The 141,340-nt window shown below is 44.1% G+C and overlaps 8 protein-coding genes and 2 pseudogenes across 10 annotated transcripts; 6 read left to right on the top strand and 4 right to left on the bottom strand.

Moving 5' to 3' along the window:
* Positions 1-15,827: 15,827 nt before the first annotated feature.
* POP5 (POP5 homolog, ribonuclease P/MRP subunit) lies at positions 15,828-18,714 on the top strand. The gene is made up of 5 exons (XM_019467256.2): positions 15,828-15,891; positions 15,977-16,119; positions 17,267-17,416; positions 17,597-17,680; positions 17,778-18,714. Exons 1-5 carry the CDS (start codon positions 15,872-15,874, stop codon positions 17,891-17,893), a joined length of 513 nt encoding a protein of 170 aa, XP_019322801.1. The 5' UTR covers positions 15,828-15,871; the 3' UTR covers positions 17,894-18,714.
* A 1,168-nt stretch (positions 18,715-19,882) lies between these two features.
* On the bottom strand, positions 19,883-53,104 carry RNF10 (ring finger protein 10). 2 transcript variants are annotated; one of them, XM_053902105.1, is made up of 17 exons: positions 52,823-53,104; positions 41,964-42,160; positions 36,539-36,738; positions 35,504-35,594; positions 34,068-34,252; positions 33,852-33,988; positions 30,909-31,069; positions 29,539-29,664; positions 29,021-29,282; positions 28,674-28,807; positions 27,595-27,712; positions 27,267-27,368; positions 25,552-25,707; positions 23,927-24,027; positions 21,023-21,080; positions 20,792-20,950; positions 19,883-20,168 (listed from the first exon to the last, which is right to left on the bottom strand). In XM_053902105.1, exons 1-17 carry the CDS (start codon positions 52,977-52,979, stop codon positions 20,092-20,094), a joined length of 2,421 nt encoding a protein of 806 aa, XP_053758080.1. In that variant the 5' UTR covers positions 52,980-53,104; the 3' UTR covers positions 19,883-20,091. The 2 variants fall into 2 exon arrangements, with proteins under 2 accessions (XP_053758080.1, XP_053758081.1); XM_053902106.1 differs by having other exon boundaries at positions 27,273-27,368.
* Positions 20,949-24,052, top strand: LOC128777011 (40S ribosomal protein S29-like; annotated as a pseudogene).
* Positions 53,105-54,378: 1,274 nt separating the features above from the next.
* LOC128777010 (40S ribosomal protein S7-like) lies at positions 54,379-54,933 on the top strand (annotated as a pseudogene).
* A 1,931-nt stretch (positions 54,934-56,864) lies between these two features.
* On the top strand, positions 56,865-75,033 carry COQ5 (coenzyme Q5, methyltransferase). The gene is made up of 7 exons (XM_019467263.2): positions 56,865-57,105; positions 61,610-61,759; positions 65,882-66,103; positions 70,596-70,702; positions 73,221-73,309; positions 74,071-74,182; positions 74,263-75,033. The coding sequence occupies exons 1-7, from the start codon at positions 56,904-56,906 to the stop codon at positions 74,362-74,364; spliced, it is 984 nt and encodes a 327-aa protein (XP_019322808.2). The 5' UTR covers positions 56,865-56,903; the 3' UTR covers positions 74,365-75,033.
* Positions 75,034-77,714: 2,681 nt separating this feature from the next.
* Positions 77,715-104,018, bottom strand: DYNLL1 (dynein light chain LC8-type 1). 2 transcript variants are annotated; one of them, XM_019467269.2, is made up of 3 exons: positions 103,899-104,018; positions 79,704-79,841; positions 77,715-78,140 (listed from the first exon to the last, which is right to left on the bottom strand). In XM_019467269.2, the coding sequence occupies exons 2-3, from the start codon at positions 79,833-79,835 to the stop codon at positions 78,003-78,005; spliced, it is 270 nt and encodes an 89-aa protein (XP_019322814.1). In that variant the 5' UTR covers positions 79,836-79,841; positions 103,899-104,018; the 3' UTR covers positions 77,715-78,002. The 2 variants fall into 2 exon arrangements, with proteins under 2 accessions (XP_019322814.1, XP_019322813.1); XM_019467268.2 differs by lacking the exon at positions 103,899-104,018 and adding an exon at positions 80,041-80,172.
* Positions 104,019-104,352: 334 nt separating this feature from the next.
* On the top strand, positions 104,353-111,702 carry SRSF9 (serine and arginine rich splicing factor 9). Its single transcript, XM_019467264.2, has 4 exons — positions 104,353-104,660; positions 107,371-107,531; positions 109,280-109,452; positions 111,213-111,702. The coding sequence occupies exons 1-4, from the start codon at positions 104,473-104,475 to the stop codon at positions 111,354-111,356; spliced, it is 666 nt and encodes a 221-aa protein (XP_019322809.1). The 5' UTR covers positions 104,353-104,472; the 3' UTR covers positions 111,357-111,702.
* Positions 111,703-111,945: 243 nt separating this feature from the next.
* GATC (glutamyl-tRNA amidotransferase subunit C) lies at positions 111,946-121,921 on the bottom strand. The gene is made up of 4 exons (XM_019467265.2): positions 121,821-121,921; positions 121,554-121,726; positions 115,348-115,451; positions 111,946-113,382 (listed from the first exon to the last, which is right to left on the bottom strand). Exons 1-4 carry the CDS (start codon positions 121,899-121,901, stop codon positions 113,330-113,332), a joined length of 411 nt encoding a protein of 136 aa, XP_019322810.1. The 5' UTR covers positions 121,902-121,921; the 3' UTR covers positions 111,946-113,329.
* A 79-nt stretch (positions 121,922-122,000) lies between these two features.
* On the top strand, positions 122,001-124,039 carry TRIAP1 (TP53 regulated inhibitor of apoptosis 1). The gene is made up of 2 exons (XM_019467270.2): positions 122,001-122,147; positions 123,095-124,039. Exons 1-2 carry the CDS (start codon positions 122,001-122,003, stop codon positions 123,176-123,178), a joined length of 231 nt encoding a protein of 76 aa, XP_019322815.1. The 3' UTR covers positions 123,179-124,039.
* Positions 124,040-125,562: 1,523 nt separating this feature from the next.
* On the bottom strand, positions 125,563-127,403 carry LOC109277532 (cytochrome c oxidase subunit 6A1, mitochondrial). The gene is made up of 3 exons (XM_019467267.2): positions 127,264-127,403; positions 126,971-127,113; positions 125,563-125,840 (listed from the first exon to the last, which is right to left on the bottom strand). The coding sequence occupies exons 1-3, from the start codon at positions 127,364-127,366 to the stop codon at positions 125,757-125,759; spliced, it is 330 nt and encodes a 109-aa protein (XP_019322812.1). The 5' UTR covers positions 127,367-127,403; the 3' UTR covers positions 125,563-125,756.
* Positions 127,404-141,340: the final 13,937 nt, after the last annotated feature.

Below are 141,340 nucleotides of genomic sequence, written 5' to 3'. Positions count from 1 at the left end.
CTCCCAATTCTTGGCCCACGGAAACTGTGCAAGGTAGTAAGTGTTTATAAGGTTTTTAAAGCCACTGAGTTTTGGGGGGAATTTTTACACACCGATGAACAACGGATATAAGCAGTAATGATAAGAGCTGACGTTTTTGAGCATTTATCCACATGACCTAGTACAACCACTAGTAGGTGAGAAACAGAATAGCTTCCATTTGTCTGTCCAGAACCACTCTCCATCCTTTCCCAGCCTGCTCTGTGCCCACGGAGACTGACCTGTTCAGAGTCAACAGACTCCTATATCTTTTGGCCAGTGGGGAGCCCCGAGGAAGAGATGGAAGGGAGAGGGAAGAGAGAGGTCAGGCTGTTTCTTCCTCTGCTCCCTCCCTGCAGGGCACCTCAGGCTGGCTCTGTCCCTCAACAGAAGGTCACAGCTTCTCCCTCAAGGTGGTTTAGTCCATACGAGTCCTTCTGAGCCCTGGAAGGCTCCCTTGACTGAGTCCTTCTGAGCCCTGGAAGGCTCCCTTGACTGAGTCCTTCTGAGCCCTGGAAGGCTCCCTTGACTGAGTCCTTCTGAGCCCTGGAAGGCTCCCTTGACTGAGTCCTTCTGAGCCCTGGAAGGCTCCCTTGACTGAGTCCTTCTGAGCCCTGGAAGGCTCCCTTGACTGAGTCCTTCTGAGCCCTGGAAGGCTCCCTTGACTGAGTCCTTCTGAGCCCTGGAAGGCTCCCTTGACCGCCAGGCCTAGGGAGGTAAGAGCTCTCACACTGCAACTGGCCCAGGAATGAACTACCCCTTTGCGATTCCCTGACACCCCGCTGACATCTAAATAGTCCCTTTATTCAGCCTTCCTCAAATTATCCAATTTGAGTATGCCATCTGTTTCCTTCTAGGACTGACTGGCCACCCTAATTAAAGTCCCCCTACTTTACAAAGGAAGTAGAAATCCAAAGAGGACCAAGGAGATAACTCAGAAACAAATGGAAAGGCAACAGAGGCCACCCAAGAGGGGCACTCTGCAGGCAAAGGGCACTGATACATACTTGCTGACTGACTGACTGACTGACTGACTGAATGAGTGAATGAATGACTCGGTAGGCACCAGGAAGGACTCATTTGCCCTACTTCCTGGAAGGCTATGGATACTAAAACAGGATGTCAGCAACTGAACTACTTCAGCCAGACAACTGATAACCAGCTCCCCAGCCCAGCCCAGAGCTGGCTTCAGGAAGTCCTGCGTTGGAAGGATTAACACACAGCCTGGGACACCAAGGAAGCAGCCCCCCACCTCAGTGAGACTCAAGAGTTATTTTTGAAAAGCAAGCAAGGCCTGCGGGCGGCCCTGGCAGAGCGCAGAGCTGGAAGAGAGAGCCAGAAGCAGAGAGAACAGATACAGCAGAGCCCACGCCCCGTCCCTGTGACGTCAGCCCCACGCACTGTGACATAACACCGTGGGGGGGGGGAGGGGGTCTTGCATCCCCCCCTTGGGAATTTTTTATTAATTGCGGCAAGATATGCATCCTATAAAATTTACCCTCGGGAATTTCTGAGCCCCTCCCACCCAGGCTGACTGACATCGGGGAATGAATTCCAGCAGGAACAGGGAGTCAGATCACCAGCCAAAAAAATTTGTGTCCAAATGGTGTGTGAGATTTTGCTCAAGTCTGGAAAAATCCTCAAACCAAAGAGAGGGTCACTGCTATACGGCAAAGTCAGGGGCCAAGGATTAGGAAGGGGTTGGCATCCTTCACCTGGAAAAAAGAGTGGGAAGGCAGGAATGGCTGTGGGGCAGGGGAGGAGAGGAGCAGAGAGCAGGTGTTGAGGCTGGAGTCTGAGCTGAGAGCTGCAGGGGGCAGAGAGGGAGCAGCCGGAACAGTAGCTAATGAACTCTGTAGATGACAGGAGAGGTGTTTGCAACTGGGGGTGGGAGGTCAGAGGCAGCCAGAGGGAGCCATCAAGGCCCCAAAATAACTCTCACTTCTGCCAGGAGGCTCTGGAACTAATCAAGGTAGGGATAATCCAAAAATCCATCAGAGAGAGGTTGCTGAGAGGGCTTGCGTCTCTAAGCAGGGATTGGAGAGGAGGGAAATTAACAAAAGATGTGGTTTGCAGTGAAGAGCTGTCATCCTAGAAGATGGTGCCAACATGAAGGCAAGGTCTTTCTAGGGTTCCCCTCTCACTCAACAGTAGTTGAGTGCCTACTGTGTGCCCAGGGCTATAGCATACAGCTAAAAATGTGAGCTCTGCAGTCAGCCTGCCTGGGTTTGAATCGATCCCTGCTCTGTTTCTTGCTGGCTGTGTGATCTTGAGCAAGTCACTTTTTCTCTGCTCTGAGCCTGTTTCCTGACCTGGAAAATAGGGATAAAATTCACCCTTGCCCCATAGGATAGGTGAGAATAAGAGGTCAATGCATGAGAACTTTTTTTTCTAAATGTTTATTTTTGAGAGAGAGAGAGAGAGCATGCACAAGAGTGGGGGAGGGGTGGGGGAGGGGCAGACAGAGAGGGAGACAGAAGACCCAAAGAGGGCTCTGAGCTGTCAGCACAGAGCCCGAGGCAGGGCTCAAACTCACGAGCCATGAGATCATGACCTGAGCCAAGGTCGGACGCTTAACCGACATAGGGACCCAGGCGCCCTTCAGTGCATGAGATCTTTTAATAGGAATCCTCCCAGCAACCTTGGGGAGCGGGGTGGTAGGCTTCCATCTCCTCACCTTACAAAGGGGTAAACTAAGGCTCAGAGAGCCCAAAGCTACATGGTTAATAAGTGTCAGGAGCCTGATTTAGGTCAGTCTACACCAGAAACCTGTGCGTTCACTAGGCCCAGCTGCCCTGGCCCCGCCTAGTTGGCAGCTTGGAGGACAATAGTCTACAGGCAGGTCCCAGCCCCTCACCCACCACCTCTCTTCCAGGCCCTGTGTAGGGAAGCAGATCCAGCGTGGACATTGGAAACAGCTTCTGGGTAAGACATGTGGGGTCCAGTAGGGAGAACGTTGCCTTCAACTCACTGTATGACCTTGGCTGAGTGGTTTCCCCTCTCTGGACCTCTGATTCCCCAGTTGCAAGACAAAGGGGTGGTAATAGGTGATTGTAGTCCTGGCGAGTCTAGGTTCTGTCTCGCTGTTCTCTCCCAGAGCCTGGTGCAAGAGGCAGTGAGGAAAGGGCTGAGAAAGAGACCTGGGCAGCTACAAGGCAGTCTTCCCTGCATGTTCCCTTTGCTTCCTCTGGGGAGTGGGTCTAGGCAGAGGGAACAGAAAATGCAAAAGTCGGAAAATGAGAGCAGGCATGGCATGTCTGGGGAGCTGCAAGCAGGATAATCTAGGAGCCTGGTTTATTCGTCCATACGATTATTCAACCATTGTTTATTACTTTGAGCCAGACATTGTTTTAGGCACTGGGGACACAGCAGAGATCAACATAGATGAAACCACATCTTTTGGGAGCTCACATTGTAATTGGGGGAAATGGAAAAACCAAGTAAACACCACTAACTAGGATAGTTTCAGGATGGGACCAGTGCTCTATGAATAATAGCAAATACTTATAAAGCATCTACTAGGGGCCAAGCATGGTTAGCAGATGTTAAATAATGTTATTTTTACTATGATCTTACGAGGTACACACTATTATCATCATCCCAATTTTACAGCTGAGGAAACTGGCACCTAACTTGCCCAATGCCACACAGCCAGGAAGCAACAGAACTAAGATTCAAACCCAGGCCATCTGGCTCCATTGTGCTGGCTGGTGGGGAGAGCATTAAGTAGGGCAATTCATTCAGAGAAAAGCACTCTACAGAGGTAAAATTTGAGCCAAGACACATAATAAGACACCGGCCATGGGAAGCCCAGGAGACAGAAGGTTCCAGATGGAGCACTAAGTGCACTGAGTACAAAGAGTACTTTGTACTCAGTGCAAAGGCCCTGAGGCAGCTAGGAGCTTAACAGGTTGGAGGAAGAGCAAGGAGGCCAGTTTCAGCTGGAGCAGAGGACAGAAGAGGTCAGAGGGGTACAGTGCAGACACATGGAGGGAGAGGGGAGGCACAGGGGTTGCTCCCAGGATCTTCTCAGCTGGGATGCTGAGAAGCATGGTCTAAAGTGGCACCGACAGGCATGACACCCTCCTCTCCCTGCTTCAGGCCAATTTGGTCCAGGCAGAGCTGGCTGAGCTTCCCCCAGGGTCTATTGCTGGGAAAGAGCCCCAGCTGGGCTGCCTGCCTGCCTGCTGTTTATCTGCTGTCGCACCTCCCCTAGGCGGCCACCTCCATGACTGATGGAGACCCGAAGGACTCCCCCCACCATTCCTCACTCTCATTCCTAAATCCACATCCTCCCTGGCCTTGGCCTTCCCGCAGACACACGAATGAGGGCCTCTTGTTCCCCAGCAGAGGCCAGACTGCCTCGCTCCTGCCCTCAGGGATCACCTAGGCCTGAGTCTAGTCCAAGCCAAGCAAGAGGGTGGAGTGTTCCTCAGCCTGGCCTAGTCCTATAGGCCGGAGTTAGAATCCAAATTCCACCTCATGTGCTCTTGGTCAAGTAGCTTCACCTCTGGAAGCCTCAGTGTCTACATCCAAAAACTGGGAATAATGCCCCATAGGGTCACTTTGAGAATTAAATATAATGGGCCTGAGAGGGAGCTTCTGAGGGCTGGAAATGTTCTGTATAGCTCTACCTAGGAGGTAGTATGTATAACAGTTAATGAAGTGTGCACTGTAGGTTTGTCCATTTTATACTATGACCATTATAGCTCAGTTTTTTAAAAAGGGCTAAGTGCCTGGCCCACGATTAGCACCATGTAAATGTCACCTAGTATTAGTGTCAGGTGTTCTGTAACTATTCCTTGAATGAAAACTTTAGTATCCTTCCCTATTTCATTTATCACGTATGTGATTCCCAGTGCTCTTGGTGACTGGATGCTAAGGGAGCCCAAATTTAACACATCCAGGACTGAGCTCTTCCCTTCACTTGAGTCTTGCTCTTCCCCAAGGCTTCCCCATCCGCCCAGATCAGAAATGTGGATGTCACTGGGCCCGCCTGTTCTTCTGCCCTCCTTCCCCAAGCCCTCACAGCCAACCCACCACCAAAACTCTCTCCAAAGAGAGACCCCAACAATTCCTTCCCCTCACTGAAAGGGCCTGCTGACCGGCAGTCACGAGATAGAGCTTAACCACATGCAAAAGAATGAAGCTGGACCCCTGTCTCACTCCATGGACAAAAATGAACTCATTGGATCAATGTCCTAAATGTTAGGAGCTAAAACTACAAAACAATTAGAAGGAAAGATAAGGGTAAATATTCATGACCTCAGACTTGGCAGTGGATTCTTAGATTTGACACCAAAAGCACAAGCAATTAAAAAAAAAAAAAAAGATAAGTGGGATTTTATGAAAAGTAAAAATCTGTGTGCAAAGGACATTATCAAGAAAGTTAAAGGGGGCACCTGGCTGGCTGTATCAGTACAGCATGTGACTCTCCATCTAGGGGTGTGAGTTCAAGCCCCACATTGGACATGGAGCTTACTTAAAATAAAAAAATTTTGGGGCGCCTGGGTGGCTCAGTCGGTTAAGCGGCCGACTTCGGCTCAGGTCATGATCTCGCGGTCCGTGAGTTCGAGCCCCGCGTCAGGCTCCGTGCTGACAGCTCAGAGCCTGGAGCCTGCTTCAGATTCTGTGTCTCCCTCTCTCTGACCCTCCCCCGTTCATGCTCTGTCTCTCTCTGTCTCAAAAATAAATAAAACGTTAAAAAAAATAAAAAAATTTTTAAGTGAAAAGATGGGGGCGCCTGGGTGACTCAATCAGTTAAGCGTCTGACTTCGGCTCAGGTCACGATCTCCCAGTTCATGAGTTCAAGCCCTGTGTCGGGCTCTATACTCACAGCTTAGAGCCTGGAGCCTGCTTCAGATTCTGTGTCTCCCTCTCTCTCTGCCCCTCCCCCACTCATGCTCTCTCTCTCTCTCTCTCTCTCTCAAAAATAAACATTTAAAAAAAATAAAAAATAAAAATAAATAAAAAGTGAAAGACAGCCTACAGAAGGGGAAGAAATGTTCACAAACATTTCTGATACTAAACCCCTGGTAAGGGTTTAGGTTCCCGAATATATAAAAAACTGTTAGCAACTCAACAACAAAAAGACAAACGACCCAACTAAACAATAGACAAAGAAGAGATACAACAGGCCAAAAAGCACATGAAAAGATGTTCAACACCCCTGGTAATTAAGCAAAGGCAAATCAAAACCATAATGAGATACTGCCTCACATCTATTAGGATGGCTTCATTTTTTAAAAATTTAATGTTTATTTATTTTTTGAGAGAGAGAGAGAGGAGAAGAGGCAGTGAGAGAGAAGGAGACACAGAATCCAAGGCAGGCTCCAGGCTCTGAGCTGTCAGCACAGAGCCTGACACAGGGCTCGAACTTGTGAACCGTGAGATTATGACCTAAGCCGAAGTCGGACACTTAACCAACTAAGCCACCCAGGTGCCCCATATTAGGTTGGCTTTAATAAAAATAAAAATAGTAAACAGTAGGTGTCAGCAAGGATGTAGAGAAATAGGAACCCTCATACATACTGGTGGGAATGTAAAATGTTCAGCCACTGCAGAAAACAGCTTGGTGGTTCCTCGAAAAGTTAAACATAGAGTCACCATATGACCCAACAATTCCATTGCTAGGTATATACCCAAAAGAATGAAAAACAGGCAGTTGGGGTACCTGGTGGCTCAGTCAGTTAAGCATCGGACTCTTGATTTGGGCTCAGGTCATGATCTCACGGCTCATGAGATCAAGCACCTTGTCGGGCTCTGCACTGATAGCGTGGAGCCTACTGGGGCTTCTCTCTTTCTCTTCCCCTCTCTCTCCCCCTCCCCCATGCTCTCTCTGTGTCTCAAAATAAATAAATAAACTTAAAAAAGCAAACAAACAAACAAGGGGCGCCTGGGTGGCTCAGTCGGTTGAGCATCCAACTTTGGCTCAGGTCAATCTCACGGTTCGTGAGTTCGAGCCCCACATCAGGTTTGCTGCTGTCCGTTCAGACCCTGCTTCAGATCCTCTGTCTCCCCCTCTCTCTCTGCCCCTTCCCCGCTCATGCTCTCTCTCTCTCTCAAAAATAAATAAACATTAAAAAAGAACCTTAAAATATTTTTTAAAAATAAAAAATAAATTAAAAAAAAACCCAGAGACTCAAACAGATAATTATTTACTGATGTTCATAGCAACATTATTCACAATATGGCAGAAACAACCCAAATGCCTTTCAACAGATGAATGAACAAGTTATGGTCTATCCATACAATGGAATATTATTCAGCCATAAAAAGGAATGAAGCACCCATGCATGCAATTTGGATGAACCTTGAAGACATTACGCTAAGTGAAAGAAGCTAGACACAAAAAGTCACAGTTATAGGATTCCTTTTATATGAAATACCCAGAACAGGCAAATCCACAGGGACAGAAAGCAGGTTCCCAGAGACTGGGGAGGGAGGCAGGGAGTAATGGCATAATGAGTATGGAGTGTTCTTATAAGGTGATTAAAAAGTTGAAATTAAGGAGGAGAGCCTGGGTGGTTCAGTCAGTTAAGCGTCAGACTCTTAACTTCGGCTTATTGGTTAATGAGTTTGAGCCCCACATCAGGCTTTGCACTGACAATGCGAATCCTCTGTCTCCCTCTCTCTCTGCCCTGCCCCCACTTGTTTTCTCTCTCTCTCTCAGAAACAAATAAGCTTTTTTTTAGAAGTTGAAATTAAGGAGAGATGTTGGTTGCAAAACATTGTGAATGCATCAAATGCCACTACATTGTGCAGGAGGAGAAGGAGGAGGAAAGGAAGAAGTGTTGTTTCCCCTCCCCTTGAATCAGGCTAGTCTTGGGACTGGTTTTCACCATTAGGATGCAGCAAAAGTAATGTTCTGAGACTTTGAGCCCAGGCCTTAAAAATCATGGCAGCGTCTTCTTGGAAGCCACCTGCTACTCTGTGAGAAGCCCGAGCCCCATGGAGAGGCCCACATGGAGGTGAACTGAGGCCCCGCAGCCAACAGTATGCCCAGCCAGCAGCCAACGCCGACCGCCAGCCATGTGGATGAGGCCATTTTGGAACCCTTGGGGCACCCCTGTGCCCCCAGCCAACACCACATCAGACAGAACTGCCCTGTCACCCCCACAGAATCATTTAAAAAGTTGTTGTTTTAAGCCACAGAGTTTTGGGGTGATTTAGTACACAACAACACATAACCGATTCCACTTCTGCAAACATCACGAGGCCACCCATTGCTCTCCACCCCCACCCCCAGCACCCCTAGGCCAAGTCTCTCTTCTCCCTCCAGGCAGCCGCCTCCTCACTGTCTCCCCACCTTCAGTTCAGCCTCTTGGGGTTCCCCCTCCTCCAAAGCCAGAGGGACTTCTAGCCCCCAAGCACATTCTCTCAGCCTTCCAGATAGCAGCCAAGCCCCTTAGTGTGGGCAGCAAAGCCCTGAATGACCTGACCCCATCCATCTCTGTAGCTCTGGCCCCCCTCACCCACACCTCCAGCCCCTACTACTCACACTTCCTATGACTCAGCACCGCCACAAGCTGTCGCTCTGTCTACAACCCTCTTCCCTGCCACCCTTCTCTCCTGGCTCTTTTTGTCCTTGGGCCTCAGCTCGGACATCGCCACTTCCAGGAAGCCCTCCCTGACCTCCCAGACTGAGTTAGGTACCTCCTCATGATACCTTGTCTCCTTTCTTGGCCTCATCACAGTAGCTGCCTCTGAATTGCTCTTGACATTTTAGCAACCTGTCTCTCACCACACCGTGAGCAATTTCAGGGTAGGAACAAAGTCTTCTTTGTGTTCTCAGAGCCTAGCACAGGTCCGGCACATAGTAGGTCCCCAGAGAAACCCAAAGGAATTAGGTAGTGTGGGCTGAGGGCCACCTCACATCTCATATGGGACTGTGTTGGGGGGTGATCAATGTCAAGGCTGGGAGAGTGGAGCCCTCCCCCATGTGCCCAGCTCCTTACTGCACCAAATGAACAACTTGCCTGTCTCCCCAGGAAAGAGACAATGACATGCAGTGGTTACCTGTAATGAGTTACACAGGTGGGCAGCTCGGGTTTCACATCCTGGCTCTGCTACCTCCTAGCTGTGTGACCCTGAAGAAGTGACTTCACCTCTCTGAGCGCACTCCCGTCATCTGTAAGACAGAGCATGATAATGGCTCCTCATAGGGAGAGATCAATGAGATGATATAGGTTAAAATGCTTAGCACAGTGACTGGCACATGGCAGGCTCCCTGAAATGTCAATTGGTCTGTTCTTGCCATGCTGTGAAGCTAGAGGATCGAGGCCCAGCACTGTGCCTGGCACATGGCAGGCGTTCAGCCAAAGCCTGAAATGAATAAGGAATCTGGTGAGAAAACATGACAATCACAACAGCACACAAGTTCTAACTCATCCAATCTTCGCTACCACTAAAGGAGGTAGGACTATTATTCTGCACATTTTACAGGTAAGGAGATTGAGGCCCAAGAACATGCAGTGTTGGTAAGTAGTGGAGGTTGGATAGAACCTAGACGGTCTGAGTCCTTTCCCCCTTCAACCGCCACCCTAGACTACCTCTCAACACCCAAGGTCTGCTTCTCCTGTCAGCTTGGGCTTCTACCCAGCTTTGTGATTTCAAACACATGAATCTCTCTCTGGGCCTCAGTTTCCCCGCCTGCCAAGAGAGAATCGTAGGAGACAATGTTGAAGGGCACTTTCTATCGGTCTAAGAATCCAGGCCCTGGCCAGCGTCTGGCCGGTGCTGGTGACCTGCTGTCCAGCCAGCCCCAGCTAGGGCAACGTTTTCCATGGGCTAGACTGTCACAGGTGGTCACTGCGTACTGGTGGCTACACTATATCCCCACATTGGGAGGAGCCTGGCCTCTGCTTATTCCTGCCCCCCCCCCCCAGGGCCCCTGAGGGAAGCTGAGGCGGCCACCCCCAGATGTCTATTCCTGTCCCTGGCCTAGCGCCGTGCTGGGGAAGCAACAGCTATTTTGAGGCCCTTCTCCCTCCAAGTATAAGCGGTGGGAAGGCGCTGGGAACATCCCGAACTAGGAGGCCGCCCGGCGCAGCCTCACCCTGGATCTGGGCCACACCAGCCCTGTGGCTCTGCCCCTTTTTCCAGCTCTGGCGATGTGATCGCTTCTGATCATAGCCACCAGAGTGGGATAACCCAGGAGAACTGATCCCAAAGGACTTCTGCTAGAGGCTGGAGCACAGGGTGGCTGGGCCTTGCCCTTCGCGGAGAGGACTGGAGCAGCCACAGCTGGACACACCAGCTGGGAGAAGGGACTGCTCTGAGCTTGAAGTTGAGGAAGACAGTGTTCGGGGCAATAATATAAAACTACCAAGCATTGCTTGAGTGCTCGTGATGAGACAGGCCCTGTTCTAAGCACTCGGCATGGAAGGAAGTCACTTAATCCTCATCAAGAGGAAAACATCTCTGAGGTTCAGAGGGTAAGTGATTTGCCCAAGGTTGTACAGATGGTGAGTGGCTGAGTCAGGACTTGAACACAGGCAAGCCGGCCCCAGAGTTCATGCTTTTAACCACTTTTCTTCCCTCTGAACCTTGCAAGCCCAGGGGGCTAAATATAAATTAGGGGAAAGAGCACTGGCTTGAGAGCCAACCCGCCTGCCCCCGCCATGTCATTCCCAGTCATGTAGCCTGGCCAGACCATGTGGTGAGGCCTGCAAACGTCCTCACCTGCAAAATGAGGGTGATATCATCCACTTCCAGGGTTGAGGTAAGGATTAGTAATAACACGCTTTAAGGCCTGCGGCTCAGAAACTCCTCTGAATTATGAAACTAACATATGCCCATGGTAACATAGTCTGGTACAAAAGGGGTCCCAGTAAAAAGGGAGTTCCCCTCCTACTCCACATATTCAATTCCTCCCCCCAGAGGCCACCATCATCAATTGCTTTTGTATCACTTTGTGGAAATTCTCCATGCACAGAAAGACAGAAGTTCTATCGGATAGTGATTTAGAACATGGACTGTGGTACTGCCGCTTACTAAGCACGTGAAGCATGGGCAAGCTATGTGTTCTCTCTGGGCCTCAGTTTCCTCATCTGGAAATTAGTTAATAAAATTAAGTTCCTAGTTTAAAGGGCAGTTGTGGGGGTTAAATGAGTCAATCTATGTAAAGTGTTTAGAACACTCTCTGGCACATGTCCAATACAATACACATACAGTGGATCCTTTCTGATAGACACTGAGATAGGCTTTTGCACAAACAACGCCGCAAGATGCATCCTCATTCACCTGTCATTTGGCACAAGTGCGAGGATCTCTGTGCGATAAATTCCTGGCGGAGAAACTGCTGGGTCAAACAGTAGTGCCCTTGTAGTTTCAATTAATTGTTGGATGAGTGAGCCCCCGCAGCAGGCTGGGGAGAGGGGGAAATGGTCCACAAGGCAGGGAAGATGAGCGAGGAGTGAGATGCAGTGCTCTGTCTCTGAGGTCCAGAGAGGGCCATGTCTGAGGGATGCAGCCTCAAGGATGCAGCAGTTCCCTAGGCCCCTGGTCAGGCAGATGGAGGGTTTAATTTCATCCAGATTGTTCCCATAAAGGTTTTACAGGGAATTGGTTGATTGGATTAGAGGAGCAGGAGCCCCTAATGAGCAGCAGCTGCTTAGCAAAATGTCAAAGCAGATACAATTTTCCTTTGCCACTATCCACCATGGCAGCATCCAGGCTCTTGATAGGGACCCCTGGATGCCAAAGTCCCTTCAGATCGACGCCCTGATTGGGTTCACCTTCTCTGAACATCCTTCTAGGTCACAGACATCCCAGAAGAGGTAGAGAACAGGGGGTTAAGAGCACAGGTGTGGGGGTAAGACAAAAGGTCTTTAGTCTGCTGAAATTACGGCATGACCTTGGGCAAGTCATTTGCTCCCTGAACGCAGAGAAGAACGTGACCCACCCTCGCAGGGTTGTCCGGAGGACTAAATGAAGTCAAACACGACGTGCTTACACGGTGCCTGGCACACAGTGAGAGCCTAAGACATGCAAGGGCAGAAGATCCCCAGGAAGACTAAAAGCAGCTACTCTGGACCCCACCCCATAAGCCCCTGGGACACCGTGCACAGTGGTAGCTTCCCATCCCCTATGTAAAGAGAGCGTTTTAGCAGTTGCCTCACCCACGTCCTAGGGAACTTCCAGATGCTCTAGTCTGTGAAATGGGACTTGTGACTTATGTTTCCAAGTAAGTTTTAAACTTCTTGCCAAAGCTAATATTCCATCTTGTGTCTGATCCAAAAGGGCAAAATGAGGGTGGGAACTCTCAAATGAGAAGGAAAAAAAAGACACTTGGAGAAAGTTTCCCAAGCACCCCCATCTTCCCCTCGTTTGTCTGGTCCGGGACCTACTCTTCAGAGAAGTCCCGGGGAAACAACAGCAAGTACCTCCACTGCTCCAGGAAGAACCTGAATCAGGTAAGCGCACAGGTTCGGGGTCCAATCACGATTAGCCTACTTGGGCCTGAGCCTTGTGCCCAGGAGTTCGAGCCTCAGCGCCCTTCCTCACCTGTAAAGTGGGGAGAATACTGGCTCTGTGGGAGAGATTCGAGGCGAGACTGCGGGTGAGCGCCCCGCCCCTGCCGGGCTGACCTTCCGCACCCCGCACCCCCGGGGCACATATGCGTCGCGCCCCGCGCGTCCGCCGCCCGGGAGGAGGCAGCCGCCCTCCACGCCTCCGGGGGCGGATTCCCTAGCGGCCTCCCGCGCCGCGCGGCGGGGACCCGGGTGATTGCAAACAGCCGCCGGCTTCATTAGGAGACGTGTAATTAGCGGCTGGCGGAGCCGGAGCCGGCACGGGCTAATTACCGCGGGGAGCAGGCTGCACCGCCCACGCCGCCCGCCCCCGCCGCCGGGCCACCGTTGGTGTCTGGACCCTCGTGGGGCGGACAGAGGAAACGGACCTGGTCCGGAGGAGGGGAGGCCCAGGACGGCCCCAGTGTGCCGGCTCCGGGGGCTACGCCTGGGCGGAAGGCTAGATCATTTTCACTCAAAATTGCGTGTACTGTGTGCACCCCCCGTGCCAGGCGTTTTGCCCCCGTTATCTCGTTTATCTCATATCCACCCTACTGCGAGGAACCATCGTCATCCTGCGGCACAGATGAGGAAACTGAGGTCTAGGGACATGAATTAAACTCCTGGGCAGCACGTGGCTGGAAAATGGAGAGGGAACAGACAAAACCGTGCACCGGACAGCGGACAGCAGCCGGATAGACGAGGGCAAGGACTCGAGTCGGATGGCCTTGGGTTCGAATTCTAATCTAGCTCCTTCCTGGATGTAACTTTGGTCTGAGCCCCAGCTGCATCAATAAAATGGGCGTGATGTTGGGATTAAGTGAATTGAAAGCTAGGAAGTATTGGGGGAATTATTTTAGGGACGCGAGCGGAGTGGGCGGGAGGGGGGCGGTGCTCTGAGGCTCTTTTTCTATTCAGCGCACAACAGGCCTCTGACGCCCCCTGCTGGCCAAATGGGGACTCTGGCGAGACCTTTTGGGGATAAACAGGTTGTTCTTGGAGGAGGAAAGGTAGCAGAAGACACAGGTCCCCCAGCAGAGCCACTGCCCTCTCGCCTCCCCTCCACCCCTTCCTTCCTCAACATGCCTCCTTTAAGGTGGCGAGGAGTTGAGAGATGGGGAAAACTGAGGATTCCTTCCAGATTTTGCAAATAAATGGCCTCCCTCCACGGACCTCACAGGGCCAGCCAGTTCCACAATTCTACAAACAGGAATGAGTATTAAGACCAAGGTACAAAGCTGTGCACCAGAGTACCGGGTCTGACAAAAAAGTCTGGGACTAATTTGAATGTCTGTCATTGGAATAGTGACCATTTTAGCACTGTTACATCCAAACAATGCAATACTGTGCAGCTGAAAAATAACATTGCATAATGGCTGACATGAAAATATAGTCAAACAGACTGAAACTTAAAGACATTAGGTTTAGCAAAAGGAGACACACACACGTGCTGTTGGATATCCATATAAAGTTCAAGTACAGGCAAAGCTTATGAGAGAAGTCAGAACAGAGGCTACTTCTGGGAAGGTTTTAGAAAGCAAGGAAATTTCTTAGGTATGGAAATGCTCCCTCTTAATCGGGGTGGTAGTTACAAAAGTCAGTCTAGACATATGTAAAAATTCATTGAGCTTTACACTTAATATGTACATTATACATGGTATACCTCAATAATACAGTTGTAAAAAAAAAAGCCATAAAAAGTGCTAAACACTTCGACCTTTTTTTTTTTTTTGCATAGATTTTTAAATGTTTGTTTATATATTTTGAGAGAGAGAGGGAGTACAAGCAGGGGAAGGGTGGGGAGAGAGGGAGAGAGAGAGAATCCTAAGCAGGTTTTGTGCTGTCAGAGGAGAGCCCACCTCGGGACTCAATCTCACAACTGTGAGATCATGACTTGAGTCAAAATCAAGAGTCAGATGCTCAACTGAGCCATGCAGGCTGCCCCTTGATCCTATTCTTAGTAAGAAAATAAAAGGAAAAATATAATTTAACATAGGGCAGCAGTTCTGTTTTTTGTGTCAGGACCCCTTTACATTCTTAAATTTATTGAGGATCCCAAAGAGTTTTTGCTTTTGTAGGATATATTGATACTTACCATTGATACTAAAACTGAGAAATGTGAAGATTTCAAGTACATATGAACAAAATAAAACTGAGAAATGTTTAAAACAATACAAAATCCCATTAGCCATCAGAATGATGCCAGCACATGTCACATAGTCTCTGGAAAACCTTACTGTCCACTCTGAGACAGTGAAAAAGGCAAATAACATCTTAGTATTATTATTAAAGTATTTGACCTTGGGGACTCCTGAAAGGGTCTCAGAAAATCCAGTGGTCCCTGGACCTCACTTTGAGAATTACTGGCACAGGGGGAAAGAGCAGGAAGAAAATACACTACATGATAAATTATTCGCTCTCAGTGCTGGGATTATAATTTATTTTTATTTGCTTCTTTGTACTTTTCTGTTTAAAAAAAGTAAAATGTGGGGCGCGTGGGTGGCTCAGTCCCTTAAGTGTTCCATTTTGGCTCAGGTCATGGTCTCGCAGTTCCAGGGTTCAAGCCCCACGTAGGGCTTGGTGCTGACAGCTCAGAGCTTGGAGCCCGGGAGCCTGCTTTGAATTCTCTCTCTCTCTCTCTCTCTCTCTCTCTCTCTCTCTCTCTCTCTGCCCCTCCCCCACTCGCGCTCTCTAAAAAAAGTAAACATTAAAAAAAAAAAGTAAAATTTAACGACCAAGGGTTGTTTTTGCAAACAAAAACCAAGACAGTACACCCGTCTCCATAACACTGTTGAAAGACCCAAACAGTAATAACATATTTGGCTGTAATAAAAAATTAAACTGAGCTCTAACCTGAAACTAAGGGTCCGATTTCCCGTGTCAATCCCAGGCGTGTAAGTGCAGGGTCTTGCCCTCTTAAATTCCACCGTCTAGTTTAGGGAGTGAATATAAATGCATACACAACTGTATTGCAAGGTAACAGAAAGCAGACATCCCGAGAGTCCCAAATGCAGCAGCTGCCTCCTACACAGATTTGCAAACTCCGGCGTGGAGCAGAACCAACCAACGCAACCATACACCACGGAACCGCGGACCTCAACCACGGAATACCTAAACCTCAACGAGGCAGTCCAGCAGGGCGCATGCGCCCTCCAAACGTTTGCGGGAGGTGGGGCTTAAGGGAGACTGACATTGGGCTCGGCTTCCCAACACTCTAGCCCCGCCTTCTTACCCTGCTTCCCTCTCTGAGTGGCTGCAAGATTACGGAAACTAATTTCCCATTTGCCGCCAGCGAAACCGACATCCGCTTTGGGCGTAGGGCAGCCGGAGCAGAGACCGCCATGGTGCGATTCAAGCACAGGTGAGTGGCGGCGGCTCGACAAATCCTGCCCTGTTAGGTCCTCGCGGCCCCGGCTCCACGCTCACTTCCCTGCTGCCCTCCGCAGGTACCTGCTCTGCGAAGTCGTGTCTGATGACCCCCGCTGCCGTCTGAGTCTGGAGGACCGAGTGCTGGGCGGCCTCGTACGAGACACAATCGCTCGCGTGCACGGGACTTTCGGCGCCGCCTCCTGCTCCATCGGCTTCGCGGGTGCGAGGGTGCTGGGGAACTAGGTGGACGGCGGGTTTGGGAGGGAACGGGGGCGAAAGGGAGAAGGAAGGGGTAGGAGTGACCGCAGGAGCTTCCAAGCTGATACACAATCCTCACTGTACGATATCGTCCTCTTGAGGCCACTTGAAGCCTGAGCCGGAAGTCTGAACGAGTCCGAAGTTAGGCAGAAAGCTAAAAGCGGGGGCGCCTGGGTGGCTCAGTTGGTTAAGTGTCGTCGGACCTCAGCTCAGGTCATGATCTGACAGTGAGTTCCAGCCCCAGGTAGAGCTCTTGTGCTGACAGCTCAGAGCCTGGAGCCCCTGCTTCGGATTCTGTGTCTCCCTCTCTCTGCCCCTACCCCGCTCACGCTCTCCCAAAAATAAGCAGTAAAAAAAATTTTTTTAAGGAAAAAAAACTAAAAGCAGAAGGCGATGGGGCTTGGGGCAAGAATCTCCTTTGCCTATTTGACATAGTATATTGGGGGATTGCGATTGAATTAAGCAGGATAATGAGTTAAATGGGGGAAGACGTGTATAGTTCCGAGAAAGCTGTTTGTTACACTGACATCCTATGGTGGGAAAAATTGTCAAAATTACCTCCAAAAAGCCCTTAATAGTACAGGCAGGTAGAGTATAGAACTCATAATTGTGTGTATCTAAATGAGGAAGAGGATTCTTCCCACAGCATCAAGTTTTTTAAATTCGTTCCCTCCTTTACCCTGTGCTCAAAATTGAATACTGGAGAATCACATGCATGCAGACAGGCACAATTCTACATCAGGTCATTTGCAGTTGGCTGCCTCAAGACCTACAGAGCCCAGTTGCAATAGAACCACCTTTCAGCCAAGAGTTTTCTCTGAGGAAGGTGGATCTCTGCTAGCCCCAACCTCACTTATCAGTGATTTAGAAGAGCATTTATAATTCTGAATTCATTCACCAGTTCCGAGTGGTGTGCAAAGCACTGGATGTGGTTTATCCCCTTTCCATAAATGAAGGTGTGTTCTAAAGCTCTTTTCCTTTAGGAATTTGTTTTTACCCACTTGATAATACATCCCAAGTGCCACTGCCTGTCACCTAGTAGACTCTCAATTAGTCTTAAGATTTTTAAGTGAATCCAAAGTCTCCCAAAATGATTTTGTTCCCTGTAGTGCGATACCTCAATGCCTATACTGGAATAGTGCTACTTCGATGCCGGAAAGAATTCTACCAACTCGTGTGTTCAGCTCTTCCTTTCATCACATACTTGGAGAACAAAGGACACCGTTACCCGTGTTTTCTTAACACTTTGCACGTGGGAGGTAGGGGTGCATATGGTATGGTTGCTGATTTCTAATACTAATAGGTTCAGGGTTCAGCCTTGACAGCGGGTGGGTCTTCCTGCTATCCTGCCAAGAACAAGACGTTTTCACCTAGCTTGGAAAGACTTGAAGCAGACACCTTTCACAAGCTGTTGACCACAAAGCTCTTTCATGTGCCAGGTACAATCCGAACATGTCAGAAGTTCCTGATTCGTTACAACAGGAGACAGCTATTGATGTTATTGCAGAACTGCACTGATGAAGGTAAGCGACATTAGCCCAGTGCCCACTGAACAGTAACTAACCTGAGTAAGAGGTCACTCCCAAAGACCTCTTTCATCCCTGCTGTCTGCCTTTCCAGGAGAGCGGGAAGCTATCCAGAAGTCTGTCACAAGAAGCTGTTTACTAGAGGAGAGGTCAGATGAGGAGCAGCTTTCAGATAGTGGCAGTGAGGAGCCTTCTGAAGCAATGGAGTGAATTTCTGCAGGCTATGCTGTGCCCAAGATTCAGGGCCCACTTGTTGGAACAGGACATTTTGGGAGGCAGCAGCATCTACTACGGTTTCCCAAACTGGATGACTGCTGACCAGAGGCCAGGTTATCAGCTTAAAATGGAGGACGTGTTCACTTAAACTGAAGTCACTTTTACCTACTAGTGCCTGGTTAAGTGGTTCTGCAGGTGAAGCCCCTGTGGTTACAGACATCTCTGTATCTAATTGCCTGGCCAGAGTAGGTTTAATAAATGTCCTTGGCTTCTGTAGCATTTAGCTTACTTACGTTCAAGTTTGGCCAGGTCTCCTTCCCCCTCAGCCCCTGGCCTCACTGGGAAGACTGGCTCCCCTATAGGATAGCAGATGCATAGCCCCCCACTTGAGCCCTGTGCCCCAATCCCTAGGATGAACCCTAAGTATTCCAAGTCACTCAGAGTAAGTGTATTGGTGAGACACAGCAAGTGAACTGGTACAAATTTATAGCTGGTCTCAGTCCTGACCCACAGGGCCTTAAAAATGCCAGATTCCTTACCAATAATAATCAGGTAACAGGATGACAGTTTTTGCACTTTTCTTGAGGGGGAACAAAACCTAGCCTTGCCTGACATCACTACAAAGCCAAGCAGCAGTTGCCAACTTCCAGTAGTTTTCTGCAATTCCTCCCTTCCCTACTGTCTTTCACCTGACAGGTACCTGAAAACCCGTGACCCTGCCAGACTCACAGAAGCAGGAAGGTTTTGATCTACTACCTACTAATGACATTTCTAGGATGTTTTTTTGAATAAAACATGTTATTCGGAGTCCCTTACACATTTAACAGAAGGATTTGTAATTTTTGTTTCAACATGTCCCCTCGTTTTCAGGGCTGAAACACACTCATCCACCCAGGAGAGTTCCTATTCCAGAATTTCTGAACCTCTTCCTTTTAAGAATGACGGGTTAAAGCTAAGCCCAACTCAAGAACCCTTTGGGCCTGACACCAGGAGAGACATTGCTCCATGATAAGAGTGCTCAAACTTCTAGTGTTGTTACTTTAACCTATTTAAGGGGGAGCCTGGGTGGCTCAGTCAGTTAAATGTCCATCTGACTCTTGATTTTTTTCAAGTCATGTTCTCAGGGTTCGTGAGTTCGGGCCCCCACTGTCAGGGACTGTGCTGACAGTGCAGGGCCTGCTTGAGGGATTCTCTCTCTCTCTCTCCCCTCTCCCACACTCTCTCAGAATAAACTTTAAAAAAAAAAAAAAGTCTTAACCTATTTAAGAGGTATGTCTATCTAACCTATAATGAACTTTAAAAAACCAGAAAGTTCGCATTGCTTGTGCAAGTGATTTATTGCAACTATTTGCCTTCACATTCTACTATACCTAGAGGTCACTTTATTAAGCAGCAAAATAATTCACATCACTCAAATTCAGCTGAAACCAAGGCATAGACCGCTTCAGACAAAAGGAGGCAGTGGGTACCCCACCGCTTTCAAACCTGCCCTACTCTGCCGCTCCTACAACTGAGGCCACTGTCACTTTTAACAGGCTTGACCTAAAAGTTGGCAGGTTCCAGGCCTTCTTTAGTGACAATTACACCTTTCCTTGCCAAACAGAAGCCACATTCAAGAGGTGTAAAACCCTCCATCACATATGTAAGCAACCCAGGTCTGGCACCACAGCTGACCATTTCTCAGAAGAAAAACTGCAATTCAGGCTGGGTATCCTAAGTCTGTTTTATTCCCATCCTTCTGTTTCTTTAACAAGAGGAGAACTAAACAGGAAAGATTCAACTGTTTTTAAAAGACACACTGATAGGTGTGTTGAAGCCATGATGCCCTGACATGTCAGTAGAACAGTGCTAGAACACTCTGGTTTGGGCTGCTCTGCGGGATGTTGAAGGAACTCAAACTTATTTGGGTTGAGAAAAACTAATTACATGGGGCAAAAAGACTAACCTGGTAACAAACTAAAAATCTTGGCAGGAAGAGAGATCTCTTGTGTGTCAATACTTTATTTTGGTGTAAAGACGGGAAGCTGGAAAATACACTGTATTTAAAATTTTCTTGGTTCCCCCTCACGCTGTGGAAACCCCCTCCCCCCAGAGCTAATCTGTTCAAACTCAAATACTTAAAAATTACAGCAGCAAAACAAAAGCACAGGAAAAAGAAAACCAGATGGAGAAGGTAGCCGGGGCCAGTAGTGTCACTTGGTGTGGACGACTGAGGTGCTGAACAGGAGCTTTTGTTTCTGTTTTTTTCTTTTCTTTCCTCCTTTCTCTTCTAAATGGAAACACAGAAAGAACTTGCTTAGAATGCCATCCCCTTACCCCAGCCAGTTTCGTCCCGGAGAGTCTCAGAGTGGCAGTTAAGGTTCTAGGATGAAGACCCCCCTGGATCCAGATACCAGTCCTTGCACACTCCAGGGATCTGGGCAAGTCACTTTACATCCCTAGACCCGTTTCCTCATCTGTAACATAGTCCTACCCATTTAATATGGTCGTTGGGAGAATAAAATGAGCACAAGGCTAGGTAGGCACAGCAAAGGCACACCACGAATGCTAGTGATCTTGTCTAACTGAATACTATACAGAGTGGCGTGGGCTTCAAGCCTGACTTCTCCACCTATTGGCCACCTTCTACCAAACTCAGGATTCTAAAATCTACTCTCCACTACGTCTTAGAGGGAAAAAATAGAGTTTTTCAGAATTTCACAGCTGGGCCTCAACAGTTAATTTGGGGTGGCAAAAACGTCCTAGCTGACATACTAAATGGACTATTAGCTGACATGAGCATGTGAGCCTAGGGGCTCAAGAGAAAAGTGCCTGACTAATTAGTGATGCCCACCACTGGATCCAGGTGGGAATGACAACTCTGTACTGAGCACTCCGTTTCTTTGCCTTTACCAGAGAGGGGATCTGAAGTAGCTGGTGTGTCCAGTTTCATGAAGGCTGCTTCAATAGCTTGGCTGAAGGAATTTTGGAAACTGGGCACAGGAACACGGTCTGAGTTATCACTCTCCCCATCGCTGTCCACAGGAGCAGGAGGAACTAAGCTGTTTTCATCTATAAAATACCAGTGTTAATTTACTTTCTGAAAGGAGCCAAACTCCCCTTCCACCAGAGGGCCATTCTCACCTTTCTTTGGAGCAGTTTTGGGCCACACATCTGCTTTTGCTTTTCCAACTCTCAGCATCTGCCAAGGTGGGAAAGAAGGGAGAGAAGAATTTAAGCAACTGATCCAATTTCTTTCCCAGACTTGTGTCTTGACACTAACTGGCTAAGGGCACAAAGAACTATCACCTCTGGAAAAAAGGATTTTCCAAGTACTTCTCTCCTTAACATACTGTTTCAGTCATGTCCTCTATATCCTGACCAAGAGAACTAGCAGTAAACCCCCAAGGTGGGAAACCAAAGCCTGTGTTGTTCCTTAGGAAACAGATAAAGAACAGTGCATGGACTGACTAGACAAGAGGTTCTTACTCAGACTCTCAAGCTGGGAATCCTGACTGTGTCATTCCCTTCTTCTGGTAAGTTTTTCCTGCTCTTCTTGGGACCCCTAAAATATAAACCTCTTGGAATAAGCAAAACGAACCACCTGGTTATTGAACTCCAGTTACTTAAGGCCAAGAAAATCAATTTAACTTTATCCTAAAACTGCTCCAACAGCTGCCATTACCCTTCAGTCTCTGCTTTTCTAATAGCTCCTTAATTAACTTTTAGATCCAATCATAGACCAGATTCCTCCATGTACAATAAAATCAGAACCATCCCTCCTGCCCTGAATGAGGAATTCTTTCATCTCAGGTGGCTAAGGCCAGCTTCTTAATTATTGAGGGCCACACGTGTCACGCAACTCAAAGCAGGCTGAATTTTATCCCTGGAAAACTACCAAGAGACAAGCCCCATGAGATTCAAATAAGAATGCGTCATCCTAAAGTAAGTGTCCCGAAGTGAGGTACAATATTATTCAAATGGAGTTGGGTTGGCAGAGGTTTATTTCACTGAATAACCTTTCTTCATCATGTACCACTTGGATGATCTTTTCCCTCGGTCCTTGGGAGTTAGGGGTCCAAAGAGTATGGAATCTGAATCATCTTAAAAGGCCATTAAAACATCTATCACCTATGTGTTATTCTTGCCATAAATGTTTAAATGTTTAACCTGAATCCACTCATGAAAAAATAAACAGACAAATCCAAACTGCAGGACACTATATACAACAACTGGCCTGGATGCTTCAAAAATATCCATGCCACAGGAAGAAAACAAAGAGAGGCTAGAGAAACTGTTACAGATCACAGAAGACTAAAGAGACTTGACAAACACATGCAATGAGCAGTCTTTTTTTCCGACCGGACTGAAAACAATACAAGACCACTGAGACATGGAGAAATAAGAAATAAGTACTGTATTAGATACTCAATTAGCTGAATTTCTTTTATGTGATCATGACAAATGTGATCATATAGAAGAATATCATTTGGGGGCACTTATCTCGTAAACAGTTGGTGGTAAACTCATTCAGGAGGTCTAATGTTTTCAATACAGTATAACAATAAAAAGAGAAAGCATATATAGCAAAATGCTAACAACGGGTGAACCTAGGTGAAAGGTATGAGCGTTCGTTATGCTATTCAACACTTTTAAGTTTGAAGTTGTTCAACATATAAAGCTGAAAAAAGCAACAGCAATAAAACCTAGTTTAAAAAACAACTTCAGGGGTCCATGGGTAGGCTCAAGTCAGTTAAGCGTCCAACTCCTGATTTCGGCTCAGGTCATAATCTCACAGTTTGTGAGATCAAGCCCCGCATCAGACTCAACACTGACAGCATGGAGCCTGCTTGGGATTTTCTCTCCCCTCTCTCTCTGCCCCTCCCCCTGCTCGATCACTCTCTCTCTATAAATAAACACTAAAAAACAAAAACAAATTTAAGCATTTGACATAATTCCTGGGAACCACTTGCTTATAACTTCTGAAACCTATCAGTTAATACTCAAGATTGCTCTCAATTATTTCTTCCTCCTTGACTTCAGGACTCGACTTACCAAAGTCCAATTCCTGCTTCTATCTCAGCACACACTGAGAAACGTGAGAAACCTCCACTATCACCCGCTCTAAAGAACTGTTAAGCTAATGATCCCAAACTAGCCCCAAAAGGTTAATACTAACTTCTAAAGGGGGTGTTCAGCAAGCTGTCCATCCATCCTCCTCAGTTATCTTAATGCAGGAATACTGAGTGTTTGTTATTTTAAAGGTTAATAAAATGATCTGACATCTCTGCCTCACTGCATCCAAGAGAACAAGATGGGTCACCAGCTTTATGGGAGCCGGCTGAGGAAATCTGGCCAGGGTTTGCTGTGTCTGCCAAACCGGCATGGTCTGATTCAGAAATACAGCCTATGTGCTGCCAGTGTTTCCGTCAGTTTGCAAAGGATACAGGCTTCAGTAAATTGGATTAAGTGAACTTCCTTGAATGGGTCATCCAAGAAACCTACCTTAATGCCATCTTGTTTTACATAAAATAAAAACACTTAAAGAATAAAACAGAACACAAAAAGATCTGACATCAAGTTTCACTAGCCTAGTGTTCCTCTAACTCAGCTGCCCAAGGAAGACAGTTTGGCTAGTTATAGGACAACCAAGACCACCTTTCCCTTCCCAAAGCAAAGAGAAATGGTTTATTATATGTAACAGGTACATACCACCTGAATCAGAAGTCCTAGAACCAGGGACCAGCTGAAATTGGTTATCTCCCCAGCCCCTAAAACAACACTTAGTACCCAAGTATTTAATGATCTGTTAAAAAACTAAAGCTCTGATTCTCCCTCAGCTACTCTTGGCCTCTTTCTTTGGGAAGTCTACAATAACATCTGAAACTAAAACTAGAAGATTTCCTCTTAAAAAAAGCTTTCCATGATTATTACTATCAATACAACATTAGCCTGGAAGTCTCTCCTCCAGCGCAAAGATTTCCAGAAAGTACAAGCAGCAGAGCTCACGTTAAATACCTGTGAACTGCTTCACAAGCAAAGATTTACCTGGGCAAAGGAAGGGAAGGGAGAGTCTTCTTCCAGACTCCCAACGCAGAATGAAGGACTGCCCTGACTGGCAGTCGGTGACAGAGGGGTCAGCAGAAAGTCTGAAAAGAAACCAGAGACCTGATTATATAAGTCGAGTTCCAAGAGAAAAGAGATGAACCCTGAATCAGGTCTAGATAATTACCAGCCCCACCACAAAAAGCAAACCTTGATCCAATTTCAATTCTGCCATGTTCTTATAAAGTCAAGAACATGGCCTATTATTCATACTAGTGATCTAGGGAAACAAAAGTTTAGTGATCACAGTAATACTAGAAAACATGGCAGAATCTATTTCCATGCCAAAAAAAAAAAACCCTTTCCACACCAGCTGACTCTCAAGGCCTAGGTACCGGTATGTCATGGACTGGTTTTATGTGAATGAAAATGTTCTAACAAAAAGATAAAATTTAATCAGGTCAGCCTTTATGTTCCAGCCAGATGGGTATGACCTGCACTATTCAGTTAGTATCCAAAACACACATCCAAATGGACAATATCCAACAGGAAGATGCAAGCTTTCCCCCGATACTCCCCAGGTAACAGTCTTCTCCATCCTTTCTGACCTAGATAGAGTTGGGCATTTCCCACAGGTCTACCCACTGCCCTGATCACTGCTGGAAGGGAGAAGCCTCTATTCACTCTCCCAGTAGCAGGCCCTTCCACAGTCAGCCAGGGCTACTCAGTACTTTCAGTCCTAGGACTATCCAGCTGCTCTTGCTTCAATACATTAAAGCCCATTCCTTCAAAAAAGCTAGTATGTGAAAGCACATACACAACCAATTTTTTATCACAGATAATGTAGTTGATGTTCTGCCATATTCCTCTGTATTTCAGCTCTCTTCTTAGACTAAAAAGCATAATAGTTGTGCATACAGCCCTCAAGATGCAGGTTACAGTCACAGTCCCTGTCACTAAGCCCCTGCCTCAGCCTCAGGTTCCTAATCTGCAAAGTGACAGGCATATGATCATAGCAGTCACCAAGAGCTTTAAATATTCTGCTCTTGGACATTTTATTTAAAATGGCTGGCAGAGGGGCACCTGCGTGGCTCAGTTGGTTATGTATCCAACTTCGGCTCAGGTCATGATCTCACAGTTCATGAGTTTGAGCCCCACATCAGGCTCTCAGCTGTCAGCATGGAGCCTGCTTCAGATCCTCTATCCTCCTCAATCTCTCCCCTGCTTACGTGCTCTCTCCTTCTCCAAAATAATAATAATAATAATAATAATAATAATAATAATAATAGTAAATTGATTAAATAAAACACTTAAAAAATCTTTAGAAATAAAACAGCTGGGTCACAGGGAAGAATCTAAGTTTAACTTTCCTGCCATATGAGCTGCCTTGAGGTTTTGAGGTTTTTAGAAAAAAGCAGGGTACAAAGTAGTACAGCCAATCAGAAAGGTGAATCAAATGGCAAAAATCTGATGTACCCCAGAAATATATTAACTACCCAAAGTAAGGTTAATCACCTAAAAATCCCACCATACTGAGTAGGTTAGAGTTAACAAATTCAGACACTAGGGCCTTGCTTAAGGTCTGTGGCTGGTGGGCAACTTCATTCTTTAAATCCCAACTCATTTACCTGCTTGGGAACCTGGACTTCTGCTAAGAGGAGACAGGGAGAGGGCACCATGGCCCTCGGTGCTGGTGGGACCCAAAGCAGAATCAGAGGTGCAGGTATAGGAATTGAAGGCAGGAAACTGCTGTAGATTCTCTAGGGGAATGTGGACTTCTGGATCTACAAAGAAAAAAGAAGAGTACAGTAGGGCCATTTAGAATATTCCTCAAATCTTTTCCAACAGTTGTGGATAGTCAATATGAATCCCCCAAGGCTCTAAGGTATGTAAACACGCTTTAAAACCCAAATTTATAGTAATTGTCACTTTATATTTTTGTTGATTTTTTGAAATGTTTACTTTGAGAAAGAGAATGTGCACACACACGCGTAAGCACGGGAGGGGCAGAGAGAAAGCCCGATGTGAGGCTTCAACTCACAAACTGTGAGATCATGACCTGAGCTGAAGTCTGACACTTAACCAAATGAGCCACCCAGGAGCCCCTATATATTTTTTTTTTAAATAAAACCCTTTTTGGGGGCACCTGGCTGGCTCAGTTGGTAGAGCATGCAACTCTTAATCTCAGGGTTAAGTTCAAGCCCCACATTGGGTGTAGAGATCACTTAAAAATAAAATCTTAGGCACGCCTGGGTGGCTCAGTCAGTTAAGCATCTGACTTCAGCTCAGGTCATGATCTCACGGTTCGTGGGTTCGAGTCCCTCATCAAGCTCTGCACCTTCAGCCTGCTTCGGATTCTTTGTCTCCCTCTCTTTCTGCCCCTCCCCCACTCATGCACGTGTTCTCTCCATCCCTCTCTCTCTCAAAAAAAAAACATTTAAAATAAAATCTTAAAAAGTAAGTAAAAATAAAAAAATCTTTGCTCTGTTCTTAACTGAAGCCAAATATTATACATGATGGTTAATTATATTATTCTATGTACTTGTCTTTGGGTGTTTCTATAATAAAGAAGGTAAAATTAAAAAAGCCCCTGTACCTGAAACATCAGTTTTTTTCAATTATTTAGGAAATGTGCCAAATACCTACACAGCATTGGGACCCCAGCTATACACTTATCCCAGTTGGAGAAGTAAAATTTATGTTTACCACCATAAACATGTAGTCAAAACAGTGAAGTCCTTTCCCTGGCTGAGGACTCGATTCTTTGTTTTCTGGAGGATAAGTAAGTACACTCTCATGTCACACTAATCTCCTGGATTCAATGAAGCTTATGTTGAAGAAGCAGATCAAAAGACCCTGTACTTACATGAAAGAGCTCTTAAATCTAACCTCCTGCATAGATTTCCTAGTTTGTCAAGGTTTCTACTATATCTTACTCTCTTGGCAGACTTGCGGTATACAGAGGTCTCCTTTAATAGAGTCAACGGTGGGATCAATGTTCCATTCAGAACACACAGGAGACAATTATCCCCTAAATTCAGCAGATCTCCAATTGCCTTCCCCAGAACAGGTTTTCTCACCTACTATACCAAGGATGAATTTAATCTCATTCCTTATTAAAAGCTATGAACTTTGACCCCCATTAATTCACTTAATTCTCAAGTCTATGAACGAAGTACTCTCATGATTCACATTTAAGAGCTAAAAAAAAAAAAAAAACAAAAACAAAAAACAAGTGGCAGAACTGAGATGTGAACCAAATAGTCTGGCTCCTGGGCCCAAGCACTGAGTATCTCCATGAGGATGCACAGCTGTACTAGTCTAATAGAGTTTCTGAACTTACACTTGCCCTGTTTCTTGTTCTCCTCCATCTCAATCCTGCGCTCCCGGCGGCGTTCCTCCCGAGCCTTCTTCTGGCGCTGACGCTTCCTCTTCTCAATGTCATCTGTGGGATGGTCAGACAGTGAGCAGGCAGACCAAGGACAGCCTGGCCATTAACTCCTCCCAGGTGACTAGTCACTAAGGCCACAAAAGGAGGCAGCTGGCCTGGATGAATGGAGTATGGTATGGAGACTCATGACAGAGCTCCTAAATTCCTCCCATACTGGGTTTCCAATCAGAAGAAACCCTGAGCTTCACTATAAAGAGAAGCAGAGTGGGTGCATTCTTACCTGAGAATATCTCCAGAGTTTCCTTAGAGACCACAGGAGGCTGCAGAGCCAGTTCACAGATGCTGAACTCACAGGTGAGCGGCAGGTGAGAGAGGTATCTATGACGCTGCCGAACATCCTACCGTGGAAAAGGGACCAAAACTCAACTAACACCAGGCCAAACTGTAAGGACAGAGGTTCCCATCCCAGACAGCTAACTCTTTGGGGCTCAAAGAGTAGTGCTCAAGGTATCATCATTTTGCAAAGCCAAACAGAAACCGTCAATTGACATTCAATAAGGTAAATGATCAACCAAAAGCAGTTTTTAGGTTTGTGCTGCACATAAATAAATCAAGCCTGGTAATAAATGATTTAAAGCTGATCAGCTGTTTCTGATTTTCTGGAGCCCACAACTGAGGAGAGAGAACAGGGGAAGATAAAGAGTATTTGTTGGCAAAAAACCTGAGATCCACTGACAATTAATAACTGGGAAGGTGGAAAAAGCAGATTTCCCTACTGAATAAAGCTTGGCCTGAAACAGTAAGAAAAAAAAAAAGCCCATCAATTTCAGTTTAATTTTCTTTTCCATTCTCTTTCTGCATGTTTGATGGAAAGTTTACAGCATAACAAATTTGTGATCAATATAAGGATAACTCTCAAAGGGCAAAACCTCGCATATATAAATTATCAGATAATAATTGATAGTATCTGTTAAGCCGAAAAGGTGTTTCAATCTTGTATAACCTAGTATAGAGCCTCCAATAACTCTTCGATTCCTTGGACATTTCTCCCAAGCCATAAGGAAAAAGAGAAAAACAAACTCATCTTGAATGAAAGTGGGAGACATCTATGTTCCCAAACCACAATAAATGAACCTAAAAACAGAGAGCAAGGGGTGACTAACAGAACCCCGACATGGTAAGAGAGCCCCATTTAACCTCTAAAATCTTTGCAGGCACAAAATCAGTGACAAAAATAGACTTAAATACAAAAGCTAAGCTCTTTGAAGAACTGTGAGCATGGGCTGCTCAGGCCCATATCAAAAAGATCAGGTTGATGACACTCCAGAACCGTGCCACAGGGACAAGGCAGGACCTTACCTCAGACATGGAGTAGCCGGCGATCTCCACCACTACTGCCGAGATCTTCTCCGGGCTCTGCTCCAGGCTGCCGTACTCCCTCACAAGGCAGCGCACATTCACAGGGTGCAGGAACATGTGCTGCCCGTCCTCCGCTGAAGACAAGCGGCTCTCTCACACAACAGTCGTGGCCAGTCCTCAAGACAGGGCCCCCCGTACAGCTAGGCCTGCCTCTCCCTCCCCGAGGCCAAAGGCAAAACAGACCCAAGCACCCACATCTAGCAGCAATACCTCCTCCTGCTAAGAGGCCAGGCCACCTTGCTGAAACATCTCCATGGCAACCCAGCCCTCCTCTCAGGAACCCTCACCTTGGTAAAAGTAGTAACAAGGAGAGCCACTCAGGTGTGTGAAGCCTGGCTTGGTGATGGGTTCCTGCTGGCTGGACTCAGTACAAATGGTCCCCTCTCCAAGACTGTCATCTGCTAACTCTGAGTCATCACAGGCTTCAGGCTCCGGTTCAGACACTGCTTCCTCTTCCTCTACCAGAGGGAGAGCAAGAGGACGAGGAGAACCCAGAGAACAAACTTCGGTGGTCTCTTCATCAAAAGCAGACAGATAGTCTAACACACCCTGTTGGGACAAATTCTATGTCAACAGAAAGTACATGTGGCAAAGGTAGACACATGAACCAAGTTCTCTGGAAGGTTTTCTTAGCTGTCACATTCATGGATTTAACATCCCTAGGTAAAGAACTAATAAGCACACGGGAAATACTCATAGTCCCCCCTCCTCTCCCATGGAGAGGCGATTTCACAACATCACCTACCAACTCAACAGCAGCCTTGAGGAACGGCAGCCATTTAGTCTGTAACGGGGTCACACTCACCTTCCTGGGTTGAAAAACGGACTCCTTCGCCAAGGGAGCCATCAGCACCAGTTGTTCCAGAGCAGGCACAACACTAAGGACCTCCCCTCTGCTTTCAGCCAATCCTGACAGAGCCTCTTCCCGAGTCTAAACCACCAGAGAGAAGACCAGAGAAAGCTAAGTTTCTAGAAACACACTTAGTTTGTAGGGCAAGGGCTTACAATGGCCTTTCTCAACAGGAGCAAAAGTTAAAAGGCAACAAGACCCAATAGGAAAAGTACTTAAAATCCTCAATCCTTCAAGGAAACAGGGAGCAAAAAGCACCTGACACCCAAATGGGATGGTATTCTACTTACAATCTGACAGTGACAATACTACACAAAAGTTTCCTGAACAAAAAATCCAAGAACACAGAACTAGTCCTCTAGTTTTTACAAGCTACTCTTAAAGAAAGAGCCCCAGTGCGGGAGGCAGGGGTTTGGCCAACTGCCATCTCAACCTGGACAGCTCTACTTCTATACAGCTCGTCTTCTCTGAAATGCACTTGAACGAATGCTCTGCATTTAATTAAAAACAAAATACACAGGACCTACTAAAGGAAGACTCAGAAGTCAGAAAGACAGAAATTCAAATACCAGCTTCATCTCATATTAGTTATTATGTCCTCAAGCAAATTACCTAACCCATGACTCCATTTCCTCATCCGTGAAAGGGGATAGTTCACACCGGGATATGCAGCTCATGTGACATAAATGTAAGTACAGTACCTTAACACAGGACCTGTCACATGCCAATTACTCAAGATACAAGGGCTTTCACTGTTCTAACACAGATCAGTGATTCTCAAAATATGGTCTGAGGATGAACATTAGAATCAGTCTGGAACTCATTATAACACAAATTATTAAGCCTACGGAGCCCATATTTGACTGAATTCACATCTCAGGGTGGAGGCCAATGCCCTGATTCTGATGCCTGGTAAGGATACACAGCACAGGAAATTCTCTATTTGGGTAATTTTTCCTGCTTCAAAATCCTCAGCAGGTATTACTAGGGCCTGCTGGATAGGCCATAACACTCTCTTCAAAATGCGCCTCAAATAAAACATCTCTAAAAATAAATCCAAGTGTTTCCTTAGGAAAAAAACCTACTTTGCTTAACTAAGAACATAGCTAACCTAAGACTAAGAGACTCCAGTGACTCAACTAGTTATAAGACGATTTTAATTTGTTCCTTTCAGCTCCAGAGAGTGCTTTAAAAACCACTAGGTCAACCATTCCCTCACATCACCAATGGCCAGAGCAAACTGGCTATTTTAGCCATTAACTATGCGTTATCTTAAATTCAGGACCAAGATAACTTATCCCCACCATCCTGTCCTGTCATCCTACCTTGAGCTCCTGGATAGCTGCCTCAATAAAGCAGGACTCGGGAGTGTGCTTCTCCTCTGCCAGCTGCTGCTCCAAAGCTATTTTCTCTTCCTGAACTACCCGGTGCAGCACCTGCTCCTTAGAGGCCAGCAGCAACTTGGAGTACTGGCTGTGCTGTTCATCTACAAGAAAGCCAGCAAGATCACAAAAATGCAACAGTCGGAGCTTTGCAACCTTGTGGCTACACAGGAATTTACACAGCTTTTATCCCCCAAAGTGAAGATGGAGTAATCAGGCTAATTTTCTAAAAATAATTTAGCAATGACCTTAAATAAAAGGTTTATAACTCTGACCCCATAACACAAGGAATCCAAGAAAACCAAAGACGCACTAAAAATGTTTTAGCCAAACTACTGATTACCCTATCGTCTGTAATACCAAAAAATGCTACATCAACCAGTTAAGTCCAATAATAAAGAAACGGTTAATGACATGATGGCATATTCATTAAAGAGAATTTTGCAGACATTAAAAATGGTTTTCTGGGGCACGTGGCTGACTCAGTTGGAAGAGCATGCGACTCTTGATCTCGGGGTTGTGAGTTCGAGCCCCATGATGGGTGTAGAGATATTTGAAATAAAACAAACAAAAAACAAAACAAAACAGGGGTGCCTGGCTGGCTCAGTCTGTTAGGCATCTGACTTCAGCTCAGGTCATGATCTCGTGGTTCGTGGGTTTAAGCCCCACATCAGGCTCTGTTCTGACGCCTCTGAGCCTGAAGCCTGCTTTGGATTCTGTGTCTCCCTCTCTCTGTCCCTCCCCAACTCACACTCTGTCTCTCTCAAAAATGGGGCACCTGGGTGGCTCAGTTGGTTAAGCGTCCGACTTTGGCTCAGATCACGATCTCACAATTCTTGGGTTCGAGCCCCACGTCGGGCTCTGTGCTGACAGCTCAGAGCCTGGAGCCTGCTTCAGATTCTGTGTTTCCCTCTCTCTCTGCCCCTCCCCAACTTGTGCTCTCTCTCAAAAATAAATAAACTAAAAAAAACTTTTTAATAAAAAAAATTTAAAGATAAAAAAATAAGCTTTAAAAATTTTTAAATAAAAATGGTTTTGTGAGATGACATTTAGTGACATGTAGAAATACCTACATTACATGAATATAAAGCAGACACCAAAACTAGAAAATTTAATCCCAATCTTGCAAAAATATACATGAATAGGAAAATAATCTACAACTTTGGGATATCTCTGAGTAAAAGGACCATGGATGATTTGTTTCCTTTACTTCCCTCCCCCATATTTTCTGTACTTTTTAAAAACTTTAGGACAATGTTAACTTTTGGGAAACTCTTGAAATGCCCTGTTTTCCCACCCTCCGATCCTAGTATCTGCCCAGAGATAACCATTTACAAATTGTGATACGTATTTGCCAAATCTTTTTCTATACATTTATAAATCCATAATCACTTAAGAAAACAAAGGTTTTTCCATAAATGATAAACTTTAAGTTGTTCTGTGTTTTTCATCCAACCTGTATTAAATTCTTTCAAAACATTAATACAGAGGGGTGCCTGGGTGGCTCAGTTGGTTGAGTGTCTGATTTCGGCTCAGGTCATGATCTCACGGTTCCTTGGGTTCAAGCCCCGTGTCAGACCCTGTGCTGACGTGTCAGAGCCTGGAGCCTGCTTCGGATTCTGTGTTTCCCTCTCTCTCTCTCTGCCCCTCCCCCATTCATGCTCTTTCAAAAATAAATAAATGTTAAAAAAAAATTTTTTTTGTATGTTAATACAGAGATCCTATTTTTACCTTCTGTATTGTGTTCCACAGCATAACAAACACTGAGTGAGTTCCTTATGGAACGTTTATTTAGCTTATTGACAGCTTCTATTACATTGTAACAAAAATTCCTTATACGTATTCCTTGGTGCATATAATTTCTTTATATTAAGTACAAAAGCTGGACCAAAGGTTGTGCATATTTTAAATACTACCAAATTGCACCCCCCCAAAAGCTGTATTGACTTACATTGCCACCTTGTATACAGTACTCATTTTCCTACACCTGCCAAAAACCTAGTGCTTCTAATGTCTTTTTTTTTCTTCTTTTTTTTTGCGTCAATCTGATAGGGATTTTGATTTGCCTAACTCTTAGCAAAGTTAAACCTAATTCTTGGGAAGTTATTCTAGTATCCTTTTCTGGGAAATACTTTCATATGCTTAGCCCATTCTTCTACTGGACTGTTAATATAACTTATAGAACACCTGTATATTCCAGACATTAATCTTTAGTATTAAATGTGTAAATCTTCCCCTAGTTAATCACCTACTGACTTTAAGGAATCTTGTCAGATTTCATTCTTATAAAATCAAGTGTATCTGTCTTTTCTTTTCTAGGATCTACGGTTTCAGCCTGGTTCAAAAACCCATCCCTATCTGAGGATTTACAGAGATACTATCCTATATGTTCTCTTAAGAGTTTTAGATTTTTTAAAGTTTAGGGGCGCCTAGATGGCTCAGCCAGTTAAGTGTCTGACTCTTGACTTCGGCTCAGGTCATGATCTCATGGTTTGAGATTGAGCCCAGCATCGCACTCTGTGCTGACAGCACACAGCAGGCTTGGGAGTCTCTCCCTCCTTCTCTGTGTGTCTTCTACTAGACTACTGAGTTTCTTGACAACAAGTGGCCAGTCTGGCTGACTGTGGAATCCTCAAGGCTGGGCACAATGCCAGGCACTATTTCAACAAAATTAAAAATTAAAAAATACATAACTAAACCACACCTGAAACCAAGCGTTAAACCACTCTCTGTAAACTCCCCTCTAACCTACTAAAATCCTAAAACTGACCTGCAAATGATAGAAATGGCTTGCCCAAAGGCTCAAATTTTGATAGTAGATAGATATATTTGATAGCCTTAAAAGATGTACCCAAGATTATTACCCCCTAAATTAACAGAACTCACCTCCTAGATGAATAGGATGGTCTACATTCATCCATTTGGATTTGGGCAAGGCCAACAACACCCCTTTCTCCCTCTTCATCAGCTGCATTGTAATAGTGTCACCAACAACATACTGACGTGACTCGGTGGCAACAACACTGTAACATGGACATTTAGATGTAAAAGAGCAAGAAGTTAGCAGACTGGGGTCTAACCTAGTAAATGTCTCCTTCTCACCTCTTGAGATCCTTCTTATGCACAGAACTGTAACAGATGGGACATTTACTCCAGGTCTTCTCACTCAGTGAAAGGTAGTGCAGAATGCATGCCCAGCAGAAGATGTGTCCACAACGGGTTATCTTGGCTGCAGTAGGTGGATATAGGCATATTGGGCAAGATGGCACTTCATGGCTACAAATGCGCTGCAACAAAAGGGCACCACGAGTTACACTGCTTTCAAAGTGACATGGGATTGTCAAAGTTAAAGCCTCTCCTCTCCCACCCCCATCCCTGAACATCTCTACTCAACACATCTTCACAGAATTGTTCAAAATGCAAGTATATAATAACACTTTAAGTAAATCGTTAAGGAAATCACAATAATGGTTTAATAACTACATAACAAGTACTTTAGAGGTTCCACAAAGGAAAAAGGAACAGAAATCAATATATAATCCCACTTATAAAAAGAAACTTTATACGTACACGTACACAAAGGCTTATAAAAGGTTGAAAAGTAATGTACCAATAATTTCCAATAGAAAAGTCTATCAGACCTACACTTTATATGCATCTCTATTTTTTTTTTAACCAATAAATATAGAACTTAGGTTTCATAGGCCTTGTCATTCTCTGATGTTTTTATCAATTTTCATAGTTAATGAGTAGCCAGGCTTGAAGACCTAGCACTTTGAAAAGTATTGTATGGGGTGCCTGGGTGGCTCAGTCAGTTAAACATCCAACTCTTGATTTATGCTCAGGTCACGGTCTCACAGTCGTGGGATCGAGCTCCATGTCAGGCCCACTGACATGATCAAGCTCCCTTTGGGCTTCATGCCAGGCACAGAGCCTGCTTAGGATTCTCTCTCTCCCTCTGCCCCACCCCCACTCAGGCTCACTTGTGCTCTCAAAAAAAAAAAAAAAAAAAAAATTTACATCCCTATAACCTAAGAGCAGCAAAGGAATACCCAGAACTCATTACTTCAACAGAAAACAAACTGCAGCAGTGGCTTAGAGAGTAGTGTACCTGGTGGCTCACTCATGTGCCACAAGACTGAGGCCTAATTTGATATTGATTACTACAAATGGCTACCGATGAAGCCATGTTCATGCAATGAGCCCACCCTAGGTCAGGAAGGTAACCAGAGTGCCTCATGTATTTCTCTGGTTATTTCTTCCCAGGAGAAAGGAGGCGGTAGATAGAACTGCTTTGATGAGATAGAACCTTTGATGAGAGCCCTCCAACTCCCCAATCCTGCAGGCTAGTGCTAATTAGCACAAAATGAACTCCAGGAGAAACCAGGACTCATCTCTGGGGGACTTATCTCTACAGTGAGGCCATGCAGAAAAAAGGTATCAACAGTGATACCAGCCAACAGCTGCTGTGTCACCATGGTTCCTTTCCTTAGTTCTCTCTCCCACTAACAGTTTATAAGCTTAGCCGAGCTACTCACCACTTGTTCCACAAAGTCCCAGTTGACTAAGGTATCAGGATCAGCAAAATGAACTGTGTAGTCTTGGTCTTCAGACACCACAAATTGGCAGCTGGAAACAGGGAAGAGGACAGGGAAAAGGCAGACTCTCAAAAGCCACCAACAAGCCCTCAGCAGAAACTCATTACTCCTTCACTTAGAAATCAAATACAGGCCATTAGCAGCCATGGTTTGTGAAGCACTGAACTAGGACTTCAGCCTCAGTTCTGAGCCCCAGCTCTGGAGGGAATCCAAAGACTTGCCAAGTAGGAGTCTAAATCCATGAACTCTGTTTCTTCTGCTTCCAAGCCTAGCCAAGGCCCTGCAGGCCTCCCCTGAGCTAAAATTAACCCAGACTGCAGCTCTATCAATCAGCAGGAAGCCAGATTTCCTCCCTCCCTCTGAGAAACCATGGCACACAGCTAGTCTTCAAGGCAGCAGAAAGACTGTTCTCGCTCAGTCATTTGATTACGAATTTATATAAAGTACTAACCAGTTACTTCAGTCTAGATCCAAGGTCAAATCTTACATTGTAACTAATGACACACAAAAGGAAATAAAAGGGAATCAGTATTTGAGCAAACGTATGCCATGCCAAACACTCCAACCCATCATCCAATTCTCCTTTAAGTAATCCTCCTCCTTTATAGGGAGAAGATGAATCTCACCGTGGCTAAATAAATTACCCAAGATCAAAGGTCAAAATAAATTCAAATGTGGGTCCAATTCCAAAACAAATACTTTTACTATCTCATTATGACACTAAAGCATTATTTAATTTTAGCATTAATCAATGTATTTATTTAAGCATTATATTCTTTTAAGCACCAAGAACATCCACTTGAAAAGCTGGTTTTCGACACCTGCACTGCCCCCCAAAAAGAGAGAGGAGGAAAAGAACCAGATCAACTCCCTTTCTGCCTCTCTCCCATAGCAGTTTAAAAGAAGCTTCTTCTCAGCACCAAGAACCACCCAGAGGCTCAACTGCACTTTCCTCCCAAGAGTAGACATACTCACTTGGCCTGTAAAAAGAGTTCCTTGTTAAAAGGCTTATGCCCCCATTTGTTCCTCTTTCCCCAGCTGCCATGTCCACTGCCTTCAAAGTGACCCGCCTGGCCACGGGGTTCAAAAGTGAAATTCAACAAGTGGTTCAGATTGATCTTCTTCGGACCAGAGAACTGGGCAGGGCTAAACTCTGCCCGTTGAGCCTCTGCTACCTAGAGAGAATAAGAATGAATCAGAGTATTTCAGAATAGAATGACACTGATTGATAGCAGAAACCAGCACAACCCTCCTTCTACATGGTTTAAAATATTAACTAAACGAAACACAGCTTAAAGTAAACAATCTTCCTAGGAAAGGGGAATACAAAAGTCTACCTAAGATCTGGATGGGAATAGAAAGGGGGACAAGAGCCTTTAACATATAATTAAACTGTTTAGCCTGCCCCGCTAAATGGCAATTAACTATTTATTAAATGACTAAACCCAACATGAAGTCATCTAGCTACTGGGAAGCACAATGATTTACTTACTGGATTAATTTTTTGACAATCCTATAGGACTCCTAGACCTTCACTCTTGTTAGCTACTTGTTCTCTGGTTTGTTTCTGGCAAAAACAAGTCTGTGGAACTATACTCTGGAGGCGGCTTGCAAGCAGCTGCTAACTGCCACGGGCTTCAGAATCCTGCCAGAGACCTCCCGTCTAAGACACACACTGCTATTCATTGTTAATTAAAACTGACAGAATTAGAACATGTAGGCAGACTACCTCTGTGTCCAGAAATAAACCCAATCAGCAGAGGAGAAATACCACTGCACATAAAGATGGAAAAAATCACGTCGGGGCTTTTTAACATTTCCAAATTGAAGTGGAAAGTACTTATAAGTCAGCCAGTGCATTTTCTAATCCCAATTTATAATTTAATGTCATAAGCACTTTGCCATGTGAGTCATATTAACACATAGTCACTTTAAATGGCTATATACCATTACGCCATACAGGTATACTATAATGCCCTTGTGTCAGACACAGACTGTTAGTAGCTTGTCCACTGTAATAAAATAATGTTATGATAAACACATTTTGGGATAGATCTTTGTGCACAAATATTTGGTCACCTATCATTGTTTCTTTTGAATGTATAGTAGGAATTACTGGGTCAAAGGAAATACAAATTTAAGGCTTTTGCTGCTTAGTCATATTTAGAAATTAGTAAGCAGCACCCGCACAGACATCATAAAGAAGCTAAAGAGTACAAAAAGGGATATGGTGAAAGATACATTCCATCCCAGAGACAACAAATATGACTTGCGATACCCTATGCATATAGACCACAGCATATGACCCTTATGATTAAATACAGTGGCAAAACATACAATTAAACAATTTCCTTTCATTTCAACAATAGATCCTGGGAGACAACCCCCCCACACACTGTTCATGTAACTCACCACAGGAAGCTCACCACTTCCAGGTCATCCCTTGCCTCTTATCCCCTGGAAAATCATCTCCATGGGACTGCTGTCCTCTCATCAGTCTTCCACTCCCAATGCCCCCAAATTAGATAAGAGCTTGTGCTCACTCAACAAAATCCTCCACATCCTCAACCTTCTATTGCCCCACTATTATCCTAGCTGCCACTACCACTCTCTCTGATACTGCCCATCACAACTCCTGATTATCCTTCCAACACTGACCTCTCATTTCCTTGACCCCCCCTCTCTCCTCCAATTAGCTTGTCCTCTACTTCAGGAATCCAATCCCCATAGACATACCATCTGGAGCTGTGCCATCCTTTACAGCAACCACTACTAGCCAAATGTGGCCAATGCCACATCATGAAATACCATTTTAGCTATATTGGGTAAAAACATTAAAATTAATTTCACCATTTTCCTTTTTGAATGTGGCAACTAGAAAATTTATTTTATTTATTTATTTTTTTAACATTTATTCACTCCTGAAAGAGAGAGACAGAGTGCGAATGGGGAAGGGGCAGAGAGAGAGGGAGACACAGAATCCGACGCAGGCTCCAGGCTCCAAGCTGCAAGCACGGAGCCCGATGCGGGGCTCGAACTCACGGACCACAAGATCATGACCTGAGCCGAAGTCAGCTGCTTAACCAACTGAGCCACCCAGGCGCCCCTAGAAAATTTTAAATTATACATGTGGCCTGCATTTCTACTGGACAGCACTGCTCTATAATCTAGACCATAAGGGTAACAACCACACATCTCCCACCATCATAATTTTGAGCACCCAACATTCAAGCAGCAACTCCCTCCTTTCCCAGCTTGTTCCCTTCAGTCCTGATTCCAACAATTCTTTACCCCTACTGGGATCTCCAAATCAGTGATCCAACCCATCTCTTCCATTTTCTTTCCTTACTTGACCTAAAGCCTATGGTCCACAACCCCTTTCTTTCTCTCTGTCATCTGTACTCACCTAGCAGAATCTTCCCCTAATTAATCTGACTCTCTATGTATTTCCACACCAGCACCAGACAGTTACACACAAGAACACAACCACACCACACTGACCAGTCTCACTGAAGCAGCCCTACCACAACCCTGTTACCTTTCTGTACCCACTTAACTCCCAGTCACCCAGACAATGCCATTCTGCAAGGCTTCCAAGGCTCCCCTCTCAGCTCACCTTCCATATTTCACAGAGACAATAAGAACAATCAGAAGAGAATTCCTATGTCCTCCTACCAGTACTCTGCCTTCTTCTGGTTACTGAGGATGAACTGGCAAAGCTCCTATTTAAGCCAACTCCTCCACTTGTACAGTAGGATCACAACTCCTCAAGGACTCAAGGACACTGTTACAGTAATTCTCGCCCTGTCCTCTGCATGTCTGCCCCCTAACAAGACAATCCCATTAACAGAGATATGCTGTATTTTTCTTTTGAATCTCTTTAACTTTAAAATCTCTTGACTTCAGGGGCACCTGGGTGGCTCACTTGGTTGGGCTTCCGACTTTGGCTCAGGTCATGATCTTGTGGCTTATGAGTTCGAGCCCCGTGTCGGGCTCTGTGCTGACAGCTCAGAGCCTGTGGCCTGCCTCAGATTCTGTGTCTCCCTATCACTCTGTCCTAACCCACTCCCATTCTGTCTTAAAAAAAAAAAAAAAAAAAATCCTCGACTTCACATTCCCTCAAGCTACTGCCTCACCTCTCCACTCCCCTTTAGAGCAAAGCCCCTAAAAAGCACTGTCTGAACTTGATGTTTCTTCCTCCCATCCTTCCATTCTCTGAAGCTATGCCTATCCGGTTTTTGTCCTCACCACTCCATCAAAGCAGCTCAAAGCCAACAGCCTATATTCACATGATCAAATCTACTAGTCCACTTTCAGTCTTAATCTTCTGTAGCCTATCAGTAGAGGGCAAAACTGGCCACTTTCTCCAAATGGCTTTCAGTTCTCTTCCTCCCTTTTTGCTGGTGCCTCATGATCCTGACTCAGACCTCAGTCCTTGAATCTATTCCCTTTCTGCAGGACTTACTTAGTTCCATAGCTGCCAACACCAAATGTATGCAGATGGCTCTCTAGCCTGGGTCTCCTCCTTGAACTCCAGATTCCATTAACTGTCTATCTCTTAGAGATCCAGTAGGCATCTCCACACAAATAGCATACTTCCAAAATGAAGTTCTTTATCTCAACTCTCCTTCCCTCCCCACCACCCCCAAACTTTCTACTTCTCTTGAAATCTTCCCCACTTCAGCATACAGTACCTGAACTGAGCTCCCACTGAAGACATTTTTTTTCAAAGTCATTCATTTCTCTGCTCAGACCCCACAACTAACATATTAAACAATCCTGTTGGCTCTATCTTCAAACATCACCCCAATGTGTAGCATCTCACCACTATCGCTGTTTCAAAGCTTCCATCACTCTCACCAGAAATATCTTAACAGCCTCCTAACTAGCCTCCTGGTTCCACTCTCTCCTTTAAAATTCCCAACTCAGATTATAGAACTTCCCTTCTTAAACCCCCAATAACTTCCCATCTCGCTCAACAAAATCCAAAATCCCACAAGGCCCAACACGATCTGACCCTTCTTGTCTATTCTTTGGCTTCATTCTCTACTCCTCCACTCATGGTAGCCTACATGTTTGACCTCAAACAAACCAAAAGTATTACCACCTCTGGTTCCTTGCACTTGTGCACTTGTTATTCCTTCTCGCCAAGACATCCTCCTCAAAACTGTATGGTGTGCTCCCTTGCTTCGTTCAGAACTCTACTCCGAATTCACTTCCTCAGAGTAAGTAGCCTTCCTTCGTCACCCTCCAAAACTGTACTCTTTGTTACTCTCTATCCCTTTAATTCTCTCAATCTACTTTTTGTTAATTCAATAAGCACTTACCTTTGGATTTATTATACAATCGACACCTGAACAATACAGGCATTAGCAGCATTGATCCCTGGCGCAACTGAAAATACACGTATAACTTTTGACTCCCCAAAACACTTAACTGCTAATAACCTGTTGACTGGAAGCCTCACCAATAACAGTTAACACATATTTTATGTTATATATATTACAAAGTATATTTTTACAATAAAGCTGGAGAAAAGAAAATGTTATTTAAGACAATTAAAAAAAAAAAACACATTTATGACACTGTATTTATATTAAGAAAAAAAAGTCCACATAAGTGGCCCAATGCAGTTCAAACCTGTATTGTTCAAGGGCCAACTGTGTAATGGTCTATTTTCTCCGTAAACTAAAATATAAGTTACAATGTTCTACTCAGTATTGTATGCCAAACTCCCATGTGGTATTTGATGCACAGGAGAGGACAAAATTTTTGGTGAATGAATTCTTCCATGAGTACATTAAATCTGCTTTATTTTGTAATAGTTACATAGTATGGAACATTCAAACAGGAGGATAATTCATCTAACCAATGCCTTGCTAATTTAGGTCGTTTCCTAGATTCTGCAACTACAAACAATGCAACAGTGAACTCCTTTGTACAGAAGTCTTTATGTACTCCCAAAAGGATATCTAAGAAACTCCTAAAATCAGAGTACCTAGGACTAAGGATATAGCATCTTACAATTTGCTATAGATACTACAGAGCAAATGTCATTAAAGTCATTGTATTACTTAAATATTCAAGAGGCACCTCTAATTCAAGAGTGATAATAAAAGGTACCATCTATAGTATCTAGGGTACATTTATAGTATCTTGCTATAATTTCTCACAACCCATGATGATGATGTCTTCTTCCTCCAAAGAAATTTTCACAACTTTCAAGAGAAGAAAGGAGGCAAAGTTCCAAACCTAGTTAATCCTCAACTACTCAAGACTGCTTTGGTTATTTACTTTCACCTCTTTCTCCCCTCCTCCCCAACTACTGATAAACTGGGAGGCAGGGGAATCAGAGTTCATGCTTCTTGTGTTCTAGAAAGGACATTCCTAAATTCCATACCTCATCGCGTCTTCCACCATTAAAAGAAGAGCTAAAGACTTTGCTGCTGCCGCCGCCCCTCTGTGGAGGCATCTTGTTAAAAGTTTTGCTTTTCTGTGAATTGGAGCGACGGGACTGGTTGCTAAAATTTTCATTTTTGGGATAGGAAGGTTCACGTTTGCGATTAAAACGCTTGGATCCACTTGAGTTCTTTCCATCTGAAAGCAAGAAATGTAAAGAATTAGTTAAGAAATGACCCAGAGAAGTGCCTGGGTGGCTCAGTCAGTTGAGCATCCGACTCAGCTCAGGTCATGATTTCACAATTTGTGAAATCAAGCTCCACATCGGGCTCTGTGCTAACAGGGTGGAGCCTGCTTGGGATTCCCTCTCCCCCTCCCCCCCCTCTCGAAGGAAGGAAGGAAGGAAGGAAGGAAGGAAGGAAGGAAGGAAGGAAGGAAACATAGGGGATCCTGGGTGGCTCAGTCAGAAGAGCATGTGACTCTTGATCTCAGGATCCTAAGTTCAAGCTACACATCGAGCTCAACGTGGGGCTCAAACCCACAAACCGCGAGATCATGACCTGAGCGGAAACGGGCTGCTTAACTTACTGAGGCAACCAGGTGCCCCTTACTTTTGTTTTTTAAATGATGAAGCCTAAACAGTCCCTCCTTCAGGAGGGATACAAATGCAGGTCAAACCACCCAAATAGTTCACAGTATCTCTCTTTTTTGCGCAACTTAACCACTGCTCTTATAAAAGTCCATTTAGATGAAGTGATAGAAAAGGGAACAGCCTGGGGCACCTGGCTAGCTCTGTCTGTACAGCATGCAACTCTTGATCTGGGGGTCATGATTTTGAGCCCTACTTGGGTGTTGAGCCTACTTAAATTTTTTTTAAAAAAGAACAGCCTATCTGTATTAGGGGAAAATATTTCATCTGAAAGTAGGATAGAAGATATTACTCTCCGGGCGCATGGGTGGCTCAGTTACGTGCCGACTCTCGGTTTCAGCTCAGGTAACTATCTCATGATTTCATGAATTCAAGCCCCCACACTGGGCTCTGTGCTGACAGTATGGAGCCTGCTTGTGATTCTCTCTCTCCCCCTCCCCTGCTGACGCTGTCTCTGACTCTCTCAAAAAACTAAATAAACTTAAAGAAATTAAAAAAAAAAATTCTCCTTAAATTACTATAACACAGCTAGATTCTATAGTGCAACGCCTAGGCCTTAGCAGATATACTCAAGAAGCATAACAGCAAAGCAGTATTTACATATGTTCTAGAGGTCAAACTGAGAAGCCATTAAATTGACAAAAGAAGTTGAGCTCTAAGAGCATATTAGATCAGCATAAATTATGTCCTTTTAAAAAATATTTCTTGCTTTTTTTCCTCCAGTTGTAAGAACGTATGTTCGATGTTGAAATTTGGAAGAATAGGGGCGCCTGGGTGGCTCAGTTGGTTAAGCGGCCGACTTCGGCTCAGGTCATGATCTCGCGGTCTGTGAATTCGAGCCCCGTGTCGGGCTCTGTGCTGACAGCTCAGAACCTGGAGCCTGTTTCAGATTCTGTGTCTCCCTCTCTCTGACCCTCCCCCGTTCATGCTCTGTCTCTCTCTGTCTCAAAAATAAATAAAGGTTAAAAAAAAATTTTTTTTTTTTAAATGAAATTTGGAAGAATAAATTTGCCACTAGGCATAGAATACCAACTTATAAACAGTGCATAATTTCCTTTTACTCTCTATTTTTGTATACTTGCCACGTCTCCCACAAAATGACAGACACACAGGATATACTATCTTCTATTACTCCATGAGCATTTTCACACATTTCTACCTCTAGTCTTCAAAAGCATGATTAATGGCTGCACTGTCTATCATATACTTACAGTATAACATAACCAATCTCCACTGCTGTACATTTAGGTGGTTTCTAGTTTTTTGCTAGTTAGCCTCTTTATACAGACACCTGTATGATGTCAAATTCTCATTGTGAAATCAGCAGGTTAAGTATGATCAGCATTACCTTTTACACATCCTCAAGGTGCTTTCTAGAACCATTATACCTATTCATTTATATTCTAACAACACTGTAACAGAGAACATCTAGGTCACTGCAATGTTGACAAAATAGAGTTGAATACACTTTATTAAACTGAAGGGTCAAAATTATTTGTTTTAAATTTGACTTTCTCTGGTGAGTACCAACAAATACTTTCCCAGTCTGCTAACCATTTGTATTTTGTGTAAAGAGCGCTTGTTTGTACTCTTTGCCCCATTTTTTTCTATTCGGGTGCTGAACTACATAGATTATTTTGTCCCAAGTTGAACAAAGATTCCTGACCAGACACATCTAACATGTGCCAAAGTTTACTGGCTTAAAAAAAAAAAAAAAAAATGGTAAAATGAAACCTATCTGAGAACCATATACACCTAAATAACTAAAGGTCCCCAAATTAGTCTTTGGACAAAAAAAAAATACTTTATCTTTCTTGTCCCTTTGCCCATTCCATGTTGTCTTTTTTTTTTTCCTCAGAATAAAATTTATTTAAAAAAGATTTCCATCCTGTTTTAGATCTGTCTATTCACTCCATGTTGTTTTATTTCAATATGGAAATTTGACCAAATTAAGTCTGCATACTAATTTAATGGCTTTAATTTAAGCAGAAACTTAGAATGAAAGTTGGGGGACTTTTAATGAAGAAACTGATTAGGCTTACTTTAAGAGGGTGATAGTTTACAAAGCCAAGATGATTCTACCATGAGCCTCAGAAACTACAAAGTTTCCCCACCCAAATATAGCTTAATCCTGCATGTTAAAAATATATAACTCAGGGCGCCTGGGTGGCTCAGTCGGTTGGGCGTCCGACTTCGGCTCAGGTCATGATCTCACATTCTGTGAGTTCGAGCCCCACATCGGGCTCTGTGCTGACAGCTCAGAGCCTGAAGCCTTCTTCGGATTCTGTGTCTCCCTCTCTCTCTGCCCCTCTCCTGCTTGTGCTGTCTCTCTGTCTCTCTCTCAAAAATAAACACTAAAAACAATTTAAAAAATAAATTAAAAAATACACACATAAATAAAAATATATAATTCACAGAAAAATAGAGAGAGAGACAAACCAAGAAACAGACTCTTAACTATAAAGAACAAACTCACAGCTACCAGAGGGGAGGTGGGTGAGGAGATGGGTGAAAGAAGTGAAGGATTAAAGAGTACATTTATCATGATGAGCACTAAGTAATGTACAGAATTGTTGAATCACTATATTGTACACCTGAAACTACTATAACACTGTATGTTAACTATATGGAATTAAAATTAAAAACTTAATTAAAAAAAAATTTTTGAGGGGCACCTGGCTGGCTCACTCAGTACAGCATGCGAGTCCTGTTCTCAGGGTCATGAGTTTCAGTCCCATGTTGGGTGTGGAGCCTACTAAAAAAAAAAAACAAAAAAACTTCTATGTGAGGATTGTTTTTAAAACTTTTTAACATTTCCATTATTAGGTTTCATAACCTAATGAAAATATTTTTTATTTTAATTTTTTTTTTTTTTTTTTTAAATATTTGTTTTTGAGAGAGAGCAGGCAAGCCAGAGAGCAGAGAGAGGGGAGGACAGAGAATCCCAAGCAGGTTCCACGTTGACAGCAGAGAGCCTGATGCAGGGCTCAAACTCATGAACCTGAGATCATGACCTGAGCTGAAGTCTTGACACTCAACCGACTGAGCCACCCAGGTGACCTGGAAATAAATTTTATGAAACACTGGATATCACATCTGTTACTACGTCACAAAAAGGTCCATAATGTCCCCCCAGATATGTTAAAAAGGTCATTTATTAAGCTTTCTTTATATCAGATATCTTTCAATGAGCACTGACCATCACAAAGCGTATTAGTACAACTGTTATTCTCAATAAAATTCATAAAACACACATACATAAACAAAACTCATAGAAACATGTCTGGAAAGGCAAGACAGCAGTCTGTTAATGACCATTAATTAACTTTGGGAAATGGAGCTTCATTTTTACCTAATCGAGTGGTTCTCAATCCTGCCAGTTTGAATACCTCAACTGAGCTTTTAAGGGATTCCTATGCTCAGGCCTCACCCTCTAAGATTCTGACTTTTAAGTATACAAAAAGTTCTGTACACTTATTGTCTGGGTAATTTTAAAAAGTATTAAATGCCAGGGCGCCTGGGTGGCTCACTAAGTTGAGTGTCAACTTCGGCTCAGGTCATGATCTCACAGTTCGTGGGTTAGAGCCCCGCATCAAGCTCTGGGCTGACCAGCTTGCTCAGAGCCTGGGGCCTGCTTCAGATTCTGTCTCTCTGCCCCTCCTTCTCTCTCTGCCCCTCTCCTGCTCACACTTTGTCTCACTCTTTCTCAAAAATAATAAATGTAAAAAAAAATTTTTTTTAAACTATTAAGTGCCTAGAAAAAATTATTTTTTGGTAAGATGACTAGCTTATTTTATAGGAAGCTAAATAAATCCAAGGTGGTGTGTATCCTCAAAGAAAAAAAGAAAACGTGAGCTAACAAATCAAAGTCCAAATTTTGAAAGCAACCACTTCACCATGATTTGTCACCACCATGGGATAAATGAGAGGTATGCCATCCTCTCCAAAACTGACCAAACCACAATCCAGGAGGCGAGCTAATAAGTCACGTGAGATGGCAGCAATGCAAACAGAGAACAGATGGTCAGAGAAACACTGCAAAGCTAGGTTTATTCCTCCCAGTTACCTTTAAATCCCAGTTAGGGAAAGTGACCGGAGTTTAATCTGAAACTAGAATTTAAGAACTATACTTTTACCTACTAATCCAGTTAGCAACAGCTATTGTCAAACACAGCATCTCTGGTAACAGAAAGTGAAGCTTCAGATCTCTTAGAAATTTTTTCTTACCTATGGAGTTAGTTGATAATAAGATTTCAAATAAACAGAAAATTCAGACGGATAGAGTCCAAGCTAACTTTACCATGAGAACAAATGAGGAGGCTTTATGAAAACAGGCATAAATGGAGAACACATTTTCCCCAAACCTCATTACCTAAGACTGTTTCAGATGATACTGCATTTGACTCTAATACTTTCAAGACAAGCACCTAATAGATTCCACAGATTTAGGTAGAGCCAGATTCTACACTTCAACGGCTCAAGAAAGTAAGCTGGCCCTCAGCAGGTGCAGTTTTCATTTCTTCATTTATTACCACACACACAAGGAAACAGTTTCATCATGCTTACAGAAATGCTCTCTGATGGACAGTGAACTACCCATTTCTAAAACAGATTACAACAACCGACCACATATGGATCTACAATTTTAGTTATTAAAATCAACCCCCTCGGGGCACCTGGGTGGCTCAGTCGGTTGGGCGTCTGACTTCGGCTCAGGTCATGATCTCACATTCTGTGGGTTCGAGCCCCATGTCAGGCTCTGTGCTGACAGCTCAGAGCCTGGAGCCTACTTCGGATTCTGTGTCTCCTTTTCTTTCTGCCTCTCCCCTGCTCATGCTCTGTCTCTCTCTGTCTCTCAAAAATATATAAACATTAAAAAAAAAAATTTTTTTGTTTTAAATACAAAAAAAAATTTAAAAAAAATTTTTTTAACGTTTATTTATTTTTGAAGGAGAACAGAGCATGAGCGGGGGAGGGGCAGAGAGAGAGGGAGGCACAGAATCCAAAGGAAGCTCCAGGCTCTGAGCTATCAACACAGAGCCCGAAACGGGGCTCGAACCCACAGACCATGAGATCATGACCTGAGCCGAAGTCAGACGCTCAACCGACTGAGCCACCCAGGTGCCCCCCCCCCAAAATTTTTTTTTAAATCAACTCCCTCATCTTGTCTTCCACTTGCCTAATGGTATGAAGTTACAGAATTTAAAGTGAGAGGCTGGCTCTTATCTCTAGACCCAGGCAACAGGCAACTAAAGATTGAAAGTACAGACAGGCCTGTGACCGAGAGATAAAATTCAGAGTACTGTTTTGGGGATGGCTTGTAGATAACTTGCCAGCATACACATGTGAATAACATGGGGGTGGAATCTGTCCTCCTTTCTCTAAAAGGAGACAGCAATAAGATGATCTGCTTCAGATTTTAAAAAGCAGACAAAAAAAGTCAAGTTCCTAGGAGAAACATTCTCGGTTTCAAGTTTTAGTTTCCAAGTGGTGGTTCTTAATCCTGGCTGCACAAAAAAAAATCACTGGCAGAGACTTTTAAAACTATGGATGCCAGGGCCCAAGAACCCAACCCAGATCGAAAGAATCAGAAAGAATCCTTAAGGAAGAGCTCCATACATCTCCATTTTTAAAAAAGATCCTCAGGAGGGGCACTTAGGTGGCTCAGTCAGTTAAGCATCTGACTCCATCTCAGCTCAGGTCTTGATCTCAGGGTCATGAGTTCAAGCCTGGCATTGGGCTCCACACTGGGAGTGGAGCCTACTTAAAAAAAAAAAAAAAAAAAAGTTCCTCAGGAGATTCTAATGCACAGCCAGAGCTGAGAACAACTGCCCGAGAACTACTGTCAAGATACATTCCAAAATGGACAAGACCACTAGTTACATGGCTCAAATCCAGAACTCAGGATCCCAGAGTCAACAAGAGACTTGAAAACTTACTCCAGTGTCTCAGTTCTTCCACATTTCCCTAACAGAAAGGTCTCTACGAAATAACAGTAATATATCTCAATGTCTTCCCTCCATTACCAAATTAAAGACCATAAATTTTCCACTTCAATAATTTGGCATCATCAACATTTCTAGCTCTAGTTCTAACAGGTGGCACAACCTAGGTCAGAATACCAAGCAGGAAGTTTCTGCTGCTGATTCATGCTGTAATCACAAGCAAGTTTGCTTACCCATCATTCAGAGTGGTTGACAAGCACCTCTGGACGGGCAACATACGGCCTTACTATAAAAACAACTGACAACAAATTGAATTCAGCTGAAATTAGTAATTCTGAGTGAAAGGAAGAAGGAAGTGGTATCAAGAATGACACGTGCCAAGTTACCTGTCTGCTAAGTTAATTTATACAAAGCGTAACTTATAAATATTGCCTAGGACTTCTTTTTTTTTAACGTTTTTTTTTTTTTTTTTGGAGACAGAGAGAGACAGAGCATGAACGGGGGAGGGTCAGAGAGAGGGAGACACAGAATCGGAAACAGGCTCCAGGCTCTGAGCTCTCAGCACAGAGCCCGACGCGGGGCTCGAACTCGCAGACCCCGAGATCATGACCTGAGCCGAAGTTGGCCGCCCAACCGACTGAGCCACCCAGGTGCCCCTTGCCTAGGACTTCTTAAGAATTCACTTGAACCAATCACTCTAACCCCTTTAAAGCCTGGGTTTTCTTGTCTGTGAAATCGGGCTTATCTCTAGGGTGCCTCATCGGGTCATGAAGATTAAGAAAAAACTGTAAAATGCCTACCACAGTGGTTGGCACAAAGCTGCCATTATTATTTGGAAGCCTATTATTAATAAATCTAAATCATTCCTGTCAAAGAGCCCCCACCAGACTCCCAACAAAGCCATATAAACCAAGGACTCCAGCTAACAGGCCCGGAAATTCTTGCAACTTCTCTAAGTGGTTTTTATTAAAGGCTTCAAGTCACCTCAATTTTCAAAGCCATCAAAACCTCCAGGTCCATTTACAGCCCAGAAGCATTCTTCAAGGCAGATTACCACTAGTAACCTGGCTCCTGGTACCGGAATAATAGGAAGTGTGTCAGGACAGTGCTTCATATCACCAACCTCAAAATAACTGCTTCATAATACCTGACCTTCCCTTAACCTCCATGGTAGTACCATCCCCCACCCAGAGGAATGGGGCAAGACCTTGGTTCTGGGCCAGGGTCCATTGTTTGTCCGTAAACAGCCTACTCTCTTGCCTCTTTTTACTTTCTTTGCTCTTTCTAAATGACTTTCCCTAAACCCAAACACACCTTTCTCCTCTGGATTATATTCTGGGCTATTCACTGTAAATATTCTTAGAACTGCATGTTAGCCCTACTGGAACAAAGCTAGAGGAAAATATCCAAGGAAGGGAATGTTATGTGAATGTCTGAAGCAATCAGCCAAGGCAAAGGAACTGCGGTATGCCACTCTGGCCAAAAAGATCAATTAAATCCCAGGAGCCAAATTCACCTATTTCCTGTGTGCATGAAGAGGAAACTTAAGCCAACTGCAGGAACAAAGACTCAAGTATATTAAACATGTAGATAGGAAGCAAATGACCATTTATGACATGCAGTTTAGAGAATAGAACAGATTTTTTCATATGTGAGGTAAAGGAGAGGAAAGGGAAATTAAGTATTTAAAATCTGAGCAACCCTTGTTCTTGTTACTTTCACAAAAGAAAGTTGTCTTTTCACCTTACCCTCCATTTCCTTTCTTCAACTCAGTCCTTTCAACAACCTCCAGCAAAATCAAGTATGAAGTATTGAGTCAGCTTTTGAAATACTACAGAAACCTTTTATGGAATTATGCTGAATTTGAGTCTACTGTTTTGCTAGAACAACGATCTAGAATCACTATATAAGAGATCCTGAATGATATCTATCATGGCAGCATTGATCTTTGCTGTAATGTTAAGGTAGCATATGCTAACCCTCAGTTCAACCTTAAAAGCCAATATCCAGAGTTTCCTAAACTATTTTCAATCTCTACCCACTCTGCCTTTGATTTGTTCTTAAATTCATGCCGTGGATTATGGCTAATGAACTTTTTATTTAGCTACAAACCTATCCTTCCTTTTCGCTAAGGAAACATACATAGCAGTAGCCAGAATGGTAGACACTGGCAATGGCAAGCTTTCTAACAAACATATTAAAAACTACTGTTACCAGAGGCACCCTGTGTATTTTACAAAACCTAGCAAAAATCCTTTATAAGAGCTTTTATTTCCTTCCTCAGAAGCTTTCAATTAAGAAGGTAAACAAATGTTTTTAAGAGTATTTTATAGTATTTAACTGTTTAAAAAAATCACTTTAGTCAGAATGAACCCAACAACAAGTCTTCTTATTCTATACAAGTCTATCTGAAACCTTAACACTGATAAATATTTTCTTGGTCAAATTACAACAGAATTCTATATCATCCTGTTGGATAATCAGAGTTAGTTCTACTAATCAACATTCAAAGGACAAAATGAGTAAATGCCTTAAATACCTCAGTTTCCTTGTTTGGACTGTCACCAACTTTCACTACTGCCTCATTACAGAATAAACTGAAGGCATTTATTGCAACAGACTCATGATTGCATGTTAGTGGCTTAAACAGGAGCCCCAGAAAAACTACCTGAGAATTCAGATAGCTAGAAAATCACAATCTTTAACTTTACAACTGGGAATTGAGTGCAAAAGTAAAGTTCTTTATCAACTACATTGAGAACTATTCAGACTACACTAAACCAGTAGTTCCAACACTAGCCAAGAGGCCCGGCTACCCTCTCTCTCTAGAGGGATCTGTGATAAAGCTACACATGTACAAAACCCCAAAATTAATCTACATAATACTGCCTGAAAGTCCACACTAATCCCTGCTTAGGTATTTAAAGCATTCGTTTATTATCGAGACACCTGGCCTCCACCCGGAATTCTATAAGCAATTTCTAGAAGTCCTCAGCATACCAGGTAAACAAGTTTGCTCTATCCAGTAGATCAGCTCTGAACTCAAGTCAGCCTTACAGTTTTTTAATCTTAAAAAGCTTTAAACTGGAACTCTACATCTGGGAGTCCAAATGTTCCCCTGTCTGCCACATATCCCCACTCCCACCGAAAACATCTTCCTATTACTGCTAATAACATTATAGCATGAAATAGCAGAGACTAGTACACGGGCTTTGAAGTAACATGGAGAACATTCCACTCGACTCTGCCAACTCCTAAACTCTTGGCTTCTCAGCTTTTTCCTTCTTTAGAGATGAACAATTCCACTTTGCTGGACAGGTTAATAACTGGAGTATGGATAAGAGATGTACAAACCTAAGCCAGTACCTGGCACATGGTGAGCCCTCAATAAATGGTAACTATTATCATGACGGTCATAATTTAATAATGAGAGGCAGGACTACAAAAATGACAAAATCTTCCCTGTAAAAGGACACACTCTAGTGTGTTAACACTAGAGTGTTAGCACTCCACTAACACAAGGAAATAGGCATGATGTGTGTTTGGTGCATAATAGCTGTCAGATACTCTTCCAAGCTCTTAGCTCATTTGTTTTCTGAGATAATTTAATTCTGATTATCTCCACCTTTACAAAAAAGGAAATTCAGACGCTCAAGGTCTGGCAAATCTAAAAAAACTGAATCACAGCTACTGCTCGTAACCACAACTCCGCACTGAACAAAACCATTCAAGGATGACTCCTCTTCAACAGAGGGATGGATCTTGGGCCAGGTTATTAAACATGAAATTTGAGTTTCAAAAGTCCTTGGGCCCCACCCTCCCCTGTTTAAACTTGAACACTATCCAATGCTAATTCAACATTAAAGGGTAAAACAACTTAGTGGTTTAGGAGTGTGGACTGGTGAGTCAGACAAAGCAGGTCTTAAGTAAGGCCTGCTGTGAGGCACATACTAGCTGGGTGACCTTACCTTTTGTGAACCTCAGTTTCCTCATCCGCAAAATGGGGATAAAAGTAGCACTTAGTTCACCAATCTCTTCCGAGTAGTAAAGCAAGGATAATGCAAGGATTCACATAAACCACTCTGTACAGTACTCTTAGTGTTAATTTTTAAATAATGGGAGCTATAGAAAACGGGAGTAAGGGAAGAACGACAGTGGCAAGCGGAGCTGTACCTGGGTGACCCAGACACCAGAGCGAGGATCCTCCCCAGCCTTCGGGACAGTCACCCCCGCCCCCCGCCCACCGCCCTGGGAGCCCGCCCTTACCACTCTTGGGTTTAGACTCTCCGGCCGGCCCCGCCGAGGCGGAGCGGGGCGGCTGTTGCCCTTTGCTGCTGCCCGAAGAGGCGGAGGAGCTGCTGGAGCCGCTGTTCTTGTCCATGTCGGAAGCGGTGGCGGCGGCGTTGGGGGAGCTCTGCGGCATCAACGGGGGCCTCGGCGGCGGCGGCGGTCGGAGTGGAGCGGGCGCGGCGGGGACCCAGGCTCATGGCGTTCGGGGCCGGCGGGGGTCGGCGGCGGCAGCGGTTCTCGGCCTTCATGGCGACATTTTTCCCTGTTTCCTTCCTCGGCTTCTCAAACTGGAAAGAGAAGCAGCGGGCGGGGCTGTCGAGCCCGGCGGCAGCGGCGGCGGTGACAGAGAAGGAGGAGGCCGGGGCTCGGAGGTCCGGGCCGGGCCTGGCGGGGCGGAGGCTACGGGGGAAGGGGAGTCGAGGGAAGGTGTGCGAGCCCCGCCGGCCGGCCGGACACGCTCTCCCGCCGCGGGGCAGGGGAGAGGGCTGGCTGTCTTGGTGTCGGGGACCGGTGTCTCCGACACAGCGACCGACACTCGCCTCTGGGCCGAGGCCGAGGTGCTCCGGGAATGGCGACGAGTCGCCAAACAGCATCTCGAAGAACCCGGATGGACTATATATATAATGGCGATGTGGGAGTGAAGCCCTCTGGGAAATGTAGTTTTCTGTCTACATCCGGGCCCAGTGATTCCACCCCCTCCCCCCTCCCCCCCCCCCCCCGAAAAGATGATGGGACTTGTAGTTCAGGTTTTAGCTTTAGAACGCTAAGAATGTGTATAATAATATGCACTACTAATAACGAATCCAAACATTGGAATACCTGTGAAATCCTTTTATTTACTCATTATTTAATTTGTAGTTCTTATTCTAGTATTAATATCAATTTATTCATGGTCCTTATCTTACCTAATAATAATAATGACAAAACCTTACATGTAATATCATTTTACAACACTTCATACAAAATTTCATTTCATTGTTAACAAGTCATTTATTAATATAAGTCATTGTTAATATTACATTTCATTGTTAATAACACGAGTGCTTGTCATTAACAGGCATTGCACTGTGGGTTATATGAATCATCACACTTAATCCTCACATTAACGCAAATATAAAGACAAGGAAACTGGCTTAAAAAGCTTCCATCGATTACCCACGATCACACGGCTAACAAATGATGTTCTCAACTACCTATGAGATAAGCGGTTCTCTATTTCACAGATATGGACACTGCGACTTAGAAAATCTTGTCACATCCATCTGTACTTTGGAAAATTATAAATGATTCCTTCCAACCATAGCAGTGAGATTCGAAGGATCACATACAAACATCATTAAAGAGATGAACAAATAATTTTTCAGAATAACCTCAACTAGTTAGAAACCTATTATACGCCTGGCACTGTGCTGAGCACAAGGAATGCCAAAATATATTCATATTGAGGTCTTTAATATATTCACAGTTTCCTAAGTGAATTAAGCAAATAAGAAACTACAGTGGCTAGGCCAGTGCTCATCAAGGGCAAGGCCATGTTCAGTTCGCACCCAAATATCATGAAGCCGAATGGCTATGGATGAGTCCAGCACCTTCGAGGCTCTGTTTGAGCTGCAGATGAACACGTGTTCAAGGCCCAGCTAAAGGAGCCAAATGTAACAACAGCCAAGAAAACTTAAGTTAGTGGTGGTCAGAAAGCTATTATAATCTTTGTTTGCATTCCTCAACTTAAATCTTTCCAGAAAATCCAAGTCCAGCTAGTAAGTACACTGGAGAAAAAGTTCAGTGGGAAGTACGATATCTTTATTGCCCAGAGTTGCCTGAGCCAACTCAAAAAAAGCTGTACAAAAAATAAGCAAGCGTTCCACACTCTGGCAGCTGTGCACGATGCAATCCTGGAGAGCTTAGTCTTCCCAAGTAAAATTGTGCACAAGAGAGTCCACATGAAACTGGATGGCAGCCAGCTCATAAAGGTTCATTTGGATAAAGCATAGCAGAACAATGTGGAACACAAAGGTGAAACTTTTCCTGTCTATAACAAGCTCACTGGAAAGGATGTTAATTTTGAATTCCCCGAGTTTCACTTGTAAACAAAACTAACTGAAAAACATATCATTCACAGAAAGCAAGCAAGCCAGCCAGCCAGCAAACTACAATGGAAAATGGTAGTAAGAGCTATAATAGGGGCACCTGGGTGGCTCAGTGGGTTAAGCGTCTGACTTTGGCTTAGGTCATGATCTCATGGTTTGTGAGCCCCGCATCATCAGGCTAACAGTGCCTGCCTGGGATTCTCTCTCTCCCTCTCTCTGCCCCTCCCCAAATTGCACATGCACACATGCACATGCTCTCTCTCTAAATAAATAAATAAACTGAAGAAAAAAAAACCCTCTAATTCCTTTAAAAAAGAAAAGAGCTATAGTAAAGTTAATACAAAATGCTGACTGTAGCAAAGGCTCCAAGGAGAGAAGTACAAAGAGGTGAGGGCAGGTAGAAGAAGGCTTCCCAGAGAGGTGTCACTTGAGCTGAGCATGGAAGGATGAGTGGAATTTCAGCAGTCATATATGCACAAATAAATAGACAAAATTCTGGAATTCCCCTAATTGGATCCTTTTTGGCTCCTTATTTATCATCACACGTGATACAAAACATTAGTAAGTACTGTATATATAAATCAATCAATTTCTTGAAATTAAGTTTTAACTGAAATTAAGAAAATTAGGTACTGATCTCATATTTTTAAATTTCCTTAAAATGCTTGTCTTGCTTCACTCTTTGCAGTTTTTTCCCCACAAATCATATTGAAATGAGAGAACAGGTACATAATGTTGGTCTGAAAACTTACTTTGATGTCTAGAAGGAACAGTCCCAAATCCTGAGCTCCATCCTTATATATGACTAGATAAGGAAGATATACTACGGTTCCTTGATGAATTTTTATTTCCTTTAACAACAATGTGAGAACTCTGATTACATGGATGAATCATTCCTTCTATCACTCTTAAAAATAAAAGAGAGGGAAAGAGGAAAAGCCTGTGCAGTTCTTCCAAAAGAAAGCAGTGGGTGTCCATCTGTCAGGCTACACATTAAACCAGGAAGAGATTTTTCATTTTCAAAATAGTTTCTTAGGGTCCTTGGCGCTTTCTCCTTGTGAAATATTTACAGGAAACATACATTTAAAAAGAGAATCAAAGCAGAAACATATAGAAATCCAAGCAAAACTCACCACCTCCATCCTCTTTTGAGCAAGATGGTCTACATTACCCTTTCCATAAAAAAAGACCAGGAAAATCTGGGGTTGAAGTAAACATCCATGCTCTGCCAGTTGGTGCTAAAAATGTAGCTTTGTGACAGCAGAAGAGGGAGGGTGAGTGGTGATTGTGTCTGCCTCGCTAAACAGTCACCAGAGCTTTCCTTCCCATTTATGAACTTCTTAAGTTCAAAAAATGGAATGACCAAAGAACAGCCTTTCATATGTTTATTTTTCAGAGTAGTCTAGCATATGTTTCTCAAGAAAGGTCTGCGAATTCTTTGCATCAGAATCATCAGAGAAGCTTGTTCAATAAAGATTCCCAATACCCATCCCAGATTTACGGATTCAAAATCTCTGGTATTGGGGGCCCAGGAATCTGCATTTTAAACATCAAACCAGGTGATTCTTAGGCACATCAAAGTTTTAGAGAATTGACCTTGTAAGCTACTTGGAAACCACACCGTATCTCAATTTCCTCCTTCTGCATCAGAAAACCAGAGTTACTGTATATCTTGTGAGTTAGCATTCACACTACTGGTCGACAAGATTCAGAGACATGGCCGCTGAGACGCGACTGGGGGCTCTTCCTAAGGTCCCTTCATTTCTGGTAAATTCTATATTCAACGTGGGAAGAAAGAAAAAGGATTTCGGGTGCTCAAAGACTAGCCTCTGGATCCCAGAGATCATGCATAGCTCTCTAGTAAAGGGTTTCAGGGCGCGTTCGATCACTACTGTCTCCTACCGGCCGCCGTCGACCCTCTAGTGATGCAACATGACGTACGGTCCGGCTGCTGTCACCCTACTGCCAAGATGGCGGCCCCCAGGAGCTGCGCTCTCTGGAGCTATTGCGGTCGTAGGTGGTCGCGGCTGATGCGGTGCTGCGAGCTCCCCGGGCTTCGTAGCTCCTGGCCTGGGGGTCCGCTGGGTGCGCGGCAATTATCCCAAGAGAAGCAGGCAACGGAAACACACTTCGGATTTGAGACTGTGTCGGAGGAAGAGAAGGGGGGCAAAGGTGAAAGGGGCGAGAGGGCGGATGGAGGGATCTATCTGCGATCTAGTTTCTTCTGCTCAGCTAGGAGTTGGTTTTACGTCCTGTTGACCCGTATGCCGTGGCCTGTGCAGTCCTGACCTTCAAGGAGTCACCTCAGCCTGACTCCTCAGAGCTTAAATGCCTCCTCTTATTGAACACAATAATTCTCACTAAATCCCATCAGTTGGATGTTTGTGATGTGCCAGGCACCATGCAGATATTATTTCCACTTCTCATTTCAACCTCCCGACAGTGGGTATTGTTATGCCCAAGTTACACATGAGGAAACTGAGACTTAAAGATCAAACAACAATTTGCCCAATTTAACATGGTGGAACCAGCATTCCAACTCAGTTTGGTGTGACCACACAGCTCATGTTTTTCACCTCTTGCTAAAGGGATGGACCATTTTTTCTAGAAAGGAAGAAGGAAACTAACTTCTCTGGGCCTCAGCTTCCAAGTTTTATATGTAGGAATAATGGTAACCTTTCTCTTAGAGTTATAATAAGGATTAGATTACTTCATAAGTTAAAGTATTTTGAACAACGCCTGGCACTTCATAACTGCTAGATAAAGGTTAGGTATTGTTGAGCACTTTCTTTGTGTCCATTGTGCTATAGGCATGGGAAAGGAAAAGAACTATTTTAAAACTCCCATCTGGGGGCGCCTGGGTGGCGCAGTCGGTTAAGCGTCCGACTTCAGCCAGGTCACGATCTCACGGTCGGTGAGTTCGAGCCCCGCGTCGGGCTCTGGGCTGATGGCTCGGAGCCTGGAGCCTGTTTCCGATTCTGTGTCTCCCTCTCTCTCTGTCCCTCCCCCGTTCATGCTCTGTCTCTCTCTGTCCCAAAAATAAAATAAACGTTGAAAAAAAAAAAAAATTAAAAAAAAAAAAAAAAAAAACTCCCATCTGTACCACTTATAATGGGGAAGGTATTGTGCCCATTTTACAGATGGGTATGGTGAGGCGCTGAGAGTTTCCTTCACTTGGCCTATGGTCACCCAGGAAATAGAAAGAATTCACAATGGAATGTCCCATCCTTCTAAAGACCACTTCGTTGTCTTACCTCTCACCTCCGCCTTACTAAATACATAGCTTTACTGTAGTAACTCTTTGAATATTTATTTTAAATTAACATTTATTTCATAGAACTGTGAATCCCCAGAAAGCTAGTACAGTGGCTCATTCATGAAACAGAGATGTTAAGTCACTTGCCCAAGGTTCTGCTAATAAGTGGCAAAATTGGGGACTTGAATTCAGATGGGTTGCTTCCAAAATGATAATGCCTAACCTCTGTATTGTACTTTACAACATATAAACAACATCTCACACAATGACAAGCAAGGAAGAAATTACCCACTGAGCTAAATCTAGATCTCCCACCTTGGGAGCCAACATTGAAGTGCAGGCAGTCTTCCTCTTGCACACTATTGCAGGACTATAAAAATGGCCACGCACGCTGAAATCATGAACAATGATCTTAATTATCAATGAGAAAAATTGCAACTGTTCCATGACCTCTAAAAATTATTGAACATCAGGGTCACCTGGCTGGCTCAGTTGGTGGAGCATGTGACTCTTGACCTCAGGGTCACGAGGGCATAGAGCTTACTTAAAAAAAAAATTGTTGGGGCGCCTGGGTGGCTCAGTCTGTTGAGCATCTGACTTTAGCTCAGGTCATGATCTCACAGTTCGTGAGTTCGTGCCCCGCATCAGGCTCTGTGCTGACCGCTTGCTCAGAGCCTGGAGCCTGCTTCAGATTCTGTGTCTCCTTCTCTCTCTCTGCCCCTCTCCCGCTCACGCTTTGTCTCACTCTGTTTCTCAAAAATAAATATATGTAAAAAAAATTTTTTTTAAATTATTGAACATCAAAAACTTCCTCACTGTTAATTATAAATGTATAGGGCCAATGAAACAAATAGTAAAGTCAATATTTACTCAGCACACTATAATTTAAAATTAGGTTTAATTTGTTTTTATTCTTTTTTTTTTTTTAAGTGGGCTACACACCCAACCTGGGGCTTGAACACACAACCCTGAGATAAAGAGTCAGATGCTCTACTGACTGAGCCAGCCAAATGCCCCCAGATTAGGTTTAATTTTAACTTATTTAATGTAGGGGCGCCTGGGTGGCTCAGTGGGTTGAGCATCCGACTTTGGCTCAGGTCATGATCTCACGGTTTGTGAACTTGAGCGTCATGTCGGGCTCTGTGCGGACAGCTCAGAACCTGGAGCCTGCTTTGCATTCTGTGTCTCCCTTGCTCTCTAACCCTCCCCTGCTCACACTCTCTCTCTCAAAAATAAATAAACATTTAAAAATATTATAAAGATGTAACACATAAAAAAATCTTTATTAGTTAGGATTTTCAAATTTTAAATTTTTCAATTGAGTTAAAATTCTAATAAAATTAGAAACATTAAGCTGTTTTATTCCTTCATAAAAAAATGAATGAAGAGTAGTTTGAACAGTGTTTGCTACCTTCTGGTCATGTATTTACAATAGGGAGCAAGCATCTTCTCTATGCCTTGGCAAATTGCCATACTCCTTTCTAAGTTTCAATCAGCTTGTAACATTTTATCTTTTCACTTTCAAGGGTCATGAAATATCTCCAGGAATTCCTTTAGTGTGAGATTTTTTCACTGGCATCATTTCCTCTGGGACATCTTCAACCTTTTGTCACAACCACATCCTCATTTATGTCCATAAGTTCATCTTCACAAAGTTTTTCCAGCTGCGTAGCTAGAGTCTCTCGAGTATCAACGTTGTCAGCTGTTTCTCCTATAATCCCATGGACATTTCACTTCCAGTATTACCACTTTTCACTTCTTTGCGGTGCTTTCATTTTCATTGGCCAATTTCCTCTTTTTTTTAAATATCTTTTTAACATTTATTCATTTTTGAGAGACAGAGAGAGACAGAGCATGAGCGGGGGTGGGGCAGAGAGAGAGGGAGACGCAGAACCTGAAGCAGGCTCCAGGCTCCCAGCTGTCAGCACAGAGCCCAACATGGGGCTCAGACTCAACAACAGTGAGATTAGACCTGAGATGAAGTCAGACGCTTAACTGACTGAGCCATGCAGGCGCCCCGGCCAATTTCCTCTTTGAATTACCTAGTTTTGTAAAATGCCGCGTGTGTTTACAACTGAGAGATAAGGAGGTAACACAACTACATGCTTTGCTGTCTGTGTGTGAACTGAATGACTGATGTGCAGTGACCTAGCAACCACAAACTTAAAGAAGTGACATGATTGGTTACTGATCGTGATATGTCTGTTATTTACAGATTGATTTATGAACTGAAGAACTACCAGCGGAGTTTGCACTGGAACTGAATGATGTTGCTGGGGGACTGATGTTATTTAACTAAGCCACCATAACTGAAATTCATGTATATCAGAACCATGCAAAGCAAAAATTGCTTATACTCAGGGGGTTGAGCCTTAGTGTCCCTCAATACCCCAAAAGATGTTCAAAAGAAAAAAGCAAGCTTGGAGATCCTGGGGTTGAGAAAGGCACTCAAGATGGAGTTAAAGGAGGAGCTCTGTAGTGTGCTGATTCAGCAGAGGACAGTGATGGTTTGGATCTATGCCGCACATTTCATCTGAAACTCAAAGCGTCTCTCCTTCATTACCTAATTTAGCCTTATGGCAGGGTGATAGGGAGCTGACACTGAGTTTTTCATCTTATGGGCAGAGAAACAGGTGTAAAGCAGTTAAATGTAGCCTGTGCTTTAAAGTGTTTTGGATAGTAAATTCCTTTTCCAGTTAGCTCAGATTCCACATTCACCCTTGATCCTATTAGATTAATGAGAAAATTTAGGAGGGCCCTCTGCAGTGTGGCTTGGCCCTAAATTGTACCTGTTGTTTTTCTCTGTGATCCCAGCAGAGATGAACTGAGACCTTCCCATCTATTAGCCATGTCTTTCCAATGGTTTTGTTGTTTTTCTACTATAATAACCATCAGAAAAATTCCATACCCCCCCCCCATCCTCTAAGAACTGGAAACCTATTTAGTACCAAGTAGGTGTGTGGCATTATTGAGGCATTGGTCCTAGATAAAGGTAACTAAGACAGCAGAAAAGAAGTTGGTTTCCTACCTAGAATAATTTAAGCCTTTTTAAAAAGAGGTTAAGGGGTAGATTGAGGGGGGCACCTGGGTGGCTCAGTTTGTTGAGCGTCTGAATTCGGCTCAAGATTCGATGATCTTGCGGTTTGTGAGTTCGAGCCCCACATTGGGCTTGCTGCTGTCAGCACAGAGCCCACTTCGGATTTTCTGTCTCCCTCTTTCTGCACCCGCTGCACTCTCTCAAAAATAAATAAACATTAAAAAAAGGGGGGGTGGTAGATTTGGGCATCAAGCATTATAGCTTAATTTCAACAAAGACAGGCAACTTCAGGGGAGAAAAGCGTCATCCTCTTTCATTTAGGACTTCCCCAAGTTAATCGTGTTAATAGCACAATTAATTGTGTTGTATTTCTCCTATGTCAGTCTATCATGTGTTTGAAAGTGTGGCCAAGAAGTATGATGTGATGAATGATATGATGAGCCTTGGTATCCACCGTATTTGGAAGGATTTGCTGCTCTGGAAGATGCGCCCGTTTCCTGGGACCCAGCTGCTCGATGTTGCTGGAGGCACAGGTAATGTCCAGTTGAGAATCCTTGAGTATCCTGAGCATTATTTTATGGAAGTTAGTGTTTCTTGTTGGAATGAGCTAGCTTAACTACCATTAGGCTGAAGATGGTAATTGAAAATCAATATACTTCTTTCTTTAAATTTTTTTAATGTTTATTTATTTTGAGAGAGAGAGAGAGAGAGAGAGAGAGAGACAGTGTGCATGGGGGAGGGGCAGAGAGAGGAGAGAGAGTGGGGGAGGGGCACAGAGAGAGGAGAGAGAGAATCCACACCACTGTCAGCACAGAGCCTGATGTGGGGCTCAAATTCATGAAACTGTGAGATCATAAATTGAGTCTAGATCAAGAGTTGGATGCTTAGCCCACTGAGCCACTTAGGCACCCCCAAAATCAATATACTTCTAAGAAACGTTTAACTAAATATCACTCAAAAGCACAAAATATCAACTTTATGCCTATCATTTTTCTAAAATGCACAGGTTACAAAGTAAATAGATTACTTTTTACTCCAGCAACATCTCACCCTCTACTTGACCATTTTCTTTTCTTTTTTTATTTATTTTTGAGAGAGAGAGAGCACGAGCAGGGCAATTGGCATAGAGATAGGGAGACACAGAATCTGAAGCAGACTGCAGGCTCCAAGCTGTGAGCTGTCAGCACAGAGCCCGATGTGCGGCTCGAACTCACAAGCTGTGAGATCACGACCTCAGCCAAAGTCGGATGCTTAACCGACTGAGCCACCCAGGCACCCGACCATTTTATTTTCTGTTTAACCTTTAATCCACTTTCCCTTTTTCTTTGGGGGGGATGCCTTTTACAATATTCCATAAGCTCTCTAGACAACCTTTTCTGCTCAATCCACTATCACATCAGAAATCAAAATCTCAATTGTGTTTTGTTTTTTTTGAGCAGCAGGCAAAAGTTTATTAGAATATAAGATTAGAAAGAATTGTAGGAAAACTCTCTTTACAGACAGGGGACGTTTGAAAGTGAATGCCCCAAAAGCTCAATTGTTTATATGTGGTTCTTTGTTACTTGGTGCACACTAGGCATTTGGGGAGAAAATGTCACGGGTTTCTAAAATGCATCTTGGGATGTTATCAAATGGTTAATTTACATGTTAAATTACATTAGAATAATGTGTCATACAATGTAATAATGTCATAATCTATACCAATTGAATAATATGGAATAACAAATTACAGAACAGTCTCCATGTGTGAAACATGTTTATGTCTGGTCCTCTCCTCAATGGAAGCTCAGAAAGCAGTAAGACACCTTGTTCAGTGGAAGACAATTTAACAGAATCTATTAAAATTTAGAATCTTTAGGGGCTCCTGGGTGGCTCAGTTGGTTAAGCATCTGACTTGTGGTTTCAGCTCAGGTCATGATCTCAAGCCTTATGAGATCCAGCTCTTCATCAGGCTCCACGCTGATAGTGCGGAGCCTACTTGGGATTCTTTCTCTCCCTCTCCCCCTGTTCCCTGCTCCTGTGCGCTCTCTTTCTCAAAAATAAATAAAACTTTTTTAAAAATCTAGAATCTTTATAGTCTAGGATCCTACAATTCCAATTCTCCATGTGTAGTCTAAAAAAAAGAAAAAAATAACTTGCACAAAGATACAGATATAGAAAGGGTTCAGTCAGAGCTGCTTACATCTGTGGCTTAACCCGTTACATTACTGCATACTGGCAACTGCCCATTTAGAAAATGTAATTAGAAGGTAATCCCATATATTAAAAAAGACATTTTAAAAATATATAGCTACAAATATGCTCACTGCATCATTTTTAGTAGTAGTGAAAAATTGGAAGTAACCTATTTCTGCCTCAGTAAAGAAATTGTTTTAAATTAAGATACATCCCTTCTACGAAATATTATGTAGCTATTTAAATGGATGCTATAAATACTGGTGGAAAGTTCTCAAGGACATATTCAGTGGGAAGAGAAAGAAAACAAGTTGTGTAACTATGTGTAGAATATCCCTGTGTAGGTTTTAAGTTGTTTTATAGGAGTACGTATAAAGTACTTAAATATATAGAAAAGTGACCAGAGAATGCCTAATTTGTTGCAGAGACTGGAAAAACTTGAGAAGATATATTTCTTGCAAATAGCGTAAGGATAACAAAGACAACTTTGTAACAAAGGAAATGCGATCCTAGAAAGCACTGTTTTGGCCCAAACAGTATTTACCTGGTCACGATAACATAAACACTTTTGATTTTCAGCTTTTAGACTCTAACCAACAAAGCAGAGGAGACATAATTATAGCGGTAGAACAATGTATGTTATCAGTCATGACGGCATTAAACTTCACACAATAGAAGGCTGAAGGGGTTCAAGAGGTACCATCTGTAGCTGATGAGATAGAAATAAAATATTAATTAGTCTGTTACTCTAGTTTACAAAGGGATCTGTGAGGAACTATGAAATGTGATACAAATATATTGGGAAGATGGAGGCAACCAGAGAAGAGGGGCGGGGTATCATTATAAGCACGGTAAGTAAAGAGCTGGAACCAACAGAAGGAACAGCTGAAAGAGTTGAGAAAGATGGTCTCTAGGGAGCTGAACTGGGCATGGGAAGTGGTAGGGCAGGGAACCATTGCTGGTAACTATACCCTTATGTTGCTTTCCTAACAATTATTAGAGACTAGAAGGGCTTCACACTAAGCACTTGACACTGGTTGTGTCTAGAGAGGGTATGGAGAAAGAATGGAACTTTTATGTTTTCTTCTAAATATTTAGATGAGTCTTTTGTAGTGAGAATGTATCCATGCATTACTTATGCTATTTTTTTTTAAGTTTTGTTTTTTGTTTTTCTTTAAGTAGGCTTGATGCCCAGCATGGAACCCAGTGGGGGGCTTGAACTCATGATGCTGAGATCAAGACCTGAGCTAAAATCAAGAGTTGGATGCTCAACCAACTGAGCCACCCAGGCGCCCTAAAAGGTTTTTAAGAATATTAGACGGGGCGCCTGGGTGGCTCAGTCGGTTGAGCGCTGACTTCGGCTCAGGTCATGATCTCGCAGTCCGTGAGTTCGAGCCCCGCATCGGGCCCCTGTGCTGACAGCTCAGAGCCTGGAGCCTGTTTCAGATTCTGTGTCTCCCTCTCTCTGGCCCTCCCCCATTCATGCTCTGTCTCTCTCTGTCTCAAAAATAAATAAACGTTAAAAAAAAAAAAAAAGAAAATAAGAATATTAGAAGTTAACAGGGAACCTGGCTGGTTCAGTTGATAGAACATGCAACTCTTTTTTTCTCAATTTTTTATTTTAGAGAGAGAGTGAGAGAGCACAAGCAGGGGAGGGGCAGGGGGAGAGAGAGAGAGAGAGAGAGAGAGAGAGAGAGAGAGAGAGAGAATCCTAAGCAGCCTCCACACTCAGCGCAGAACCCGACTCGGGACTCAATCCCACGACCCTGGGATCATGACCTAAGCCAAAATCAAGAGTTGGATGTTCAACAACTGAGCCACCCAGGTGTCCCAAGTGTCTGACTCTTGATTTCAGCCCAGGTCATGATCTCACGGTTCATGGGATGGACATGTCGAGCTTTGCGCTGACAGCACGGAACCTGCTTGGGTCTCTCTCTCTCTCTCTCTCTCTCTCTCTCTCTCTCTCTCTCTCTCTGCCCCTCTGCCACTCCTGCGTATGTGCGTGCCCTCTCTCTCAAAATAAATAAAATAAACATTAAAAAATAAAATGAAATCTTAAAAAATATATTAGAAGGGACACCTGGGTGGCTCAGTTGGTTAAGCATCCAGCTAACTCTTGGTTCCAGTTCAGGTCAAGTTCTCACAGTTTGTGGGTTCGAGCCCCATGTCAGGTTCTGCGCTGGCAGCACAGAGCCTGCTTGGGATCCTCTCTCTCCCCCCTCCCCTGTTTGTGCTTGCTTTTTCTCTCTCTCAAAATTAAATAAGTAAGCTTTAAATGTGTATATATATATATATATATATATATATATATATGAAATTTTTAAAAATTGATGTTAGTAGTTACTATATAAATGAAGAGAAATTTCAATTTTTGTACACTCCTCAAATCTTGTCCCTTTGTATCTCTGTTTGGGTTTTGGAAATGCTGGGGTTTTGTTTGTATTTGTGTTTGCATCTTTCCTCCTGTTGGCTTTCCGCAGGTGACATTGCATTCCGGTTCCTTAATTATGTTCAGGCACAGCATAAGGGAAAGCAGAAGAGGCAGTTACGGGCCCAGCAAAATTTATCCTGGGAAGAAATTGCCAAAAAGTACCAAAATGAAGAGGACCCCTTGGGCGGTTCCCGGGTTGTGGTCTGTGACATCAACAAGGAGATGCTAAAGATTGGAAAGCAGAAAGCCCATGCTCGGGGATACAAAGCTGGTAAGTCAGTCCTACAGAAAGTAGACACTACAGAAATGTTTGTGTCCTTTTTGTTTTTTTGGGTTTTTTTTAACATTTATTTTTGAGGGGCGCCTGGGTGGCTCAGTCGGTTAAGCGTCTAACTTCAGCTCAGGTCACGATCTCGCAGTCCGTGAGTTCGAGCCCCGCGTCAGGCTCTGGGCTGATGGCTTAGAGCCTGGAGCCTGCTTCCGATTCTGTGTCTCCCTCTCTCTCTGCCCCTCCCCCGTTCATACTCTGTCTCTCTCTGTCTCAAAAATAAATAAACATTTAAAAAAATTTAAAAAAAACATTTATTTTTGAGAGACAGAAAGAGACAGAGCACGAGCAGAGGAGGGGCAGACAGAGAGGGAGACACAGAAACCAAGGTAAGCTCCAGGCTCTGAGCTGTCAGCACAGAGCCCAACGCAGGGCTGGAACCCACAAACCAGGAGATTATGACCTGAGCTGAAGTCAGACACTTAACCAACTGAGTCAACCAGGCGCCCCATTTTTGTATGTTTATGAAATGAGATATATAAAATGTTGAAGAGCTTTATTTTTCAGCTTCCAAAAACGTACAGATAGGCAGGAATCAATGATAATTTGCATGAATCCAGTTTGTATGCTGTTATGTACATTATTTCAGCAACCCAGGGAGTTAGGTTATCAGCCCCACGTGACTGAGCGGATAACCAAAGCCCAAAAGGTTGAAGTGTCCTACTCAAGTCACACAACTCTTAAATAGGCAGACCCCAATTTGGAGCTGAATCTTCTGATCTTAGCCCTTAGGCCCTGAGACAGTTTTGCTTTCAATTCCCGGCAACTCCCTGCTGACCCCAGTGTCCTGTTTTTGAGCCGTATCATATCCCATCAGTACTCAAAGGGGTTGACAGATGTGGTAGCTGAGAAGGTGCTTTGCCCCTAAAGCAGAAACATGTCCTTCAGACACAAGGAGTGCAAGCAGCTGACAGCCTCCAGCTCTTACAACTTTTAGGCTCTGCCTCAGCTTCCAAGTTGGGCTCTTTTCTGGCAGGGCTCCAGAGCTCCCTATTGGCTTGGCTAAGGCTTTATCAGATCTGCACTGATCTGTAGGCTTTCTCTGCTCAGTCTTGCTTCCTCTTCCTTTTATCTTCCCTGGGTGTTCTCCCCTGCACTCCCCCTCCAAAACAAACAAACAAACAAACAAAACATTTGCACTCCTCCATCATCTCAGCATGTTTCTTGCTTTTTTTTTTTTTTTTTAATTATTTTATCAGCATCTGTTTTTCAGAGGCCCCAGCTGATAGAGTTAAAGAAACACCTGTAAACAGTACTCTCAGCAGCAGACAGGAGGGTGACTGCACATCTCTGGGAACCCACTGCAACCTGAAAATGGACAGTTTGTGCCCTGGCTTAAAGACCTAGATTTCACATTTCGCTTTCTGTTTGTTTTCATATTTTAAAATACTTTCCCCTAGTTTTTTCCAAGTAGAAGTAAGGATCCGGCAGCCACACCACCGTTTAGCTCACTTTTCACAGCTGCTGCACTGCCCTCTTCCCAGCTCGCCAAGCACTGCAGGCAGCCACTGTGTGAGACAGTGGGATAGGACAAAGAAAATAAAGTCCCTCAGGTCACCATCAGCGTTCCTGGCCTCCCCTTCCCCCACCAGGAGTGTCTATGGTTATTTTAGTTCAATTCTTCCTCCTCCTCCTCCTCCCACCCCCAGAACAAGCTGCCTAGACGAACAACCCACTTGGCCTACAAGATGAAGGGCTCTTTTGTTAACCATCAACGCCGATCAGAAAGCAGACAGTCCCTAGTGTTTTTAGACAAAGGCACTATGTTTCCTTACTCCTACTGAAAAACGTGTTTCCCTTCCCTCTGGTGCTTAGCCGTAAAGAATGGAGAACAACGAAAGAAATGATAGGCAGTGTTCCATTTCTGGATTCACCTCTTCCATACCATAGCTTGCCCTTCAGCCTCTCCCAACTGCCAAGACAAATCCACTGGCATAGGAATTACCAAGTGCTGCATAGGACAGTTTTTTATCTTTCCTCCTGGCTTTGTCAGTCTCCGATAATGATGTCTTTGTAAAAACTCTCATGCAAAAAGAGTTGAAACTAAGGAGGATCCTAGAAATTATTTTGTAATAGTAAAAGTTAATGTGAAAGGCATATTTATGTGTAGCGCTGTTTATTTGTATTTTATGTGGAGCACTTCTTCCCCAAATGTAAGCTCTGTGGGCTGGAGCTTTAAACAAATTATTTCATAGGTTATAAAAGTGGTATATTTAGGAGAACTTTTGGATTTTGGAAAAGTATTAAGAAGAAAGTAAATGTTACCTATAATTGCAAATCATTTTCATTTCCTTTTTATGAAATTAAAGCCTTCCTGTATATACAAATTTAGTATCCTGCCCTAATTCAGCATTGTATCATGAGATTTTTCTATGTCATTAAAAATTCCTTAAAATCATTATTTATTATATTCTCCTGTATGGATGTGAATCATGAAGATTTCACATAACCAATTTACATAACCAATAACCAACTGATCTTTCATTTTTTTTCTAGTGTTTTTGCACATTGCACAGCATTGTAACATCCATATTTGTAAATTTTTGCATGCGTTTGTTAATTTTTTTACCTTCTATATAACCTTGGACAATTGTTTAAACTCTTTACATTTCAATTACTTTATCTATAAAATGGAGAGAATAGGGACGCCTGGGTGGCTCAGTCAGTTAAGGGGCCGACTTCAGCTCAGGTCATGATCTCGCGGTTCGTAAGTTCAAGCCCTGCATCGAGCACTGTGCTAACAGCTTAGAGCCTGGAGCCTGCTTTGGATTCTGTGTCTCCCTCTCTCTCACCTTCTCATTCACTCACACTGTGTCTCTGTCTCTCTCAAAAATAAATAAACTTAAAAAAAAATTTTAAATAAAGAGAATAAAAACCACCTTATAGAAGGAGGTAATATACCATAGCTATTGAAAAACACAGTCTCTGGGATAAAACAACCTGAGTTCCAGTCCCTCCATATGACCTTGGGTAAGCTGCTTTAACCTTTCTGATACTCAGCTTTGCTCATCTAAAACGTGAGGATGATAATAAGAGCTATCCCATGGAGTTGGTATGAGAATGTGATAAGATAATGTATTTAAAGTGATAATACAGACCCTGCCACCAAGGGGTCGGAGCAGTTGCAATGATGATGATGATGATGATGTCATCAATGTCCTCCTCCTAAAAATCAAATAGCTGGGTCAAAGGGTATGCTTATTTTTATTTTATTTTTATTTTATTTTATTTATGCTTGTTAACTACTGCTAGTTTGCTTTCCAGGGAGGTTATTTTCATTTACTGTCCTCTACAGAGCTTTCCTTCTATATTGCATTTTATGTCTAATTCACTGCAAGTTGGGTAATACTAAAGCCAAATCAGTATCCTTAGAGGACATAGCCACCGTTATAGGGTTCCCTTGGGTGTTTTCTGAATTTGTGACCAGACTTGGGTCTTGACCCTTTAATTCTCCAATAGAACCAATATAACTAGGCTAAATTGTGTACTTAGAATACTTCCAATGACACTCTGATACTCTTATTTTTTTATTTTTTAAAATTATTTTTAACATTTTATTTATTTTCAAGAGAGAGACAGAATGTGAGTGGGGGAGGGGCAGAGAGAGAGGGAGACAGAATCCACGAAGCAGGCTCCAGGCTCTGAGCTGTCAGCACGGAGCCCAACCTGGGGCCCGAACCCATGAACTATGAGATCATGGCTTGAGCCAAAGTCAGACACTTAACCGACTAAGCCACCCAGGTGCCCTTTAAAAACATTTTTTTTTAATGTTTCATTTCCTCTGATACTCTTATTAACTCCACTTTACAGATGAGGAAACCAAGTCAAAGTAGTTTATTCAAGATTATATAGCTAATAAATGGTGAAGCTGGAGTTAGAACCCGGGCAGTCTAACCCCAGGACCCGGGATCTTAACCACGGTGCTTTACACAAAACATTTAGTTGGGTAAAGGTTGCTTGAGGGTGGGCATAACTAAGTATTCATCAGGTTTTACTCTGAGACCCTTGGGGAAAGAACTTCTGCTGACTTCAAGAAATCCTCAGGGGGACAGGACACCTTGAAGACAGTGGCCAGGAACCCAGTGATGAAGGCAGGCGTGTGATGGTTGCTGATACCACATGTATGGTATTTGCCCAGCACCAAACTGTTCTCCATTTCTCCCACACCAACTAGGTAGGTGTCCAATGATTCAGTTCAATTCTGAGACTAATCCAGAGTTAGTCTCAGATTCCACAGATTTAGAGGCTCCGTACTATAAGACTCCCCCCACTTGAGAAGTCAGCCATCTAGGGGGTGTCCAGGCTGCCCATGATTCTGCCTGGCCGACTACACAAATTGGGGGGTTCCCATGATGCCCTCCTCAGGTTTGACAATTCACTGGGTGCAGAAGAGACAGCTACCCAGACTGAGACCAGAAATGATTTTCTCTTCCAGGACTTGCTTGGGTATTGGGAGATGCTGAAGAACTGCCCTTTGATGATGACAAGTTTGATGTTTACACTATTGCCTTTGGGATCCGGAATGTCACACACATTGATCAGGTATGAATGGCTGCATCCTCAGCTTGAGTGACTCTCACGATATTAGATCTCCTGGAATGGCCCCACGGAAAAGGAGGAAGGAGGGAGAGATTCTTCACTCGAACCGGCTCTTGAGTGGAATGACCATGTCAGGCTTAGGGGCTTCAATCCTTGAAGTTGCCAATTTTCCTACTCACAAAATTGAAAAAGACCAAGACCACAGAGCAGATCCCCATAGAAGCCTTTGTTGCTTGGGTTGGTATTCACATCTTTGAGCTGTCTGTCTTGCTCTGGCATTCCGTCTGTTTCCTCTCATTTGTGAAGTTGTCTGACTCTGAGTTTGCAGATCAGTGGCATTTCCAAGGCCAACACAGAAAAAGGCAAACACTATTTTGGCAGAAGGTAGCTAGAGTAATGGGTTCCTCTATAGGGAGAAGGGAACATTCAGCTTGTAATCTGACACAGCTTTTTGTTCTTCTTTTTAAGATTTTATTTTTAAGTAATTTGTTTGTTTATTTATTTTGAGAGAGGGAGAGACAGCATGAGTTGGGGAGGGGCAGAGAGGAAGAAGAGAATCCCAAGTAGCCTCCATACTGCCAGCGCAGAGCCTGATGCTGGGCTCAAACCCACAAACCATGAGATCATCACCTGAGCTGAAGTCAGACGCTTAACTGACTGAGCCACCCAGGCGCCCCTATATTTAAGTAATTTCTGCACCCAACTTGGGGCTCAAACTCAAAACCCTGAGATCAAGAGTCCCATGCTCCACTGACTGAGCCAGCCAGGCACCACCTGATGCAGTTCTTCTTTATTTCTACTTCAACATTCTATCCCAAAGCATTTGAAGGTAATAGGCAAGGTGCCACGTTTTGGTTCTATAATGGGGGCTCTAGTTATCTGGTTTCTCTGCTTTCGGTGGGACCTTTTTTTTTTTTAATGTTTATTTATTTTTGAGAGAGAGAGACAGTGTGGGTGGGGGAAGGGCAGAGAGAGAGGAAGACACAGGCTCTCACCTGTCAGCACAGAGCCTGACACGGGGCTTGAACTCCCGAACCGTAAGATCATGACCTGAGCTGAAGTTGGACTCTTAACCGACTGAGCCACTCAGCCACCTTGGTGGGACATCTTTATGATGCACTTCAGCTTGGTTTTTATGACCTGCTTGTGTATGTAGCCAGTTTATTATTTTAATTAAAAAAAATGTTTTTGAATAGGTTCAAAGTACAAAAAGGTGTATCAGTGAAAGTATGCCTCCTATCCATGTGTCCCAACCATTCAGTGCATCCTCTCCCTCCAGACAATCACCAATTTCTTGTGTCAATGTCTTTATTGGTTTTTTCTTTTTCTATACAAATATTAGCATGTGAAACATTTTGCTCATTGCTTTTTTTCCATTAAATATGTATCTTGGAGGGGCACCTGGGTGGTTCAGTCAGTTGAGTGTCCTACTTCAACTCGTGGTCATGATCTCGTGGTTCAGGAGTTCAAGCCCCGCATTGGGCTAGCTGATATCAGCACAGAGCCCACTTCGGATCCTCTGACCCCCTCTCTCACCCTCTCCTCCTCCCCTGCTCACATACACACATTCTCTCTCTTTCTCTCTCTCTCTCTCTCTTAAAAATAAACATTTATTTTATGCATATCCCAGTAGATGCATTTCTATAAGATAGGTTCCTTGAAGTAAAATTGCTAGATCAAAAAGGATATGCACTGTGATTTAAATAAGTAATTGTAGGGATGCCTGGCTGGCTCTGTTGGTAGAGCATGTAACCCTTGATCTCGGGGTTGTAAGTTTGAACCCCACGTTGGGCAGAGTTTACTTTTTTTTTTTTAATGTTTATTTTTGAGACAGAGAGCGCAGCAGAGGAGGGGTGGGGAGATACAGAGGATCCAAAGCAGGCTCTGTGCTGACAGCACCAAGCCCGATTCAAGACTTAAACCCATGAACCATGAGATCATGACCCGAGCTGAAGTAGGACACTGAACCAACTGAACCACCCAAACCACCCAGGTGCCCAAGAGTTTACTTTTAAAAATAAAGAAAAAAGGGGCGCCTGGGTGGCTCAGTCAGTTCAGCATCTGACTTTGGCTGAGGTCATAATCTCAAGGTCCGTGAGTTCAAGCCCCATGTCGGGCTGTGTGCCGACAGCTCAGAGGCTGGAGCCTGCTTCGGATTCTGTGTCTCCCTCTCTTTCTGCCCCTCCCCTGCTCATACTCTGTCTCTCTCAAAAATAAACAAACATTAAAAAATAAAGAAAAAAAATCCTGAAATAAGCTTTTAATAAATAATAATTGTGAAATTGGCCACCATGTGGTTATACCAGTCTGAATGCTCCAAGTAACCTTCTTTTCGTGCCTATAAAATTTAGAATAGTGTAGGGTTATCTCTGCTACTACAGCTTTCCAGCTAAGAATGCACAAGGGAGCTATGGGAAATGCTAACTTTTATAATGCCCACCGAAGCTCGAGCTGTCTTGGCCTCATGGAATTGAGTGAGTTCTGCTGAGGAGTATGTTCTCTTGTTCCTTGTCTTGCTCAGGCACTCCAGGAAGCCCATCGAGTCCTGAAGCCAGGAGGACGGTTTCTCTGTCTGGAGTTTAGCCAAGTGAACAATCCCCTCATTTCCAGGTTGGCACTGTTAACAGGGCTTTATTCTCATTGTCTAGCCAAGGGCTTCCCATCCCCAAATGGACAGAAAATAGCCAGTAAGCTAGAAGCATGAACCTCATAGTTCAGAGTCTCTAGGGGACACAGTGCCACCTCAGGTCAGCCAGTTCTAACGACAACACCTAAGCCAGAAGAATTTCAAAGGCTCAAGTTGGCCCACAGATGTATTTTGACTCATCAGTTTTTAAGAAATTGACTTAGATGTTCATATTTAAAAATCAGGAAGTTTTACATGAAAATTTCCAGCTTCAATTGAGAAATCAGATGTATGACAACACTGAGAAAGCACTTATTCCCACATGGCAGTAGTCAGAGCTGAGTAGTGCTTGTCCCTTCTCCACTTTTTTTTAGATTTACTTATTTTGAGAGAGAGCACAAGTGGGGAAAGGGCAGAGGGAGATGGGGACAGAGGATCCAAAGTGGGCTCCACGCTGATAGCAGAGAGCCCAATGCAGGGGCTCGAACCCATGAACCTGCGAGATCATGACCTGAGCCGAAGTCAGACACTCGACCAACTGAGCCACCCAGGCGCCCCACGCCTTCTCCACTTTTATGCTACTTCCTAATTGTACCTTGTTACTCCCTATTGGTCTTGCACCTGGCCCGCATCGCTTATTTCAGGTACTGACCCTACAAGGCATTTGGATTTATGACTCCAGGCCTAAAACTTCTTGCTTATCAGGGGTCATGTTCTAATCTTAATCTTTCATCCTTTTCTTTAGGCTTTATGATCTGTATAGCTTCCAGGTCATTCCTGTCCTGGGAGAAGTCATCGCAGGAGATTGGAAGTCCTACCAATACCTTGTAGAGAGTATCCGACAGTTCCCACCTCAGGTACAAAACCATAATTTTACAACAAAGGGCCTGGAGTTTAAATCCAGGTGATCCTTGCTGTATCTTTCTTTGTGTTTTAGGAGGAGTTCAAAGAGATGATAGAGGATGCGGGTTTTGAGAAAGTGACTTACGAAAGTCTCACGTCAGGCATTGTGGCCATTCATTCTGGCTTCAAACTGTAACTCCTTTGCTGTTCTGGAGTGTGTACCCGTCACATCCTGTCGAAAGCCTGGAAGTAAAGGAAGTGAGACCAGTAGCAGAACATCTCCTCTTAAGGAGGTGGGCCTTGGACTCATGTTCTGATGTGACCAATCTCCAAGTGGAAGAACCAGATTCCTGTCACTTTGTTGCAACTTTCATTGGGAGCTGCTTCAGGCCTTCTCCCAGAGGTATTTGGTCTATATTTTGTGCTCAACTCCTGCTAATTTTTCTTGGCCGTGCAGTGTGTAGTTGAGGTAAAACTTCTCATTTTTTAAGTGTATTTGTAGCTTCTCTGCTGGTGCTGCCTTCCAGAGGGATAATGAATCATTTGAATCCAATGATTATGTGAACTAGAAAATGTCCTAGCTGTACCTGAGTCAGCCTTCCAGCCTAGGACTAAGTCTGGGGCCAAAAACCAGGGCCCAAGTCAGAGGGCTAACAATCACAACTAGAATTATGAACTGAACCACTAAAGGAGTTTACAATTTGTGCACTATTTGTTATTTCTTCTTGGGGAGGGATCAGTGAGGGAAATACATTTTTGTCAACACTCACTCATTCCTCTTCCACCAAAAACGACTACTGTATCCTCAGTGCCTGTCATGAAGAAAACAATAAATCCTTGTTGAAAGAATAAATGTACCAGCCAACTCCTGCTTTTGTGTTTTATATGGAGAGCTTTTTTTTTTTTTGAGAGAGAGAGGGCGTGCGCACAAGCAGGAGACCAGGAAGGGGAGGAGCAGGGAGAAAATCCCAAGCAGGTTCCACTCCCGGCATCAAGCCCAACATGGGGCTCAATCTCACAACCTTGAGATCTTGACCAGAGCCAAAATCAAGAGTTGGACACTTAACTGAGCCACCCAGGCACCCCTCGAGAGCTTCTTTATCAGAATACGTTTGAAGGGTTCTATAGCCAAAAAAATTATAAAAGTTTGAAAACTATCTAGCCTACCCACCCTCTCCGCCCCAGTACTAAGGGGCAGAGCTGGGCAGAGCACTCATCTCCTCAGTACAGTCTACTGTTTGATGTTAAAGCGAGGCCATAAATATTGCGAAGTGAATGAAGCTTATGGTTTTTAAGGGATTTTAGTAAGAAACTGCAGAAAGCAACCTGTGACTTGGCTGGCCATGTATTAATTGTGGTGAACTTAGTTCAAGGGTATTTCAGAAGCCTTCAGGTATATGCTGCGTCTTGGTCCAGCACAGTGGGGGTCATTTATGTACCTTCACTCACAAGATCTTGCCCTGTCATTGAAAAGCTTTCAGGGGCACCTGGGTGGCTCAATCAGTTCAGCATTTCGGCTCAGGTCATGATCTCACGGTTCGTGAGATCAAGCCCCACGTTGGATTCCAAGCTGACAGTGTGGAGCCTGCTTGCGATTCTCTCTCTTCCCCTTCCCAGCTCACAAGTATACATTCTCTAATATTAAAAATAAATAAAGTTTTCAGACACACAGCTATCTATATACAACTATCTCAAAGAATAGCAAAAGAACATTTGACAAGCCTTAACCCTTAGATAAACTTTTAGCTTACATTTTCTCAGCCAGCTGGCCTTTGAAATTACAATTAACAAGCAGCAGACACTGGAAGGAATTTCATAAACCATCAGCCCAGTTCTATCTCCCTGGCAAAGTGGTTTTCTCACATCTGAATCAAAAACATAGGGGTACCTGGGTGGCTCAGTCAGTTAAGCATGACTCGTGATTTTTGGCTTGGGTCATGATGTTTCCATTGATGGGATCAAGCCCTGCATTGGGCAGCTCTGTGCTGACAGCCCAGAGCCTGCTTAAGATTCTCTCTCTGCCCCTCCCCTGAACCTGCATACTCTCTCTCAAACATTTAAAAATAAAATAATTAAAAACTGCCACTTTCAGGCAGTAGATATGGGCCTGATCAAATTAGAACTCCCCAATGTCCAGCCATTTGTGGACTTCTACCAGCTCTAGGATCTATTGCTGGCAGACTATTTGGAAGTAGAGATAACTGAACGGGACTGATACATCTTTAAAAGCTTCAAATCGAAATATAGAAAGAGGAGAAAAAAGAGGAAATATAGAAAGAGGAGAAAAAGAAAAATGAACTATGGGAACATCTTCAGTCTGTTTATATAAATACAAACCTAAATCAACTCAGTTGTATTGTTCCACAGAACCTCATCCTTCTTCCCTGCAGCAAGCAGGGGGGAAATCCTCCCATTTTAACTACTGTAATAAACAGGAAAAACAATGGTTTGCCTCTTTACCCTGAAACTTTCCCAATCCTAACACAGCTCAATTTCACTACGATTCCTAAAACGCCAAGTTCTTGTAATAATAATCTCCCAAAGATATTACAATCTAATGCTGTTCTTAAGCTGGAGTCCTCTCAACTCTATCCTCCCCTTCTGTGCTAGCAATAGCTCAGCTGCTCAGAAATCCTAATTGCATCTCACAGATCCAAAGTAAAATAAAAAGCCTGACTTCACGTGAACACTGAAAATATAGGGAAACCAGAAAGCCAGGACCTTCCTTGCAGCTTCCCAAGATGAGCGTGGGTTGTTTCAGCCTCCAGCATATTTCCTTTATACCTACAAAAGTCAAGTCTGCTATATTTGTTTTTCTTCATAGAAACGACTTAAGTCTTCTTAAAATTGATAGCAGGAAACCTTTAATGAAAGTTACTTATCCACAGCTTTAATTGGGTCTTTTAATGAAAGCCTCAATTCACATTTAATTGTTAATGGGGTTTCTAAGTACAGCTAGTTAAAGCACAGCACAGCAGGCTTACACGTTTAAATTCCTGCAAAGACTTTATTAGAATCACATGGACGGCTGCTGCTCAGAAACTTTCATTTTCCTTTTTAAGACCACTTTTAATCTTGAGTGTCCTTTTGGGACAAGGCAGGAAAAGGGTGGGGGGGGGGCGCGGATAGCCCACACCCCAGAAAATTTCTCATTAGCTCAACTTTGTAATTGGCTTATTTTACAGCCATAGAAAGCTTTGGTGAAGTTCTACACATTCATTCATCACCTCCCAAGGCCCAAGGTCCAGAACATTCTACATCTTTTAACAAAATGAGCACTTAAGGATAATATTTATCAGATTAGCCATAATATTTAATCCGAAAGTTTCTCTGCCATGTATTTCTCAACATGCACTTCTGAGTAGTAGGTCTTCCATGCAGAACAGCTGCAGGATGGGAGAGATGAAAGACTCAAGAGCACGAGGCACAGGCCAGTCTATTAAATCCCACAGAAACCAACTTCGAAGACTGACTCCCACTAACCTAGTCAAGATCAAGTGATGGGCCATCTTCAAACCTAGATTTGAACAAATCGTAACTAACACACACTTCTCCAACAGATTTATTTTTGAAAGGAATGGATTTTGAGGAGGAAAAACATGGGGTAGAGATATGGAATAGAAAATAAATACAAATGTAAGCTGTTTTGCTAATTGTTTTATAACCACAACAAATTCGTACAGAGAATGCCCTGTACAAAACAACACAATAAAGGTTCAAAGATCGAGGTGTTCCCCTAGGCAAGGCTGAAGATTTCAGTCTCTGGTATTTGGAATTTAGGCTGCAGTCCTTGTTTTTGGATGGATCACTGGGTGTGTGACACAGTCCATGCGATTAACCAGATTTGAACAGAAGAATGGCCACTTGGCCCAGGTAGAAGTAGATGAAGTGTTTGGTTTCATGTGTCACATAACTACCGAAGTTCCTCCCCACGATGCAGTGCCAGGTGGGGTTGTACTTCTTGTCAAACTCCTGGTGGGGGGAGAGGGAGGAAGAAAAAGAGAACACTAGAATTTCAGTGCTAAACCAGAGGTCAGTTTGCCTCCTAGATAAGTAGAGCCTGTAGGGGCAGAAAGGAGGAACGTTAGCATCTGCAAATTCTTAGCATGAAAGAATGTTCCCCAGCTCCAAGTCGCCTACATAGTGCATTAATGCAAACATACTTGCAGTCTGAGCTAAGCTGAGAATGGGGGTTGAGGAGGTAAAAGGCAGAAAGGGCAGCCTCAAAGGGCGCTTTGTTATCATGGTAATTTCACCTCCGTATCTTTTGTGATATTGTTAATTAACAGCAGGTGATAACAGTTTCAGTCTATCAAGTCATGTGTAAACAGAACAAGTCAAAATTATCCTACTGTAGGTCATGCACCACAAAATCCAAAATGGTCACTATTTAGCCGAAAATACCCCATTCCTTAGCGCGCTCCAGTTATCAATGAAAACAAAAATATGTCCAAAAGGGCAAAGCCTCAATTAACATCTAAACCACTGTGTGAAAATTTGAAAGGGGCACAGCAATCCACTGTTCCTACAGAAAGAATGCTAGAAGCAGAATCCGACAGCCACCTGGTCAGATTTTATCCTTAATTGTAATTTCAGTAGCCCTCTCTGCCACATCTATCCTGATGGTGCCCATCTACCACCTGGTACACAAGGACAGCAAATTGCAGAAACAACTTTCCCTGTTTTCCTCACCCAAAGGGGCTCTGAGGACCAAAACGCCCGTGATGATTTCTTCACTTAGGCGACTGTAGGGCAGGGACCAAAGCTAACCTTTCTCTATAAAATTCTTACAAGTCTCTGTGATGAGTTACACAAAAGCCGGCTCTTATACAGTGTATGCAGCATGAACATCTTTCAGACTTATTGGTATAACATTCTTACAAGCTAGATGAACGCACTGCTGCGTTGGTCAAAAAAGGTATTTCTGTTCCATCTGAAGTCTTTCATCTCCCTATTCTCAACTGGGAACCCTCCCACGGCTTAGGCTGCCAGCTTCCTTCCCTTCCAGAAAACACAGCTCGGAGAAATTGGCAGTCCTGCCAGCTTTCTACAGAATGCTGTTTACCAAGCCCTCACCCCAGCCCCCTAACCACCACCACCACCACCCACTTTCCCTCAACTGCCGACTAAACTCCCCACTGAAAGGCTGGCAACATCCCCCTCCGGCCCGGCTGGAAACACCCACGCAGCACCCCCCCGCCCCTCCGGAACACCCAGATGGATCCTCCGCGCAGGAATCCTGCAGAAGGGGGAATCGCTGCTCCATGATCCTAGAAACCGTTGCTAGGTGGCGCTTTCCCCCCGCGGAGCTGGGTAATAAAAAAACTTCAGGAGCCGAGGGTCTGGTCTTCTCATCAGGAGCGCAAAATTCATCTGCGTCCTTTCTGGAATCCTCTACACCCGAGCTGCCCTGCGTGCCTCCAAGGACCTCTGCCAAGCGCCCTGGGGACGCAGCATCGGGGAGAAGGACTAAGTTGTGATTCGCCCCAGCTGTGCGCAAACGGCTCGAACCCCCCGCCCGCACTCCGTCCTCACCTTCTTAATATGGGCCGCAATGTCCTTCTCTATGTTGTATTTCTCCAATGCCTGGGTCGCACACTCCACCGAGTCCTGTTGCATCTCCTCCGACATGTCGGCGTTTTTGATCACGGCCTTTCGGTCACACATGGTTACCTGGGGGGGGCGAGGCCCCGGCAAGGGGTAAGAAGTTGGGGTGCAGGTTGTGCCTGAGGCGCCAGCTCCCCCAGCCCGCTCCTCCCGCCCCCCACCCCACTTCTCAGAAAGCGCGGGCCGCGCGGACCGAACGGCGGGAGGAGTCTGTCGGGGGATGTAACCAGGCGATGAAGCCGACCGCAGCCCCCGAGTCCCTCACCGAGGAGCAGGGGGTGGCCAACTGCAACGGTCTCCTGGGGGAGGGGCTGGCGACGCTCACAGCCGGCTGAAGCTACCGTCGCTACCGAAGCCGTGGCGCATCTAAGGAGCCCCACGCCAGCCGCCGCCGCCTAGTGCCTAGGCCCCGCCCTGCTCCCGCCGGCCCCGCCCCCCATCGAACGTCCCCATTGGCTTGACGCAGCCCCCAGGACTCTCCCATTGGCCCATGACCTCAATGGTTCCCTCAGGATCTTTCTCCTGCATTTTGTTGCGGACCACAATGCATCTCTCGCGGCGTCGGTTGCCCCGGCAATGGGCTGCACGCGGTGAGGCCCACACACCCCGAAGGTGGAGCTGGGGCGGGGTCGTAAGGACCACCCAGAGACCAGAGGGGTGCGAGGAGACTTTGTGCCCAAGCCGGGAGAAGTGCCTTCAAATTTTCGAAGTTTGTCCCAAATTTGCGAAGGTGTTCTCGAATATCTTGGGAAGTTGGGTGTCCTACGTACGTCTCACCTCCACCCCAGGTCCCAAGGATTTGGGGATTCTGACTGAGGTAGCCAGTCCCTTCATTGAAAGTGTATCTCTGAAGCAGGGCCGGCTTTATGAGCAAGTGACCAGTGCAGTCGGAGAAGAGGGGCCCCAGGGTTTGGTTTAATGCTCTACTCTCGAATTCTTGAAATTATTGATTTTTTGTTTGTTTGTTTTTTTAACAAGGGATCCCACATTTTCATTTTTTAACAAGGGATCCCACATTTTCATTTTGCAGTAGGTCCTGCAAATTCTATAGCCGTTCCTCTTCTGAAATTTGGGGTAGTGGGCCAAGGGAGGTGGGGAGGTCTTCAGGAATGGGAGAGGGTTTCTTTATCCTGCTGGGCAATGGAGACTTCCTTTAAGGGGCTAGGGGGCCATCTGGGTGGATTTGGGAGTGCTGATCCCAGGTGTGTGTGTCTAGGGTGGGGCTTCTTGCTTTGATGAGGCAGTCTTTCCTGTGTGGGAATTTCTTGGTTGAGGATTTTCTCCAGGGCGGAGGTGCCCAAATGGGTAGAAAGGCATCCCTCAGAGGTATTTTCCTCTGGCTTTGGGAGACCAACCACTATGTGGTTAAAAAAGCTAGGTCTTGGGGGGTCGGGGAGCAGGGTCAGATCTGGATTTATATCCCAGCATTGTTATTTACTAGCTGTTTGAATGTCAGTTTTCTTATCTGTGAAGGGGGACTAAATATAAAAGGAAACCACTTCATAGGCATGTTGGGAATATTGAAGGAATAATGCCTTTGAAGTTCTTCAACACAATGTGTGACATGTACTAGGTGCTCAGTGAATCTTATCAAAGACTATCAGCTGATGGAACTGTCCCAAGAGTCCAGCAAGATTTTGACCAACCCTTAAATGCCTATGATGTGTTTTTGAACTTCGATAAGCAAGTTACCAGACTCATCATGCAACCAGAAGCTTTCTGTTTACATTTCTGCATTTTTCTTCTTGACCACTCACTCTCATTAACCCAGAACCCCTTAAAACAATTGGACCAGACAGGCACATAACTCCAAAGAGAAACAGATGGGAATAATGAGCGCCTCAGGCATCACATGTGCGTATCAATTAAGTAAAATTAAGAGGCTTTTCCAAGTTCCAGGTTTCCAATGGAGGGATTATGAGTCTCAGGAGTTAAAATAATTCTGTATGGTGTTGCTCCTGAGGAAGAAGTTGGGCTGGAAATAGGGGTGAGGCTGGGTTGCTGCTTCTACCTGACTTGGGTGCATGATTCAGAGCTGTGGAATCTCATGATTCCAGAGCCTGTATCTGTCTTGGGGGCCTGTATATATATATATATATATATATATATATATATATATATATATATATATACATATATATATGTGTGTGTGTGTATATATATATGTATATATATACACACACACACACTTTTCTTATATATTTTTTCAAATATATGTATTTATCTCTCTGATCTATGGCTTGGCCAGCTTCTGTTTGAACAGAAGGAGCTGAGAGTAAAGTATATGCCATAATAAGAATAGCAACTGTTTATTGAGTGGTTGTTTACCACCAAGTGCTTTCATTCACTCAGTTATTCCTCACAACAGCTGGACCTAGGACCCCTTTCCTCCTGTTTTCCTCTTTGCTTTTTTTTTTTTTTTAATATTTATTTTTGAAAGCGAGAGAGAGCACAAGCTGGCGAGGGGCAGAGAGATAGGGAGACACAGAATCTGAAACAGGCTCCGGGCTCTGAGCTGTCAGCACAGGAGCCCCATGCGGGGCTCAAACCCACGGACCGTGAGATCATGACCTGAGCCGAAGTCGGACGCTTCGCTCACTGAGCCACCCGGGCACCCCCCTCTTTGCTCATTTAGATTACAGCCCAAATGCCACCTTCCCTGACATCCCATCTCTACCTGCCCTCTACCACCACGCTTCAGTGACTTTCTACAACGCTTATTTTTACTCCATTGTACTTGTTGCATTTATTCCTTCAGAAGAATTATCTCATGTATTTATTTGCTTGGTTATTGTCTCTCCATCCCTGTCTTGTTCACTGCTGTATCTTCAGCATCTAATTCAATGTCTGCATTGAATATATAATATGCATTGAATTAAATATGTGTGGAATTAAAATTACCAGGTCTTATATCCCCATTTAATAGATTAGGAAGTTGATTTTCTCAAGGTCACATTGTTAATAAGTTCTAGGTCTGGATGACCTAAAATCCATTCTCTTAACTTCAGTGTTATTATAGTTAGCTGAGTAGACAATCTGCCTTTTTCTTATTTATAACTTTGAAGATAAGGAGTTTGAAATGGGATAATGTTAAAATTTTATTTTTTTTTAAGTTTATTTTTTTATTTTGAGAAAGAGAGAGGAAGAGAGAGAATCCCAAGCAGGCTCCACACTGTCAGCAAGGAGTCTGACTAGGGGCTCAATCCCACAAACCATAAGATCATGACCTGAGCCTAAATCAAGAGCCGGACACTTAGCCGACTGAGTCACACAGGTGTTCCTAAAGTTTTCTAACAGAGAGTAGGATTTTCTTTAATAAATGCCTATAACTTTCCCTCCATTTGTGGCACCTGCCTTCCCTAGCATCTCCTGTGTTTGTACCACTCATCTCAACCAGCTCTTGACTCTAATTATTTTAAATTGGAAAGTAGGGTACTACCAGAGACCCTTGCCTTCCTGGGCTATGCTTAACCCCTAGAAACTCCTAGGTTTCTAGGAACCAAAAACCTTGCTGCCTTTTTCATTCCTTTAGCACTTACTTTTGCAGAGTTATTTCTTATTTCCTATCTATTCATTCCACAGTGAGGTATCCCCTAATTATCAGAGAAATGTACTGTGCAGTAAGGATGCTTCAAATATGTGCCTAGAATCAGTTACACTCCCATCCTCAAGGAGCTTCTAGTCAATAGTAACCTAAACCTTCTAGTATCATAGGTTTGGGGTTTGAAGGGACTTCAGAATGCAGGGGCCCAGCCACTAACTCTTAGTGAGGTGAGGTAGGTGGGAGTGGTAGGAACTATGACAAATAGAAAAACCCTTTCAAAGGTGTGAGGCAGATACTGCCATTTGGGAATGCTGCCCCAGTGATGCTAAATCTTCTGATTTTCAAGAGAGATCAGAGACCTGGATTATTTTTGTGATAAATATTGTTTTTAGTGTACCTGGGTGGCTCAGTCAGTTGAACGTCCCACTCTTGATTTTGGCTCAGGTCATAATCCCAGGGTCATGGGATCGAGCTCCACTTTGGGCTCCAGGCTCAGCATGAGCCTGCTTAGGAGTCAGTCTCTCTCTCTCTCTCTCTCTCTCTCTCTCTCTCTCTCCCCCTCCCCCTTTCCCTCACTTGTGCTCTCTCTCCCTAAAACAAAATTTTAAAAAATATTTTTAAAAAAATGTTTTAATATTTTTTGGGCTCTATACTGACAGCATGGAGCCTGCTTGGGATTCATTCTCTCACTCTGCCCATTCCCTGCTCACTCTCTCTCAAAATATACATTAAAAAATAAAATAAAATACAGTGCAGGCTAGATATGGCCTATGGTCCTCTCATCTAGTTGAATACTCTCTTTTTGTATTCAGGAGACTCAGAGAAGGTATAATATATAAACATATAGTCTTTGTCTAGAATTCCTGACACAGAGCTCTAAATACCCTTAGAATTTTCTGAGTGATAAGAGCATCTTTTGTTATTTATAATGAGCCCCTATTAACTACTGATACCTGAGTTGATGCCAATGAGGTGACTCTTTGTGAGGAGGGTGCTGGATAGCTTCAAATATCTAGATAGCTAGTCACAAGAGGAACCAACCCTGTTATTAGAGGTTTGAAACTTTCTGTTCCCACCCCAGTCATGTCCCCTTCCCTGACCCTCCCCATCTCCTCACCTGGGAAGGGAGAGGGGCTGGAGATTACATTGAATCTCCAGTGTCCATGTTATATAATGAGATCTCCATAAAAGCTCCAAAACCTTGAAGTGCTGTGAGGGTGGTGCCCCTGGAGAGGGCGTGGAAATCTGTAATACCCCCACCCCCAATATACTTCTCCTCCATTTGGCTGTTCCTGTAAGTAGAGTGCTTTCTTGAATTTTGTGAGTTGTTCTAGAGAATTATCACACCTGAAGAAGCTGTCATGGGAATCCCCAAATTTTTAGTCTCCTGGGTGAAGTGAAGGTAGCCTGGGAAGCCCATGGGCAGGGACATCTGAAGTGGGGGCAGTCTTATGGGACTGAGCCCTTAGCCTGTGGGGTCTGTGCTAACTCTGGAAGTCAGTGTCAGAATTGAATTGTTGGACACCCAGTTGATGTTGGAGAATTGAAGAATTGGTATGGAAAAATAAGTACTTAGTGTTGGGGGTGAGGGGAAAAACTGTGTCAGGAAAAAAGATACTACAGAAGTAAAGGGACCTGCTCATGATTACATAGCGAGCTACTTATGGAACCTGGTCTGACTCCAAATCTGGTATTCTGTCACATCATACAGACTGGCTTGTCCTTGGGTGCTGAGGATTTTATATTTTCTGGGAGTGAGTGGAGTGTGGTGTATGCTTGCTAATTGGCACATAATGTTTGCTAAATGAATGCTGAATAAATGAATGGATATAGCACCAAAATGCCTACACGTAGAGCCCCACAAAGATGATATCTGGTGTAGTTTTGATTGGCAGCAGGAAGGGGACAACTCATTATAGCAGAGACTCAACAAACCACATTCTTGTTTGATCAGAACCATCTGATCAGATTTAGAAAGCCTGAGAATAGGTCATTTCCAGGGTCCTCTGGAAGTTCAGATGACACCAGAGTAAAACCACTATGACACCACCAAATAGAAACCTCAGAGAAGTTTCCGAAATCATCCTTCATGATTTTTGCCAAACCTGCACCCTACCTCTACTACTATTTATTCCATATTTTTCTTTAATTAAACTTTTATTTTCTTAAATAAGTATGTTTTAAAAGGCAAATGTATGTTATGACCATAAATGGAAAACCAGTCTCATTTGTTATAAATGTAAGGTAAGTAACTATAAAATAAATATTTGAATATAAAACATTTTGTCCTCATATTGCTTAACTGATCTTGGAGACCACTAGTGATATGGTCCCACACTTGGGACGTGCTGCCCTAGTGGAGGAGGGTTCTTAGAAGGGGTCCATGGTTGGGTTTTACAATCCCCCTAGAATTATGCACAAAATGTGTGTTGTGCTCACAGGCATTTTCCAGCGAGAGGATCTATAGTTTCCATCAGATGCATGAAGGGATTTAGAACCCACGGAAGATAAGGAACAATTGCCCTAGAATAACCCAAACTCCTGGAATGAATGTCACAATTCCCTCACCAGATCCCACTGAATTGGCCCACCTGGCGTTCCAGAGCTTCACCAGTCTGGGCAACTCACTCTACTCCACTTCTAGGTGCTAAATTTGCTTGAAAAACCTTCTAAACCTGAAAACATGCATTTTATATTCCTACCATGGGAAATCACAATTAGCAGGAGGCAAAATTTCTACAAACATAGGCTTTGGGATCCGACAGATCTGCCTAGGAAAAACCTAAGTTGTGCATCCTCCTGCAAGTTAGTTAACCTCTAGAGGGGCACGTTCCTGATTTTTAAATGGAGTTAATACCTTCATGATAAGGTGGTGGTAAGGATTGTATTAAATAATTCATACAGAGGTAGCTCAGTCAGTTAAGTGTTCAACTCTTGACTCTTGATTTCAGGTCATGATCTCATGGTTGGTGAGATCAAGCCCCTAGTCAGGCTCTGCAGACAGCGTGGAGCCTGCTTGTGATTCTCTCCCTCTCTCCCTTCCCCTTCCCTGCTCATGCTTGCTTGCTCTCTCTCCCCCTCTAAATAAACATTTAAATAAATAAATAAATAAATAAATAAATAAAGTGTCTAAAGACCTAACCAAGGTCCAAAAAAAAACAAAAACAGGTAGCTATTGCTGTTGTGTATTGAGACCCTACTATATGCCAGGCATTTGGGACACATTGTCTCACTGAGTTTTCACAACTCTATGACAAAGATGTCAAGAACTGCTGGTCTCTCCATTACACATAGGAGGAAAGAGGGTCAGAGAGGTGAGGTCCCTTGCCAGAAGTCACCCTGCTCAGAAATAGAAGAGCTGGGTCTGACTCCACAGTCACATATGGTAGATGGAACCTCTGAGCTGTCCCACCTCCCCAGACAAAATGAGCTGATGGGTGTTCCTGGAGACTTTTAAGCATCCCTGGCTCCTGGCAGAAGTCCCCTACGTATATGTTGGATGGATGGATGGATGGATGGATGGAAGGGATGGATATTTCAAACTGATTCAGCATTGCTTCCTCTCACACTTGACCCTAGATTGATCCTTGACTGTCTTGATCTTCTCTGGAAAAACTACCTTTGTATTTTAGCCACCACACTTTCCCAGGGCCTTCAGAAAGCCCTTTGGGATTGTTCATAAGCAGGTTGGGGGATTCCTTGCAGGGCTTGGAGCTCTACCCTCACACAAACAGGCTAGAAAGGGTGACTACCTGCTCCACCTCCACTCGCCACTGGTCCAGGATTACGCCGTCCCCAGTCCTGTGCAGCGATTACTTTCTGAGGTTTTCTGGGACCTCAAGCCCTTTCTTGGATCAGTTCTGTCACCAACCTAGCAGCCCTAGCCCTCCCTACCTGAAAGGACATGTGAGATATGGCCTTGCAGCCCCCAGAGTTGATTCAAGGACTCCTGCCCAGAAAGGATGGGCTTCATGGGAGAGTGGATAAGGCCTAGGTTTGAATCCAGAAGCTTCTTCCCCATGGAGAAGGGCTGGCACTAGCCTGGGGCTGGCAGGGGAACTGAGCTTTAGAGCCAAGTACTGTACTGCAGTGCAGGGAGAGTGAGGCCATGCAGGCTAGGACAACTCAGGGAAGAAAAATCTCCTCTCTGGCCAATAGCCAAGCCTTGACTGAGTGGACAGACCCCTCTGAAGGCTTACTGTTCAGTCTCCTGTCCATGGTGGCAGCAGATAAATTCAGGAACATCCAGCCAGAGAAGCCTAGTAGCCCACCTCAACTTCCTCTACCCTTTCTAAGGTGTGTAATCTTAGGTAAGTCCACCTCTCTGAGCTTCAGTTTTCTCATTTGTAAAATGGGGATTGCAATAGTCCTTGTTTCTTAGGAACAATTTGGAGATTGAGATGGTGTGTGTAAAGTATACAGTGCAAGACTTGGCACACGGCAGAAGTCAACAATGCCAGCTACCAATTATCATTGTTACCCTAAACCAGGATTTTTCCACTAACATTTTGGACCAGAAAGTTTTTTGTTAGGGGGCCATCCTGTGCATTGGAGGATGTTATCAGCATCCATAGCCTCTACCTACTGGATGCCAAGTGCACTTCATACCCACTGTCAACCAAAAATGTCTGTAGACAGCACCAAAAGTCCCCTGGTGGGTGACACGGCCCCAGTTGAGAACTATTGTTCTAAACAACCTAGACTGAGTCCAAATGTCACAAATCCCAAACTCACAGCCCCGTGTAAAGACAAGGCAGGTAGGCCTACTACTGATGAAAGGATGAGACATCCAACAATTACAGAACAGGTTCCCTCCAGAGAACACTAAGAAGCTGGACCTAGGTTTGCTCTAGGAGCTAACAGCCCCCTCTGACTCACTAGTGACCTCAGTGTTACTCTTTAATTCTATGAAAAGTGGCCTGAGTTAAATCTCAATTATTCTAGGGCCCAGACAAAGGGACAGGTAGCTGGTATCTGATTTCTGGCATCTGCATTCTTTTTCACTGACTGGGAGAAAAGGTGATTCTCCAGAACTCAAGAGTTCATTCAGACCTTCATTCCTGACTGCTGAGAGATTTTTGAGAGAACTAGATGTCAGTCATTGTTCAGGGTGCTGAGGATTATGATATTGTGATTTATAATGAGAAATATATATATATATAATATATAAATTATATATGTATATTTTTATATATATAAATAAATAATATATAAATATATATTTCAACCAGGTTCCTGGCTCACAGCTCCCAAAATCTTGGAATTTCCTGAGCAGTTACAGAAATGGCAGTAGCTTTTTTTTCTTTTTAAACAAATCTCAGCTATTCTGTCATTTTATTTGTAAATAATCAGTTTGCATCTCTATGGCAGCATTTTTGTCATGACATTTGGTCTCTAGTCTCAGTTCCTGAAATGGGTGAAATGGGTGTCTTGTTATAATAAGTCCTTCTCTACTGTTTATGTTAATAAAGTGACTTTTGGAAAGTACTTAAGGAGAGTTGATTGCCAGTGGAGCCAACCACGTGATCACAAGGTTGGAACTTTCAGCTCCACTCTGACCTCCAGGGGAGGGGTGAGGGGCTGGAAATTGAGTTCAATCACTAATGGGCAGTGATTTAGTCAATCATGCCTATGTTATGAAGCCTCCATAAAACCCTAGAAGGGCAGGGTTTGGAGAGTTTCTGGGTTGGTGAACACGTGGAGATGCAGGGAGAATGGCATGCTGGGAGAGGGCATGGAAGCTCTGAGCCCTCTCCCCATACCTTGCCCTATGTGTCTCATCCACCTGGCTGTTCCTGAGTTATATCCTTTCATAATAAACTGGTGACCTAGTAAATAAAATGTTTCTCTGGTTTCTGCGAGTTGCTTGAGCAAATTAATCAAACCCAAGGAGAGGGGCGTGGAAATCTCTGATTTACAGCCAGTTAGTCAGAAGTACAGGTAACAACCTGGGCTTGAGACTGGCTTCTGAAGTGGGGCGGGTGCGGCAGTCTTAAGAGGACTGAGCCCTTAACCTGTGGGTTCTAATGCTATCTCCAAGTAGATAGTGTCAGAATTGAGTTGAACTACAGAACATCCAGCTGGTGTCCAGAGAATTGCTTGTTGGTGTGAGGGAAAACATCCTCCCCATATATAGTGATTGGTGACCAGAACCCTATTAGGAATGTACAAGAGAACAAAATGGACAAAGTCCCTTCTTCATGGAACTTATATTCTAACAGGAGAATAAAGATAATAAACAAGCAAAAATACGTCATACCCTGATAAGTGCAATGGATGATAATATAGTAGAACAAGAGAACCAAGGGTGACAGGATGAGGAGTCTTATTTTATTTATTTTTTTATTTTTTATTTTTTTTATTTTTTTTTTATATTTTTTTTATTATTTTTTTTTATATTTATTTTTTTAAATGTTTATTTATTTCTGAGACAGAGACAGAGCATGAGTGGGGGAGGGGCAGAGAGAGAGAGGGAGACACAGAATCCAAAGCAGGCTCCAGGCTCTGAGCTGTCAGCACAGAGCCCGACGCGGGGCTCGAACTAGGGAACAGTGAGATCATGACCTCAGCCAAAGTCGGATGCTCAACCGACTAAGCCACCCAGGCGCCCCAGGAGTCTTATTTTAAATAGAGGTTTCTGGGAAGGACTCTCTGATAAGGTGCAATTTGAGGCAAGATTTGATGACCTGGCTACTGGGTGGAGGATAGAGTGTACAGAAGCCAGTGGAGGCAGAGAGGCCAGGCATCAGATGGCTTGAACAAGGCAGGAGTTAGGATGAGAGGTGGTTGACTTCTGGATGTATTCTGAGGGTGGAGCTGACAGATTTGCTGATTAATTGAATGCAAGGTGTGAGGGAAGAGAGGAGTCAAGCATGACTCTAAGACTTGTGGCTTAAGCAACCAGAAGAATAGATTGGGTTGGGGAAGGCTGGCCAAATCAGGAACAAAAAGTTGTTTTGGCCATGTTAAGTTTGAGATGCCTATTAGACATTCCAAGTGGAGAGTTGGATAAGTAAGTAGTTGGATATATAAGTGGAGAGTTGGATAAATAAGTAGTTGGATATATAAGTTCTGGGAAGAGGTCCAGGCTGGTGCTATAATTTGGGGAGTCATCAGCTTATAGATGACATTTAAAACCATGGGACTGGATGAGATCACCACTGAGGGAGAAGTACTTGAAGATGGAAGAGGTTATGCTTATTCAGCTAGCCACATTATCTGAGCTTTTAACATGGGCCAGGCCCTAAGGTAGGTGCTAGGTATAAAGATGTATATCCCTAGGCACCTGCCCAAGAGACGCTGTATTAATTTTTCCTAAGTGCTTTGGCCATTTAAAGGATAAACATTGAGAGTTCCTGTCGTGCCCTTAGTCATTTATTCACTTTTTTCAACAGATACTTATTAAATACCTATTTGTACAAGTTTCCCATCTAGGCACTAGGGACATGAAAGGAAGTAAGTCAGATATCACTCCATCCTAATGGTGTTCACATTTTATACGTGGAGGAGGCGGGCGTTGAACAAGATGCGTGTGATAATGTGAGTGTAGTTGTGACAAATGCAAAGACGGAGAAGGTAGGCTAGTATGAGTTCTGTTAATGAGGGCTGTGACCAAGCCTGGGAGGCAAGGAAGGCTTTCCTGGGAAGTCACAGTTGAGGAGCAATCTAAAGGAACAGGAACGTGCAGAAGGGGATGTACAGAAGCTTCTCGGGTGGAAGGAATAGCACAGTCAAAGGCCTGAAGGCTCGAAGGAGACTGGCAACTGAAGGAAGGCCAACATGGCTACAGAGCAGCGATCTGGGGAGTGGGAGACATGAAGCTGGAAGAGGGGGCAGCAGCCAGACCTTTGGCATCTTGTGAGCCTGGTGAAGACACATGGACTGTCCTGAGGCCACCATTCACTCTGAAAGGCTATTTATGCCCTTGGAAGACTTCTACAACATAACTTTTCATAGATCCTCAATAATCCATCCATAACTATTTTCCATCCATAACTTTTTGAAACAAGCTCTTATCATTGAACACTCGGGTTGTTTCAATTCCTCAGCATTGTAACAACGCTTTGTTCTGATGAACATCCTTCAAAGTTAAAAATAATCTTTGTTTTATTCTACTTTCAGAAGCAATAGGTACTCATTGTATGAAAGTCAAACACCGCAGCAATTTAGAATCTGGAAAAGAACATTCCTGGTAATCTTGCAATTCAAAGATAACAGCTGTTAAAGTTAGATTTTTAAAAACGTATTTAATAGCCTTTTTTCTTCTTTTTACCAAAATGGGGTGCTTCTGAGTTTTCCATGTCATGACGTATAAATCTGCTTCATTCTTTTAATTAACTTCCCTACATTCCCACCATTTCCACCTGCCCACGCTCAGGTGTATGCACGTACTGCCTCCCCTCCAGGTACCAGGCATGAACCATGAGTGCTCCTATCTAAAGTCATCTCCCTGGTACTGAGCCCATCTTCTCTCACTCCTGTGATTGCTAGTTGGTCAAATTCTGCATCATTTAATTTCTCCCATCTACTAGATTATTCCTATTAGTGTACACACATCCTGCAGCATTCTCCATCTTTCATAAATGCCTTTCTCTTAACGATACATTCTCCTCTAGCTACCACCCCATTCAGCTCCAAAGAGTTACCTATATAATTAGTCCCCCCTTATCTGTGGGGGATGCATTCCAAGACCCCAGTGGATGCCTGAAACTGCAGATGCTACAGAATCCTAGATATATACTATGTTTTTACTATACGGACATGCCTATGATAAAGTTTAATTTCTTAATCAGGCAGAGTAAGAGATTAACAACAATGACTATGCTAACAATTAACAACAATAATAAAATAGAACAATTATAGCAATATACTGTAGTAAAAGTTGTGTCAATATGATCTCTCTCAAAATACCTTATTGTACTGGACTCCCCTTCTTGTGACGATGTGAGAGGATAATATGATAAAGTGCCTACGTGATGGGATGAATTGAGGTGATGGCACAGGCATTGTGACACAGTGTTAGGCTACTAGTGACCTTCTGAGTATAGTTAGAAGGAGGATCATCTGCTTCCAGACCTCAGTTAACCGTGGGTAACTGAGACCGCGGGTAACAGAGATGGTGGAAAGTGAAACCGCGGATAAGGCTGGAGGATTATTCTCTCAATATCTCCTATTCGGAACTATGAGAAATGAATTTTGGTTGTTTACATGCCACCCAGTGAGTGGTATTTTGTTATAGCAACCTGAAAGGACTGAGCCATCTGCCATTGTCCATTGTCTCCTCCATTCATTGCACCAAAACGGCTCATCAAGGTGCCCAGTGACTGCCATGTGCTAAATCTGGTGACTCGTTCTTACCATTTTCATTGATGTATTCGTCACAGTTGCTTTCTTCCTTTCTTTTTTTTTTTAATTTTAATTTTTTTTTTTTTTTGACAGAGACAGAGCATGAGCGGGGGAGGGGCAGAGAGCGAGGGAGACACAGAATCTGAAGCAGGCTCCAGGCTCTGAGCTGTCAGCACGGAGCCCGACGCGGGGCTCAAACCCACAGACCACGAGATCATGACCTGAGCCGAAGTCAGAGGCTCAACCGACTGAGCCACCCAGGCACTCCTGCTTTCTTTCTTTCTGAAGTTCATTCTTTGCTTAGGTTCCAGGACCCCCTGGACTCTGACAGTTCTCTTATCTCCCTGGGTGCTCCTCCTCAGCTTCACCTATTTGTTCCACCCCTTGTCCCTGACCTCTGAAGGAAGGAGTCTCACTCTTTGGGTCTCACTCTTTGGGCCACTTCTCATAGTCTCTATTTTCCTGGCTCTAAAAACCATCTCCATGTCTGGGACTCCTGTTTCAGTCTGCTTGGGCTGCCATAACAGAACACCAGAACCTGGATGGCTTCTAAACAACCAAAATTCATTTCTCACAGTTCTGGAGACTGGAAGTCCAAGATCAGGATGCTGACACAGTTGGGTTCTGGTGAGAGCCCACTTCCTGGTTTATAGCCGGCTGTCCCTGTGTCCTCACATGGTGGAAGGACTAGGGGGATCTTCCTGAGGTCTCTCTTATAAGGGCCTATTCATGAGAATATTCCTATTCATGAGAGTTCTACCCTTATGACCTAATATTTCTCCAAAGCCCCACCTCCTAATCCTATCACACTGGGGGACAGGTTTCAACATATGAATTTGGGGGGTACATAAACATTCAGTCTGCTGGAGCCTTCAAATTTGTAGTCAGCCAGAAAAAAAATTGTGGGTAAACTGAGAACCCCATTTGCAGCCCTCTCCTAAAGTAAAGATAAGTCTTACAGGGCTGACCCCTTAGTCTGTGGGGTTCTGCACTAACTCTGGGTAGTATCAGAATTGAATTGAATTGTTGGACACAGAGTTGGTGTGGGAGAATTGGAGAATTGATATGGAAAAATGACACATTACGTATGAAAAAAAAAAAAAAAAAGACACCAGAGAAAATCACTGAGTATTAGCACAGTGTTAGATACACGGACTTCAACTGATATAAAAATTATAAGCCACAAATAGGAGAGAATTAAAAAAAAAAGATGTGAATAAATGGAAAGTAACATCAAGGTTCTAGATGGGAAGGCCAAATATAGCGTGAATGAAAAAATTTTCCACGTGTAAATTTGTAGATTTAACACCGTTCCAATTAAAATACCAATAAGATGTACAGAACTTGATAGAAAGATGCTAGATTATGCTTAGACAGATTGGCAACAGAACTAAGCCTTCCAGAGGTACAAATTAGGAGGAAAGTTCTAGACTGGGGTCACACTGTTCTTGCCACCACTGAATACCAAGTCACCAAATCAGGGACCTGGAGGCCGCGGAGGGTTTGGCCAGGCAAAAGACTGGGGAGGCAGAGGTGGAGAAATCAGTGTTTCAAGAGGTAGCCCCTACAAAGAACAAGTGTATGCTTTCAGACACAGCAGATCCTAGAGAAGCTGGCTGAGGAGCAGTGGGAGGTGAAGAGAAGCTGGGGGAGGCACATCATGAAGAGCCAAGATAAGGATGTGGAAATAGGGTATCTCTCCAGGGGGCAGTCACTTTGTCTCCTCCACTGCTGAGTCCCTAGCAACTAACCCAGTGCACACAGTAGGTGTTCTACAAATATCTTGGAGATCTCTTCATACCTGTATAAACGGACTTGTTTTTTGTAACTTCTGCATAGTGTTCAGGCTTCCACATTTCCCATGTGACAGGTCCCCTCTGGATAGACCTTGAGATTGCTTCCAGTTATTATTAGGGAATCATATTATTATTATTATTATTATTATTATTATTATTTTTGAGAGAAAGAGAGAGAGACAGAGAGAGAGAGAGAAACAGAGTGTGAGTGGGGGAGGGGCACGGAGAGAGAGGGAGACACAGAATCTGAAGTAGGATCCAGGCTCCAAGCTCTCGGCCCAGAGCCCAGAGCTTGAACTCACAAACCATGAGATCATGACCTGAGCCGAAGTTGGACACTTAACCGACTGAGCCACCCAGGCGCCCTGGGAATCATAGTTATTATTAAGAAATATCCTAGCATTTTGAATACAGCTCTCCTGTACTCAGGATCCCTGTATTCAGTGATTCCTCCTGTGGCCTTTCCTCCCCAGGGCCAAGAGGGATCATTGGATTTTTTTTTTTGCTTGGTCCTGTTCTGCTCTCCTTCTGGTTCCCAAACAAGCACCCTTTTGCTATTCATGGTCCCCTCTGAGACTGTGAGACTATATTCCCCTCAGGCCTTCTCCTCCCCCCAGCCCGCACATCAACTCCCCTTTACAATCATGCTATTCAGGGATATACAATAAACATTTGTACGGTAAAGGCAACTCACACTGATTTCCATTGAGCGCTGAAATACTTAGGACTTAATGTATACTCTAACCCAGCTTGGTTCTGATTTACATTAGGGCTTCTCACCCTAAGTCACCTGTGGTTCTAGAAGGAGAAAGAACACCCCTCACCCTCAACCCTTGGCCTTATTGTGCTGAACTATTTAGTTTCCCCCAGAGCACCCAGCTCTCTTCCGACCCTCCCAGCTTTCTTTGCACATGCTTTTCCTTTTCCTCTCCTCTCGTGTCTGGGTAACACCAGCTTCTTCTTCAGGTCCTAGAAGCCATTCCCAAGCCCCTTGCCCCCACCGGAAGCCTTCCCTGAACACCCCACTCCAGTCTGGGTTAAGAGCGACAGAAGCACCCTGTACTTCTTGTAGCACATATCCCACTTCACTGCAATTTCGTTTTTAGTAGTTTGTGAACAGTGTGAGGGCAGAGTTTGGCGGTTTTTGGTTGGTTTTGTTTTATTTTGTTTTTTAAGATTTTATTTTATTTTTTACTATTTTTAATGTTTGTTTGTTTATTTATTTATTTATTTAAAGTTTATTTATTTTTGACAGAGAGAGAGAGAGAGAGAGAGACAGCATGAGTGGGGAGGGGCAGAGAGAGAGAGAGAGACAGAATCCGAAGCAGACTCCAGGCTCTAAGCTGTCAGCACAGAGCCCGACGCAGGGCTCAAACTCACGGACCTCGATATCATGACCTGAGCCGAAGTCGGACGCTCAACCGACGGAGCCACCCAGGCACCCCATTGTTTGTTTATTTTTGAGAGAGAAAGACAGAGAGACAGCAGAGAGACAGAGAGAGCGGGGGAAGGGCAGGGAGTGAAGGAGACACAGAATCTGAAGCAGGCTCCAGGCTCCAAGCTGTTAGCACAGAGCCTGACACGGGGCTCGAAGTCATGAACCGCAGGATTATGACCTAAGCCGAAGTCAGAAGCTTAACTGACCGAACCACCCAGGTGCCCCAAGATTTTATTTGTAAGTAATCTCTATACCCAACGCAGGGCTTGAATTTACAACCCCTGGATCAAGAGTCGCACGCTCTACTGACTGAGCCAGCCAAGCGCCCCAAGTTTGGGTCTTGTTCACTGTTTTGTCCCTGGCGCCCATGACAGCACCAGGCGGTTCTGTGGCTCAATAAGTATCAGTTGAACGAATGAACAAATGTCAAGTGGGCAAGCAGTGGGGAAGCCACCAATGTCCCAGATGCTACATGCACCACTGTAGGCTCTTAGAGCTGGGGAAGAAGCAAAAATCTGGACAAAATGGGACAAAAATCTGGTTTCCTGCAGGTACCTTCAAGGAGTGTGTCTGGCAACCCAAGAGAAAGGATGGAATAACAAAAGAAACTGGTCCCCAGCTGCCTAGCTTCAGGGAATGTTTGTCAGTGTGACATTGACAGAAGCCCTGCACATGTGCTGACTGAGGGGGAGAGCCAGCCTCAGCCAGACAGAAGCAGGTTCAGCTACTGTGCATGTGTTAGCACTGAGGGATGTGTGGCTTAGAAGCTTCTCGGCTCTTCCTTCTTCTTCTTCTTCTTCTTTTTTTTTACTTAAATAAAATCTCCAGCATAAGAGACTCTTAAAAACTGAGAACAAACTGAGGGTTGATGGGGGGTGGGAGGGAGGGGAGGGTGGGTGATGGATATTGAGGAGGGCACCTTTTGGGATGAGCACTGGGTGTTGTATGGAAACCAATTTGACAATAAATTTCATATATTGAAAATAAATAAATAGAAATTAAATAAAATCTCCAGATATTTCCCATATTTGTTTGTTTGTTTGTTTGGTTGGTTGTTTAGCTTTAAGGAGTGTTTTTATTTTTGAGGTGCCATTACCAAATTATATTGACACAGCTCATTAGAAATCTGCTTAGTAAAAAATTGATTTGAGTCCAAAAACATTAAGATTCTATTAAATAAATGTATCTTCTTGCTGCATCAAAAAAAAAAAATCATTAGCACTCTCATTAATCATTTCACACCCTTTCAACCCTTTGCTTGTGTTTCTGGTTTAATTCGGCTGTGAAATAAGTTTCAAAGGTACGTGATAGGGTGGAGAATGTTTAGGGAAAATTTCTGGGTTGAGGGTAAGGAATTTGGGGCTGAGAAAACAAAACTTGGTGAACTTGAAGAGTCCGTCTGTCATTTTGTACCTTAGTTCCCCTTTTCTGGAGCTAGAATAAATCTTTTTTAAGTACTAGTTAATAAAGTCAACAGGTGTTTATTAAGCACTGTTAAAAAGAAAACCACAGGCCCAAAATAGTGTCACTGAGGTTAAGGCTCCAAGTCAGTAAACCAAGACTTAACACCTAACCTAACTGCAGTTTCAACCCCCCCAGAAATGGAACCTTTAACCAGTCAACATGGGAATTTTCTGGTTAACACAAGGAAATTTACTGATAGGCTCCCTTCAGTTCCCCTCAGGAGGATGACTTTGCTTAAAACAATGGATTCTTTGCTAATAATTTGCTTTTTTCCACTCCCTCTCTACCTTTAAAAATGTTTCCTCTTCTATAGCCCTTTGGAATTCTTGTTTACTAGCTAGACTAGATGCTGCCTGATTCATGAATTGATAAATAAAGCCAATTAGAGAGGTGCCTGGCTGCCTCAGAGTGGCATGTGACTCTTGATTTTGGGGTCTTGAGTTTGACCCACGTTGGGTGCAGAGATTACTAAAAAATAAATAAAGTTAAAAAACTAAAGTCAGGGGCACCTGGGTGGCTCAGCTGGTTAAGCATCCAACTTCAGCTCTGGTCATGATTTCACAGTTCATGGGTTCAAGCCCTGTGTCAGGCTCTGTGTGGATAGCTCAGAGCCTGGAGTCTGCTTCGGATTCTGTGTCTCCCTCTCTCTCTGCCCCTTCCCCACTCATTCCCTCTCCCTCTCTCTCTCTCTCTCTCTCTCTGTCTCTCTCTCTCTCCCCCCCCCTCAAAAATAAAATTAAAAAAACCAAAAATTAAAAAAAAATAAAGTCATTTAGATCTTTAAAATTTGTTTTTGTTGTTGTTATTTAACAGCACCTACTATGTGCCAACATAACATGGCTGTAAAGGGAAGTGATTGGTCTCAGTGGTTCTTAACCTTTTCTGGGGGGTGTGACCTTTGAGAATGATGAACTGCACCATCCTATATGGTAGCCACTGGCCACATTTGGCTATTTAAAGTCATATTAACTAATTACAATTAAACACAATGAAAAGTTCAGCATCTTAGTTGGAGTTCTTACATTTCAAGTGCTCAATAGCCAAATGTGGCTAATGGCTACCACACAGAACTTAGATATCAAATGTTCCCATCATCATACAAAGTTCGATTGGACAGCATCACATGGCTATTCTCCCCAGAAAAAAAGACTCTTCTTTCAATGTGCAATCCTTTACATCTGACTTTACAACTTTTACAATGTTGAAAGATTGGGGTGGGAGTTGAGTGTGTGTGTGTGTGTGTGTGTGTGGCGGGGGGGCAGTCGTCATTGACTGGTCCCTGATGCCCCTGAATCCAAGACAAAGAAGCCCTGATATGACAAGCTATTTGAACACTCCATCTCAGAATAGAGCAAGCTGACAAAAATAAAGCAACAAAGCTGTTACAAATTCAGTATGCTCACTGCTTTAAATGTACCTCCTCATGTAAAACCAGGGTTCCTACCTGGATGGTCACATTCAAAGAAACATCAGCTTATCCAAAAATAATTGAAAAACAAATACTAAGGATTTTCTGCAGTCTCTTAAGGAGACAACAAAGGGGAATAATATTCACAACACACTGCAAATCTTCTTGAATTATCTTTCCTATCTTTTTCCTCTTCTCATCCTCCCACACGTGGCACTTGCTTCCTGAAAGCTCTCTGCACCCCCATCCAAACCCTCTCCAAACCTAGTCTGCTGCTGCTTCTCCCCTTCCTCCCCTGCACAGCAAATTTCTCTATTAGGGACCTCTGCAGAATATGTTTTTTTTTTACTCCATCACACAAATACAGTGGCAAAGAATAACAAAGAGAAGGCTCCCTGGGTGATGTGACTAGGCACATGTTCCACAGTGACACAACCCACAGCTCTCCCTGGCAGCCTGGACCAGTTTTTCTCAGATGACTCATTTTCCCACCAATGGTCTACTCCCCCATCACTTCTTCAGTCCGCTGCTCCCAAGGACCAGAGTCTGGGAGAAACTCATGACTGAGCCTGACACAGAAGAAAACATTTTGTTGGCATGCCAGAGGGAACTGATGTCATAGGGAAAGGGAGAAAACCAGATGGGCTGGTTCGCAGAATGTTTTATCCCTACTGATAATTGTTTTATTATTTTTTGGGGTGAACGGCTTGCTGTGGGAAATACATTAACTCTTCATAGTCTGCCAAGATGAAAGTCTTCAAGATGAAGATAATTCCATTGGTGCCATTCTTATCTTCATGGTACGAATGATTGACATTATTGAGCTCCTATGTATTTTAGGTGAAAGCTTATCCCTGTGGGAACAGCAGTCCTATCCCATGTATCTGAGGACTCTGATGCCCATCCACCATCATTAGGTCATGCACCTGGAATTCTGTTTTCAGTGGACACATAGAGCCTAGAGCCATCACATTTCTTATCCTTCTTTATGTTTTCCATACACATCTGAACTCATCATCATCGTCCATCCCCTATAGATCACCTCCTGCTTTATTCCCATTTTAGAATGCTACTATTGCATAACCAGTTCTCTAAGCCAGAGACTTGGAAATCAACCTGGAATCCTCTTCTCTCAGGCCCCACACCCAACCTATCTCATCTCCCATGTCCTTATGATATCTTTTCCTTGAGATAACCCATCTCCTTAGTATCTATCACCTTACATCAGGCCACTGACATCTCTTGCTTGGAGGACTGCCACAGTCTTCCAACTGGTGTCTCCCTGTGCCAGCTCCCATGTTACTTCTCTGTGTAACCTGCTAGTCAATGGGCCATTTGGGGCTATCCCTGTTCTTGCCTATACTCACCTTTAGGCTAACCTGACTACATTGTCATATCTTCCCAGAACAATAAAAACCCAACTCCAAAGTCATTAGTGGACAATGTAGCTTTAAATGAAGGAATCTAGAAGTCACAGGAGGGGGCTTACACTGCAATTACATAGCAATACTTCCTACCAGAGACTTCTGGTCTCTCATCTCTGCCCAAGATTCTCCTCCTCCCCCCAACCCCCATTATGGCAGCTATTGCCACACCTCTCCTTCACTCCCTTTCCTTTCCCTACTATCCTGCAGCTGCCCTCTAGTCAAATTAGCTCTTGGTCTCCTCCCAGAGACTCTGTAACTCCTACTCCATATCTCTAATCTGCTCAACTGCCACTTCCTTCTGAAAAGATCTCATCCCAGCATAACTCCTTAAAACCCTTCATGGCTACTCACTGCTTTCAGTAGAGTCCACACTCTATAACATGGTCTACTAGGCTTTGCAAGCCCCAGCCAGCTCCTTGTCCCCATCTTCTCCACTTGAACCCTCTGCTCAGCTATACCGTAGGGCAGTGGGGATTGCCCCTGGTCTGATGTGCTCTGTTCTTAATGTTTACTTATTTTTGAGAGAGAGAGAGCGAGCAGAGGAGGGGCAGAGAAAGAGGGAGATTGAGGATCTGAAACAGGCTCTGTGCTGTCAGTGCAGAGGCTGATGCAGGGCTTGAACCGAAGAAATGTGAGATCATGACCTGAGCCTAGATTGCATGCTTAACCAACTGAGCCACACAGGCACTCCTGTTGTGTTCTCTCTTCTATGGAGGTGATCTGTCATGCTGTCCTTTTTTCCTGAAAAATCCACCCCTTTTCCCCTACAATTAACTCCTACTGTCTTTCAGGGCTCAACCTAAACATCTCCTGCAAGCCTTTCTTATAATCTTGAAGACTGTGTTAGGCGGTCTCACAGCAGTTTACCTTTATTGCAACTGGGCTCTCAATGGCTGTTTGAATAACAACTTGAAATATACTTTGAGGACAGAATTGTATTACCACATGCCATGGGCCTCCTACAGGGCCTAAACTATAGCAATGGACTCAATGGTGTTGAATAACTAAATAAGCAAAAGCTCAAAAGCACATCCCTGCCTAGGGTCTGTGGCCTTAGTAGAGAATGGAACCCATGAGCCCTTTAAGCATTAAGCTATAATTCTGGCCTCGTTTGTGTTCTAAACTGCAAAGGTTAGTACCTGAATTCACAGAAAAAAAAACCTCTACCCTTTGGGGTTCCATGGATGATCATAAACGACCCCTAGAAATTTAGCTGTGTTCCTTCTAATCTAGGAAGGCTGTAGTTGCCATATCTCCACATAAGGGCACATTTTCTAGGCTAGGTATGAATCCCTCTGGGGATTGCATGCCTTAGGACTTTGTACAATATATGCTGAATCATTACTATTTATAAGCAATCTTCCACCTAGAGTACTAGTAGGCTACTTAGCTGACTCCAATAGCTTTTTTTTTTTTTGGTTTCGTCTTTCCAGGCAACAACCATGTAGGAGTGGCAGGACTCAGAAAGAGGTATTAACACACCTAAACATACCCCCAAAATGGGAAGGCATCTGGACTTTTGGATGCCTTTAGGATATGTAAGCTCCTATAAGTAAGGCTTTGTACTTAGACTCAAGATCATATTTGGCCAGGGCTCTTTCCTGCTTGACTTCTGAAGGCTAGCAAAGAACAACTAGAAGCTTTACATAATCCAGAATACAACAGATGGTTCTGTTTTATTTTAGAAATAATTTATTGTGCTTTGTTCCAATTATAAAAGTAGTACATGCCAAATACAAATTTGATAAATACGGAAAAGCATAAATAAAAATATAGAAATCATTTCCAACAAGAAGGTATCTCCACAAACATTTGGAGTTATTTTCTTCTATGCTTTTTTGTTACAAGTAATGTATATATGTGTGTGTGTGTGTATACACACACGCACACGCACACACACACATATATATATATTTTTTTCCCCTCTCCAGTGTGTGTGTGTGTGTGTGTGTGTGTGTGTATTCCCTTGAACAGAACTGGGCAACACTGCTTAAATTTTTGTTTACTTTTTTTTTCCCAGAATATAAAAATGAAACAGAGTTGCAGTAACTATATTCAGCTTTACAGAAATGTGTAAGGTCTAAAGTGAAAATGCCCACAATTGCATTCTTTAGAAACAACTGGTGTCAACCAGTTTAATAGATTCCTTGAGAATATATATTTACATGTGTATAACGTACATATTAAACACCATTTTATTTATTTTTTAAAATAAAATTTATTTATTTATTTTGAGAGAGAGAGTGCAAGCAGGGGAGGGGCAGAGAGAGAGAATCCCAAGCAGGCTCTGCAACGTCAGTGCAGAGCCTGATGTGGGGCTCAAACTCCTGAACTATGAGATCATGACCTGAGCCAAAATCAAGAGTTGGGTGCTTAACTGACTGAGCCACCCAGATGCCCCTAAACACCATTTTAAATTCGTTTTAATTATAACTAAATTAGCATGACCTTAGCATCCTTCAAAATATCATTTAAAAATTGTGTAACATTCAATATTATTATGTTGGACCACTCCCTTATTATCAAGCATTCCATTTTTTTAACTGCACAAAATGCAATGAACATAATTTACTGTAACATTTTCATATTTCCTGATGATAAAATCCTACAAGTGAAATTACTGGACCAAAAGGTATGTGTATATTATCAGGGACTGATGTATACCATCACAATCTGCCTTTCAAAAAGGATGTACACTCAGTAGTTATGCGTGAGTGCCTAATTTCTGTTTTGATTTTAAAAGGCTCAGAGGTGGTATAAGCACAAATCAACTACTGTACCTTCATATTAAATTTTTTTTAATGTTTATTTTTGAGAGAGAGTGGGGTAAGGGCAGAGAGAAAGTCGGAGGATAGAGGATCTTAAGCAGGCTCTGTGCTGAAAGCAAATAGCCTGATGCTTGCAGGAACTCACCAACTGTGAGATCATGACCTGAGCCAAAGACGGACACTTAATCACCTAAGCCACCCAGGCGCCCCTAAATGTTTGGTTTTATTCCGTTGCTATTCATTGCTAACATTAACAGAGTTGGGTTTTTTTGGTTTTGGTTTTTTTGGCGACCGGGGCAGAACACGAACACCAGAGTTTGTTTTTAACAAGTTTCATACCTGCCCCATTTATTATGCAAATTTCTAGACATACAAAAAGGTTTAAAGAATGGTGCACTGAACAGACTGAACGCACCCACCGTCTAGATTCCACAGTTAACATTCCGCTGTGTTTGCTTTTGCCTATCTGCCCATTATGCATCAATCCACAGAGGTTTCGTTTTTAATAGGAAAGCTCTTTTTCGATCAAGACTCTTGTGATGCAAGGCCTCTATTTCTGGAGCGTCCCCACGTTCAGTGCCCTGAACTATGGGAAGTAAATGTGAAAAAGTGCCGAGGTGAGTGTCTACCCGAGCTCCTGAAAGGCTCGGCCCACAGGTCGGGGGCACGGCTTCGGCTTCTAATCCTGATCCCCTCAGTTTTCTCACCTGTAACACTGGAATCCCTCCATCCCCGGTGAGGATTAAAGCACTCTATAACGACAGCCGAGATGCTTAAGACTCTTTTACTCCCTCCGTGTCTCCCTTGAATGTCACAGCCCAAGCTCCGGAGGCCATCTCAGCTGTCACACCCACTTTAGTTCCCCGTCAGTTCTTAGACCTCAGTTCTAAGCAAGTGTTAAATGGGGGCAGGGTCACCCAGAGGGCTACTGACCTGAGTCTGAGGGCCGCGACAGCCCCACCCAGCCCACCGTCCGGGACTCCTTCAGACCGCAGCGTGGTCGGCCTGCGGCCCGGACCTGGCTCCCTCCCTCCGGCGCCCCGCAAGCAGAGTGACAGTCCGCGGGGTCCCTGCCGCCCGCCGCCCGCGTCGCCACAGGGAATGCTCACAAAAGCCTGTGAGGCAGGCGGCGCTACAGAGGCAGAAAACTGAGGCCTAGGAAGCCTGAGTCACTCGCTCAAGTGCACTAATTAGGCGAGTGAATTGCTTTCAAGGAATTCTGGGAATCGAACCCAATTCACGGGACTCCAATCTCTCTCTCTAGTCGCCCTCGAGCCCACACGCGCCTACAGGGGGCGCCGGCCTGCGCGCACGCGCGGTCATCGCAGCGCGTCCCCTTTAAGACGATTCTTTTTGCCTCCGTCGACCCCTTCGCTTCCGCTCCGCCGTTCCCACAATGCAGTGCGGCTGAGCGCCTCCGAGCCCGCGGGGACGCTGCGGGGGGACCCCGGCTGAGGCGGCGGCGGCGACGTGGGCTGCGGCGGGCCCGCGGCGTCGGGCGGTGCGGATGTCGGGCTGGGCGGACGAGCGCGGCGGCGAGGGAGACGGGCGCATCTACGTGGGGAACCTTCCGACCGACGTGCGCGAGAAGGACCTGGAGGACCTGTTCTACAAGTACGGCCGCATCCGCGAGATCGAGCTCAAGAACCGGCACGGCCTCGTGCCCTTCGCCTTCGTGCGCTTCGAGGACCCCCGGTGAGGCCCCGCTCCGCCCGCCCGAGACCCCGGGCCCCCGGGCCCCCGCCTTCCCTCCTCCCCTGTGGGGCCTCCCCTCCCCCCTCAGCGCAGACCCCTCACGGCGCCCCCGGGTGGAGGATGAGGCCTCTCACCGCCCGCTCTGGCCGTCCTTTGCTCCGTCGTCACTTCCTCTAGGACTATTTTTTTACTTTATTTAAAAAACAAAAGCTGGGCCTGTGGAGGGCCCCGGCCCGCCCAGACTGGCCTCGGGGATGGTACACGCGACCGTTCTCTCCCTCATGGCTGGAGGGGCAGCCTTCAGGGGAAGCGGCCCAGGGCACCTTGGGCCCGGAACCAGCCGGGAGAGGACTCGGACTCGGTGAAGAGCAGAAGTGGCCAGGCCCCCTCCCTGCCCACCCCTCCCCCCAGCCAGAACTCGCCGTTAGCGGGGAACAGACTGCGGGGATGTGGTTGCCTTTGGAGGGTGAAAGGGGGTCTCTGTGATGGCCCAGATCTCCATCTGCGCGCGCCCCTCCTCACAAGGTCCCGGCCTTGTCCTTCTAAAAGCACCAGGGCTTTGGAAGAACTTCCAAAATGGTCGGGGGGTGGGGGGGTGTCTGTCTGATTTCACTCCACTCCTCTGAGGGAGACACCGCTAGACGCTTAGGGCCCCAAGCATTTGATCCCTAAACTGGCTCGAAGGGGTCTTTTTGATTTTTGCAAACTTTGTAGGCCTGACGGCCAGAAAAGGTCTGGGAACTTTCAAAACTGCGGTTGGTGGTTCCCAGAAGCCGCCGCATTGGACTGGTCACTCCACCCGGGGTCCGTGAGAGCCCAGTGTTTCCCAGCATTGACCCAGGGAATGCTTCACCTAGTGTGCGCCGGGCGGGCTCTGCTGCAAGGACTGTCTTTCGGGTGTCTTGCCTACCTGGTGTAGTGGCATAGGGCCAGGAGGGCCTCTGTGGAGGAGGTAGGAAGCACTCTGAGGCTTTGATGATCCCCACAGAGCTGCCATTTGCCTCAAAAACGGAACTGGGCATTTTCACACTGAAACTGGAGGTTGCACCTCTGTGACTGTTCCGGTGTGTTTTTTGAAGTCACTGTGTGTCAAGTACCACTTTAGCGTTTTCAACAACCTATAAAAGAGGTAGTGTTAGCCACATCTTACGAATGAAGAAACTGGGGATTTAGAGTTGCTGATAAAAGAGAATGCTAGTAAGGGATAAGGTAGGATTTGAACCCCCCCCTGTGCTGCCCTTTAGAACACAAACTTCCTGTGTGATGTGCTGCATTGTCATCTCTTCCCTCCTTTCATAATAGAAAAGCTATCTTTTGATATCATTAGAGCACTGCACACGTAGTACCTTCTTTAATCCTTATGACAACTCTGTGAGGGAGGCATGTTGTTCACATTTAAGAGACGTGAAAACTTGATAAAAGCACTTACCCAAAGACGGCTACTAGTAAGTAGGGTAATGATTGGAACTGGTCAGTCTGCTTTGAAATCCGCTCTTCAACCCTAGCAGTTCTGCCTCTCCTTCACTTCATTATAAATATAGCCAGGTTTGCACTGGTTGTGGTCCTTGCTTTTAACCCGGGGACTAGAATTGTGGTAAGCAGTTCTGTGCTGTGACAACTGAATGATGCCTTCATTAGTACATCTTCGGCTCTGCTTGTCCATCCAAGCACGGAGGCCATTCTTTCTCCAATCCAGTGCTGGAGAACCAGCTTGGTTCTACTAGAGCCCTAGGGAAGACTGGAAGTGACTTCATTGAATATTTACCTCTCTGGCAGAACTGTACCCAGAGAGCGGTCTCCACAACTTAGTTTTCCAAACCATGCTGAAAAAGTACACATGAGAGAGTTCCACATTCCTCACAAAATACTACTTTCAGTCTGATTTTTTAAGTTTATGAATTTATTTTTGAGAGAGGGAGAGAGTCCGAGTGGGATAGAGGGGCAGAGAGAGAATCTCAAGCAGGCTCCACGCTCATGACAGAGCTGGATATAGGGCTCAATCCCACAACTGTGAGATCATGACCTGAGCCGAAATCAAGAATCAGACACTTAACTGAGCCACCCAGGCTCCTCCCCAGAGCCTGATTTCTTTTTAAATGATTTTTCTTTCTTTTTTTTTTACATTTATTTATTTTTGAGAGACAGAGTAAGACAAAGTGAGAGCGGGGGAGGGGCAGAGAGAGGGGGAGACACAGGATCTGAAGCAGGCTCCAAGGCTCTGAGCTGTCAGCACAGAGCCCGACGCGGGGCTCGAACCCACAGACCTTGAGATCATGACCTGAGCCGAAGTCGGATGCTCAACCGACTGAGCCACCCAGGCGCCCCTAAATGATTTTTCTTTCTATAGATTTGATGGTACCAATCCTTGTTAATTATTAAAGGACTAGTGTGTGGAGGGCATTTTAAGAAACTGCTAACAGGGTTAGAGAAATATACTGATGAAATCACTTATCTGCCAATTCTTTTTTCTGAATGAATCCTCTTATAAGTAATCTCTTTACTGTTTCATTATCATTTCATATCTAGAAAACCCTGTGTGGGACAGCTGTAAAGTTTAAATCTAATACCATGAAGTATCTTCAAAGCAGTAGTGCATCAAGATTGTTTTTCTCAATTCTAGGTTTCCCTTTTATACTTGTTACTCATGCCCCTCACTGGGAAGTCAGTCAGCCTCCTGAGCAGCACTAACTCCACAAACTTTTCTTTGCAGAGATGCTGAGGATGCAATTTATGGAAGGAATGGTTATGATTATGGCCAGTGTCGGCTTCGTGTGGAGTTCCCCAGGACTTATGGCAGTCGGGGTGGGTGGCCCCGCGGTGGGAGGAATGGGCCTCCTACAAGAAGATCTGATTTCCGAGTTCTTGTTTCAGGTATGTTCTTTTCAAACCGAATAAGGTGATGCATGTAAAATACTTAGCACACAGTCTGGCCTCCAAGAAATGTTAGCTGTTACTTTGCATGGAACACAGGCTTTCTTTTCAGTAGACTGTGCACAGTCTGAAGCCCCGCAGTCTTGCCAGTGAGGCAGGCAGGTATCTTGCAAATGAAACTGCATTGGTAGTACAGCCTTGGTAGAACATAAATTTGCCTTTTTTTTTTTTTAATGTTCATTTTTATTTTTAAGAGAGAGACAGAGCATGAAGGGGAGGGGCGGAGAGAGAGGGAGACACAGAACTCAAAGCAAGCTCCAGGCTCTGTGCTCTCAGTACAAAGCCTGATGCGGGGCTTGAAGTCATGAACTGTGAGATCGTGGCCTGAGCTGAAGTCACACACTCAACTGACTGAAGCACCCAGGCGTCCCCATAAATTTGCTTTTTATAAAGGAGTTTCCTACTGTTGAGAGGGAAGATGATGGCAAAACCCCGGAGCTAGAATTCTATAGATGTTTTCTTTTGGAATGTACTAGGTTTCAGATTTGCTAGACATTCCAGGAGCCAGAATTGAATAACTGTTCGGCCTTGGATCGTGAAAAACACCAGATTTTGGTGGTGGCTTTGGAATTATACAAAAGAGAAAACAAAACAACTTTAAGTTTTAGGGATTGTTTTGCAGAATATAGAATGATATAGAATGAAATGTCTAAATGAAATGTTCACAAGTGATGAAACGGCAAGCTCAGAGGTGTACGCATCTTTTCAAAATATTAATACAGTGGTGAAGACCTGGGGCCCTCTGCACATTACAGGGGCATTTTAAGACCATGGTGGAGTGAAATGTATTGAAGAACTTGGCACTTTCTTAGATAGGAATTTCACACTGTCACAACAGACTCCTGTGGTGCTTAACAGTGATCCTCTCAGTATCTGCCTATCTTGTGTCCCTTTGTAATTTTTTTAACCCCAGAACTCTATTCCCTCCTTCAGGATGTCATACATATCTTTTTTTCTCTCCATGCTGCTCTGAAATCCTGCTTAGAAAACTATTAGGAAATGGCTGCAGTCCTGAGCTGTGAGCGGTAAACACAGCCTTTGAGAGCAGGAGCACATTTCCCTTTCATGACATCAGGTAGGGTTGTATAATTCCCGACTAGTTTTAGCGTCTGAGTCTTACCTTTTCCCCCACTGTATTGAAGAATGTTGGTGATCTTTTAAAAGGTACTTTGTTTAATTTGTCAGTCATTCACTACTACAAGAAAAACTTTAGATTTTTTGGTGTGTTGTTACCTTCGGCTACACCTTGGTTATTACTTCACTGGATACTTTCAAAATTCCTATGTTCTGAGAACCCAGTAAGCAAGAAACAGTTGGTACTGATAAATTTCATAATGGAAAAAAATTAGAACTCAAAAGTCTTGGGAGTTTGATATTAAATATGAAGGATAAAGAAAGGCAGGCTGTGAATCTCAGAGATATCAAACCTATAATAGGGTAGACTTATTGCTCCATTGGAAAGGCTTGGTCTCTGGAAAATTAGCCTAGGACCAGCTTCTTACAGTGGTTTACTACACATACTTTAGTGCTCTTTTCTGGATTTATGTCCCTACGGTTTATGATTTGGGGATCCTCAGGATTTAAAAGTAGTGAGTGATTGATGGAAAAGGGACCCTAGGTATTGCTGGCTCTTAACAGGTCAGTTAACATGGCTGAAGGATATGGCCTCTTATGTTGTCCATGCCTAGGACTTCCTCCATCAGGCAGCTGGCAGGATCTGAAGGATCACATGAGAGAAGCTGGGGACGTCTGTTATGCAGATGTGCAGAAGGATGGAATGGGGATGGTGGAATATCTCCGAAAAGAAGACATGGAATATGCCCTCCGTAAACTGGATGACACCAAATTCCGCTCTCATGAGGTGGGTTCCCACCTTCTGTTGAGCTTGCACCCAGGCCACTCCACCTGAAGCTGATCTAGAGAAGTAGCAACAGGCCATGCATTTGCCATTTGAGGACCTCACAGTACCATTAAAGATCTGTCTTAAGTGGAAAAGCCAAGGAATTCATCATGCCTGAGTCCTGCAGGGTCATAACAGAGAAATCTGCAGTCATAGTATTTTTAACCCGGAGAGAATACTGGTGCAGTCTGTCATAATGTGGTGAGCTATTCTGTGATACCATTCCCTTCACAGCTGGTTTAATCTGCAGTGTACCTCTGTGAACCTGATCATTATGGTTGTCCCTCCTCTGGGTCTAGTCTGGGTTCTGCAAGCCAGCCTCAGCATCTCAGCTTTTCTAGGTACTGCTGTTGGGCCAAGTTGTACACTTAATGTTTCCTTTCCCAAAGTAGTGCAGGATCCTCTTTGAAACCTTAGCCATCTTGGCATTTTCTTATAATGACCTTACCCTCAAGACTTAGTTCTTTATGTCTTTCAAGAAGGCAGCTGCTACTTTGGATCTTTCTATCTGATTCACATGTTGACTGTCCTTTTGATACCATTGAGACCAGAGAGCAGAACAACTGGACATTCTTTTTTTACTGTTTATATTGTCCTGACTTATGGGTTTAGATGTCTGGAGATAGGAATTTCTGGGTCCATTTCCTTTTCCTTCCTTCTTTCTTTCCTTTCTTCCTTCCTTCCTTTTTTTAGAGAGAGCGAGTGAGTACGAGTGAGGGAGAGGGGCAGAGGGAGAGAATCTTAAGCAGGCTCCAAACTGAGCATGGACTTGGGGCTTGAGCCCACAACCCTGGCATCATGACCTAAGCTGAAATCAAGAGTTGGCCGCTCAACTGACTGAGTCACCCAGGAGCCCCAAGGATCTATTTCTTTTTCTAAGGATTCATATAATTCCCTAATTTTATGGCTTGGAAAGTACACAGCTTAACATTGCTTTTACTCAGACTGAATTTGGAGCAGAAACAAAACATCTGGTCCTTAGTTACACTGCAAAGCAGGGTCTCAGTAAGGATAAATCCAATTACTGACTTTACCTAGGGAATTCCACATCTGACTTCTTTCATCTTAGCATCTTTAGATCCTTTGAGAGTGTTGGCTGAGGGCAAAGGGCCTGAACACAGGCCAGCCTAGACATGACTCCTCTGCCACTCACTCATTTATTTCTTAGCAGAGTTATTCTCTGAACTTTGGTCCCTCGATATGCAAAACAGGAACAATAATAGCACTGTCTCATAAGACTTGCCAGGAAGCTAACTTACGAGTCTCTAACCCAGGTCCTGACACCTGAGAGGTGTTGAATACTGGTTAGCTTCTTCCATAGGAACCCATCCTCAAACGCATATATGAGGTGGCAGGGGATTGAACTGAATGACCTCTGAGATCCTTTCCAGTTCTTAAGATTCAGGAGTCAGTGGTAGTAATTCAGATATGTTAATCTTAGTAGCTAGTATTTCAGCTCATTTACAACATGTGAAGTTGTCATTTATTGTATGTGTCACCCTGGAATAGATTATAACATTGTTTTCCTCATTGTTGAAATGTGCTGGTAAACCTACCTAGGGCATAGCATTGTTGTGAGGGTTTAATGAGATGACATCATGCCAGACAAACAGTAAGTGCTCGGTACTTAACTATTATTGTTAGGCAGCCATGTTAAGTTTTAGTGTGCTGTATTTCTCTGAGTCTTATTTTTTCCTTCACTCTTTTTGTTTGAATTTCAGGGTGAAACTTCCTACATCCGAGTTTATCCAGAGAGAAGCACCAGCTATGGCTACTCACGGTCTCGTTCTGGGTCAAGGGGCCGTGACTCTCCATACCAAAGCAGGGGTTCCCCACACTACTTCTCTCCTTTCAGGCCCTACTGAGACAGGTGATGGGAAATTTTTCTTTATTTTTTAGGTGAACTGAGCTCTTTGTGCTCAGAATCTACATTCCAGATTGATGATTTAGTGTCTTAGGAAATTTTTTTAATTTTTTTTTTAAGGAAATAAAATACATAATTTCTACCAGGGCCATATTGGCAGTGAAACATTATAAACTGCAGAAATTGTGGTTTTGGTTCAGAAATAAGTTGTATATTTTTCACCCCTGATTATGGGAAAAAAATCAGTGCTGTGTCTTTGTGGGTTGCTCTACTATGGAGATCAGCAGTTACTGTGACTGAGTCGGCCCATTCTGTTTAGAAATATATTTTAAACGTTTAGTAATTGACATGTGTGGTTGTCCTTGATTAAGTTAATAGATTTCACCAAATAGGCACACTGATTAAAAAAAAAAAAAGTCATTGAGTTGTAGTGGCAGCTGCACCCAGTTGGTAAGGAGCAGGAGTGGATAACTTTATTTGGGGACAAAGATAGTTGCTATGATGGTGGTTTTGAAAATTTCAATCCCAAGAGTTGGTTCAGGCTTATAATTGAAGGCCAAGTTTATAAATGAAGGTGCTTTATTATTTAAAAAAAATTTTTTTTAAGTTTATTTATTTTGAGAGAGAGGCACACAGCGTGAGTGGAAGAGGGAGAGAGAATCCCAAGCAGGCTCTGTGCTGCCAGTGCAGAGCCCGATGCGGGGCTTGAACCACAAAGCTGTGAGATCACGACCTGAGCCGAAACCAAGAATCGGATGCTTAGCCAACTGAGCCACTTAGGTGCCCCTAAATGAAGCCACTTTAAAGAAAAAAGGAGCATTTAAGATAGGGCAAAGGAATGAGAAGAATAAAACAGACCTTTTAAAGTTGGAAGCAGCATAAAGATCACTGGAAAATTCTTAAAACCAACTCTGGCGGTTTGGAGGGGGGAAAAAATCTCTTTAATTTTTGCTTCTATCACTTTTACCCCTCAATCTGTTTTACTTAACTTTGGTATCTGAGCCTTCTTAAAACACAAAATCAAAAAACTCCAGTATCTTGGATTCTACTCGATTCAGTAATCGTGGTGGGGACAGGGAGGCTATTTTGTTCCAGACCTGGGTCTTTTTGTTAAAAAGCCACTTTATTGAACTATGATTGATATGTAAAAGGCTGTACTTATTTAATGTATACGAATCAATGAGTTTGGGGTTAAGTGTATACCGATCACCCTGTCAAAGCTATAACCATATCCATCACCTCCCCAAGTCTCCTCCCTACTTCTTTAAGATTTATTTGTGGTAAGAACATTTAATATAGTATCTACCCTCTTAGCAAATTTTTAGTGTTCGATATAGTACTGTTAGCTATTCCAGGGCTATTTTTATTGTAAGTTCTTTTCAGAAAAACTATAGCTATGGCTAGTATCCATTTTGAGTGTAATGACTTTGTGGGATGGTGGATGATTGTAGGTTAGGAGCTCCCAAGCTGTAGAGTCTACTTTGAACACTCTTCAGACATTAGGAGAAAGTTAGCCTTCTGCTCTGAATAAAGGGAGTACCCAGGAACAAATCTGAGTTTGTTTGGTAAAGATACAAAGTTTCTTAGATGACAGAAACAGCAACTGAAAAGTACAACACAGGTTGTCATATAGCGATCAGATACACTGTCTAATAGTTACGTAAATAGAAAAACCGATTTACGTACAGCTTGGTAGACCACCGTTTTGGGAGGAGATAAAGGAGAATAACCTATACTGAACACTGTGTGAATAAATAGTTGATTCATTTCCTCAGAAAGTGACAGTACCTTTTACTTCCAGTAGAAGCAGGAACTCATTGCCTTGTTTTGGCTAGGTAACTCCCAATGTTGTCTTCAGAGAGTTAGTTACTAAAAATCACTTAAACATCAGTTTTTTTCAGGTAACCGAAGAAAGTGGAAATATTTGTGTTCGTGGTAACAAAATACTATCTTTGGGCCTCCACGAATAGCTAGTCAGTTGTGTGAAAAGGGCTGTTGTTCATCCTGCTTTGGCAAAGAGATATTACCTGTTTGAAAACAATAACAAAAAAGGATGTTATAGCTGAGCCTGTTTCCCAACTGACTCAACTGAGCTAACTTATCACTTGGTTTGTCACGAAAAGTAAGCAATGCAAATAAGTGTAGCTACTACCCTGTTATTTCTGAGTGTCTGAAAGAATAACAGTTACAAGTGAATCCTAATAAATGCACACTTTTCAATAAGGAGCAGAGACAGGTTAGCCAGTTAATATGCACACAGGAGTGGAAGGAAGGACATTAATAATTGTAAATTCACTTTCCCAAAAAGCAAAGTCTGACACAAAGTTCTATTTGAGAAATAACATATGTGATCAATGGCTATGTCTGTTAAAATAGTGACAACTATCAGGCTCTGAGATAAATTATAAAATCTTTTTTCTCTTCACAGTTAATCTGAGGTAGTTTAGTGAACCAGGGGCCTGATTAAGAGTTGAGCCCACACCTTTTTTTTTTTTTTTTTTTTAATTTTTATTATTTTTAAGTAGGCTCCGCGCTGGATGAGAGGTTTGAATTCAAGACCCTGAGATCAAGAGTCACATGTGCTCAGGGTGCCTGAGTGGCTCAGTCAGTTGAGTGTCCAACTCTTAATTTTGGCTCAGGTCATGATCTCATGGTCATGAGATCAGGCCCTATGTTGGGCTCCACACTGGGCGTGGAGCCTGCTTAAGATACTCTCCCTCTCAAAAAAAAAAAAAAAAAAAAAAAAAAACAAAACCACATGCTCTACTAACTGAGCCAGCCAGGCACTCCAAGCCCAAGCCCACAAGTTTTTAAGCTTTCTTTCCCATACTGGCTTCAAGCAGCGCTTTCCTTTAACTGACTGGTCTCGACTGACTAGTCTTGATCAAAGAGGTAATCCTTGCACTGGGGGACTGATGTTTGTCTCTGAGACTACTTAGAATGGTTCTCCTCTGAGGTGATCTCCTGACTGAAGCTGGCATTTGGAAAACCATCTACCTGAGTGCTCAAGCTCACATTCCCACATGTCCAGATGGGTGCGGCAGTTCTGCATTCTGAAGACCCACCCATCTGTAGAGGAGCTAAAAAGTTCAACCCACCCAGGATTCTGGATTTTATTATTGGCCCAGAGTTATTTTTAAGTTTTCATTTATAATAGTCACAGCAAATTTTAAAGATGCAAATCTCAACACCAGGGTTGCAAACTGATGGCTCCCAGGATGCATCTGGCTTGCAGGTATGTTTTATGTGTTTTTTTTTTTGTTTGTTTGTTTGTTTGTTTTTTAAATCTTTGAATTAGCTCCCGTACTTAAAATTTGGGAAATAACCCCCGGTGCCCCAACGAAAATGCCAGATGTCTGGGTTCTCTGTGAATATGGGCTCACATTACTGCCTGGCACTGAATGAGGAGCAGTGAATGCCCTTTTAGGCAGAGCTTGAGCTCCAGATGTGCCACTGTATACACCTCTCCCCGCCACAGGGCTGTTTTGTTCATTCCTATTACAGACTGGTCCCTAGAAGGAAACATGACCCCTGGACTCTACTGCCACCTTAATGCCACCACCTGTATTTGATTTATGCTTTTTTTTTTTCACTATTAATAAATACGGGTTTTTTTCATTAGTTCCAGTTTTATTGAGAAATAATTGACATAACACTGTGTAAGTTTAAGGTGTACAACACAATGATTTAATATATGTATATACTGCAGAATGATTACCACAAGATTAGTTAATATCTCACATAGTTCTGATTTTTTTCTTGTGGTGAGAACTTTTAAGATCTACTCTCTAGCAACTTTCAAATACAGAGTACAGTACTGTAAACTATAGTCATTCTGTTCTACAGTGAAGTTTGTACCTTTTGACCACCTTCACCTAGTTCCTACTTTATACTTCTCAAAATACTTTCATGTAGCAAAATTTGGGCCTCACAGCTACCACTATGTTCTTAGTTCACTGAGGGACAGTTAAACCACTTGGGGCAAAACGTACCTGGGGGAGCCACAAAATACTCCTCCACAACTCGATGGGCATTTTGTAGTAGTTCTTCAACACAGTTGCCTTCTACCACATTGTCAGATCTCAAGTACAGACATCTACAAAACCAGAAGCTCAAGGTTACCTTCTCAGAGAATAGGCTTCTAGAGCATGGGTGGAGAGGGTCAAGAATGGAAAAAATGGAGCAGCATATTCTTGAGTTGTGGTTACTGTTCAAAGATAGAGGACTTGTCAACAGTAGACCAAATAACAATCTGCAGTTGATAGATTCTCTCAACTACTCAGTGAGGTAAGTGATAATTATTCCTCAGGACTGATATGTTCAACCATGGGTAAGTTGCTTTTGGTGAAGACAGGTAAGGCAATTACAATAAAATGTGTTAAATCTAACAGGTAAGCAAGGCTTGCCAAGGGAATAGAAAGGGGCACCTAATCTAGCCTGGGTGAGGAACAGACATTCAGAATAGGTGATGTCACTGCTAAAGGATGGGCAAGAAACCACTGGATTGTTGGGATGGGAAATGGGCTTCCAGGCAGGTGAAGAAACTTGCTCAAGAGTGGTTATTAGTGGTTTAAGGATATTAGCTCCTAAGTGACAGGATGGAGTCTGAGCACAGTTCTGTACCCCTTGTACCCATAAGATGAGTTGTTTTTTCACTGTAGCCACCTTTATGAATATGAAAGTATCTGCCCTTACATAGCTCAAGAATCTCCCACTGTTCTCTGGGCCTCATGGCTTCATTAAAGTATCCAAATGGCAAGCTAGTGAAACCAAACTGGGGCTTCACTGCCGTTTGAAGGTTTACAAGTGCATGGCAAAATATAGTCTGAGTCTGCTTCTAGATACTTGAGCTGAAAAATAAGCAGTCTCTCTGCTCAATCACTGATAGGGGAGCAGGCAAACTCGTTCCACTTAGAGCCAGACATAGACTGAGGGCTAAGCCTAACAGGACAAAAGGGCAAGGACATTACATGAACATCCAGGCAAAGGCTGCAGAGGGCCGAGTTGTCATGATAAGGTTCTTCTAGGAAAGGCCTAGTTCTGTTTCTTTTGTGGCACTTACCCTAGGGCTAGACACAATAAACATGGTATGGACGGGACAGAGCTGGAGTCTGTTCCAGGATCTGGCACTATCTTAACTGTGTGGCCTTGAATAAGAATGATCTTTCCAGACCTTCACTCTCTTGCCAGAAAAATGAAGGTTGCACTTGATTTTTTTTTTTCAAACCATACAGGGGCTTAAGAAAACTTGGAGAACAAAATAAAAATTATCTGTAAAGGTAACCACTGGACCCTCTGGAGTTTATATTTCTGTTGGGTGGTAGAACAAAATGACTCAGGGCTCCTGAGTCAGCTGAATTCAAATCTTAGTGCCACACATGGCACATGGGCAAGTTACTTAACCCTCTCCATGTACCTGTTTCCTTATTTGTGGAATACTTCATAGAATTGCTGGGAAGATTAAATATTAAAGAAGATCTGATAATGCTGGGCCTGCATTTTCACCACGGTAAGAGGTGGGTGCCGAATAGCACCTGCTCCTTTCAGAAAGAGTTAGTGCACACAGGCACACCTCAGTCCCCACTACTCAGTACACCTATGCACTTAACCTGCTGTAATCATGCATTGCCTGCCTAGTCCCTACAGACTGAAGACTGAATTGTCCCGGGGCACTTGAAGAGTCTGATGAAGTAAGCCTCTGGTACCACCAACAGGTGGTGAAAAGCTACTGCTTCCCCACAGTAGATGTAATAGCAGTGGATTTATTCACTCATTTGGTAATCCAGTTTCCTATGTAAGTGATGTTTCCAGAAAAAATTCACTCCTTTAAATACACATTTTTACCTAAATACTGATTATGATGGAGTTGTTTCCAGAAGAAATCCACACCTTCCTATTTCCATAATCCTAGACTACTGAAACCAGGGTCTCTGTGAGGGTGGCACCTCAGTAGTTCACTTGGCAAGTCACCTAACTTTTCTTGATCTCAGAATCACACACAAAATCCAAATGGGACCCAATGAAATTTTTAGGTGCCTCTAAATTACTGATTGACTAAATGTCTACCTGACCTCATTTCTCAGGGTTTGACAAGAGGATTAAGCCCAAATGCTATAGGGCACCCAATGTGATAATAAATCAACTATGTCTCTGGGCTAGTATGAATTATGTACTCCTTGGAAGCACTGAAAAAAGGCCACTTGAATCTTTATGCGTTCTGGTTCAGATGAAAAATCCTGGTTGAGAAAGGCTTCTGTGAACTAGAAATCCTTGCCCTCTAAAGTTTATAGACATGGCACATTAACCAGTAACGAAGATGCTAATAAAAAGCAGTTTAATGGAAAGCACTATGGCAGCACTAAGGAAGAAGTACCTCTATCGGCCCTTGGACTGACCAGATAAGAGTTCTGCTGCTGGTGTTGGGCTGCCACAAGTCATTTTTCTGGGCATCACTCTATTTCCATCTATAATAAGCCTTTTCCTTCCTGCCTAATCAATTTCTAATTTGATGCAGACTGGAATGAGAGTTAATCAATTTGGCTAAGAATTTTCCGTTCGAATAAGACTCTGAGGGACAGCCTAAGTACTGAAGTATTTGGCTGCAGTCAGAGCTGTCATCATCTGAGTCCCTCTTGAGATAAGAGAGAATTAAGGTTCTAGAGGCTGACTTTAGATGGCATATCTATTTTTTTTTTAATTTTTTTTTAACGTTTATTTATTTTTGAGACAGAGACCGAGCATGAATGGGGGAGGGTCAGAGAGAGGGAGACACAGAATCTGAAACAGGCTCCAGGCTCTGAGCTGTCAGCACCAGAGTCCGACGTGGGGCTCGAACTCACAGACTGAAAGATCATGACCTGAGCTGAAGTCGGCTGCTTAACTGACTGAGCCACCCAGGCGCCCCTAGACGGCATATCTAGAACAGTATTTGAGAGCTGAGGCTCTGAGTTCCAAGTCCTGGATTCTCTTACTAAACCTGTGAAACTCTGGGGCATATTACATAAGCTTTCTGAGCCTTGGTTTCTTCATCTATAAAGCATATACTAGTATTTACCTTCCAGGTTTGTATGTGACAACTGAGATAACACATAAAAAATCTTGGCACCTGGCATGTAAGCGTGCTAATGCTTTTTAGCTCAATCCGAATGATCGGGTAAGGTATTAATGTGCCAAGAGATTCCTAATAGCCTCAGTGCTTTTACACCTACTGTGGCCTAAAATGGTTTAATACTTGCCTTAACTGGGTTCCATTTCAAACATCAGTGAGGCAGTATGTTCAAAAACATGAAAGTCTTACAAGTGCTACATCTCTAAAATGGAATCACAAACCCAAACTGGTTTCCAAGGTTATGGCAAGACTGCAGACCACTGAATACCAGGTCACTATTCCACCTACCAGATCCAAATCCCCTTTTCACAATTCTTCCCTGAGTAATAGTTGCACTTCTCTATAGCTCCCCTTTAGATGATTGGGGAAATTCTGACTCCTCTTTGTTCTTCTATTTGCTCCTTTCCTAAAGATACTAATAAAGAACATTCAACAAATATTTACTGAGTGCTTGGTGCTAGACACTGAGAGTATGATGAGCAATAATAGATAAGCTCCCTGGAACATGGATAAGCAATAGGAGAGGGGCAGAGAATGAAATATTACAAATACGGGTGTCTGACTGGACCAGTTGGTAGAGCACGTGACTCTTGATCTCAGTGTCATGAGTTCAAATCCTATGTTGGGTGTAGAGATTAAAGTAAGTAAATATTACTCAAACGGATGTATAAACACATGTAAAATTATAGCTGTACTGAATACCATGAGAGGTGCTGAAAGGGAACCTGACTTGATAGAGAAAAATGAAAAAGCTCCCTGAGGAAGAGGCAGTTGAAATCTGAAGAAGAAAGGAAATGAAGTTAAGCAAAAGAAAGTCATAGGAGGGATGAGGTAAGGATAAAGGCAAGGGCCCAGAATTCCAAGAAGGAAAAAGAATGGAGAGCTCAAGGAACTGAAGGTGACAGCCCTGTCTGGAGGTAGGCAGGGGCTAGGTTAAATGATGCATTGTAGGCTCTGGTGAAGCTTTGTCTTTATCCTAAAGAACACTGGAGAGCCTGAAATCTTGGGTAAGAGAATGACATCAGATTTCTATTTTGAAGTGTTATGTAATTTTGGGCAAATTGTTTGACTTCTGTAGACCTGATCATCAGATGACAAAATAAGAGAAAGGATGTGAAAGAAACAAAGGTGGGAGGAGAAAACAGGAGCCTAGCAAGCACTTTACACAGAGGTTATGGTTACAAAAAGGTCTGTCTCTCTCTATTGGCACTAATGGCAGCTAATCATTTTTTGCTCTCACCTATACTAGGAATGTATTTTTTTTAATCACATCAAGAAAAGGGTAAGACAGGGACACCTGGGTGGCTCAGTCAGTTAAGGGTCCGACTCGTGGTTTTGGCTCAGGTCATGATCTCATGGCTCATGAGTTCAAGCCTTTTGTTGGGCTCTGTGTTGACAGTGCGGAGCCTCCTTGGGATTCTCTCTCTCTCCCTTAAAATAAATAAACTTAAAAAAGGGGGGTGGGGAGGGCAGAACTGTAGACTTCCCTGCTTTTTATGAGCTACATACCCACCCTTCCCAAGAAACTGTAGTCCCAAACAGCAAAACAAGTCTGCTTTTCAAAAAAGAGCAGTTTCTTTTAAATGTATTTTTAAATCTTTAAAATATATTGAGATTTGGTAACAACTGGTAGAAGTGGAGAGAGGCTGCACCCTTTTATATCATAAAAACTACTTTGTCAAAGACCTGCCCCTGTATTGCATTACACTATACTACCTCACTATTTGTGTTATTATCCCATTTCTTTATGCATTTGTAAACGTCCTGGCCCTCAGTATAAAATGAAAAGTTAAAACTTCCCTCTGCATTTCCACCTTCTTTAAAACTAATCATTGTTAAGTTTCTTGCATGCTCTTTGAGGGAACAAAACATGACTTAATGCATATACCAGAACATACCAAATAGATTACACATTAAAGTATTGATAATCCCAAACACAATGTTCTGAATTTTGCCTTTTTTATTAAATCTATCTTGGGACCTTTCCATGTCAGTATATATAGCTGTTTCACTGTCAAATATTCCATTGTATGATGATGTATTTAGCCATGAAGTACACTTAGAGACTGTCTTTTTGTTTCTTGAACTTAAAAAAAACTTATACTTTTTAAAAAATGTTTATTTTTGAGAGGGGGGGAGGGGCAGAGAGAAAGGGAGACAGAGGATCTGAAGTGGGCTCTGTGCTGACAGCAGAGAACCCAGTGTGGGGCTTGAACTCATGAACTACAAGATCATGACCTGAGATGAAGTCGGATGCCCAAACAACTGAGCTACCCAAGAACTCCTCACATTTTTTAAAAATTCATTTATCTATTTTAAGTAAACTCTACCCCCAGCATAGGGCTGGAACTGACGACCCCAGAGATCAAGAGTCATATACTCTACCGATTGAGCCAGCCAGGGGCCTCTTCTTGGCTTTTGTTGTTGTTGTTGTTTTGTATTATAAACAGATCTGGACACCCTGAACACTGGATGCACTTTTACAGATATGTCCATAGGGATCACTAGGCCAGAAAATATGTACAGGACATATTTTGAGACAGGGATCCAATAAGTAAGCAAGTCAAATATGAGCTCACATTCTATTAACAAGGGACAGATCAACAAAAATAAGAAAGAGAAGAAAATCCAACAAGGAAGTCAGTGATTGGAAAGGGAGAGGACATTTGGAGAAGGAGAGGACTTACAGAGGAGAGATGCCAAGGAGACAGGCTATCCAAGAAAAAGATAACAGCAAACGCAAAGATCCTACACAAGGAACGAATTTGTAATGTTGGAGGAATAGTAAGAAAGGTAATATAGCTGGAGTAGAGCAGTATGTCCAAGTAGGGCCTTGAAGGTGGTTATCAATTCGAACACTGTTCTTGTTACACTGGGAGGCCTGGAGGATTTTAAACGAGCGATAGGATCCATAACGAACAAGGGAAGGAATGAAACCACTTACCCCGCGGGGTGACCGTGGGAAAGTTCTTGCACCTCGCTTAAGGCCTTTTTCCCTTCCGTGAAAGGACACACTAATCGCCACCTCAAATGGCTGCGAAGGCGCAACAGACAAGGAAGGCTTCGGGGTACGCGGCCTCGAGTGTTTACCTGTCCTCCAATACTGATTCCATGGGCTCCACCCCGTCCGTGTCCACGGCGCGGAGCCGGTCGGCAAAGGCGATGGCTTTCTCCAGTCGTGCCACGGCCTCTTGGCTGCCGAAGTCCACAAGCGCTAGACGCTCCAGGTGCTCGATCACCTCAGCCGTGACACGGCCACTACCCTGGGCGGATGAGGCGGAGAATGGGGGTCATGGGTGGGACCTGCTCCGTGTCCCGACCTGCTTCACCACCCGCCTAGACACCCCCGGCCTTTACCTGAGGATCCGTCTTGGAGGTGAAGCCCCGGTGCCGGCCCATCCAGGACCGATGGCCCAGCAACACCGCCCGCGCCCACATTTCTCTCCTCGGCCGCCGTAATGCGTCCACACGTAAAGTCGAGCGACGCGCTTAAGAGTGACGACATCAGAGCGCGCCGCCACTGCTGCCGCCGCCGCCATGAACAGCGTAGGGGAGGCCTGCACTGACATGAAGCGCGAGTACGACCAGTGCTTTAATCGCTGGTTTGCCGAGAAGTTCCTCAAGGGGGACGGCTCCGGGGACCCGTGCACCGACCTCTTCAAGCGCTACCAGCAGTGTGTTCAGGTGAGCGCTCAGTTGGCCAGGGCCCTCTCGTCCTCCCTGCCGTGTCCCGGGCCACACGCGTAGTATCTTGCGGGAGTTGGAATTGGGAGGGTGAAGAAAAGCCGCAGTGAGGGCAGTGGCAGGAGCTGTCTTCCCATCATCACTACCAGGCTGCCTGGTATCTCTCTGAATGACAAAGTTAAATATTTTTGCAGTGCTTTACATCTTACGGAGCACAGTAGCACCCTTTGGTTCATTTGGTCCTCATCCTAAACTTGCAAAGTGGGCATAGTTCTTATTTTGTACATGGAACACTTACGCCGCCAAACAGGAAGCGATCAGTGCAAGTTCACCAGAATCGTTTCCCTGATTTTTGCGGTAGTGCACTATTCCACTATTACTTTGGAGGGGGAAGCGCGGTGTTAAGTATCTCTGGCCTGTTAGACGTCAGTCTCTGGACTGATTTTGTTGTTCTAATTCCTTCATTGGCCTGTTTGATTTCTGAACTGCCAGCCAGCTAGGAAATGTTCATTCCAGTTCAATGAATTAGATTGTAAGCACAGCACTGAGCACAGCACTCCCAGTTAATTTAAAACGTCCACAGGGTAATTCCAAGTTGCTATCTTTGTCCTGTTTACAGATGGGAAAGTGAGGCTTCCTTAAGGTCACATAGCCAATAAGTCCTGGAACGCAGATTTGAGTTTGTGGCCATCACAGTAGAGGGGAGATAACTGTTTAAATTCCACGTTTGAATTTTGACGATTCCTCACACCACCTTTCCAATCTGTCTCTGGTCTTACATTTAATTTCTTCGTAATGGTACTCAGGTTTTAAAAAGTACAGGTCTTGAATCATGGTTTTTTTTTGTTTTTGTCCAATCTGATTTATTAGTTTTGTGCCATCGTATTTACAAAGTTTGGTCCTCAAGCTTCATATAGATCTGTTTCATGTGTTTTTCCTTCCATCAGAAAGCAATAAAGGAGAAGGAGATCCCCATTGAAGGACTGGAATTCATGGGCCATGGCAAAGAAAAGCCTGAAAGCTCTTCTTGACCTTGACAGTCTCCTTGAAAATGGACTCCTCGAATCAGGAAATAGAGGACACTGGATTTCGTCAGTTAAGGCTGTTAAAATAGCCATCGATTTGATGAGTTTAGGAGGGAGTTTTCTTTCCTCCTTAATTTCCTCTCAATTGTATAAGAGGATGAACCATCACTCTTTGCTTTGAGAGGATTTCTTACTCTGGCATCTTGCAGGAACTCCATGTGCTAAAACTGAATGATTTCTTAGGATTATGATCTGGGATAAGCTTTAAGTATCCTTTGTATGTGAACACTGATAGGCTTGTCAGGATGATCAGGGTTGCCTAACCTCTTAAGTTTTGCTCTGAAGGACATGAGGTACATTGTACTGGGATTATTCATGGAAGCGATTGGTTAGGATCTCTTCTCTCAGGGAGCTAATGCTCTGGAAAAGGGATCCCAGCACAAGTTTTAATCAATGCTTGGGAGCATGGCTTTATTTCTATAGAACTGTTAAGATTGCTGGTGGACTGGGTTAGCCAACAGGAAAACAGCTTTAACAGAGTTCCCTGCCTTAAGAAGAGGTGTCAGATTTCAGATTAAGATGTGAAAGCTTGAAGAATATTGCAGTAAAAACCATTTCAGAGCTCACAGTGTAGTTTAGGAATTAAGATTCATGGAGTAACTATGGAGGAACAACCTAAATTGCAAAGATCTGCTGTTGCCAGTTTTCAACCCAAGTCAATTAAGCCAACCCGTATTATCTTAAAACTGCCAAAATGCTGCATCTGGTTAAAAGGTTAAAGAGTTTGCTTTATTTGCCTCATGTATCCACCCTGCCCTGGAATGTCTGTAATCATGAAGATGGAATAAATTGTAACATCTAGTTTCATTATTTGCCCCTGGAGAACTCAGTGCACTTTATGGAACAGCTATTACACTGTAACCCCACATATCCCATATAGACACTAAGGGAGAGTTTTGTTTTATAACTTAAAGGTGAAAAGTGAAGATTTATCTAAGTGAAATAGTGTGCTATAACAATTAGAAATCTCACTGATTTCTGAAGTTTATTCCCACAGTAAGCTACACAAATAATATGCTTCTATAACTGCACAAAAAAAATGCCAGGATCAGGTGAGCACTTACACACTTTGGAATGTCAGGTAATCACCAAAACTGCATATATTGAGTAATTTGGTTCACACATATATACCCAATATAGTATGAAACAGTTTACAGAAGGCAAAAATTCTATTATCCTCTCCAATTTACCAATGACTACTTCATATTTAACATGGCCAGTCCTTAATGTCATTTCAAGACATTCTACATTTATATTTTTGACTGGTTACAGTCCATTATACAAGGATTAGAAGAGATCATTGAAACCCAGTTGAGGGATGCCAGGCAGCAAGCCAAAGTTAAGTACATCTGTTCTGACCTCAGACTGGCCACAAGTACAACAGTTCCATAGTGACTTGGAAGCACAAGCACAGGCTGCAGTTAGATCACAAAATGGTAAAGACAGCAGGGATCCTTTTCTTCCTTACTGTAAATGGCTTTCGTGCCTTGTGTTTCCATTTGCCTCACCTCTGCAGTACTAGTTTACTATGTGTACTATGCAATACCAAAACCTGGTAGCCTCTTGCTCTTTACTACCTGATTGAGCCTCAAGAATAAAACCAGCTCCAAGCCAACCATGTTCTTCCACTGTAATTGCTACTGAGGGAATATTTTTTTCTGATTGTTCTTCATTCTTTTTTGACTTCATCCTCCCCATAAAGTGACTCCAACTATCTCAGCTACTTCAAAGATTTTAAATTTTGAGGAAGAATGAATGGCTCTTTAAGGGTGACTTTGTTACTATTACTATTGTTTCTCCTTAATTCTTAGTGCCATAGGAAGGTTTTAATTCCAGAAACAAATAAAGCCAATGGCATATGCAGAAATGTGTCATACTGCCTTCATGTCTCCAAAAGTTTGACCATTTCAGCCTTCAGGGTGCTGAGAGATGACCCCAAGATGAGAACTTGACACCTTTGGAGAAAATTATCTATTAGGAGTATTCTTCAACAAATGCTGGTGGAATGGGACAAGAGAAGGCTAGGACACAGGAAGCACTTTCTCTAGAGAATCAAAGATACTGCTCTCAGATATTAATTGCAGGTATTCTACTGGCCACTCAGTATCTTTGCCACCCAAAATCTGTCAGGACCCAATCTCAATTCTTAAATCAGCTCCATTCATGGTCCCTTTGCTCTACCCACCCCAGGCATAAGAAACCAAGGACACGTCTGATATAAACACTTTCTACAGGCCTATAAATGGTGGCCATAAACCTTCACGGCAGAAACAAATAACATTAATGCTGATTTCCGAGGGAAAAACACCACCAAAGAATGCAACTCCAGCTCATGGACCAATCTAAGTTATTTATTTAAGCCATCTCCTGCCATAGCAAAGGGATGGAAGATCAGTATACTGGTCATCATTTGATACAAGTAAGGAAGGTGAGCTTAAGGTCCCATATACTTTTCTGGTCCGTGTGCAGAGTCATGGTCCAAACCAGTGCCGTGGTCCCCAATGGGTTATGGTCCAGGTTCTCTTTATTCATCTTCATAGCCGGTCGGAAGTGGATTCACGTGAGAGTTATGGAATAGAGTATGATTACCATCTCCCCAGGGAAAGGGCTGTGGAGTGAAGATGTCAATTAGGCAATTCCAGAGAAGAGTTGAGACTGCCATGAACTGCTTAAGATACAGGGTATGTGACAGACAATACCTGGCAACTAGTCTATCAGTGCTGTCTTTACGAATCACATCACCTGTATCAGAATGGAAGAGGAGTATGGGGGAGGAGATGCTTATTTAAATGCAGGCTTCTGGGCTTTATTCCAGATATAAAACAAATCCCTGGACTGGAAACTGCAACCTACCTTCCTCAATTATTTTGCATGCTCCCTTTGAAAAGCATGGTTTCCAACCCTGGATGATTTTGCCCCTCCAGGGACATTGGGCAATATCTGGAGACATCTGGGGTAGGGCATCTAGTGGGTAGAGGTCAAGGATGCTGTTAAACATCCTAAGTCTCATAGGATAGCCCCTTGCCCCAACAAGAACTAACCAGCCCCAAATGTCAACAGTACTGAGGTTGAGAAATCCTGCTATATGGCTTCTACTGTACACGGGTGGGAGTAGGGCTCAGACTCAAAAATTCTGAATGTAAGACTCTAGCTTAAGTTTCTATAAAGCCAGCCCTACCTGGGCTAAGTGATGTAACAGTTATTAAAGTGCCAGAAGGGTCCTTTGTTAAGAATATTTACAACAAACAATGGAAAACAAATGATGACATCTACATCAATAGCAAAGGACAAAACAGTTGAGAAGATAACTAGCAGAAATAAGAATAAGAGAAGCTGTTAGTCTCTTCATTATGCAGCTAGTACCCTGCCAAATGCCCAGGTCCTACAAAGGTGAATCACCTCCTGACTTTGCCTCCGTAAGGGAGATTCCCAAACCTCCAAGTCTTATACAACCCACAGTTTCGGAACAGTATAGAAAACAGAGGTGGGATGAATCAGAAAAAAAAAAAAAAGAACACTTAAGGGCACTTTTGTATGACCTTGAAGAAAAACAGATGTGGCCCCCCCGAGTCTCAGTTACCCTTACATAAAACCAGAGAAAATACAAATTTATTTGTGAGCATTAAATGAGAAATTGTTGTACACGCCAGGCACACAGGATTTTAGAGAATGAAGAACCTGCACTAGGCATTTATAATAAAAGGAGAACGGACACTCGAAGAGCCTACAAGAGCGTACCTTGGACCTGATGCGGAGATGGGGGTAGGCGACGAACTCGGGTCTCTCGTGCTCTCCGTGATGCGACTTCAGGAAGACGTTCAGCATGCTCACTCCCACGCCAGGAAGAGCTACGAAGTAGGTGAGGGCCTTCCACATGCGAGCTGCAGAAGGGGGTACGACGGCTCAGGCCTGGTGTGGCGCCCGCCCCCGTTCTCACCCCCCTCCCCCAAGGCCCCAGGCCAAGGTCACAGTCCGGCCCCGCCTCGCTCGAGTGGGGCTGAGGCCCCCCACGCCGACCGCAACTCCAGTACCTGAGCCCTCCTCGCCGTGGGCGCCACTCGACATGGACCGCCCCAGCTGTGCCCCGGACCGACCTAGCAGCCGCGAAAACCGGGACGCAGCCGCCACCGCCATTTTCGACCTGCACAGCCTCAGAGCCGGAAGCGGAAGTAGAAAATGGGCCGGAGGGCGGGACCACAACCTCAAAAGCAAACACCTATTGGGCGGAGCCTTCTCGCCTTAACTGGAGGAGCCTGCGTACTATCAAAATCCTCAGGGCCACCGATCTTGAGAGAGCATGCGCTCTGACCCTTCCGTGTGCACGCCCCTCTCCCGACAGTCCCCACCCTGGTGAGGCTAAGCGAGGCGAAGTGGGAGAGGTTTATGAAGCGCGCTCTGGCATCCGGGAGCGCTGTCTTCGTTGGAGTCCGTAGACAGCAACTGGAAGTTCTGAGCTCAGAACATCCCATCTCAAATGCCGTCCCCATTCCTCCCCGTCCTGTGACGTCATTTTTAATCGCACTTGACATAATAGTCGTCATCATTATTACTTTATCTGTCTTCCCTACTAGAATATGAACTCTGTGATGCCAGAGTTTGCCACAGCAGCATTCCCAGAGCCTGGCATGGTACCTGGAACGTAGCAGGTGCTCAATACAAATTTGTTGAATGAACGAGTGAATGAATGAATGAATGAATGAATGAATAGTAACGGGAACCAGAAGGAGCCCTGGAATTGGTGCCAGAAGATTGGATTCTGATCCTGCCTCAACATCCTTAATTTTGGCTTCTTTAGTCATGTTAGCCTTCTCTCCCTTGAAACTCTGGAAACAAAAATTGGCATCTGTTTTGTCTCTACAACCCCCTTCCCCCACTTCTTCCTTCCTTTTTCTTCCTTCTCATCTAAAAGCAGTTTTAAAAATAAAAGTTAAAATAACAATAATAGAGGAGAAGGCAGTGTGAAGACTGAGGCAGAGATTGGAGTCATGTGGCCACAAAAAAAGAGAAGCTGGCAACCACCAGAAGCTAGAAGAGACATGGAATGGATTTTTCCCTATAGAGGCAGTTCAAAGGGATCATGGCCCTGCTAACACCTTGATTTTGGACTTCTAGCCTCCAGAACTGTGAGAGAATAAATTTGGGGTTTAAAAACAACAACAACAAAACAAAAAACAGAAAAAGATACTAAGACAAAGTGAAAGTAAACCTTTGGATCATAGGCCCCTTGGAGAATGTAAAGAAAGCTATGAACACTTTCTCCCAAAAAATGCACCTGCTGGTAAGCACACGGTGTTGGGGGAAGAAGGTAGCATAAAGTACATCTGGAGACCCCCCTAACAGAACTTGTGCCCCAGGTTAAAAACCCCTGAATAGGGGGAACAAACAGGGGCTCTGGTGTGGGAAGACTGAATTCACATTTTGTTTCCATCCCTTACAGCCACGTGACCTTGGGCAAATGAGATAAAATGAGGGGTGCCTGGGTGGCTCAGTTAAGTGTCTGACTTCGGCTCAGGTCATGATCTCATGGTTCATGGGTTCGAGCCCCACATCAGGCTCTGTGCTGACAGCTCAGAGCCTGGAGCCTGCTTCGAATTCTGTGTCTCCTTCTCTCTCTGTTCCTCCCCTGCTCACACATACTCTCTCTCTCTCTCAAAAATAAAGATTTTTTAAAAAATGAATGCTGTAAGTCTATGCAGTTTCATGAAGACAAAAATTTAGAATTGTGTTACTACAGCATCACAGTCCGATCTACCATTAGATCTTTGAGCAATCCAGCGTTTTTACAAATTATGGTACACCATATGGTAATGTCAGGATCATCAAATTCCTAGGTATCCTCAAACACAGCCAAAGAGTATATGAGGCCCCAAAGTGTGGCCATGGAAAGCGTCCATGCTCAAGGGTCAGGAAATCTTTGGCCTGCCACTAGCTGTTTCCTCTTTTCTAAAATGGTAATGTAATACCCATGTATTCAACCCTTTATCCAATAAATATTTATCAGAACCCAGCTCCACCTCGGGAAGTTACTCAACTTCCAACTATAACAATGAGATTTCATCTAATAAATATTAACTAAGGAACTACTATGTGCCAGGCATGTGTAGCAGTACAAACCAGGTATAAGATCTCTCATGTAACTTACATTCTGGTGATGGAGAAAGGATTAAATGAAAAATGTCTGAAATACATTAAAAATTCAACAAGTATTCATTTTCTCATAGGGCTTTCATACACTTTGCACGGTGGTACTGCTACGTAAAGATTCCATCATGGGCTTGGCTCACAGCACAGAGTTAGGCATGATGCTTATGATCTTATTGCCAGGTAAGCTCAACATTTCAAAAGCCTCAGGTGACAGTTTAGACAGTCCAGGAAATGCAAATCATCAATACAAAGAATAGCTAATATTTTTGGGACATTTATTTTGTGCCCATATCATGATTGATAAACACTTAACGCAAGTTGTCTTCCTCGCCTCACTTAGTGAACACTTTGGAGTCACTTTTTTTAATGTTTATTTTTGGAGGGAGAGAGAGCACACACACAAGCATGAATGGGGGAGGGGCAGCCAGAGGGGGGGACAGAGGATCCAAAGCAGGCTCTGCACTGACAGCAGAGAGCCAGATGCAAGGTTCAAACTCATGAACCGTGAGATTGTGACCTGAGCCAAAGTCGGATACTCGACTAAGCCACCCAGGTGCCCCTCATCTTTAACTCTTCTCTCTCTCTCTCTCTCTCTCTCTCTCTCTCTCTCTCACACACACACACACACACACACACACACACACACACACACACTTTATATCCAATTCATCAGCAAATCCTACCAGCTCTTCCTTCAGGTGTATCCAGAATCTGACCAATTCCTACCACCCGCCGCTACCAGTGTGATGAAAGATGTTCTCATCCCTCACCTGGACAACTGCAACAGCCTCCTAGCTGGTCTCCCTGCTACCTAGTCCTCATACAGTCTATTTGCTACATGGCAGTCAGAGGATCCTTTAAAACAGTTCATCTTCCTCCTTGGCTCAGAATCCTCCCGTGACTCCCATCTCACTCAGAGTAAATACCAAAATCCTTAGAGTAAGATACCAGGTCCTATACACCCTGCCCCTGGCCACCTCTCTCACATCATCCTTTCTATTTGCCCCTTTGCCCATTTCACTACAGTTACATTGGCCTTCTTGCCTTCCCCTTGGACACGCCACGCATGCTCCTTCTTCAGGACTTTTGCACATGCTCATTTCTTCTGCCTGGAAGAGTTTTCTCCTAGGTGGCCCCATGAATTGCTTCCTTATTTCACTCAAGGATGTGCTCAGAAGTCAGCTTATCAGAAAGGCCTCTCCAGACCACCCTGAAGTGAAAGAACTCCTTCCCACCCTGACACTCTATCCTCCTTACTGTACCTTACCTATCTGCATGGCACTCACCACCATCTGATATATTAAATATTTATTAATTTATTGTCTGCTTTCCTGCACCAAACACCACGGGGCAGGGACTATGTTTTGTTCACCAGTATGACCCCAGCACTTGGTACATGATAGGCACTCACTGAGTATACGTTAATCCCAACCAAGATCCTGTGAATTAGATACTATTTTACCCACTTCTCATATAAGTAAACCATGACCCCAGGAAATTGTCCAAAGTCAGAAATCTTTAGGCAAGTGGTGGAACCAGGCAGTCTGGGACTCAAGCCAGCTCTTTTAACCTCAAAGCCATACAGGCTTTGCTTTAGGTATAATGATATCAAGTCCAAGAGGTCACCCTGTCAAGTTCATGCTGATCTGATGCTCCTAAAAAGGGATCAGCAAGAAAAGGAATAGCTATTTGATTTCTGACATCAGTGGGTTGGGAAAGAAAAATATTTCAAGTCGTGGGGTCCTTGAGAATGGACAGAACCATCAAATGTGTCCTCGGGGTACTGAACTGGCAGTTCCCAGCCTGTGCTGCCTCTCACAGTGATCCCCAGGGTACCAGGCCTCTCCATGCAGGGAGCCTCTCCAAGGCCATGGCCAGCCAGGCCTGGATTTGACGTCATCCTCTCTGGCAGCTGGTAATGTTTATGCTCATATTGAAGCCACTAAGGTCTTTGATGCTCTATTTCCTTGAAACAGGGAGCTGGCAGGTGGGTACCTCAATACCAGGGGCAGCTGATGATGAGGGGAGGCATTTTGTAAGACTAGAAGAGGTTGCCTAGCCAAGGACAGGGCTTACTTAGGGGAATGCTTATCTGGGGGTATCCTGCCTGCTATTCCTAATGTGATTTTTCCCATTTAAGAGCACCTCCGGTTTCTGGACCAATAAATATTTGTCTGCTAAGAGACTAATCCTAGGAAGTCACTGAGACATTTTCCCAAGCACACCGCAGGGGAAGCTAGGGTGTTATGACCGCCACCTCCATCTTCTGAATAGCTTGTCTGAGCTGTTCAGCATCATTAATTCATGTAACTAGGGTCTCAACTGTGTCTCTGGACTGGTGTGATGGCAGTGACCCTCGTGAAACATCCAGTCTAGAGGGAGAGGCTGACAAGTAAACAGTTATTACTATTTACCATACTATTACAGTGTGATGGGTTCTACAATGGGAGGCAGTGTAGCATGGACCTTGGCATCAAGTTCAAGTCCCAGGTATGCTACTTACCTATATAATCAAGGTGAAGTCAAGTTACCTTTTAGATGCTCACCTATGAATTAGAGTCATTACAAGGACATAACATTATAATAGTTACCAACTAACATTTATTAAGCACTTACCATGTACTGAGCCCTTCACATGTACAACACTCCTTTGAGATAGGTGCTATTCTTATCCCCATTTTACTGACGAGGAAACTGAGATGCCAAGAGAGGTTGAGTAATTTGCCTAAGTTTCACAGCCCTTTAAGTGATCGGGCCAGGAATCAAATCCATATAGTCTTGGTCCTAAAGCCTGCACCTTTAATTACTGTGTGATATTGCTTCAATAACTCAAGGGACTTTAGTACAGCACCTGGCACAGAATGAATGCTCAAAAATTGTTAACTATTATTATTGCTATGATCAGGAGAAGGGATACAGGGTCTGGGGAAGCAGGGCAGAAAGGCATTTAGCCTGGGTTATAAAGGGGCAATCAGGGTAGTCTTTTTATAGGAGGTGACATCTAAGTCATGGCTCCTTCCCAAATAAATAAGAGTGAGTCAGGGACAAATTTGGGTTGGGAGGGAGACAAGAGTTTTCCAGGCAGACATCACCACAGAGAAAAGATATGGGTACTATATCCGGGATTCCAAACAATGCCTTAAGGCTGGAAGTGTGGAAGGAGGGAGCAAGAACTTAAAGGGTCCTCAGGCCGTGCTGAGTTAAGATTTTATCTGAAGGGTACTGAGAAGACTTGGCTTTAAGCAAGGAGAGAGATAATCAGCTTTGCAATTTAGAAAGATGCCTAACTGTAGTGTGCCCGAGAGGTTTGCACAGGGGACTGGCTGTGAAAGTCTGTTTCTTTTTTTTTTTTTTTTTTTTGTTAACGTTTATTTATTTTTGAGACAGAGAGAGACAGAGCATGAACGGGGGAGGGTCAGAGAGAGGGAGACACAGAATCTGAAACAGGGTCCAGGCTCCGAACTGTCAGCACAGAGCCCGACGTGGGGCTCGAACTCACGGACCGCGAGATCGTGACCTGAGCCGAAGTCGGAGGCTTAACCGACTGAGCCACCCAGGCGCCCCGGAAGTCTGTTTCTTTGGGGCAATTAAGGCAGGCAGAATAGTGTAGCTTGCAGGTTAGGGCACTGGATTCTGAGAGGGGGGGGGGCGGTGCTGAGCCTTGCCTCCTGGGTTGACTCTCTTGGCCGCAGTCCTCCCTACGCGGAGGATCAACAGCAAGGCATCTCTCAGAGCCTTCCTTTTTTCATTTATAAATGGAGCTAGTAACTGCCAATCTTCCAGGGCTATAGAGAACCTGGAATGTGGGGTGCACCCAGTGAAGGGTAACTATTACTTATTTCTACAGCTCCCCCAACCCTCTGCCTAGTTAGGTTTTGGAGCAAGGACCACAGGCGTCATCCACCTCTTTAACCCCATAGGATTTGGTGCTCAATTATTTTCCCTTACTGGTTTGTGCTCATACACATATCTGTACCTGTGGCTTTGCTTAGGCTGGCTCCTCCTGGCTGGAAATGCTCTCCCCACCCTATTGGCCATCTTTGTCTGCACACGCCCCACCCAGTCCTCACTCCTACAGGCAGCCTTTCCTGATTGCATCGTGCTCTCTTGCTCTGGTCTCCCAGTGATGTTTTAGCTCACTATACTATGCATGAAGACTATTCCATGTCCTTGTTTCCACCCTAAGCTCCAGGAGAGCTCTCCCCGTTCCTTTCTGATTCCTCTGTACTCCCATACAGCCGTAACAGAACAGGCAGAACAAAATGGTTAAGAACTTGTGTTTTCAAGGGTGCTTAGATGCCTCAGTTGGAAGAGCATGAGACTCTTGAAATCAGGGTGGTGGGTTTGAGCCCATGTTGGGTGTAGCAATTACTAAAACACACCAAAAACTTAAAAAACAAAACAAAACAAAGACTTTAGGTTCTCAGATAAGGCTGGATTAAAATCCTGGTTCTGCTGCTTTTACCAGACAAATCACTCCCCGCTCCTTTTTTTTTCCTCTCACGTAAACTCTATGCCCAACATGGGGCTCAAACTCACAACCCCGAACCCCAAGATCAAGAGTATACCGCTCCATTGATTGAGCCAGCCAGGCAGCTCTCACTCGCCTTTTCTGTATCTTGGTTTCTTCATTTCAGAATGAAGAAGATATTAGTACTTACCTACTATAGTTTTGGGGAGGACTGAATGTGACGACGTGTGTAAAAAAAAAATCTCAGGGGGTGCCTGAGTGGCTCAGTCGGTTAAGCGATCAACTCTTGGTTTTAGCTCAGGTCATGATCTCAGGGTTTGTGGGTTTGAGCCCCGAATCAGGCTCCATGTTTATGGCACAGAGCCTGCTTAGGATTCTCTCTCTCTCTCTCTCTCTCTCTCTCTCTCTCTCTCTCTCTTCCCCTCCCCTGCTCACACTCTTTCTCTCAAAATAAATAAATAAGCTTAAAAAAATCTCAGCACCTTGCTCAACAAATGGTAATTTACATTATTGTTAACCGTCCACTGTTAAGTTAAAAGCAAAGCTGGTGTATATTATGTGAAACATATCTCAAAAAAGCTGTTGAACACAACAAAGCAGGCTACAAAATATTATGAAATGTGTATTTCCAGGGCTCCTGGGTGGCTCAGTCGGTTAAGCATCCGACTGCACCTCAGGTCATGATCTCAATGTTCATGGGTTTGAGCCCTGAGTCAGGCTCTGAGCTGTCAGCACAGAGCCTGGAGTCTACTTCAGGCTCTGTGTCTCTCTCTCTCTGCCCCTCCCCCACTTGTGCTCTGTCTCTTCTCAAAAATAAACATTAAAAAAAATTTTTTTAAAGAAATGTGTGTTTCCCTTTTTTTTTTTTTTTTGTAAAATGCACAAAAATACTGTAAGGATTTTTAACTCATATGTTAACAGAAGTAATGTCTGGGTATTCGTTTTCTTTTAAAATTTACTACAATATATGTTACTTGTGTTATAAAAACAAAGGCTTTCACCAAAAAGCAGATGAAGTTGCTATCACCACTTCTGTTGCTGGTATTTGTCTCATCAGACTGTAAACCCCATGAGGACAGGGACCCCTTCGCCTGGTGCGGAAAAGGCGCTCAACAAACATTGACACAAACGGGACTGGATGGGGGCTTCTCTGGCACCCGCGCCTGCAGTACCGCTCTCTCCCTGTGGGTGGCAGGCTCCGCATGTGCGGGCACCGCCCATGAGTCTGGCTGGAGATGTGCCTGCGACCTTCAACGTGGCTGTTGGTCTCAGGATCCTTGAAGGAGAGAGAGTGGGGGAACCTGGGAGAAGGATAGAGGGCGCCGGCCTGAGGCTCAGGCCTCCTCCTTAGGGCCTTGCCTTTGAAACTTTCTCTGTTTCTTCCCTGGATTTGAACAAAAAGAGAAAAACTTCACTTCCTAGAGAATGTCCGAACCTCTCCCAACTCACCTTTTAGTGGGGGGCAGAGCAGAGAGACTAAAAGGCCCCCTGGGTCCGGGGGTGGGGGATGAGGGGAGAGAAAGAGAGATCATTCTGAAAATCTTCATCTTCAGAACTCATAACTCACATGGCGCTGCACTTGGCATTGACTGTCCCCACCCAGTAGCTCTTTGATCTTAGGAGGGAGTTGTGTTAGCATCCCCATTTTGCAGTGGAGGGTCATTGTGGCTTAGAGAGGTAGTGCTCACTTAAAGAGACAGACCTCAGCTGTGTTTGATCCCGATCACTTCCCTTGACCCACCTCTGTATGTCAAACTGAGATTACCCTTGGAGCAGGTGTGTGCTCATTTAACTTACCATTAAATTATTAATACTAATAGCATCTATTTAACCTATCCTTACTGCAGTGTTGGCACTCGATATATATTATCTCATTTAATTCTTCCAACGACCCATAAAGTAAGAAGTACTATAATCCCCATTTTACAGATGAGGAAACTGGGCCTCAAAGATGCAAAAATTGACACAACTAAAGACAAACTTGACAGAGCCAAGATTCAAATGCATGGCTGTCTGACTCCAGTCTTTCCATTCCACCAGTTCATTTTTTTTTTTTTTTTAAGTAAGCTCTAGGCCCAACATGGGGCTTGAACTCACAACCCTGAGATCAAGAGTTGCATGCCCCAATGACTGAGCCAGCCAGGCATCTCCCAGTACATGCTTTTTTCTTAGTAAACTATTTAAGTATTGAAGTATTGAATAGATAATACATCTACATGGCTCACATTACAGTAAATAAATAAATAAATAAATAAATAAATAAATAAATAAATGGAAAAGCCACCTCCCATCCCTGTCCTCCAGCCACCCAGTTTCGCTACAAAGAAGGTTAGCATACTAAAGATTTCTGATGAATCCTCTAGACATATTCTGTGCATAGACAATCACCTATTTTTACTGCTTCTTACATACCACTGATTTTCTAAAATGCAGGAAGGACCAAGTCCTCTTCTTCTAGAACAAAGTGGGAGTCCTCTGATAGGCACGTAGGGCCTCCTGGAGGCATCTCTGCCCACTTTCGGTCTCAACCGCCTAGGTCTTCTCCAAGCTCCATATCATATGTCATCTTCCCAGACTCTTGTCTCCAGCTTCTCCCCAACTGCTCCATCTATTGTGATCTCTTGGCCCTTTGAGGCTCCCCAGCCAGAATCCATCCGCCCTCCTTCTTTTGCCCCTAGAGGCCCTGCCGGCCTCTCTCTTCTTGCACGGTTGATTATACTGCGTGTGATGGATGGTTGTCTCCCTGCCTGACTCTCCTGTTAGGTTATTAATTTCAGGCATCTCTTGCCATTGGTTAGGAAGCCTGATAACAGCGCCACCATCCATGTAGTCCCCATGCTAACAAAGTAGGGATCAGTCTTTCTCGTTGTCTCCCTCTCCTTCATCCTTGCATCCAGTCAACCACTAACTAACTGGGCTTTACCTTAGAAATGTCTCATCTTCTCCATCCCTGCTTTGGTCATGGCCACTATCCTTTCTCCCCTGGACTATTGCAGTAGCCTCCAGGCTGATCTCTTTCTTTACAGCGTCACTGCCTCCAGTCTCTTCTCCACCTAGCAGCCAGGGTGACCCTTCTGAAGTGCAACTCTGACTATACCACCTCTCCACTTTGCCACCCTTCAATGGCTTCCTGTTCCCTCAGGTTAAAACACTTATTCTCACTCCACCATCCTGAAGGATACAATCACTGCCCATCTCCACTATTTTCACAAAGGTACCTCATTCAGCCTCTGAGCTAGCTTTCTTTCTGTTTCTATCTGTTTCTGTTTTTATTTCCAAACTCGGGGCCTTTGCCCATGCTGTTCCCTCTGCCAGGAGTGCTCTTTCCACTCCCCATCTCCCTAACTTCTAAATAGCTCGGGGGCTCCGTGCCAGCAGAGACCTTATATATCTTGCTTACTCCTGTATGTATCAACACCAAACACAGTGCTTAATCAATATTTCTTAAACAAAGTGATTTTTGTTCTTTAAATTTCAACACAACTTTTACTCTCTACCATGCAATATAATGTCATATTTCTGTTTTCATCTGACAGCTTCCTGCACTCCATAGCTATAGCTTAAACTGTAGCCAGGCAATTGCCACACCCCTATGTCTGCATTTCTCATGACAGGCAGCACAGTAACAAATACTAATTGTTCTAAAAAAATTTTTTTTTTTACCTTGAAGATTTTTATTATTATTTGCTGTTGTTCTTCTTCTAATGACAAAAAAATATATGCCTGTCGTAAAAACTTCAGACAGAAATAAGTTAGAAGTCCCCCATGGGCCCACCCTATAGAGCTATTGTTTGATTTAAATGGCACCTATAACCTTGTTTCTATTTGTAGCCTTTGCAGGGGAGGAAGAGAAGGGAGCCTGGCCTGCCCATGGTCAGTTCCTCTCCTTAATTTCTAACCCCATCTGCTCCCCCCGTTATGCACATGGCATTGTTCCTGCCATTACCTGTGTTGAAGTTGGCAGACATTGGTACAAATGACTATGGTGGAGAGGTCTATTTAAACCTCACCTGTGAGGGGCGCCTGGGTGGCTCAGTCGGTTAAGTGTTCGACTTCGGCTCAGGTCATGATCTCATGGTCTGTGAGTTCAAGCCCCACGTCCGGCTCTGTGCTGACAGCTCAGAGCCTGGAGCCTGCTTCGGATTCTGTGTCTCCCTCTCTCTCTGACCCTCCCCCATTCATGCTCTGTCTCTCTCTGTCTCAAAAATAAATAAACATTAAAAACATTAAAAAAATAATAAACCTCACCTGTGAGGGTGCCTGAGTACCTCAGTTGGTTGAGCTACTGACTTCAGCTTAGGTCATGATCTTGCGGTTTGTGGGTTCAAGCCCCACCCCAGGCCCTGACCGTGCGTGGATCCTACTTTGGATTCTCTGTCTCCTCTCTCTCTCCCCTCCCCCCACAAAGTAAATAAACATAAAAAAAATTAAAAATAAGTAAAATAAACCTCACCTGTGATCGAGGCCATTCTCCCACTTCAGTCAGACTCTAGGTCTCTATTCACGTTTGTGAACATTGAATGAACTTGAACCCTGTTGCAAAGTGGTGAAATTAAAACACTTGATAAAATTCCTGGTCTTACTGAACCCAGGTTCATATCTTGCCTTCATCACTTCCTGTGTCACACTCCAGCTGCCTGGCTTTCTGTTCCTTGAACAAGCCAACTTCATCCAACCTCAGGGCCTTTGCAATTGCTGTACCCTCTGCCAGGAACCCTCTTCCCTAGCTGTCACAGGGTATGCCTCCCCTTAAATATCAGCCTTCCAGGAGAGGCCTTGCCTGGTCACTTTCTTTAAAGGAATCCCTTTGTCTTTATCACAAGTATCTTTCTTTTTTTTTTTAAGAAAGATTTTAAGCTTTTTTTTCCTTAAGGTTTATTTATTTTTGAGATGGTGGGGAGGGGCAGAAAGAGGGGGAGACACAGAATACAAAGCAGGCTCCAGGTTCTGAGCTGTCAGCACAGCACCCGATGTAGGGCTCGAACTCAGGAGCCGTGAGATCATGACGTGAGCTGAAGTCAGACACTTAACTGACTGAGCCACCCAGGTGCCCCTTAAGCTTTCTTTTTTTTTTTTTTTTTTAAATTTTTTTTTTAACGTTTATTTATTTTTGGGGCAGAGAGAGACAGAGCATGAACAGGGGAGGGGCAAAGAGAGGGAGACACAGAATCGGAAACAGGCTCCAGGCTCCGAGCCATCAGCCCAGAGCCTGACGCGGGGCTCGAACTCACGGACCGCGAGATCGTGACCTGAGCTGAAGTCGGACGCTTAACCGACTGAGCCACCCAGGCGCCCCTAAGCTTTCTTTTTAAGTTTATTTATTTATTTTGAGAGAGACAGAGAGAGCGCAAGTGAGGGAGGGGCAGAGAGAGAGAGAGAGGGAGAATCCCTAGTGGACTCCACAGGGTCAGTGCAGAATCCAATGACAGGCTCTGAAGCTGTGAGATCATGACCTCAGTCAAAATCAAGAGTCACACGTTTAACAGACTGAGCCACCCAGGTGCTCAAAATTTTTTTTAAGTTTATTTATTTAGGTAATGTCTAACCCAACATGGGGCTTGAACTCATAACCCGAGATTAAGAGTCTCACACTCTTCTGGCTGAGTCAGCAGGTGCCCTTCAAGTATCATTTTTCTAATAGCACAAATCATAATCTGTTTATTTAGTTTGGTTTGTTCTTCATCTCTTCCATTAGAGTGTAAGTTCTATGAAGGCATTTAATTTGTCTCTTGTTGTTGTATACCCAACACTTTGCACTGTTCTTTGGGGCCTGAATGCTAAACCCAACATTTTCTTGGTCCTTCTGTGTGCTAAGCACTCTTCTGAGCATTTCACAGGAAAGTTCATTCTATTCTAAAAAAAAAAAAAATCTTGGGGCACCCGTGGTTCATTTGGTTGAGCGTCCAGCTTCAGCTCAGGTCATGATCTTGGGGTTCGTGAGTTCGAGCCCTGCATCGGGCTCTGCACTGACAGTGTGGAGCCTGCTTGGAATTCTCTCTCTCTCTCTCTCTCTCTCTCTCTCTCTCTCTCTCTCTCTCTCCTGTTCTCTCTCTCTCTCTCAAAATAAATACATTTTTAAAAAATTTTAAAAATCTCTTTGGAGATCATAGGTACCATTATTAGCCTCCTTTACCAGAGGAGGAATTGAGGCATTAGAAGGTCCAGTAACATGTGTCCAAGGACAGGTAACTAGAAAGTGGCTGAGGGTGGACTGCAGGCTAGGCGGGGCCAGAATCCTACTACTATCTTAATATGAGTTATCAAGGGGGACCACAAGGAGAGTAATAGGGTAGATCTAAGGAGCAGGTGTTCTTTGGGGCCTTTTACAAAGGAATTCTCCTCCACTTATTCAAATGTCACCATTTGCTGCTGGGCACTAAGGACTCTAGATAGAAGGCCTTAGTTCAAACAAACAAAGGCTTAGCATTGACAATGGAGGTGAAAACAGCATCCAGATTAGAGGATGATCAGCTTCCGCCCACCATTAGTCGGCTGATAAGAGGGGCCTCTAACGTCCTGGGAGACTACACCTCCCGGTCAGCTGGGATTCTCTTCCACGCCCATTTTCTTCACCCAAGAAGGGATGAAACAGACGCTTCCATCTGAGAAAGCATTGGAAAACAGTCACTTCCTCTGCAAAGTCTTCTGATTCCTCAGGCTAAGCCAGGTGCCTCTTTCACGTTCCCACAGGCCCCTGGGCTCATCATTCTGCTAGATGGTACCCTCCTCTCTGGTTTCCCTGACTGTGAACTCCCTAAGGGCAGAGACTGGCTTCTTCTTTGCTGTATCTCTTACCCCTACGTCTTGCCCAATTCACTCCTGCTCATTTCTCAGATTTCATCTTAAAGGTCAACTCCTCCAAGAAGCCTTCCCTGGCAACCCCCACAATCCCTGTAGATAACTTTTCTCCATGCAGTGATTGCTTGTTTGCTTATCTAGGTCACCCTGCCCACTACCCAGGGGTTCCCACACCTCTGCATCTAAGAGTCACCTGGGGAGCTTGTAAGATGCAGATTCCCAGGCTCCAACCACAGAGAGTGATTCCAGAGACTGGAGTAGGGCCTGAGAATCTGCACTGTTACTGCTCACACGGTGATTCTGGTATGAGGGGCATCAGAGGAAGGGTGCAATAAACAATTATATGCTTGCGGGCAGGGACCATCATCTCTGTGAAGCCCCAAAAGCAAGTCTGTGCCTGGCACATAGGAAGTGTTCATACATGATTGTTGAATGAATGCTTGAATGAATGAATGGCTGCCTACCTTATAATAGGTTCTCCAAATACAGCAACTTGAGTTTGGCCTTGAAATAGCCACATGGAGGTCATAGGTTTATTCTCTCCTGGAATGGAGGTAGGAGAGTGCTGAGGTTCTGTGCCCTGAGTGCTAAATTGGAAACTAAAGATTCTACTTCCTGCCTTACAACGTGAGCAGCTTATTTAGTCCCTTTAAGCCTCAATGTCTTCATCTGTAGAACAGAGATGATAATAATAA

The sequence above is a fragment of the Panthera pardus genome, unplaced genomic scaffold (genome assembly GCF_024362965.1).
Source record: "Panthera pardus isolate Hobbes unplaced genomic scaffold, ASM2436296v1 HiC_scaffold_15, whole genome shotgun sequence".
In the NCBI taxonomy this organism is placed as follows: Eukaryota; Metazoa; Chordata; class Mammalia; order Carnivora; family Felidae; genus Panthera; species Panthera pardus.
This window is presented reverse-complemented; position numbering and strand designations above follow the sequence as displayed.

Coding starts and splice junctions, on each gene's coding strand:
- POP5 (XM_019467256.2), top strand. CDS start 15,872: ATGGTGCGATTCAAGCACAG. Junction 16,120..17,266: donor CTGCTCCATCGGCTTCGCGG/GTGCGAGGGTGC, acceptor TGTTCCCTGTAG/TGCGATACCTCAATGCCTAT. Junction 17,681..17,777: donor GCAGAACTGCACTGATGAAG/GTAAGCGACATT, acceptor CTGCCTTTCCAG/GAGAGCGGGAAGCTATCCAG.
- RNF10 (XM_053902105.1), bottom strand. CDS start 52,979: ATGCCGCAGAGCTCCCCCAACGCCGCCGCCACCGCTTCCGACATGGAC. Junction 35,595..36,538: donor GAACTCTTTTTACAGGCCAA/GTGAGTATGTCT, acceptor CCCTGTTTCCAG/CTGCCAATTTGTGGTGTCTG. Junction 20,951..21,022: donor CAAAACTGCTCCAAAGAAAG/GTGAGAATGGCC, acceptor GGTATTTTATAG/ATGAAAACAGCTTAGTTCCT.
- COQ5 (XM_019467263.2), top strand. CDS start 56,904: ATGGCGGCCCCCAGGAGCTGCGCTCTCTGGAGCTATTGCGGTCGTAGG. Junction 66,104..70,595: donor TGCTCGGGGATACAAAGCTG/GTAAGTCAGTCC, acceptor TTTCTCTTCCAG/GACTTGCTTGGGTATTGGGA. Junction 74,183..74,262: donor TCCGACAGTTCCCACCTCAG/GTACAAAACCAT, acceptor TTTGTGTTTTAG/GAGGAGTTCAAAGAGATGAT.
- DYNLL1 (XM_019467269.2), bottom strand. CDS start 79,835: ATGTGTGACCGAAAGGCCGTGATCAAAAACGCCGACATGTCGGAGGAG. Junction 78,141..79,703: donor TTGCGGCCCATATTAAGAAG/GTGAGGACGGAG, acceptor TCCCCCCACCAG/GAGTTTGACAAGAAGTACAA.
- SRSF9 (XM_019467264.2), top strand. CDS start 104,473: ATGTCGGGCTGGGCGGACGAGCGCGGCGGCGAGGGAGACGGGCGCATC. Junction 104,661..107,370: donor GTGCGCTTCGAGGACCCCCG/GTGAGGCCCCGC, acceptor TTTTCTTTGCAG/AGATGCTGAGGATGCAATTT. Junction 107,532..109,279: donor TTTCCGAGTTCTTGTTTCAG/GTATGTTCTTTT, acceptor GTCCATGCCTAG/GACTTCCTCCATCAGGCAGC.
- GATC (XM_019467265.2), bottom strand. CDS start 121,901: ATGTGGGCGCGGGCGGTGTTGCTGGGCCATCGGTCCTGGATGGGCCGG. Junction 121,727..121,820: donor CCTCCAAGACGGATCCTCAG/GTAAAGGCCGGG, acceptor TCATCCGCCCAG/GGTAGTGGCCGTGTCACGGC. Junction 113,383..115,347: donor GTATTTTGTGGCTCCCCCAG/GTACGTTTTGCC, acceptor GTTTTCAAACAG/GTAATATCTCTTTGCCAAAG.
- TRIAP1 (XM_019467270.2), top strand. CDS start 122,001: ATGAACAGCGTAGGGGAGGCCTGCACTGACATGAAGCGCGAGTACGAC. Junction 122,148..123,094: donor GCTACCAGCAGTGTGTTCAG/GTGAGCGCTCAG, acceptor TCCTTCCATCAG/AAAGCAATAAAGGAGAAGGA.
- LOC109277532 (XM_019467267.2), bottom strand. CDS start 127,366: ATGGCGGTGGCGGCTGCGTCCCGGTTTTCGCGGCTGCTAGGTCGGTCC. Junction 127,114..127,263: donor CCACGGCGAGGAGGGCTCAG/GTACTGGAGTTG, acceptor CCCCTTCTGCAG/CTCGCATGTGGAAGGCCCTC. Junction 125,841..126,970: donor ATCTCCGCATCAGGTCCAAG/GTACGCTCTTGT, acceptor TTCACTCCACAG/CCCTTTCCCTGGGGAGATGG.